The 144179-nt window shown below is 37.7% G+C and overlaps 3 protein-coding genes across 10 annotated transcripts; 2 read left to right on the top strand and 1 right to left on the bottom strand.

Moving 5' to 3' along the window:
* Positions 1 to 44669: 44669 nt before the first annotated feature.
* Positions 44670 to 114393, bottom strand: MYOF (myoferlin). 8 transcript variants are annotated; one of them, XM_032190755.1, is made up of 55 exons: positions 114353 to 114393; positions 107380 to 107435; positions 106381 to 106472; positions 94902 to 95010; positions 94015 to 94089; positions 93531 to 93615; positions 91159 to 91322; positions 90478 to 90606; positions 89029 to 89091; positions 88869 to 88919; positions 87301 to 87331; positions 86702 to 86817; positions 85464 to 85590; positions 84612 to 84715; positions 83609 to 83677; positions 83452 to 83495; positions 82519 to 82601; positions 80325 to 80375; positions 78421 to 78545; positions 77847 to 77963; positions 77325 to 77502; positions 76362 to 76486; positions 75725 to 75831; positions 73368 to 73560; positions 72171 to 72326; positions 71021 to 71152; positions 69478 to 69641; positions 67761 to 67875; positions 67530 to 67635; positions 66170 to 66312; positions 65862 to 66035; positions 64631 to 64742; positions 63269 to 63346; positions 61768 to 61949; positions 61513 to 61671; positions 61252 to 61350; positions 60761 to 60922; positions 60075 to 60240; positions 59379 to 59455; positions 55857 to 55868; positions 54481 to 54579; positions 53662 to 53787; positions 52775 to 52930; positions 52575 to 52666; positions 51451 to 51621; positions 50771 to 50919; positions 50459 to 50598; positions 50142 to 50230; positions 49961 to 50056; positions 49169 to 49310; positions 48773 to 48872; positions 47302 to 47495; positions 46252 to 46361; positions 45761 to 45908; positions 44670 to 45304 (listed from the first exon to the last, which is right to left on the bottom strand). In XM_032190755.1, the coding sequence occupies exons 1-55, from the start codon at positions 114357 to 114359 to the stop codon at positions 45269 to 45271; spliced, it is 6186 nt and encodes a 2061-aa protein (XP_032046646.1). In that variant the 5' UTR covers positions 114360 to 114393; the 3' UTR covers positions 44670 to 45268. The 8 variants fall into 8 exon arrangements, with proteins under 8 accessions (XP_032046646.1, XP_032046642.1, XP_032046641.1 ...); XM_032190751.1 differs by lacking the exon at positions 114353 to 114393 and adding an exon at positions 113438 to 113833 and having other exon boundaries at positions 91159 to 91319; XM_032190750.1 differs by lacking the exon at positions 114353 to 114393 and adding an exon at positions 113438 to 113832.
* A 762-nt stretch (positions 114394 to 115155) lies between these two features.
* CEP55 (centrosomal protein 55) lies at positions 115156 to 129621 on the top strand. Its single transcript, XM_032191316.1, has 8 exons — positions 115156 to 115329; positions 116239 to 116523; positions 119089 to 119154; positions 119929 to 120070; positions 122029 to 122345; positions 123977 to 124048; positions 124837 to 124962; positions 127682 to 129621. Exons 1-8 carry the CDS (start codon positions 115156 to 115158, stop codon positions 127886 to 127888), a joined length of 1389 nt encoding a protein of 462 aa, XP_032047207.1. The 3' UTR covers positions 127889 to 129621.
* Positions 129622 to 138201: 8580 nt separating this feature from the next.
* Positions 138202 to 143938, top strand: FFAR4 (free fatty acid receptor 4). Its single transcript, XM_032191505.1, has 3 exons — positions 138202 to 138723; positions 139154 to 139282; positions 142956 to 143938. Exons 1-3 carry the CDS (start codon positions 138202 to 138204, stop codon positions 143361 to 143363), a joined length of 1059 nt encoding a protein of 352 aa, XP_032047396.1. The 3' UTR covers positions 143364 to 143938.
* The last annotated feature ends 241 nt before the right edge of the window (positions 143939 to 144179 follow it).

The raw sequence follows: 144179 nt of genomic DNA, 5'->3' as shown, positions 1-144179 counted from the left end.
AAGATTCCAAGGGAAATTTTTCAAGGTTACCAAGTCTTGTAAGATGTCTGCTCTTTGAAGCACAGGCCTCATGGAAATTCATATTCTCATGAAACTTTCAACCAACAGATTATAACTGGAGCAAATCTGTCTGGTGTTGATTTTAACTGGAGTCAAAGCCCTTGGTTTAGTATTGTGCAACTTCAGGGAGTCTGACTCGCATATCTGAAGTCCATTTTTCTGCTGAAATGTTTGGCTGAATCAGGGCATTTCAGATGAGGTTCTGATTATAACTCCTAACACACTTTCCATAATTGTGTTACACATAACTTTTTTACTTTTTTTTTTCTTACTAACTTTGTTTACCAATTCATACCTGTAGTTGAAGATGAATGGAGGGTGAGGAAGTGTTGTTGCATGTTGTGGAGATTTTGGGAGGGAGGGTGTTGGGGTGTGGGTTCTGTTTGTTCTTGTTTTGTTTAAACTTGAATTTGAACTCTGGAGGTCTGTCCTGGGTACTTCTGGGACACAGACACTTGTGAAATGGGGAACAGCTGGTTCAACACTGTTAATCTCCATTTAGAGAATGCCAGTTAGTTATTACTCAGTCTTTATGGTGAAAAGAAAATATTTTGTTTTCCAATGTTACCTGTTGTTTTTCTGCATTTTAAACTTTTCTGAGGTAGTGGAACAGAAACAGTACACACTGCAAATATACCAAATGTATTATGTAAGCAATGGATTTTTTAGCTCTGCAATTGTGAAATGGATAGTTTTAGTGCTAGCTCAGTCTGGAATGATGAGCTACTCTAAATAGCGAATTACAGTTCTGCCTACTTTATTGTGGGACTACAGTATGCAAACTTGCAGCGTAAACTGTTGCATTCAAATGACAGAAAATGAGGGCAAGGGAGGCTTGCCTGGTTTTTCACCTGCTGCAGTGAACTTCTGACTTCATGGAATTTGTATAAAGACTCAAAAACCATTAAAGTTTAACAGCTACCGGTCTTTCATCAAATCATTTGTAACAACCAGTGCTTGAAATACTAGTTGATCTCCTGGGTTTCGTATGTGCAATGTAAGAACAGAATTTTATTTTCCCTCTTTTCCATGTTGCTTTAACTCCTATTTAATAAAAATTACCATACTGTAAACTGCTTTACAACACCCACTGCCAGCCTCCCAGAACTGTAGTTGTTAAGGAGATTAGAAATGTTTCAGTGTTGTTTTGTTTTGTTTTAATTATTTGTTTTCTCCCATCTTTCCTCTTCTTCTCCCCTCTATTCTTTCTGCTTGGAACATCCATATTGCCATTAACACTTGACATTGACAATTCTTCTTTCCTCCACAGTACTCTACAAACTGGGCAGAAGATAATTTTGCTTGATGCAAAAATTAAGGCTTTATACACATAACTCACATTCCCCATTAAATGCTGCTCTTACCTCTATTAGATCCTGCTCTTACCTCTTTGAATTTCCACTGTCCCATCTATTGCTCCAGAAACTTTGCTCTTCAGGTTAGCTGCTGAACAGTTTGCATTGAAGACTGCCTAATAACTGCAATAAGTTAGTAGTGTGAGAAAGAAAGGAAAAGCCTTAACCTGTATTATACTTCTTTTAATTAGTTGGCTTAATTTTTTACTGTGGTCATTCTTGATTTTTTTCTGCAAAGAAAATGCTTTGGAGGATTTAAGTAAAAGCAAACAATTTCCACGAATTTTGTTACATACAATAATTGAAAAGTTAAATCCAGCATGTTCTGGTATTGTTTTGTTTTGGGGAAAGGAGGAGGGTTCCTACACGTGCAAGATATCCTCTGAAATGAGGAAAAAATCAGTGGGAAATCTGTTTTATCTTTATTGAATTTTCTTTTTAATCAGTTATGACATGGTGCACCAAGAATGGCTATATCCCTCCCACCTCCCCCAATGAATTCTTCAACAAGTAGCAAATTATTTAAGATAAATGTCTACTGCTGTAGACAGCTGCCAGAATAGAAGTGAAAATAAACTGGTGAAAGGAAACTGCCCAGTTCATGGAAAGGGCAGCAACGATATAGTGCAGCAAGTCCATGACACTTCTGGATACACATGCTGAAAGACTTACCCTGGCTGGCCTGCTACAAATCTCCCAGTAATTCATTAAGGGGAAACGCTCCTTGCAACATTTCACTCCTATTTTAACACCCTTTGTCTTTACCTTCCATACTCAGTGGGTTCATTCCTATGTCAAGTGAGCCTCAGTGAAACCAGTTTTTCATTCGTGATACAGCATTCTGTTTTGCTGGAGTAGAAAGATTAGATGGATGCTTTTACTGTAAGTATTTTAACAGTCTGTGGTATTTTTCAAAGTTTGGGGTCAAAAGAAGGATTTGATCATTGTGATCCAATAAATAATGTAGACTAAAGTAGCGTGACTAGTGACTGAAGCAGTGGTGAATGTTATCATGTTCTGCCCTAACTTTGAAAGAGAGCCTTGAAGAAACTGTCATCCTTTAAATACAATGCAATCTGCTGTATATTAAGATGAAAAGATAAAAACATATCCCGGTTGTTCTGATCTGCTTCAAATCTCTGAAATTGCAGAATTATTTTTTTTTTTTTTCAGTATCAGAGAGAGGAATTTGCTTTAGTTGTTCAGGGAGGAATCCCATTAACCTTACTCTTGAATTTTTCTGAATGCTGACCACAGGATTTGACCTGTTTAAACAAAAAATCTTGCCATTTATTCCAGCTAGTATTTAGTTACATCAAGTGTCTCTATTCTTCCTTATGTAACTTGACTATCCTAAAGAAAGTCATAGCTGAGTCCTGGTTTAGTAATTTTGTATCTCTAAAACAGATCAGAGTGACGGGACAATACTTGAATTTACACAATAGTTTCTGAAATATGTTGGCAGGAACTTTGGTCTGGATAACCTGAGTGTATCCACAGAAGTAAAAATGTCATCTTTTGCTCATAGTTCACTGTTTTATGAGAATAGGCAGAATGGAAGGGCAAAGTATAGGAACGTATGGGAATACTGGTATTTCTGGTATATTTTTTAAAAAATTATAATAGCGTAATAGGTGCACAATGGAAAATTGGTGCATAACGGAATAATAGCAATTGCTGTTGTAGGTAGAACTGATTTGATTTTCTAAACAGCAGAGTGCCGGTCCTTGAACATAGTTTGTGAATGGTTCTGTTAAGAGAAGCTTTCAGAATGGTTCGAAAAAGCATGCAATTCAAGAAGTCTGTCTTGTGTTAGTGTGGCTCTAGCTACAGGATCCAGTTTTTTAAATTCATATTATTGTTTCCCAGTCTATAAAATGGCTCATCATTGATAGCCTTCTGTGGGGCCTCTGGATTTCATTCACAAACCTTTACAGTCTAATGGGATTTCCATGGTCCTGAGATGTGTTTCATTGTGCATATGAACTCATACATGATTGTGCATGCTGCAGTCTTACCTCTGTAAAGAAAACTCCTCTTCAGTGAAGGTGTATAAATAAAGCATCATCTATCTGATGAATCTTTATACTAGGCCAAGAGTGGATTGTATATTCACCTTGGTCCCTGATGCGGTAAGAAATCTAACTGCTGTAGTTCTTCAAAGTTTTATTGCCTATTTCTTGTGTTGCTGTTGTATTAAATGTGTTTTTAATGGTACTAATCTGTGTGACTGAAGGTACGAGAAAGTAGGCAGCAGTAACTTCTATTAACTCTTGTGGATTTCAACTTGGAATTTCAGTGACCTGCTGACTCCTTGGTTTAACACTAAAGGTAGTTGGATTTGCTTGCTGTAACTTATGAGGATGGAAACATACAACACTGTAAAGCAAAAGAAATCAAACATTGTGTGCATTAATTATTTTTTTCACTCCATGCATTAAGTTTGAGACATTAGCATCTATTTATTTAAGTCTGTTCCACCTTTCTAAGTGATGAGTTTCCTGTTTAGCTCTCTAAAAACATTAAGAATCTGTATTTGGCATGATATGGAAGCACTATTCTTGATGCTCTTTCTTTTTACACACATAGAATGTTATTAAACTTTTGTTTTCATCCTTACATTTTATCACTGCTGTGTGGTATCAGTGTGATTTTATGTTGTGTCTAAATATTGTTTGTACTGTTGTTAGTTTAGGTTTAAAAAAATGTCCTTGCTCTGTTGGATACATGCTTCTTCTGCTTGGTATCTTAACACATGCTTTGTACTTTGAGAGTAGAATGCAGTGACATGGTCTGAATTCCAATGTGAGCTCACAGTACAGTGTCCCTCCAGATGTTTTTGGAACCTGAAGTTTCCTTCTTGCAAGGCAGATAAATTCTCCGTGTATGAATGTGTGTTCTTGTAAAGACCATCCAAGAGACCCTGTGAAATTGCAAAGCTCCAGAGTTGTAACAGGGGAGATAATTTTTTCCCTTTGATTTGCATGGCGATATCTATTTGCTTTTTTTTTTTTTTTTTTTAATTCCATCTCCTTCTTCTCTGTCTCTCTCACAAGGTTCCAGTCTGGAATTTTAGGCCAAGTTATAGATCTCTCTTCATGGAAGAGTGGACTCTTTACGCATACATCTTTACCCAAATGGCCTTTGGTTCATGTCCATGTGTCGTGGTTCCGCTCGAGTGGGCAGCCGAGCTCCACCACAGCCGCTCTCTCACTCCCCCTCCTCAAAGAGGAATGGGGAGAAAATATGTGAAAAGGGCTCAAGGATTGAGATAAGGACGAGAAAATCACGCAATAATTATTGTAACGGGCAAAACAGACTCGGCATAAGGAGATAGTAAGATTTATTGCCTACAACTAACAAGCGAGAGAAGTGAGAAAACAAAGGAAAAAAAAACAAAAGCACCTTCCCCCCCCCATCCACCCTTTTCCACCTCCTCCCCCCGAGCGGCGCAGGGGAACGGGGAATGGGGGTTATGGTCAGTCTACAGCACTTCTTCTCTGCCGCTCCTTCTCGGTCACTCTCGTCCCCTGTGCTGTGGGGTCCCACCCACGGGATGCAGTCCTTGATGAACTGATCCGGCGTGGGCTTCCCACAGGCAGCAGCTCTTCCAGAACTGCTCCAGATATGGGTCTGTACCACGGGGTCCATCCCTCAGGAGAAAACTGCTCCAACCTGGCTCCCCTACGGGCAGCAGCTCCTGCCAGATCACCTGCTCCTGCGTGGGCTCCTCTCCACGGGCTACAGGTCCGGCCCGGAATCTGCTCCGGCAGGGGTCTTCCACAGGCGGCAGCCTCCGTCGGTGCAGGGCCACCTGCTCCACCGTGGTCTCCTCCACGGGCTGCAGCGTGGAACCCTGCTCCACCGTGGTACTCCATGGGCTGCAGGGGGACATCCTGCTTCACCATGGTCCTCACCACAGGCCGCAGGGGACTTCTGCTCCGGCGCCTGGAGCACCTCTCCCCCTCCTTCTACACTGACCTTGGTGCAAGGCTGTTCTCCCACTCCCTTGACTCTCCCGGCTGCTGTGTGGTGCAGCGTTTTTTCCCTGTCTTAAATATGCTCTCACAGAGGTGCAAAACAACATCGCTTATTGGCTCGGATCTGGAAAACAATGGGGCCCTTCCCAAACATGGGGCAGCTTCTAGATCTTTCTCACAGAAACCACCCCTATGGCTCCCTGCTACCAAAACCTTGCCACGTAAACCCACTACACCATGTTGTGCTAATAAAGAAGGCAGTCGAAGATCTTCTAGCTTAAAAATAAATAAATAAATAAAATTCAAGAGGTCTTTAAATTAAGCCTTGTCCTGGTTTCAGTTAGCACAGAATTAATTTTCTTCCTAGTAGCTGGTGGAATGCTGTGTTTTGGCTTAGAATGAGAAGAGTGCTGATAACACCCCGATGCTTTAATTGTTGCAGAGCAGTGCTTATACTAAGCCAAGGACATCTCAGCCTTTGCTCTGTCCTGCCAACGGGCAGGCTGGGGGGTGCAGTAAGAGCTGGGAGGGGACGGACCCAGGACAGGTGACCCAAACTAGCCAAAGGGGTATTCCATACCATCTGACGTCATGCTAAACAATATATAGGGGTGGCTAGCCGGGGGGAGGGGGGCCGGACTGCTCGGGGTTAGGCTGGGCATCGGTCAGCGGGTGGTGAGCAATTGCATTGTGCATCACTTGTTTGTACATACTATTATTACTTTCATATTATCACCATTGTATCATCATTATTATTATTGTTATTATTATTTTTGTTATTTTTTTTTTCCTGTCTTATTAAACTGTCTTTATCTCAACTCACGGGCTTCACTTTCCATTTCTCTCCCCCGTCCCAGAGAGGGAGGGGGGAGGGTGAGCGAACGGCTGCGTGGTGTTTAGCTGCCGGTCGGGTTAAACCACGACAGTCTTTTTGGCGCCCAACGTGGGGCCCGAAAGGTTGAGATAACGGCAGATCTGATCAGAGTGTGTTAAACTAAAATTGGTGTAAGGATTAGACCTGCTTAATAGTCACTTGTCATGATGCTGATTGCTTTAATCACAATTCTGCTGCGCCTGTTTTCCAAATTGAGTATTATAGTACATTATTTTCCGTATTTGCTCTCTGTAGTGTTGTTTCTCCTCTCCGGGCCCTGGTTTCAGACCATTATGGTACTAAGTGTTATAGCAATGGCTTATGAGACGATAAGATATCTGGTCATGACTCTAACTTGGTATTTATACTCAGTAACATCGTGGACTCTGTACTTTGGAAACAGCATCTTGGGAACTATTAGCAATTATACCTATTGTTTTTCTCCATTAGAGAGTCAATCTGTGGAGGGGAAAGGGGAGGATATTTTTCCTTACTTGCTTACTCTCCCTTTCTCCTTCACCACCCCTGTATCCTCCTGGGTCACTCTGCCTTCCTCCTTCACCACCCTCTTATCCCCTGAGCTTGTCACAATAGCTCTCCAAGATATTGAATATTTCTGGAATACTCAGAATACCATAGTCTTGTTGTTCTGCCTCATGAATGCACTTCAGATTCTGCTTAAAGTTAAACAACTACTTATGAAGCTCATCCGGAGATCTGCCCGGAGGCAGTATAGTTGTGGGTGGCAGGGAGTATGGGTGGATATGGGCAGGCATCTAGAGCAGTTGGCACCCCCAGTGTGTTGGAAATTCACCCCTGAACAATGGCAAAATCCTCAAAAACTGGCAGAATGCTTGAAAAAAAGGTGTAATGATTCTGGCAGTTCCAAAGTAACACAAATCATTGTAACGTGCTGGGGCCTGGCTCATGCCTATCGAGCTGCCATTGATACTGCTGTCAACTTAGTGACAGACCCTGCGGCCACTCCAAACCCTGTGACAGATCCAACGGCCACTGTGACCCCTACGGTGGATTCTGCAGCCGCTCCAGTCCCAGCTCCTGCAGCCGCTCCAGTCCCAGCTCCTGCAGCCGCTCCAGTCCCAGCTCCTGCAGCCGCTCCAGTCCCAGCTCCTGCAGCCGCTCCAGCTCCAGCTCCTGCAGCCGCTCCAGCTCCAGCTCCTGCAGCCGCTCCAGTCCCAGCTCCTGCAGCCGCTCCAGTCCCAGCTCCTGCAGCTGCTCCAGTCCCAGTTCCTGCAGTCGCTCCAGTTCCAGCTCCGGCCGCTACTCCAGTCCCAGTTCCTGCAACTGCTCCAGTCCCAGCTCCTGAAGCTGCTCCAGCTCCAGCTCCTGAAGCCGCTCCAGCTCCAGCTCCTGCAGCTGCTCCAGTCCCAGTTCCTGCAGTCGCTCCAGTTCCAGCTCCGGCCGCTACTCCAGTCCCAGTTCCTGCAACTGCTCCAGTCCCAGCTCCTGAAGCCGCTCCAGCTCCAGCTCCTGAAGCCGCTCCAGCTCCAGCTCCTACTGCTGCTCCAGTCCCAGCTCCTGCAACTGCTCCAGCTCCAGCTCCAGCTCCTGTAGCCGCTACAGCTCCGGTTCCTGCAACTGCTCCAGCTCCTGTAGCCGCTCCAGCTCCTGTGGCCGTGTCAGAGAAACGAGCTGTAGCAGTGCAAGTTGACCCTGCAGAGGGCATTCCAACCCCTGTGGCAGACCCTGTAACAAAGTCAGAGAAACGAGCAGTAGCAGTGCAAGCTGCCCCTGTAGAGAAGGTGAAAATATGGTATAGAAATTCAAGTCGTTTAGAACGCAGAGAGTCTTCTGCCAATCCAGGTAAGGCTTCTGCCAAAACTAAGTATAGAGATGACGAAGATGATGACGACGCTGGGCCGTCAAGGATTCAGGAGGAGGAAGATGAGGATGCCGAAAGAGCAACAGTAACTACCCGAAGCCTAAACGAGCGCGAGCTACGAGATGTGCGAAAAGATTTTGGTCGCTGTATAGGTGAGCAGCTTGTCACCTGGCTGCTCCGGTGCTGGGACTCTGGAGCCAATTGTGTGGAATTAGACGGCAGGGAAGCCAAGCGGCTGGAATCCCTTGCTCGAGACGCCGGCATTGACAAAGCAATTGCAGATGGAGCACGACCCACCAGCCTCTGGAGGCGTCTCCTCTCAGCTGTGAGGGAAAGGTATCCCTTCAAGGAAGATATTTTATGTCTACCAGGCAAGTGGACCACTATGGAGAAGGGAATCCAGTACCTGAGGGAATTAGCCGTACGGGAAGTGATTTATGAGGATCCAGACCTCAAACAAACATCCACAGATCCAGATGAAGTCAAGTGTACACGACCCATGTGGCGGAAGTTTGTACGGAGTGCACCATCATCATATGCCAGCTCATTGGCAATAATGGCCTGGAAAGAGGATGAGGAACCCACAGTGGGTGAAGCGGCTAAACAACTCCGGCAGTACGAAGAAAGTCTCTCCTCTTCCTTACAGGCCTGCGTCTCAGCTGTGGAGAAACTTTCTGAAAAGGTTCACCAACTTGAAGAGAATCTATTGTCCTCCCCACCTGAACCAACCAGTGCCCACCGACCAAAGGAGAACACTTGGGAGAAACTTTCTGAAAAGGTTCACCAACTTGAAGAGAGATTATTCTCCTTCGCACCTGTACAAAGCAGTGTCTCAGCTGTCAGGGGTAGGCGTTCACCCACACAAGGAAGACGATATGGTGGGTACTCACCCCGTGCCACCCTGTGGTTTTACTTACGAGACCATGGAGAGGACATGAGAAAGTGGGATGGAAAATCTACCGCGACCCTAGAGGCACGGGTACGTGAGTTGCAAAAGAAAACAATCAGGAAAAAGGGATTCTCCGAAAAGTTTGCTGCTCCAACTTCCAGCAGACAGTCCTTCAAACACAGAAACGAGGAAGATTCTGACCAGGATTAGGGGGGCCCTGCCTCCAGCCAGGGGGAGGAAAGGGACAATCGAGTTTATTGGACTGTGTGGATTCGATGGCCTGGCACATCACGCGCACAGAAGTATAAGGCTTTAGTAGACACCGGTGCACAATGTACTATAATGCCATCGAGCTATAAAGGACCAGAGCCCATCTATATTTGTGGAGTGACAGGGGGATCTCAGCAGTTGACTGTATTGGAGGCTGAAGTGAGTCTGACTGGGAATGAGTGGGAAAAGCACCGCATTGTGACTGGTCCGGATGCTCCATGTATCCTTGGCATAGACTATCTTAGAAGAGGATACTGCAAGGACCCAAAAGGGTTCCGGTGGGCTTTTGGTATTGCTGCCTTAGAGACAGAGGGCATTAAACAATTATCTACCTTGCCTGGTCTCTCAGAGGACCCCTCTGTTGTGGGGTTGCTGAGGGTCGAAGAACAGCAAGTGCCAATTGCTACCACAACTGTGCACCGGCGGCAATATCGCACCAACCGAGACTCCCTGATTCCCATCCATAAGCTAATTCGTCAATTGGAGAGCCAAGGAGTGATCAGCAAGACTCATTCACCTTTCAATAGTCCCATATGGCCAGTGCGAAAGTCTAATGGCGAGTGGAGACTAACAGTGGACTATCGCGGCCTGAACGAAGTCACGCCACCACTGAGTGCTGCAGTGCCGGACATGCTGGAACTTCAGTATGAACTTGAATCGAAGGCAGCCAAGTGGTACGCCACAATTGATATCGCTAATGCATTTTTCTCCATCCCTCTAGCAGCAGAGTGCAGGCCACAATTTGCCTTCACTTGGAGGGGAGTCCAATATACTTGGAATAGGCTGCCCCAGGGGTGGAAACACAGCCCTACCATTTGCCATGGGCTGATCCAGTCTGCACTAGAGCAGGGGGAAGCTCCTGAACACCTGCAGTACATCGATGACATTATTGTGTGGGGTGACACAGCAGAGGAAGTTTTCGAGAAAGGGAAGAAAATAGTCCAAATCCTTCTGAAAGCCGGTTTTGCCATAAAACAAAATAAAGTCAAAGGACCTGCACGGGAGATCCAGTTTTTAGGAATAAAATGGCAAGATGGACGTCGTCAAATCCCAATGGATGTGATCAACAAAATAACAGCTATGTCTCCACCAACTAACAAAAAAGAAACACAGACTTTCCTAGGTGTTGTGGGGTTTTGGAGAATGCACATCCCAAATTACAGTCTGATTGTAAACCCACTCTACCAAGTAACTCGTAAGAAGAATGAGTTTGAATGGGGCCCTGAACAACGACAAGCCTTTGAACAAATCAAGCAGGAAATAGTCCATGCAGTAGCCCTTGGGCCAGTTCGAACAGGACCAGATGTAAAGAATGTGCTCTACACTGCAGCCGGGGAGAACGGCCCCACCTGGAGCCTCTGGCAGAAAGAACCTGGGGAAACTCGAGGTCGGCCTCTGGGGTTTTGGAGTCGGGGATACAGAGGATCTGAGGCCCGCTATACTCCAACTGAAAAGGAGATATTGGCAGCATATGAAGGAGTTCGATCTGCTTCGGAGGTGGTCGGTACTGAAGCGCAGCTCCTCCTAGCACCCCGATTACCGGTACTAGGCTGGATGTTCAAGGGAAGGGTCCCCTCTACGCATCATGCAACTGATGCTACATGGAGCAAGTGGGTTGCACTGATTACTCAGCGGGCTCGAATAGGAAACCCCAGTCGCCCAGGAATATTGGAAGTGATCATGGACTGGCCAGAAGGCAAATACTTTGGGATATCATCAGAGGAGGAGGTGGGTCGTGCTGAAGAAGCCCCACTGTACAACCAGTTGCCAGAGAATGAAAAGAAATATGCCCTGTTCACTGATGGGTCCTGTCGTATTGTGGGGAAGCATCGGAGATGGAAGGCTGCTGTATGGAGTCCTACGCGACGAGTTGCAGAAGCTGCTGAGGGAGAAGGTGAATCGAGTCAGTTTGCAGAAGTGAAAGCCATTCAGCTGGCTTTAGACATTGCTGAACGAGAAAAATGGCCAGTTCTCTATCTCTACACCGATTCATGGATGGTAGCAAATGCCCTGTGGGGATGGTTACAGCAATGGAAGCAAAACAACTGGCAGCGTAGGGGCAAACCTATCTGGGCTGCTGCATTGTGGCAAGATATTGCTGCTCGGGTAGAGAACCTGGCTGTGAAAGTACGCCACGTAGATGCTCATGTGCCCAAGAATCGGGCTACTGAAGAACATCAAAACAACCAGCAGGTGGATCAGGCTGCTAAGATTGAAGTAGCTCAGGTGGACCTGGATTGGCAGCATAAAGGTGAATTATTTATAGCCCGATGGGCCCATGACACCTCAGGCCATCAAGGTAGAGATGCAACATACAGATGGGCTCGTGATCGAGGGGTGGACTTGACCATGGACGCTATAGCACAGGTTATTCATGACTGTGAAACATGTGCTGCAATCAAGCAAGCCAAACGGTCAAAGCCTCTTTGGTATGGAGGACGATGGCTGAAATATAAATATGGAGAGGCCTGGCAGATTGATTACATCACACTCCCTCAAACTCGCAATGGCAAGCGCCACGTACTTACAATGGTGGAAGCAACCACCGGATGGCTGGAAACATATCCTGTGCCTCATGCTACCGCCCGGAACACCATCCTGGGCCTTGAAAAGCAAGTCCTATGGCGACATGGCACCCCAGAAAGAATAGAATCAGACAATGGGACTCACTTCCGAAACAACCTTATAGACACTTGGGCCAAAGAACATGGTATTGAATGGGTGTATCACATCCCCTATCATGCACCAGCCTCCGGGAAAGTTGAACGATACAATGGCCTGTTAAAGACTACCTTGAAAGCAATGGGCGCTGGGACGTTCAAAAACTGGGATACGCATTTGGCAAAGGCCACCTGGTTAGTCAATACTAGGGGATCTACCAACCGAGCTGGACCTGCCCAATCAAACCTGTTACGTACTGTAGATGGGGATAAAGTTCCTGTAGTGCATGTAAAAAATATGCTGGGTAAAACAGTCTGGGCTACTCCTGCCTCAGGAAAAGGCAAACCTATTCGTGGAATTGTTTTCGCTCAGGGACCTGGATATACTTGGTGGGTGATGCAAAAGAACGGAGAGGTCCGGTGTGTACCTCAAGGAGATTTAATACTGGGTGAGAATAGCCCATGAACTGAATTGCACCATGTTAAATAGTATATTATACTGTATGTTATCACTACCATGATTACTATAGGTGACTAATTAGAATGTATGGAAAAGAGTGTAACCTGAGCATGACATAAATGGTATGGAATAAGGGGTGGATAGATGTCCTGGTTTCAGTTAGCACAGAATTAATTTTCTTCCTAGTAGCTGGTGGAATGCTGTGTTTTGGCTTAGAATGAGAAGAGTGCTGATAACACCCCGATGCTTTAATTGTTGCAGAGCAGTGCTTATACTAAGCCAAGGACATCTCAGCCTTTGCTCTGTCCTGCCAACGGGCAGGCTGGGGGGTGCAGTAAGAGCTGGGAGGGGACGGACCCAGGACAGGTGACCCAAACTAGCCAAAGGGGTATTCCATACCATCTGACGTCATGCTAAACAATATATAGGGGTGGCTAGCCGGGGGGAGGGGGGCCGGACTGCTCGGGGTTAGGCTGGGCATCGGTCAGCGGGTGGTGAGCAATTGCATTGTGCATCACTTGTTTGTACATACTATTATTACTTTCATATTATCACCATTGTATCATCATTATTATTATTGTTATTATTATTTTTGTTATTTTTTTTTTCCTGTCTTATTAAACTGTCTTTATCTCAACTCACGGGCTTCACTTTCCATTTCTCTCCCCCGTCCCAGAGAGGGAGGGGGGAGGGTGAGCGAACGGCTGCGTGGTGTTTAGCTGCCGGTCGGGTTAAACCACGACAGCCTGAAGAACACTGCATGTTATGAGGCAGAATTTTCTAGAGGATATTAAAAACCAAACCAAAACAAAAAACATCATTTCCTTAAACATAACCTATATTCTGATCTCAAATGTATGTTTACTCTGCCTTCACACATATGATTCTTATGTAAACTTAAGTTTGTTTAAAATTGAAAGTTTTAATACATTAAAATACATCTGGAAGATTTCCTTGTGTACAAATAAGATGATGTATGACCTTAAAATTAGCATTTAATGCATTTCTATAACCCATAGGATTCTATTTTTATGGAAGTAATCTTTTCATTGCTGTATGCGAGATGGGAGTGTAAATGATGTATTCTATAGGCTTTAAGAATAGGATAGAATTTACTCTTAAAGGTATGGATTTTTTTGTTGTTTTTGCCAGTGCATTCATTTTTTGAAACAATTAGTAACTTTTAACAGTGTGAAAGCATTTTAAGAACCTTTCAGCTTCAGAAAAAGGATTTTACTGAGACAATACTAAATGCTTTTTATACTCCAAGGCTAACAAAGTCAAATTCCATTTTTAAAAAAATCTTTTTTTGGTAGGTAAAGTGATAGATTGAAAAACTATTATATAAATCATTATTTACAATTAATGATTATTTGTATGCCTTGTAGTTTGAGCATGGCAATTAAATGCAAGCAAATTGTTACTTCTTGTTGACCATTCATTCTTCGGTAAGAAGAGAATTGCCACGTTCTCTCTGTCACAAGTGCTGCTATGTTCTCCAAATTCAGACTGTTTGTAGCACAGGTTTTATGAGTTTAAATTTTGCTGCTGGAGCTGCATTGCTCTGTTGGTATCAGGTAAATTGTTACTCCTCTTTTTAGCTAGAGGGTAATGAACAACAAATAGAAGCATGTTGTTATTTCCATGATTTGAGATATCTTTGACCACAGTGAACAAATCATTCTGTCGATGGTTTAACTATTGAAAGTTCTTTTCTTATAAATTTATGTCCTGTGTCCCCAGTTCCCAGCCATACTCTAACTCCATTTTGTGCTACAGGGTTTCTTTGCCTCAGACAGTTTTTTCTCTGTTGAAAAACACCTGTGACTCACATAGGCTTTTTCTGCTAGTACAAGAAGCAGCAGCATGACCTTAGTTGGTTTAGACAAAAGTGTACTTATTTGCTAGTTACTTCATGTGTTCAAATTAATCAACAAGCAGGCCATGCAGAATAGGTGGCTATTAAATAAAGGATACTGTCTTTCAATGATGTTGCTGGTGAATGCTTCTTTACTCACCTTTTGAATTCATGAAATATATATGAGTTTGAGATCTTGAGACTGGTACTTAGCTTTCATAATTTGCTTAATCCAATTAACAGGAATAAACATTATGGGGAAGAATGGAAAACATGCAAACAATACAATAGTAAGAACCTCATTTTATGAAAATGAATTAGAAAAACATCTTTTAATCCAAAAATTCTTCTGCTTCAAGAACACTTGATAAACTTTTAGCATCACTTGGAGAGCTTCTCCTACCATACTCAATCACTTCAGCTATGGATGAGTCTTATAAAACAAAAGAAATTAAATGGCTGTTGAAGTTCTGTGCTCCTGTTTCAGCAGCTACTTTGTCAAAATCTCTGAATTCACATTCCCTAGCAATGAAGAGTTTAAGGAGTTTTGTTCTTGTATGCTCTGCTGGAATTGCTATTATTATTTTTATTAATCCTTGTTATTTACAAGTCCATTTGTTTTTTCTTCAAATACTTTGGTCTCTAAGCAGCATTCTTGCTGTGGAATCTGAGGAAATATTCACCCTTCAAGTTTATACCTCAGTTTTCTCCTGTTCTTACTTGGTCCTAAACAGAGTTAAAAGGCTCACAAGGAACCTATTTTCTTTCTTGCAATTTAAATACATAGTTAGGAGTGCTTCTCCTATAAACTCTGCAGCAGCTCAAAACAAGAGTAGGGTTGTCAGTATCATGTAAAAGGGGGATCCATTCCTCTCTGTAGGCTGATGAGCTTGCATGGGAACTTGTGAAAATATAAATTCTGCAAATTTCTAAGCCATATCAGGAGGAGCTAGACTGCTACAATTTTTGAAAGGCTACTTTACATAGAGAAACCACTAAACCTTAGCAATAAAATATACCACTGCACTTGTGCACAGGCAGGTACCATTTATATAGCCATTGGTGATCTTTTCATGAAGATGTCTTTTTTGCATGCCTTTTCCTTACCTGGTGTATAACGATGAAAACAGCAGCTGGCATAACTGTGTTTGAACAGGCAGAAACTCAAACATGAAGCCACATGTATGTTTTTTAATTCTTTGTGCAGTCCTAGAATATAGGAATGATACAAATGAGCATAGCTTTCCTTAATGTTATCCTGCAAAGGTTTGATTTATTCACCAGCTTCTATCTCATGCAACAAGCAATTGAAATAAGGAGGGGGAGAAAAGGCCATGTTAATCTGAGTGGGGTATACTGTCAGTCTTTCACACAGCTGTAGGCTATAGTGGTTTACCATGGAAAGCAGCTTAGTGATACAATGTCTGTTCTCTTTTCTTTCACCTTGTCATTGAGATTGTTGTGTTAAACTTCAGTTTTTGGCCTGTACTTTCTGAATCCAGAAGTTATGTAACTCATAAGAAAATCCAGACTCAAACAGTGATGAGGTGTATTGAGGGGAAATGAAAGGATCCTTTAAAAGCAAATATTATAGAAGCACAAAGGTAAAGCAGTCAAAAGGGGATCACATTTAAAGCCACACAAGTATTGTGAAAGGGTGAAGTGTGTCTTTCAATTCAAATGCAAGTGTTCTAGATACAGTTTCATTAGGAATTCTTTAATCATACTTCCAAAAGCATGTACTGTGCACAAACCTGTTTCTTATCACACAGACCTGTTAATCACTGGTTCCCTACTTATTCCAGAAAACAGCAAAAATTGGTGTTACTTTCCAAGAGTTCATCACTTGATACTCTGGATGTTGTCTACCCCAAAATTCAGATAGCCTTGTTTAGAAAAATGAAAGTACAGCTTGTCATTTGATAAGGACTTGAGCAACTTCCCTGTTGGAAACCTTACAGATCCAGGAGCAAATATTGCATTACCTTGCAAGGCTTTTGCACGTCTGTACCTTATAGTGTACCTTATAAGTGCCGTACCTTATTTCCTAGATTGACACAGAGCATTAGTGCAGTCATAATCACCATTCCTTGAGTTCAAAACAAGAATACCAAAGCTAAATTTTAAGTAAAAAGAGGCATACAGACCTGTGGGATGGAGTGTCTGCTTTACCAAAGGTTTATCTTAGGTTTGTATAGCAAAAAGAAAGTTTGTAATCCATAGTGCAAGAACGAAGGGACAGCAGCAACAGCAATGCTTTGCTGATTGTGTTTTTGCTTCAGGAAGTCATCTTTACTTTAGGAAGCATCAAAAATAGAAAAATGAGATGATAGGGAGGAGAAGAATAGGAGTGAATCTAGCTGGATGTGAGAATAAAAAGCGTTGTGTATTAGAAACATAAGACTTTTTCTCCATTGAAAATGAAGGAAGAAAATTTGTTTTTAATAAGGAACTTTCAGTAATCCAGTGACATATATTTGTTCTCCATGAATTGGCAAGAATTGTTACTAGGATAGGAGACCTGGAGAGGTCACTTACATCATGCTATTTATTCTACCTCATGTATTGTGCCATTGAATGTACAGCAGGAAGTGTGTCCTGCCGGTCTTTCTGTGATATTTTAAAAAGGGCTAATCAACATGAAATCTAAGCTTAGTGTACCTTGATGAGTGAGTTACTTTCTCATCTGGTAAAGATGTGAATTACAGCAACTGCTAGAAAGGAAGGAGGACATGTGGAGAGCAACAGGTCTCAGAAATACAAGTTTCCAAGTGTTTTAAAGCCTTAGAGATGCATAGACTTGAATAAAGTAACTTTAGAGAACAGCGTATATGATAGTGGAATAGCTGCATATTTTCTGAATTAGGTCACATGAAATGCTGAATTAGCTCATCCCTACCTCAATGACTTCAGAGAGGAGCCAAGAGCGTGTTTGAGTTATCTGACAACTAACAGTTCAACCATGGAAGCAGACTAAAGGCACAACTGGACTAAAGGCACAACCTGATAGTCATGTACCCTTTCAAATGTTTAATGTTATTGTTACTTTCCTTCTGGGAGTCTATCTCCATCAATTAGTCCTCCTGTTGAGTGTGTCTTGGGAGATAAAGAAGCCATCTACTCCTAAATTCTGACATTGACTCATCTAGAACTGGGCTCAGGTTTCAGAATTCATTGTCAGTCTTCCTTAAGGTGAGTTAGAAGTTGCCATAGCTTTGTCAGCTAGGTAAAATACAACTCTAAGACACTTGGGTTTGGATTTGCATTGCTATCATTGCACTGAAGTACTAAACAAAGAAACCAAACCCAATGCCACTAAACTTTATTGAACATTTAGTTATCTATGAAACTAGTGCTAGCAATACTCATGCTTGAACTTGGCTACTTGCTAAAGAAAGAAAAGAAATAAATAGAAATTAAAGTGCATTACGGTTTCAGAACAGCTCAGATTGCTTTGATCCAAAGAATGGCACTGATTTGAGATGAGGTCTCTGCAAGCTTCTGGGGAAATCTTATTACAAAATTCTCTTTGTTTTCATGATACTTCTGGATTCATGCTTGTTCCTGAATTGCATTATGCATATGATCAAAGGTACTCTTTGTTTTCTTGGAAACAGATGGGTATTTAAAGGAAAAGACAAGTAAAGGAAGACTTCAGAAATCAATTTAAATTTTAGTCTTAAGAATTGAGATAATAGTCTATTTCAGATATTCAATAACTGGAATACTAGCTGGAATAGTAGCTGGCTACCTTCAAGAAAGGACGTTCAGTGGGAAACGGGAATATTTATTTATTCCTGGGGAGGAAGTTAAAAATCTTCAGGTTCACGCTTAGCCCATGATCATGAACAACAAACCAGTTTGTCTGCTTCTCAAGGGAGAAACCTTTATATATCCATGAAGGTGTGTAAGACCTTTAGTGGAACAAAAATGGAAAAGATGACAGCTTTATCTTAAAGGAATTTCTGAAGTGAGCATTCTTTGTTTAGTGAAAGAGAGTTTTAAGAAGTTCTGGGACTGACTAAGGAGCTCTTAATGCAGAACAGCAAATGCTAAAACATGAAATTAAGAATGAGCTTCAGTGAGCTGCCGTGAGGATTTCTTAGATGATTAAGAATCACTATGAGGAAATCTTGCCCACAGAGATTTACCTGGGATCATATGACAAGTTAATAGCTGTGCCAGGAATACAGCCTGGATCTCTTGGCTTCCAGTCCAGTGCCTTGTCCACTGCCAAAACCAAATAAGGTGATTAACAAAAAAGCATCAACATGGATTTTGGCAAAAATGGGAAGCCATAATATGTTTGAGATGACAAATGCCAGAAGTCTGTTAAATTCACCTCTTAAACACATTCAACTTACAAGTACATTAACAAATCTTGGTTGGACAAATGAGCAAAAGTAAGGAAATGTAAATTTCCTAGTTAATCTTCTTTTAGTTACTCAGTTCTGTAATTCATACAAATGTCTCCTGCTTATCAAGAACACTTGCAAACTAGATGGGGAAGAAAACACTTCTGTTGAGATCTTAGTTAATTATGAGAAATTGTATGTCCCACTGATTTTAGTGATACCTTTTTTTGTTTGTTTGTTTGTTTGTTTTTGTTTTTTTTTTTGGGACATTTTCCCTGTTTGGTTTATTGTCATTTCGAGATATTTTCCATCATATTTTCAAGGAGCCTACCTGATTTACTATGTCCCTTTTAACTTGAGTTACAAAGTTTTACAAGTTCAATAATAGTTTTTCTTGCTACAAAAAACAAAGTTCTCAATGAAAAAGTCTTTTATATGATGATTGATAGGTCTACTGTATTTCTGGTTTTGAAATTCACTTTGTTCTTTTTTTTTTTCTCTCCAAAGAATAGTGTCAATATTACATTCTATTCAGACAAGTCCACTATAGGCACTCCGATGTCAAAATGTTTCAAAAACATATAAAAAATAAAGAAATGAATAGAAGCTTCCTTGTTCCTTAAATTATTACTGTGTTACCCTGAACTGTAAGTGAACCCTTTTTGCTTATAAAAGAAGCAGCTGTTCATGCGATTGAAACCATGGTTCATTACAAGCTGACCTCAAATTCAGGAGTAAAACTTCCTCTATTTTACTACAACTATTCAGACATGGACTAGAGATAAACAATAATCAAAATCAGGATGAAACTTGACTGGGAAACCCTCTATACTCTTTGGCAGAATTATGGCAGCTCTTGGATCACCGAGAGTGATATAATGTTAAATGACCCTAAAACATTCCCTTCTCAAATGCAGCAGGTCCTTGCTGCCAACTCTGTAGCAAACAAAGGCTGATTGTAATGACTCCTTAAGCATAAGAGTATAGAAACGTTAATTATCACATTTTTTCACATTAAACGTTTACAGAGAGTCAAGATGTAAATGGGTCTTTTTATGTTCATTTTGCACTTATTTTTGGGTAAATTGTTTTTAAAACGAATCTTCCCTGTGTCCTATTTGAGTTTTATATCTTTCCTAAATGGTTTTGTTTCTTAACCAGTTTTGTAGTTGTGTTGGATGTAAAACTAACAAAAGTAAGCTACTGTGACATACGTCTAGAATAATGTCATACCATTTAAAAAAAAAAAAAAAAAGTAAACTAAATTAATGCTCATTACTAGCCCAACTGTCTTTTATAAATGAAGTAGGGCAGTGACATAGTGCCTTGGATGTATGTTTCTCTCTTTTGGTCTATTGTGTTTGTTATCCCTCTTCTGTAGCTCCCTTGTTTGTTGTTGTTCAATTCTGAGACACAGCAATCCTTTCTAATATTAGTCATGACCCATATAATGAGACTTAGAGATAAGATCTTTTACTATTAACTGGAGTGCCATATAAGATTTCTTTATTATGTACAAATAGCAGATTCTTTGTGAATGTGTGTTTGCCATGATACATTTAATTACATGGATTTGGGATAAGAAGTTTGAATCAGTGAAATACAGTATGCATCAAATAATAATATTAATGATTCTTGTTCAGTAATTTGGACTTCTTCCTTGTATTATAACTGTGTTCAGACAATTCTTTTGGGATCTGACCTAACTTAAGTATGGGGATTTAAAAAATTTTGCAGTAGGAATATATCTCTGGGCTTGTAAAATGAGTTGTGGAAATGTCTTAAGAAATTGCAGAAGGAAAAATTTGAGCCATGTGGGGCAGAAGCTGTTCTCCTGTGTTTAGAAATCTGCTGGCTGGGGTTGTGTAATGCTGTTCTGAGATAACCTATACACAAAAGCTGATACTATCTCCCACTGATGGATAGTTTTCCTTATGCCTTACTCACCCACTGAAGTGCTTGTGGTGGTTGACTCTCATTATTAATGCATGAAATTGTTGATTACCCACAGGTTATGAGAGGAGGTTTTTTTTCCACAGATGACATTTAAATTGTTTGGTCTCTGAATCTTTGGGAAAGAAAAATCACTCTGTTGAAATCTCATTTTTAGGGAAGATCATTGACAAGTTAAAACTTCAGACTTCTCAGAAATGTTTTCTTAAGTTTGTCGGATTTTATTTGCTCATAATGCATGCACTGCATACAGTGTCATCTTCCCTGTTCTGTAGAATTCTGTGTCTTCTTTGTCTAGGTGTCTCCTGCTATTCCTGTAAATAAGCCAGGAGGAGACCAGCTACCTTTCACATCTGTCTTACTAATTCTGCTGTGTGGTTTGATCCTAGCACCTTCTGACTTCATTAGATTACTCATGCCTGCTTGACAGAATAACAAGGAGTCTTGCTTGGAGCTACATATGGAAAGAGGCTAAACCAGATAGGTGGTGTTTGTTTGTTTTGTTTTTTAAAAAAACTTTTCTTTCTTAAGCTATTACCTTACTGGTGCAAACTCAACCGTAGTCTAAATGGGGAAAACAAAGGAAAGGAAGGGTGGAGGCTGAACGGTTGTGACTATGCTGTATGACAGCATCATACTTAATGCTGACCATAGCTGTCTATTGCAAAATGACTACCCTTCTCTTTGTCCAGACTTTAGGGATGAGTCTCTCCACAGGCTGCACATATCCTGTTTTCAATATCCTACAGTTTGTCTCTGCTTGGCCCATCTTGATTGCAGCTGCTGGACTTATTCCATCTAGTTGTGCCCTATTTTCTTGTGTTTTTACTCTTACAGGCCTTTCTTCCTCTTTGTTTTTGAACTTCTGTCTTATGTGCTTTCAAGACAGACTTTGATTTTGATTCCGGTCTGGTCTCAGTCCTGGTGATTACTTATTCTATTTTTTTTTTTTCCTGTAAGAGTGTTAGTATTTTAGATTTGAAATAATTTTCACTATCAGAAAGTGGAATTATGGTCATTAGTTAAGTATGTCTACCTTGAGTGTAGATAGCACTGACCATACCCAGCAATGTTCAAGCTCCCTTGGCCACCACTGTAAGAAGAGTAATGGATGTCCTCATTTTCAGCCTCATGTCTCGTTGTTCATCACCACAGAAATGTATCCAATGGATCCATTGCAGTTGTTTGATGTCAGCCATTTGTCTGTACTATTCCTGAACTCTGTGTGAGGAACTCCTACAGAAGGAAAAAAGCAGAGGCTGGTGAAAGCTTCCTGCTAGCTCTGGCTTCCACTTAAGGAGGAAGCCAAGCTCACCCATAACCTTTTGGACTTGTCTTTGTGGTCAATTAACTGGTAGGGCAGTACTTCCACTTAGTGAAGCTTTAATGGTTCAAGGCAGCATGTTGTGGTTTATTATATCCTCTTGTTACCTGACTATGAAGTGAGTCAGCAAAATGTATCAGCTTTCTACAGGGGGGACTTGTTTCTTTTATAGGCATCTGCTCTGCTAGAAGTGTCTAAGCAATCTTACTGTTAAGATAGGGACCCCAGTTACTTAGATACTTTTGATGAGTGAGCACCCCCATTGGTACTGGTGTAATCAGCAAATTACCAGACCTTTTTTGATATTCATTGGGCACAAGCTCATTTGTCATCACTACTTGCTAAACCTCTAGTCTACTTAGTCCATAGATGACTGTGGTATTTTAGATAGCATCAGCTCCTTTCAAGATTCTCTTGTGGGACATTTCTAGGCAGAGCAGGTCAGCTAGTCTTCTTGTATTTTTTATTGATTACTTCTGCTTCTATGAGAACAGCTGGAACTTAGCAGCAGCTTCTGGAAGTGCCTTTCAATAACACTGAAATACACCAGACAAATATTATTGAAGAAATGGGTTAGGACAGTGTTTTTCAGTTGGAAGAGATGTATGAATCACTTGAAATCACTTCATCTGCTCCTAAAATGAAGCCATATCAGTTCCAAGAAAGGGCACAGAAGATGTGCACTCTATTAGGAGAGTAGAAAAATGAACAGAATTGCCCAGTGAAATCAGTATCTTTTTACCCCTATAAATGGCCTGAAATCTATGTGATCAGGAATACTGTTTTGTCTGTTGCTCTGAGCGTAGGGTTCAGAGTGCTCCAAAGCCAAAAGGAGCACATTCTCCTTGCCTGGTGGGAGTAGTGTCACCTGAACCACTGTTTCTGTTGCTTACAGCATTCTGGATTGTCCTGTGTGTTCTCTTGTCAGTCCAGGCTTTAACAGCCTGTTGGTAAATTTAGGTGACAGTGTGATGGTACAACTTGCAGACAGTCTACCACCTTCTGTCTCCCTCTTCAGTCTCTTAGATGAATTTGATAGATAAAAGAATTTTTGTAGTTTTAACCTTTCTTCCCCTTTTCAATGGCTTGAGTTAAAAAGTGAGGTGTCAAATGTAATTTTTAATTTCCTGCCTATTTCATTTTAAGCCACATCTTTTTGCATTATTTAATCAGTATGATATTTTAACATGGCTGGTGACAAGTGACTCTTAGGAGTGTTTAAGAAACACAGAAAGTATCTGCAATTTAAAAAGCAAATGATGCCTTGCAAAACTGAAAAGTATAAAGAGCAAGGTAGACTTATTTTTCTCTATATTATTAAAAGATAATAAAAATGGTTATTTTAAAGCAGTTTAGGGTGGACTTTTAAAAGATGATAAATATCATATGTTCTTGGAAGATGCTAGCCTTAGATGTAGCTCATACAGATGAGAAAATAGTTTAAAATGGGAGGGACAGTTTTAATTTAAGAGACTTGTAATATCTGGAGGCATTAAAAACTGGTAATCAAAAAAAAGTTATCCACTGCTATTCATTAATAGTAAAAACAACAAAAAAAAAAAAGCTAATACGTGCCTGTATCAAAACCTGATATTAGGATAAAGCTTACACAGAATTTAAATAGCTGCTTTTAAAGTAGGCTGTAAGATACACTGTTTGATGTCATTCATGGCCCCTCTTTTAGGGAAGTTAGATTTCCCTGTGGTCATATTGGATTGACTCAGGAAAACATAGAGGGGTCTAAACATCTCAGAGGGAGGTCTTCTATTGCCTGATGCAGAGACTGCTCACGTAGTGCAATAGATTATACCCTTTTTCAAAGAGTCAGAACAAAACCACCCCTCCATGACCAAAATCAAAATATAAGATACCTTAAACGTGTTAGCCTTTCAGTGCCTTCTTTGTTCTGATACCGCACCATCTGCCACATGCTGCATTGTAATTCTCTTAAGTATTTATTTCTGTAGTGTCTGCAAGTTTGTGCTATGTATGTTAGAAACACATAAGATGGTGAAGCTGTAACCAAAGACGTTAAAAGCCAAACAAATGGGATACAAAGGGAGGAAGGACATTTGTATTTATTTCTCCTTGTCCTTTTCTATTATTTTGTTTTGCCCCTTCTGCCACTTTATGTAGTTACTCTAATTTCTAGCTGCTTTCTGTAGCAACTGGGCATTTAATTGCACACACATGCCTGGTCTGTTTTGTAACCCTTTCTTAATCTGTCATGCAACTTTTATGAAGTTTTCCATTTACTCCTAGTTTTCTTCCATTTTCACGCTTGTGTATAACATTTATTTCAGCTGTAAAAATAGTGTTCTGCTTCAAACTGTTTGGTTGTCCCAAGCCTTTTGGAGAATCAGTCTGTAGCATGTAGGTTTTTGTTAAAAGTGCTCATTAGTCTACTAGTGGTCTTGCTGTGCTGGGTGTCTGTCATGGTCATGAAAGATGTAGCTAAAGCAAGAATGAAAACCTCACTGTGCTTACTCCTGGTTTACACTGTGCTTTCTAGTTCAGGGTGTTGCAGCCTGAGACATCTTTTACTTGCTTGCAAGAGCATGGACATTGTGATCTACGTGTGTCCCCAAACACAGGCAGCTACCCCCATTTTCAGGATGCTGGTGTCCCTAAGTAGAAAAGTACAGTGGACTTTGATCTCTTCTGTGGTTATAGAGAAGTTAGCAAAGAATGTAGGCACTAGGTTTTGCAATTCAAATATCTTAAGAGACAGATTATTTGCAGAGGAGGAGGACATAAAATAAATCATTCTACTCCTGTAATGTTAGCTGATATTTGTCTCTAATATGAATTAAAAAAAAAATAAAAATGCAGTCTTTCAAGGAATACTGATAGCTGGCCCCCGAACTGACAAGCACTGCCATGTTCTTCAGTGGCTACTCATGGCTTATTTCATAATTGCATTGCTCCCCCCACCAGCCCCACTTCATAAAAGTTATACTATTCTGCAAACTGTCAAACTGTTAATGAAATGAACATTAATAGTCTCAGAACTATTACTAAATGAACCAAAGAACTAGGCTGGCAAAGCCATGTTTCAGCTATAAATTCAAGATCTGTGAACTGGCTTAAATCCAAAGACTTTGTAGTTTTATGCTACTGCATTTAGGCTGCCTTTTTTTTTTTTTTTTTTTTTTTTTTTTTTTTTTTCTCCTCGTTATAGCTACTTCTTTTCTGCATGGAAAATCAGACTATGCAGGGCAGGGAGCAGTATGAGTAAAATGGCTTGGATCTCGGAAGTCCTTAAAAAGTTCTTACTAAGTTGTTGGCATGAAGAGATTTGTCAGTTATTCTACATTACAGCAGTAGGACAAACTTGCTCTGATTCAGGAGTCCTGGCCTAAAGCTCTGAAGAGCAGGCTTTCAGAAGTTGTAAGTTTTGGCAAGGTCAGTGGGTCAACGAGGTCAAGTCTACGTTCATTGTGAGCAGGAAGCCCACAAGTGGGTGCAGTGGTCAGACAGGATAATGGCATCTGGTGAAAATAACATTGATATGTTTTATGACCAGATCAGATGTAGAGTGTTATAGTAAAGACTGGTTGGATAAGTGAGAACTGTAATACGCATGCAAATAGCATGTTTTCCTGATGCACTAAGCATCTAGGGTTTATACGGAGGCCCACTTTTGTAGTTCCACATGGATGAATGGTTATATATATTTTAATTTTATTTTTCTGTCTAGGGTTTTTCTAGGGAGGTGAGGTAAGGGGGTTGTCAAGCTTGTGAAAAGACTCAAATGCTGCCTTAGTGGCATTTGAGATCTCTTTCCTTCATGTTTTTGCTTGTTGTTTTATTGTTGTTTGTTTTGTGTGTGCATGTTTCCTTTGGACTTTTAAACCCAAAGTGACTTGAAAAAGGTTTAGTCTTTAAAACATTTTTTTCCTTGACACATCTTAAAAATCATTGACCTTAGATGAGATTAGAAATACATTATTACTTTGGTTGTGTTTTTTTTTTTTTTTTTTTTCTACGTATTTTTTTTTTTAAGCCGCTACATTCTGCTTAGCTTAAGTGATGAAGTACTCATACTCACCGTTGATGAACTTAAGGTACCTTGCAAGACATTCAATCCATCTTTTCAACCAGTCAGCACTTAAAAATAAGAAAAGTCTTGTCTGATCATCATAATCTTGAATGTTTACAAGTGATTAAAGATTTTTTTTCCTTTTGAACTGTAATACCAAACTGGCTCAATAGAACAGAAGAAGCAGATCATGGGGCCAGACATCATCTTAAAAATGGTGGGAACATGTAACCTCTCCGTGGCTTTGCCATTGCTGGCTGAATGCTTGGTCCCTCTTGTATTCCTAGTCTTTATCTCAGTAGAGATTCCCAATCCTATTATCCTAAGGACACATCTGCCTTGTTTAACATTAGCCAAGGTTAGTATCATTGAACTTGGTGCATTCGCATAGTTCAGTATAATTTAGCACAAAGATATGACTCAGGTCCCAAAAGGGGAGGATAGTACTGATGATAATGTGGGGCTGCACTCTTTCTCAACAGAGTTTGTATATTTGAGTATGGCACTGTTTTGGCTATGGTAGTAGAGAGTTTTTGCTTTTTTAAATGCTCTTCTCAGGCAATGACTCGTTAATTGTTACATTGAAGTCTCAGAGAAAGTTTGTTCTGGTGGATTAACCTTGGATCAGTATTTAAGAAATCTGGCTCCTCTGGTTTCTGACCTGTTTGATGACAATGAGCAAATCATCTTATCACCCTGTGCTTGATACTTAGCTAATAAAGCATGTTCATATGCACTGAAGCTAGATATCATTATTACACACCAGAGCCAAGGGTAAGAGTGTTTCACCAGAATGTGAGATGGCTTAGTCTGATGTGACATTTATCTTAACTCATCAGAAGTGCGATCAGTGGGGAGTTACCCAGGCCTTTGTTCATGAAGATAAATGTCAAATGTTATCTATCTCCATTCTCATATGGTGTCTATCACCATGGTACCTATGTGCCTCCAAAGCAATAATGTACACAAATTTAGGTCTAAACCAGTCAGCAAAGGATGATCATAAAGATGTCTTCTGACAATTTTCTGGCACTGGCTGTTTGAATCAAATCTTCCCTGTTTCCTTTCATTCTGTAACAGACAGTGAGAGATAAGCTTGTTTAATTATTTGAGGGGAGAGGGAGGGATTAAAAAAGGATAGACTTGGACAGTATAATGGAATACTGAATTCATAATAAATTCTTTCTTTCACCTTCCTGCTAGTTTGCCTTTCTGCCCAGGAGGCTAAAGACATGTTCTCTCTTCTGAAGTCAGTCTTGGAGTAAGCAATGCCAACAAGACCAGGTGTAATTTAAAAATATTTGTGCATTGTCAGTTCTGGAATTAATCTTTCTTAATTGAATTGACACGAACTCATGTCTGCAGGTAATGTAAACTGTCAAACACTCTGCCAGTGACAGCATGTTGGTCAGGGTGGTGAAGTTAATGAGAGATCTAAATTGTGATGGAATATCTCACTGTTTGCTTTGGAGCCTGGTGTTTATAAATGCATTAGTAACATCACATTAACTACAGGCTGCAAGACTCTTGAGTTCTGAAGGGCTAATTATTTGTTTGCGGTTTCTGAAAGAACTGAGGACAAGATATTTGTACCTCAGAAACATTTTGGTAGTGTGTTTGCTTCTGTGAAATGTCTTTCTTTCCCTTGAAATGCATATAATGGAATTTTTAAGTAGAATGTATTTCATTTGATAAACTGTTCTTATAGTCTGGAGATACTATTTTAAAATACACATATAAAAGCATTTATCAGCCCTCTCTGGGAGGGTCTTAGCCATTTCCACTGACAGCTAGATCAAACCTACAGTTACCTGTTAGTGGAGCGTGTAGCACAGTCTAATAATCATGCTTCCCTTTCCTTTCCATCACGGCAGTATGGAATTGCTGTTAGCTTTCCAACATCCAGGGTAGTGCACTGAGGATACTGTGTGTGTTGAAAGAGCAAAATTAGCAGATGAGCCATTGCTTGCTGTAGACAACCATTTGTAAGGTATTCCCAGGTTTCTCCAAGCTTAGTGAAGTATGCACTCTGTGTGACATGCTCAAGGGCTGAGGCTGCAGCCAAGTTTTTCTGAGTGAAGGTAGGAGCTTATGAATCCACAGCCTGAGTGATACATCCCTTGAGAAAAATACTTGCTTAAGTGCCATAATAAATACTAGTAAGTATCACACTGCATTCTGTGCTAATTAGAGTTCAGACCCTCTTTACCGTATGCAGGCTGAGCTCAGTGGAGATTTACCACACATAATGCGAACAGGATGGTGATTGGATTTTAAACAGCAAGGGGTTGATTAAGGCTTTTATCTTGAGGTATGTGGACCATAAGAGAAGACATGACTGACAAAAATAAAACGAAATGCAGTGATCCAGGCTTCCAGACCAAAGGCACTATGTTCTTAGGTGGAGCCCTGGGAATAAAAAGCTAAAATATTTGAATATGAAATGTCTGAATGTTTGATATGGGGGCAGTCAGCCTATGGATTTGAGTGCAAATGAATTATGTGTCCTTGAGACATACCATTTTTGCTTTGTTGTTAGTTAAAAGTACTCCTCTTGAAGTCATGCATGGTTCTTCCAGAGATACGTACTTACCTGAAGGAACTAAGCAACTCAAGGAAAGTTTTAGGTTTGGGGGTTATTTTTAACTGTCAGGAATGGTTAATAGCTGATTATCCACAATAAAAGTGGTAATGGAGAAGATACAGACATCTGTGCAGGCAGATTTACTGTGCCATGAGAAATGCACTGCACATAAAGAACAGACAGGTTCCTTCTTGGCGTAGCTGTCAAACTGGTATTATATTTGTGAGAAACTTGGTGTGCTGTGATCTTTCTTGTTTTACAGTCATGGATGAATAGTAACGTAGACTTTGGGAAAAGGAGATTTTTGAGAAAGAGTCCTTTGATAGCAATCCACAGAAGCAGTCATGTTCTCTGATAAATATTCTTACTAGACTGCTATTTTCTAGTGCTTTTTTTTTTCCTCCTAGAAACGTAAATTATTAACCTTTTTCCTAATATATATTTTAGTGACATCACAAAGCATGAAAACTCTGTGAAGACTCCATCCACATTTTTACAAGGCAGTAGCTCATATGGCATAATTCAATACGCTGCTAATTTGTGTCTCCTTTTGATTCCTTCACTGTTACTCATTCTCTTGCTTATTTAATGCAGACAAAGATGAAAGCAATTTACAAATGGCTCATCTGAAAAATGCCAACTCAATAAGACTACAGTTCACCAAGATCTCTTCATGTTGGCGCTTGGCTTCCATGTCAGAGTTCATTCTATGGTGTCATGTCTGCCAGCTATTTCCGTATGCTTTTTCACTGTTCTCTTACAACTTGGGTAGTACAGGAAGTGTTAGAGTAGACCAGGTCAGGATATTCTGACAATGTTTTATATCATTCTTCTAAGGTCCAGATGATTTTCTGGTTGAAATTACAGTAAGTACTTTAATCTTTTCACATTTTATAGGGTGGGAAATAGCGTAGGTCAGATTTTTATGTCAGATTTTTTTATATTATTTATTTGTTATTTATTTATATTGTTATTTTTATATAGTTATATTGTCAGATTTGTTTATATATATTCATTTTCTTATCTGCACTCTTCGATATTTGTCCCTGGGGGAAAATATCTAGGGCATGATCCTAGTTTAAAAAAAAATAAAAAAAAAATGAGTAGCACTTAAATTGGCAGTTTGCATGACATGGCCTTGTCTATATGGGCTAATTGAAACAGTTTCTACTTTGCCCAAGGCTGAGAGTAATTTACTTGGGTTAGAAACACCAGTAGAGAGGCCTTTTCTAAATCAGCTAAGAAGGGACAGTGTAACCACTTCATTTTAGGAGGATTATGCATAATAGAAGATAATTTCATTGAGCTTGAAATTTCATTTGAGGTAGTGTGAGTATGTCCATCTGTTGTTGATAATGGGACAATGTACTATTCCAGTTTGTAATCCTGGGTCTGTACAGCTCCAGCAACACATGGGTGCATGTTCCTCTGCATGTTCCTCTGCCTACTTCAAATGTGAGCTACTACTACTGCAGGCACTTTGTGTAGCTTTCTGCAGCTTTTCATGGAAATTAGTATTTATGATAAAACCAACATGCATGTTATTGTCACAGATGGGTAATAGATTTCTTTCCCTCTTTAATTCCTTTCACACCATTAATATATATATATAATATAATATACATATATATATATATATATATATTGCATTCAGACCAAAAATATTGGAAATGACATTTGGGAATTCCAGTTTCCAAACCAGAAACTCAGCTTTTGAGGTAGAAGTGACATGCAGCAGTGGAAATGTGCAATATAGTTGAAGTTTTATGGAGCAGGTGACCAGATGCTGAACAGTTGCTGTGGGAAGGTGTTTTAAAGGTAATTTCCTCACAGAAACCCTGCATCAGCATCTCTACTACGTGAGCAAAGGTAAGGCTGACTGAATTGAAGATGCTTTCCTATGTGCTCCAGTAGGGACAAAGAGCAGATCAACAGTTAGAACTGATGCTAACAGCAGAACTCTTCGATATTTTGCCAGACTGGCCTAGTTTGTGCTGTGCCAGATGTGTTTGGGGTTTCAACCCCTTTTTTCTTTCTTTCTTTTTTTTTTTTTTCTCCTTATTGCCTCGAATGCAAAAGTTTGCTCTTGGTGTGAGAAACACTCCGTAGCCAATAACTTAGGCTCAGGCGAGGATCTCAGTGAAGTAGTAATTTATTCGCGATTGCAATGGCGGGCGCCCCACAAGCAGGAGAGAGCGCATCTACTAGTTCCAAAACACAGTTTATATACCTTTTGATGGCAGGACCCTCCCCTGTTTCCCCACTGAGTGGGTAATCCAGATTCACAATCTATCTGATGCTTCACAAACAATGCATGGCCTTCAGTCGCCGGCCTGTTAAATTTCAAATTTCTTTCGACATTTTTACTGCTTGAAGTGGTAATGTTTCTTCACTTATCTGACTTGACTTGACACCATGATTTTCACCTAATTGTCCTAAGGAGTCTGATTGTCTGCATTTTACAAGGTCGCCTGCTAAACTTTCTTATCACTGTCAGTACCACATTCCCTCCTTCTAAACAATGTAACTCTGCAAAAACAACATTTCCATTCCCACAATTCCCCCCTTTTCTTTTTTTATAAACTGTTGATTTTTGCAAAAACTCTTTTTATTTTTATTTATTTATTTATTTTAAGTGTAATTTGGTAAATATCTTCCTCTTCTTCACTTTCTTTGCTCTCCATTTCCTCTAATATCATTTTATCTGAGTAGGGCAGTGGATCTATGGTCATTTGTTTCAATAATGTGGTTTCAATTAACCGCTGGACAAGTCCCCTTACACAGGGGATAATGCAACAGCCAATAGCTGTCAAAACTCCTGCTACTATAATTGAGGATGTAAATATGGACATTACCATCCCTTTCCATTTACCAAACCAAGATTTCAACCATCCTGTGATGGAAGTGTCTGCTCCCGAATTTTCTGCCAATTCATTGGCAAGGGTGGTAAGCCCTTGCAATGCTCTTGTTCCTGTGCCATCCGGGACAGTATTGTTACGGATAAAAGTACAACGGTTGCCCAGCATCACGCATACACCACCCTTCTCCATGAGCATCATATCTAATGCTATCCTGTTTTCCCAAGCCATTTTGCTGATGGCATCTAGTTGTTCAGTGATTCCTCTCATCGCATCCTTGGTATAATTGATGAATCTCTGCTGATTATAATAGAAATAATTAATCCAATCCACATTTTTATTGATTGTTACCCACCAGAACAGTAACTCAAACCCTGCAGCAATTTAATTTCTGGCTTTATGTTCATCCGGAACTCCTCTAGGTACCCCAATAGAATCTATGTATACTCTATCATCAAATGATATTCCTAAGCCTCCTTTACCTCTTCTGGGTATTTGTGATGTTTCTCTTTCAAATGCCAGGGTGAAGGGTATAGCTGATTGAACAAGTGCACAAGTGCCTTCCCAATTAGATGGTAGGGTGGACCGTAAGATCTTCCCTCCACCGTACCACCAGAGATCTGCCCTGGGGATCTCTAGTCTTGAGCAGTTTCCCATCAAGTCCTTGGTAGCACAAGGCAAATTCTCCCAGATGCCAGGTAGCACTCACACCCTGCCGTGAGAGGCAAGCTGTATGGTTACCTATAGCTGTAGAGAATGCAGGGGGAACTGTGATATTGTTATCATGCAAGAAACAGCAAAGAGAGACTTACAGGCCTCATTTCCCCAGGCAGTCTTTTCTTGGTACAATGCAATCATACAGCGCATCCCTTGGGAGTCTTTGGTCCACCCCCATGGGAAGGGCACTATCTGGGCAATCGGTCATCCCGAGGCACAAGCATAGCAGTAGCTACGGTTGAGACTCTGGACAGTATATTTGACCCATTCTATCCAGGCATTCACATCCCCATACCCTGTTTGAATCTCAAATGTTTGAACTGCCACATTTCAGAGGGCCTCCTGTTTACTCTCCTGTTTTCTCCTTGAGTTTCTCCCTTTCTCTGATGGCAATAGAGGATTGTTTCCATACAGCTATTCTCAATCTGGCTGTTGTGTCTCTTCCAGTTATTTGTTCTTTCTGCTCAATTGTCATTGGGCATTTAAATCTCCACAAGCTAACACCTCACAAGCATCAAACGTGACGGCTTGTGGTACATAACCCTCTGTCACAGTCACCCATATTTTGATGGGGTATCCCGTTTTTGCTATTATCTGGTCATGCCTTGTCCACGTTACCAATTGACCAAGGCCTTCTCTGAGGCCTAGAATCACTAAAAACAAAATTAGTAATCAATTTTTCCCTGTCATTATTTTTAAACCTTAGGTTTCCAAATAATTATCGATACAAAAATAAGATGTACACTACTACTATAACAACCCCCCCTTGGGAGCACTGCAGTTCGCTATAGGTCTGTCCTTTCTCTCAATCACAAGTCACACTCGTTAGTTACCTGTGAAAATAAAAGGTTAGTTTACAATTGTAAGCTCTTATCCTGCTCAGAGTCCACTACGAGATTTTTCTCTTCAATTTCAACTTCCAACAAGTCTTTTGTAGGAACAGCTTCCCAGGTACTAGTGTCGACAGATGCCTTCACTCAAGTATAGTGAGTCCAACCTTTTTCCGCAGTTCTTACGGCTGTTTCAGTGGTCAGTAATTGTCCTTCCCATTCAGGCCGGAGTTGACTCTTTCCAGGTCCGAATCAGGACCCAGTTTCCTGGATGATGGTGGTGAATGGGGAATTCCAAAGGTGGGGTTTGAGCCAACAACCCACAGGTCCTGAGAGATGACAAAGAAGAAGACAACCCCAGAATACAGTTCTTAAGGAAACTCTCTTATTTTGAATTGCGGTATCTCATCCCTTCTGCCCAGATAGGGCAATCTGAACAGCATCTCATATGGTGAAATTCCTATATCCTTTCTTGGTGCTGTTTAAACCTGTAGGAGTAAGCATTTTACCAAAGGAAGTTGGGTTTCTAACACTAGTTTAGTTAATTGCTTCTTTAATGTCTGATTCATTCGCTCCACCTTCCCAGAAGAGGAGGGGTGCCAGGGGCTGTGAAAATCCCACTCAATCTCTAAGGCCTGCTTTAACCCTTGCAGGAAAGCTTACACCCATCTAGTCACGTGGTCAATTAGGACAAACAAGTAACTCAGTAAAGTTTACCTGTATACTTTGGAAAGGTCAAACCCCTGGCTCCCGTCCCCCTCTAGATGGGTTACAGAACACCTTTTTATTTACCTTTTGACATATGGTACATCCTCTACATATGTGCTTCCCTAAAGTGTATATTCCTACACAGACATACTTTCTTAGCACAACATCACACATTGCTTGCACCTCCTAATGACTCTTCTGATGTAAAACAGTTAATATTTGCCTCATTATCACTTTATTCAGCATTTCTCTCCCATCAGGGAGTATCGATTTTCCTTCAGACTTCATGGCTCCTGATTCCTTAAAAAAAATCTTTCTTTTAAAACTTTTTAGTTCTTTCTTAATTTTCAACAATTCCCTGAATCCTCTCTGCATTTATTCTGTTTTCCTTCAGACATTAGATGCCTTAAATACCTGACTTCTCTTTCTCCATATTGTAATTTATTTATTTATTTATTTATTAATACTCCCAAGCCCTGCTTTCCCAGAAAGTTGAATAGCTTGTTAGTAGCTTTCTTCACAACTCTTTTCTCCTGTCCTGACAATAGAAAACGATCCACATATTTGTTAACATTAATACCTCCTTGGGAGGTTGTAATTGCTCCAAAATCTTTTGTTATTTAAACTGACCCAAATAGATAGGTGGCCCTGTAAACCCCTGAGGTAAAATTGTCCACCTATATTGTTGCTTCCGCCCCCATTTAAGGGTCTTTCCAGTCAGAGGTGAATATACATGTATGTTTGCTCTCAGGGCCAGAGAGCACTCCATTAATAACACTGTTATTCCAGTCTAACAATTTACTATTTGAATGCCCAATTTAATCATCAAATCCCTTCCCAACAAATTAGTCCTTGCCTTGGGTACATACAATAATTACCCAGTGATCATTTTATCCCCTAGTCTCAGCTTGGTATCCCCCCCAAAGTGGCACTGTTATCCCAGCCCCACTTTTTAGGGTTTCATTAGTTAATTTAATCCCTGATACTTTACAGGTCAGTAATGACCTAGCTGTTCCCCAGTGTATTGGGTTTGATGGCAAGGTTCGGGGGCTGTGAGTAGGGGGGTGGGAAACTGCAGTGGCAGCCCCCGTGAGAAAAACCCAGAAGCCTCCCCGTGGTAGATAAGGGACAATTTCATCTGGCCCTAAGGGGCCCACTGCTGCCCAGAGCCAAGCCATGAGCAATACAGTCCGTGCCTCTGTGAGAGCACATCCACGAAAACAAACAAACAAAGAAACAAACAAAAACCTGCTGCTCAACAGCAGTTGAGAGAGCGAGAAACCCCCCCGCAGACACCAAAGTCAGTGCAGAAGGAGGGGGAGGAGGCGCTCCAGGCGCTGGAGCCGAAGCCCCCCTGCGGCCGCTGGAGAGGCCCCTGGTGGAGCAGGCTGTTCCCCCCTCCCCGATGCTTGGGAAACTGACCAAACACCACAGCAAATATGCAAATATACCATAACTTCTAGACTGTTACTTAGATAATGCCTACATCCTCTTTCCCTGCTCATTCAACTTCAAACAGCTCTGTTAAATATTACATGCCACACCTTTAACACCTTCAGCAACTCTTTTAACACTTCCTTTATCTTTTTCCAGCCTGTACTTTTCTAATACCAGCACCAAAGGCTCAGTCAGGGTCCAACTTAATTCCATACCTTTTCCCTCCAAGATACTGAAACAACATATCAATATAGCATATTTCATCCCATATTCCTTCTTTCCTCCTTCTTCCACTCCAGATATTCCCATTCGGAGTGGCCAGCCTGGCCACACTTAAAACATCTTATCAAAGCCTGTCTCTGCTAGGACTCGGGCCACAACACAGGCAGCCTTCTTTGCCTGCCATTCCTTCATCTCTCTTCCTCTCCTTTCCATCCTGGCCCTGACTCCCCCTGAAGATTTTCTTCATCTTTCTCCAACCCTCTGCCTCACTACCCGCTGCACTGTCAATACCATTAGTTTCGATCTTTTTTTTTTTTTTTTTTTTTTTTCCCCTTCTTATCTCCACTCCAGACACACCCCTCCAGGGCCTCCCGCAGGAGGGTCCCCCAGTGACTGTTCACTACATTCCCCCCACCTTCTGAAGCATTTTCTGCATATTTTGCCAGGCTTTAATCACACAATGAACTTTCAAGAGCCCTTGGGATACTGGGTCCTCAGGTCTCATCCCCAAGTACTTTCTCATTCTGACACTAAGTCTCTCATATAATTTCTGTGTTGCACACTATTATTATTCCAGCCAGGATTGGCAAGTGGGTATTTCTGCCCTGCCGGTATTACCCCTGGTCCTGGAGGATGAGCTCTTTCCCATTCTTGTATAGCAGCTCTCCTCCTGATCATTCCCATTTCTTTCCCTGTAAACAACATACTTATAGACATAATTCCCTCCCCCAAGAGTATAAATCAGGTCGTAGGAACTGGTCTAATTGTTCAGCTAGGCTGTTGGGGTCCTTGAATAAAGACTTCCTCTCCTTCTTAAAAAGTCCTAACCTCTCTGCTGGTAAGGAGGAGGGGGTAGTTCACCTAAGAGGATACACAGTTAGTGTTAGTACTGTTAGTATCAGGGAAGGCAAAATTCTCAACATATCTTCTACCTTGTTCTAATTCTTGCCAGAGCCTAGAGTACGATCCTTCTTTAGGGACAGTGTTAATTACAGTCCCTGTCTCCCTTCCTGGAGTGACTGCTGCTGCCACCAGTTCAATATTAAGATTATAGGGAGCATAACTTGGCTCCTTCTCTGAAAAAGGAATCTCATTGTTTACACATAAATTTAAAGCCTGAATTTTCATCAGACCCGTATTTTGGCCAAAATACTGCTGTTTCCTTAATTGATTCTTTTGTCCAGACTGATACACAATGTTTAACCCTTTTTTTTTTTTTTTTTTTTTTTTTAATTACTTTTCTTTTACAATCCCTCTAATTTTGGGATTATGTTTCCAATTTCTTATCATTTTTCAGGAAGAACTATTAGTAGGCACTCCCCCAGGGATATCTCCCTGTCCCCTGGAACTCATATTTTCCCATTTTTCCTAACCCTCGCCAGTATGTGCTACAGAAATTTCCCTTCTGCAGTGTACCACACACCAACGTACTGAAAAATGGGGGTGTACCGCAAAGCACTTCCCCGTGCAAGCGTTACCGCACACCTATGAGTTTACCAGATTCCCTGGAACTCGTACTTCCCATCTTTCCTAACCCTCGCCAGTATGTGCTACAGAAATTTCCCTTCTGCAGTGTACCACACACCAACGTACTGAAAGATGGGGGTGTACCGCCAAGCACTTCCCTGTGCCAGCGTTACCGCACACCTGAGTTTACCAGATTCCCTGGTGTACTTCCAAGCACTTCCCCGTGCAAGGATTACCGTACACCAGATTCCCCTGGTGTAGTGCCAGCACTTCCCCGTGCAAGGGCTTACCATACACCAGATCACCCGACCCCCAAGGCAATACTTAATATTTCTTACCTTGGTCTGTGCACAGAGTTACCGGATCGATTCTTAAAAACCCGGAGTGCCTACCTTCTTCCTTTCCCCACTACTTCACGGATCCTGCCTCTTTAACCAGTCTCGGGCCCTCTGTCAGCTTTCCGCAGAACCGCCACCGTCGATGCACAGGACCGCTGAAATCAGCGGGGCATGCCTTCCTGCTGCTGCGGCGGTGGGGCTCCCCAGTAGGTGACTGGATCCCGGACGAGCCCCCAAATTGTGAGAAACACTCCGTAGCCAATAACTTAGGCTCAGGCGAGGATCTCAGTGAAGTAGTAATTTATTCGCGATTGCAATGGCGGGCGCCCCACAAGCAGGAGAGAGCGCATCTACTAGTTCCAAAACACAGTTTATATACCTTTTGATGGCAGGACCCTCCCCTGTTTCCCCACTGAGTGGGTAATCCAGATTCACAATCTATCTGATGCTTCACAAACAATGCATGGCCTTCAGTCGCCGGCCTGTTAAATTTCAAATTTCTTTCGACATTTTTACTGCTTGAAGTGGTAATGTTTCTTCACTTATCTGACTTGACTTGACACCATGATTTTCACCTAATTGTCCTAAGGAGTCTGATTGTCTGCATTTTACAAGGTCGCCTGCTAAACTTTCTTATCACTGTCAGTACCACATTCCCTCCTTCTAAACAATGTAACTCTGCAAAAACAACATTTCCATTCCCACATTGGGTCTTTTGATAGTTTGGGAGCTACATTTCTCTTTTATTGCTTTGGGGGATTTCCATTCCATTTTCCTTTAATTTGCTCCTCCCTGTTAATCGCATAAGAGAAGTTTAGAGTGTTAAGTGAACAGATAATTCTTGGTCTATGTATATGAGCGAGAAGAATTCTGATTTACATGAAAATAGCTACCCTCAGGTTAGACCTTTACATTTGGAAATAAGCTCTTTTCAGGTCTATTTTCCCTCCATTGTTATGTGCTTTATTTAATGTGAATGGTGGATGTTTGGGGAGGGACAGAGGTTTGTTTGACTATTCAGATTCATTGGCAGGATTTAAGTTGGCACAGCATGGATCAGAGCAAGATGAGTGGAGACATCTGATTTCTAATTAAAAACACACGCAGCACATATACGTATGCAATTGAAGTAAATCAAGTAAATCCTTTCTCAGAGCTGATTGCTTCTACCTGTCTACTTTTTGTGTGTGTGTGTGTTTAAACTCTCAGCACAGTGGGACCATCACCATTTTATTTCAGGATTTTCAATGCATGAAACAGACTCCAGAGCTAAAACAACTCCCCTGTGACAAAGCCTTTGTATGGGAACACCAGGATGAACATCTGCCCAGGTGTTCCAGTACTTTTGTTTATTGTATAAATACTTGTTTCAGTCTATTTTCTTTCTTAATTTTCTAGCACTATCAGGTACACTGTGCAGACTTTGCCAAGAGGGCTGATGGATTCTGTGGTAGAGCATATGTGTTTTGGGTTAGGTGGATCTGATGTGGGCAGAATTGTTTTAGAAATTTCATTTCTACTCCAAAATGGGAATAGTTGTGGAAAAAAAGCCTGCTGAAGTTGATCTTTTGTGCCAGGCCAGGGAGTGTCAGAGATTTAGAGTAGGAGCTAATAGCTATAGAGTTCCCAGAGGTGCTGAATCCAGTGTGTTCCCTGCACCCTAGTAGAAAGAGCATGGGGCTGAAGTGAGGGCACTGATTGACTGTTACCAATTCTCAGCCAGAACAAAACTTTCAGAAAACTGTCAGCTGTCTGAAGTAAACTTTTGTTAGGCATGTTAATTAAAACAAAGGCTTCATATATCCAGGAGAGCATACTCATGTACAGAATACTTCTGCAAAGCTTCTCCCCTCGAAATCAGGAAAAAGAATGTTGGGAAATCTGGAATTCTGCTGCAGAAGCCCTGATGCTTTTCTCCCAGATAGTGATATCTAGGGGTATGCTACAAACTGGAGCTTTCATTGGGTTAGCGTACATTTATATCTGTCTTTTACACTTAGAGTAGCTGCTGAGTGTCTTAAAGGATTCTGTATCTCGACTGCTTAGTTTACATATTTGCAAGGTTTGTCCTCATGTCTAGTATGTGTGGACTGGTGGCTCAGCACTTTTTTGCTGTTTAATTTTATTTTTGTTTTCCCATTATATTTGTCCTCCTATGAGTAAATAAATTCTTCTGAAGGTCATTCCTATGTGACAGATGTATTCTTGTCCACTGAGTCTGCCAGAAGTCCTGAAACAGAGCTTTGGGGCAAGGGGACTTGCTAACTGAGGACTTGGTTTGAGAATACCTTGTTTGATGTCTAAATCAGCGTAAGATACTATTCTGTAGGCCATACCCTCCACGATTTGTGTCAATACTCTATAGTACTATGGTTTGAAGCAAATAAGATGATAGTCATACACTAAAAACAATCAAAAAGTGTGAAGGAAGAAGTCGGTGGTGTTCTGATTTTGTTGGTTGAGGGCATGGTAATGAATAGGAGTAAATAGTAATGCTGCCAGTGTACTGTGAGGTGTACTCTGCTAGAATGGTGACTCTGAAGCTGATCCATGGTCTTTAGAGAATTTAGTTAATTGTGTCTTCATGGTATTTTATCTGATAACCTGAGTAGCAAGACGGAATATACACTCAAGGCAGGAAAGCTTGGGAATTCTGCAAGGAAGGGTGTCTCTCACAGCTGTGAGTGTATCCTGCTGCTCCCAGTTGTGCAGTGTGGCCCGAGTTGAATGCCTTCCTGGGGATTCCTCCCAGTAAGCACGGGATGCAGTGAAGTGTGAGAGCTTGTTCATTTTGTAGTGTTGTCCGAATATGTAAATGTAGGGAGGTATTTTAGCTTTTGTTCTTATCGAGTTATATGGTCTGACGGTTTGTTCCAACAGTTAAAATCTGCACTAAAATGTCTCCTCTAACCTTTTGTAATTTTTTTTTTTGCCTTTTCAGTTGAAGGTTTTGAGGGGAAAGGAGTTTTCATGTGTGCACATGCATGGTTTTACATGGTTTTAATACATTCCCTGAATAAAATCATCTGATTTCTATGTTCTCTACCTCTCTGTAGCTTACTTTAGATGTATTTTCTTGTTACTCTGTCACTTTTCAGGCTAGTGCTGATCTCTTAATCTTTTCTTGTACAGGAGGCCTAATTGGTTATTCTCATTGTCAAAATTTTGTCAAACATTGTAACAGCATGACCTTGGTTTATTCATTGCTCCTTGTTTGATGATGGGTACAACTTTGTTTCTTTAATTTCTGTTTCATATTGCTCATCTGCATTGCTTCATTTGCTCTCACTGGCAGATCTGATTAGAGGGCATGGCTGTTTAAAGAGGTACTACCAAGAGGAGTTTAGGTGCAAATCTGTAATTGTTTCATTACCACCTAACAGCAGTTGCACTTAAGGTTAATATAAACTCACCAGGCGCTACTAGTTCTGCATCTTCTCCTTTCTGGAAGTGTCTGTGTCTTCTTACAGCTGAGAAGTGTGACACTTAAGCTTAGTCGTGGCCAAAAGATTCAGTATCTGTGAAGGCTTGTGCTCGAAGCAGTACAGTCAGAGGGGAGGTTCAGTTCACTTCTCTGCCTGAAAGATTGAAGCCTGAATCTGTTACCTTGCTAAGGGTGCCCTTACTGGTAGGGTGTTGGTGGGGACACCCTCCAGCACCACTATTGTGGTAGCAGCACAGATGCAGAAAAGAATGGAGGAGAGGTGGTTTGGTCTGTGGGTCCCGAATGAGTGCTGGCACCTTGCTGCAGCTCTGAGCTGTGAGGGGGAAGATGCTATAGGCTCATTGTCCCTCAATGATGATGAAGTAACTCCCCTAAAGGAAGTCAGTGAATGCCTCACTACTCTGTGTTGGCACTTGTAGATCCCTTTTGAGCTGGCTGGTGGTCTCACTGCTCTGTTCAGGGCATCTGTGTACCTCTGAGTGTCCCAGTGCTTTTTGCTGCTAGTTGTGGTACCTGTTAGGGCTAGGAAAGGAATACAACTGCTTTGGAGTCTTTCATAAGCAACTGTAGTGTATTCAGAGCTTTTTGGTGGCTTCAAGGACGTATGTGTTTTCCGATCTCTGTTCTTCATCTTGCACTTGTCAACGGATTTCATCTGTTGGCCATAGCAAAAGCTTACAAAAGAGACAAACTTTTTTGAAGGGTAGATTTGTGGTCAGAGTGCTATTGGACTCAGTGGACATAGTGTCTATGTTCCCTCTTTTTGTTTTTTTTCCCTTTTATTTTTCCTTTGGAGAATTTACTTTCTAATTCAGTTGCCTGTATATATACATGACAGCTTTCTTCGCGCACAACTTTACACAAGAGTAAAACCCTGAGTATTATTTACTAGCTGAGATAACATACGCAAGATTCAGCAATGAGTGCTGCAATCTCACCATTTGGTTCTGCTTTCAAGTTGCTGGTAGATACTTAGGCATCTGGTGGCACAGAGTGGAAACTTTCACAGCTGCAGCACCAGTCAGTGGGGACAAGCCTTTCTCTTTCAATCACTTTCTATTTGTATATATATTATATATAACTATATATACATTTATTATTTATAATTAATATCAATATATATTATATATATTGCATTATATATAGAATATATAATTTATACATATATTTATGTATAATATTATATATATGTATTTGTAGAATTGGTAAGTCCCAAATGCATTTACAACTGTGCTTGCTAAATACACTTAGCAACAAAGGACTTCGATGGGATTGTGTTTTCCCTTAACTACTAAATAATGTTACTGTTCATATGTGAACCATATTCAGGATAGGAATGAAACTGCAAAGTCTTCGTGAACACATGAGACTTGGGATGTCATCTTGTGGTTGTTTGAAGAAATGCAAGAACATTGTGGGTGTTGGTGAGTTTAGGCCTTCTTTATCTTACCCCGAGTTGGTTTAGGTGCTGATTTTTTCTCAAGCTACATGATGAGTTTTTCTTGTATAATCTGTGCAGTTGTAAAGTATGTGACAGCAGCTGTTAACCTTCTTACAGCCTGCTTCAGTGGTCAGATTTTGGGGTGAATATAGGAAGCATTTACCATCATTTGAGGGGCATCTGATAAGAAATAGCATGCTTCTTGGAAAGCTGAATGTATCAAAGAATGCAGCTGCTGCTTCTTGAACATAACACAGTGTCAGAGCCAGAAGGACTCCGATGTACTGTTGGCAAGTGAGATAGTGCTTTTATTTAGCCATTTTTGTTAAAAGTGCTTCCTGTCTAGCTTTAGCCTTTACCAGGCTGTTTCAGCCAGCTATCATCTCATGTTTTAAGGACAGTCAGGTGCAGAGAAGGCAGCTTCATCAAATAGATTTTTCCAAAACAGAGAAGTCACTTTGGACCCAGATAATCATCTCTGTGGAACGTAGAGTCTGTGCACTAAGGAATTGTGACAGGAGTGCTCTTGAACTGGGCACATCAGCTCACAGCCCAAAATATTTTGGATGACAGTGCCTGTGGAATTGCTGAAGTGAAAAACAGAGTTTATTTCACTTTGTTCTCCTGACTACTAAGAAAGGAACTCAATATTGATCATCTGTCGTGACCTGTTCTTCTTTGTTGTGGATGAAGGGTGGATTTGACTTTTTTGATTGTGTGGCTATACTTCCCAACCTGCTTTAAAAGGTTGTAAACTTGAAGTGCACACCTTGTGGAAAGAGTGGCATAGACCTGTTCCAGGCATGAAGGAAAATTTGATCAGAAAAATGTGCGACTTGTGACTCCTATGTTCCAAACCACAGACTGAGGGTGAAGATCAACTAGAGATGTATGCCTAGTTGTAGTACTGAAGATAGTAAGACAAAAATCTTGTATTTTTATGGAGTAGTTAAAAAATCATCGACATTTATATTCAACAGGTTATTATTAACTGAGTTATTAACTGAGGCAAAGCAACCTCACAGGAGGAGGAATTCCTAGGGTTAATTTGTTTCCTATTGAAAGGAAGAGTGTTAGGTACATGTATACTCTGCCCTTTTTACTGTATCCTGAGGGTGTTTCCCTCAGTTGCTGGTAAGGGGAGCAACATGACCTAAGTGAGCATCCAAGTAGCCAGGGCTCAGCAAGCATGGCACAAAGTTGTTTCTACATAGGGCTAAATCTTTGCTGCTGTGTGAGCTAGGTAAAAAGCTACTCTACTTTGGAGTCATGCACAGTCCACTACACTGCATTACAGATTTGACTAGCATTGTATGTAAATGATAATGTTCTCATTTTCTTGCACGTGAACATGTGTTTTCTTTTGTTTGTTATTGGGATAAGCTGGGAGGCAGAATGGCTTCTCAAACTTTTCAGTTATGTTTTTAAGTGTCATTTGCATAATTATAGTGAAACTATCAAGCCTATGCATACTTATACAAAGAGGCATCTGGTAGGCAGTGAACTCAGAAGGGGCAATATCTGCCCCTCTTCAAATACTAGGTGAAGAGGCTTGCTCATATCTATACTCTGCTTCATAATTGGTTTCTGAGGAATGCTGTTCTTAAATACCTCCTTAAAGTTAAATGCTGTGCTAATGACAACCATTACAAGTAACACACTTTCTTGTTATACAATGAAAATAAGGCTGCTGTGATTTTTACCTTCTGTCATATTTATGGCATCGACTGAGACAGATTTTAATAGTGGATGATCAAACATTAGGTGACACAATTACTGGTTATTTCTGGAGTGCTATTTCATCATTAGTGAAGGGACAATCCATCTGGATAGTTAGTTCCAGCTCTGAGCTCTCATTCATAGGTCAAGATGCTTGACACTTTCTTAACCAAAAAATATGGGTGTTATCTTTTTGACAGGATGACTGCTACTTTTGCCTCCCCTTCTTGCCAAAAGGACTTCACATTTATGTAATACCTTTACTATAGCTTATTCTACAGAATTAAATCAATAACATTTTTTTTTTTTTTATTTTGCCTGACAAGTGCATGGTTATTTTACAGTGCTGTAAAAAGCATTGTGTGCCATTAAATACACAACAGATTTTTTTTCAGGACTAATTAATTCTTGCAGTTGTTACTGCCATCCTTCTAAAGACAGCAGGAATCTTAATGCAGTTAAGAGTGTGACTATCATACAAAATATTGTTTTCAAGTTCTGCTGCAGATTTTTTACATTTAAAGCACTGGAGAGTGCTTCTGCTTTGGTCCTCCATAACATCAAGGTGGAATTCCAGCCTATAAACCTGAGTTTAGTGCAGATTATTTTATGTTCTATAGTAACTAGGAGGAGTCTAAATAAAATACTGTGCATTCAGATCATGTTTTAAACCAGGGTTGATCTAGATTGCATATCCCTTTATGTTCTGATTCAAGATCATCTCTAAATCCAAGAAGTATAATGAAATTATTCAAGAAGTTTCATTTCTTTATTAATTTCCTCATTAATGAGTAAATTCATTAGAATTTTGTGCAGAATTATTTCCTTATTCTTCACGGTGAAGACAATAATAAAATACCATAAAATCCAGATTAATAGACTTATTTCCTCTGATTGACACTATACAATACCTAATGCATTGCAGTTTTGCAAAAGAAATGAAATCTGGAAACTTGCATTTTACTTGTGGATAACTTTATTTAACCACTTTTACATTACAGTAAGTAAACAGTATATTAACGTTTTTATTTTTGTGTGCATGCCGTTGTCAAGATACATACAGTGTTAAGTCTACAGTGCAATAATTAAGAATTTAAAGTAGAATGATGCTGCAATCTTTTCTGAAAACATCTGACCCATTACTGATTGCACTGTGAGGTTTCTTAGGCATATGTAATTATAAGTAGGGTTTGTTTTGCATTACATTAAAAATTAAAAAGTTTCAAGGTGTACCCAATACAGATGAATTCTCAAAAGTATCCATAAAAATAGAGATAGCAAGAGCAGGCAGTCTCCTGAGTGATTTTTATATATAAAAAAAATTAGTTTAAAAGCAATGGAAGGCAGAACCTTACCATGTGTAGGTGTTACTGAAGACAAAAGGCCTTGTTTGTTTGTGTGTTTTTTTAAAACACCAGTCATGACCCCTTGAACCTTGGCTAACCTTGGTTAGGTTAAATTCTTTCTTCTCATCTATTTTCCAGTTCAAAATAGTAGCAGACAAAAAGCATGCTGAATTTGGTCCACAGCCTGGGGCAAAACCTCACTGCTATTGAAGATGAGGTGAAAAAACTCTTCTTTAAATTGGTTTCACAATCTTCATTGATAAGTAGTTCTGTGGGAGTGAGGAAAGAGGAAACAACAGAAGTGAAAAGATTTATATTTTTATGGAATATTTCAGTGTAGTTTTCTAAAAGACACTTAAGATCCTAGACCACATCAGAATATGTTCAGGGTATGCTAATTTCAGTTAAAATATGGTAAAGATAGTAAAGTAAGATATTTCAGAGTAAAATAGAATGAAATCCATACACAATTTTTAATTGTGTACATTAGTAACACCTCTAAAGCACCGTCTTCAAGCTTCATCTTCAGTTTTAATGTAGTTCTTATTTCTTTATCATTAAAAATCCATTGGAACTGTTTACAGGTATAAGGATATAATCCCTATCTCCCTGCTAGAATTGAGCTGATTAGAATTTCTTGTAGGAGGAAAGGGGTGTATGCTGTTGACACTCATAAAAGCTAGCCTCACACTACAGCTGAACAGTAACACTGAAAAAATTCTTACCGGCAATGAATAGAGGAGTACTGCTACAAACAAGAGTATGATCAGCAAGATAATAAGGCCTATGAAGAGCCACTTAAACCTGCGCCACACAATAAATTTCATTGTCTTGCAGGGATTTGTAAACCAAAGGAAGGAAGTGTCTGGTCGGCTGCATTTTGAAAGAAAAAAAAATATTAATTGTACTATAAATATAGGGAATAGTTAAACTAACCCAGCAAAACACTGTGGTTTTAGAGTTGAAAAAAACATAGATAATTTTTTAGTATAAGATAGCAATTTCAGTAAACGTGTGCTATTATATTGAAACCACCTTGCTTTTTTATCCTTACATTTGCAGAAGTAAACACAGATGGCTTTTATAAGCTTTTTATAAGCGCAGTTTTGCAAAGCATATTTCAGGTCTAATATGTCACTTGCTGCATGCAGATCTTGTCAAGAGCATCAGTTGCTAGATGCATATTTCTCAAGCTAGTAAGAGAAAAACATCTTACTTTGGTAGATCTAATTTGGGGTTCATGTTGGGTTCATCTCTTCCTTTACCAGCTGGCCTTTCCTCAGCTTCTTTTTCATTGACAACTTCCAATGTCATTTCAACTTTACCCTTCAGAAAATACGCGGCACGAAACAAGAAACAAACATCTTACTGAAACAGCAGGAAGAATACTTGTTTGATACTTAAACAGCGCAGTCTTGTACAAGATTCTTTTGTGTGCACATGTGTGTTTCCATTTCAAAGTATACCTGTTTCTGCACTGTGGCAGTGTCACAATACAGCCATAGAGAATGACAAATAAAAAAAAAGATACAGTACATAAAATGGTTTTGCTAATTTACTAGCAGTTCGATTTTAGGCTAAGTATTGCTTTTACCAATTTGGCAAAACAAAGTTCTGTTTTTCTTTCAAGAACAATGCAAAGACTGAATCTTTCCCTAATGATTAAGTGTCTCATTTTTATGTTGCTGTTGGATTTTTTTTTTTATTATTATTTTTTATCTCCAGATAGATTAGATCCTTGGCAATAAAAAAGTTTGGTTAAATTGCTTTGGGTCTTCTGATAAGCAAGAAGCCAGTCTGTATTTTCAGTATATAAATTTTATATATATATAAAATATATATATTTATATATAAATATAAATAAATACATACATACATATATATATATATATATATATATTCAAAAAGCTTTGGATTTAAGCTTTTTTTCTTTATTCTTTAATTCATTTAAGATGTCTAATGTTTCTCCTAAGCAAGCAATAACATGCTAAATTCATTCGAATAATAACAATATTTGTCGATTTGGTGAGATAACTGGACTCAACATGGTGCCAAAGTCCTTCAAGGTAAACAAAGTTAAAGACAAAATAAATGAATTAAATTATTAAACTCATAGTTTAATTGTTGATGGAGCAAACTTCCTGAATTTGTGCATGGGACCAAGTATTTACTCCTCTATCCACTGAAAGATAACAGCTAAGCAAGGGTCTCTTTTCAAGTAACCAAGAGTAAAGCGAAGTAATTTTTAAAGTAGTAGTAATCATACTGCTAAAATGCGTGAGCCATCCTTTTCAACATAACACGGCCACCATCCTTTCATAGATTTTTGTTCAAAGAGAGAGGCAGTCTTGGGAGCCTTCTGAAAACTGTCTGCCTTGTATTCTGGAATCATGTCTATATTGCATTTCTCTGGAATTTTTGCTGGAATGATTGTTTTATGTAAATCAAGTTCCACAAAACCTGCAAGACATAGAGATTAAAAAATAAGCATTGTATAATGCTACCAACCAAAAGCACAGTGGTTCAACATAAACCTTTTATCTCCAAGCATGTTCTAGAGGAAAAGTGATGAACACATGTGTTACATTCTTATTTATCTAAGCATGTTGTGAGGCATGTAAGAGGCTGTGTTTATACCCATCTTGTTGGTATTGAAAGCATTGGTGTTGATACAATGCCTCAGCAAGCTGCCCCCCTCCTTTTTAATGCAACATGACTTGATATTTAATAGTGTTTTCCCCCATGTACCTAAACAGAAAATAAACAAGTACAGCAATATAATGCATATGTAATTTGTGGTAGTTAAACATATTATTTACCAAACTTTTTAATGATGGTTATCAATTGATGATTTGTTTCCAGTTTTTGAGGGCTATATGGTTTGCGTGTAATCTAAAGATTTATCTACCTTAAAACAGGGTAGAGAAGTTTCTGCAGAGCAGTATCTCTATAAGGTCTTTTTTTTGTGTGTGTAAGCTACGGCATTCAACTTTGAAAATTGGTATTTGTCATTTTTAGAGCAAAACTTCAGATTAGTCAAAAGTGACTAAGTGCAAAATTTCTTGCAAGACTTCTTGCATGACATGTTTTATTGCAATACTTCTGTTTTCCTATGTGTTACTTAGTTAAATAAAAATACCATAAGAAAAAATATCCTCTGGTGTTAAGAAATCTTAAATCCTCTCAGTCAACGCTTTTCACTGAACGTATGTAAAGGCCTGCCTCAGCAAGGATGCTGTATGAATCTGAATTAATAATAGCATGAAATAGATTGTTTGACCTAATTTACAGCATTATTATAGCATAATTCCTTTACATAGAATTGAAGTACTCTTGCTGTAAGTAAGTTTTCATACACATTATGAAATTTCATACACATTTAAAAGTTGGACTTGGTGCTTAGAGACATGGTTTAGTGGGTGACATTAGTAGTAGAGGGATCAGATGATCTTGGAGATCTTTCCCAACCTTAATGATTCTATGATTATCTTGCCGTTCACATGTTGTGGTAAGACTTACATGAATACAAATTATATTGGTTTACCTGCAGTTAGGCTTTCACTGAGTGAGTATCCATTAATTCATGAGCACAAGTTACAAACACTGTACTACTGTGTGAAGGCAGGAGTGTACTTGCATGCTCAGTAGCTAACTTTGAAAATATAGACTTTAATGCAATAATTTAAAATTGTTTTTATACCCTACTTTGATATGATGATAATTCTTAGAAATCTTACCGAGATAGTCATCCAAAGAGAACTTGTCATTATCCCATATCTGGATGATCAGTTTGGGTGGGATTCTGAATTCTGTCTTGTCAAGACTCCAAAAATGTTCCTATTTTAAAAAACAAAACACAAGTAACTTCTTAAAATTACATCTGAAAATTCAATTCTGTGGTCTGTTAGTAGTTGTAAATTCTAGGGTGGGAGGGGGAAAAATTAAGCATCTCTTGACCTTGCAAATAGGAGACTGCTGTTCCTTGCTCAAAGGAAAAATTGAATCTGCTTGCAATAGCAGCTTGAGAAAATTATGCAGAAATGAACCAAGCTGCCTCTATATGTGCAACAGAAAAAATTAACAGACTAATTATGGTATGTATTCAAAGTATTGAAATCTTTAGAAATACCTACCTTTTTGGAAACTACACAGAGTTGCTCTGCTGGGAGATAGTCAAAAGGAAAAACAAATCTCCAGTTAAAGTTCCCTTCACCATCCAATGATCGGTAATGGACATCTGTTTTCTGCTTATTTTCCTCATTACCAGGCATCCATCTGAAAGTAGAGACAGACACATTTACTGTTTGTAGTGGAACTACACTGGTACGCATTTGTATTGCAACCATGGTTTTGAGTGGTTGCAAACAAGCCACAGGAGTTGCTCATGGACGGCTAGAGGCTTCTATAGACACATGGATGGAGACTTTCACATGCTTCCTATTTGGTTCAAATTTGGCACTGCAAATACAAACACCTGAACTGAACTTTTAATCTGCTAAGACTAGTACTCCAACTGCGGTGAGTTTTATTATTATTATTTTCTGAAAGAATTAGATCAATAGCCTAGTAGTATCTTGCTGTGTAGCTGTTTTTTTTGTTTGTTTGTTTTTTACATTAAGACTACGAAATGTAACAAGATTCCAAGCTGTGTAGTACCGAAGCTAACACACTAGCTTGTCTGTTGCTTCTCACCTCTAGATTTTATTTTTTTGTAAGGCTGAATTTTTGGGATCTTTCACAACACATTAACTGATCATGCTATATCTCATGATACTTCTGTACTTATCTGAGGTTAGCACTACTTCAGAGTGAAGGGTGCACTGCCTTGGCTGAACCAAATCATCTTTGGTATCCATGTTCTTGGCAGTTCCAGTATATTCTGAACATCGTTTATCTGCAAATGTTAAATGACAGGATGCTCCTACCCTTTCACATAAATGTCACTCATTTCTTCCCCTGTGATGCTCTTTTCATCCAGAAGGACATCTTTGGTGTTCCAGACAATCACACGTAAAACATACCTAGGAGAGATGATGTTTGGGGAAAGAGAATTGAATTGCCTCTGTCATGGCTGCCAGATGATGTGCAATATGTATAGATACTTACTTCTTGGCTTTTCGGGGAGTGATGTTGAAGGGAGGGCCTGGAGGCCCTAAGCTTTTAGGGAAAACATCAACCCACATCTGGAGCTTTCCCTGTATTAGTAAAGAAGATGAATGAGGGATTGTTTGCTGCATACGCGTTTATCACAGTAATTCTGTGAAAATGTCTATTGATTAGTACTAATTTCTAGCTCATTCATGTTAACAGTGTCAGAACTTGTACAGGCTTCAGGCACCCTTATGTATTTTGGCTTTTCTGCTTGCAAAAGGAATGCTCTATTTCTGCATTCAAGAAACAGAAGTAAAACCAGTTCATAGTACCTGAGGGATGTTGGGCTGGAATGTGCTATATAAGGTCCTCGTCTCCACATGCTCAGGTACCAAACCCTGAGTTCTGAGGATATGAAGGGCTAGCCGCTCTTCACCTGGACCAAGATGCTGATGCAGTACTTTGTTAGCTTCTGAAACAAAATAAATGGAATAAAACAGGGGCTCGTGACTCAGAATTTGCATTTGAAATTTTTTTATAAAAGTTAAAATTGAGCACAAAACTGCGTACATTAAAGTCAAAATAGCTGAAAAGTTTTATATTTGTGTCAATATGAATTTAAGAAGGAAATTAAACAAACTCACCAGCTTCCTCCAAAGTATAGTCTTGTCCCGCATAGTTAATTCTTCTACCATTTTCAGAGATGACAGGAGGAGCATAACCTTTAAACCTGGCTATGTTTTGCAATAACTGGGTTGGTTTCAGTTGATCACGCCATGTGTTCACACCAGAACTTTTAGGAAAACAACAGAAACATATCTTAAAATTATTCAACATTCAAGGTACTTATCAATTATCTTAAATTTATTTATTAGTTTTAAAACGATTCAGAAAGGACAGCAACATATCTGGTTAGATTGGCTGCTTGCGTCTGATACAATGACATGATTTTGAACCAGTTCAATTACCTTTCAAGACAATGCTTTTTCTTTACATATCAAAATAACACATTAACAGATTCTTTCATATTAATTAGCATGAATAGGTCAGAAAACTGTTAAGTATGTGTTCGCTGTATAGAAACAACACACATTACCATATGAAAAGAGAATTAAAATGTTTTATGTCATTGTTTTCAGTCAAGGCTCTTTTGAAGACTTTAAAGCTTAACTTGGAATTCAGATGATACAGTGAGCTCAACAGAAAAGCATCAGAAACCATACAATTGTTTTAACTATACAATTGAGATGAAGGAAGTCCAGATTTGTTACAGACAGTGGAGACCAGATGTACAGATGACTTCTCAACAGACAGTATGACTTACATGCAGTACTGCTGCGGGATGCCACAGTGAGACCCGTAACGAGAAAGAAATCTGTTCTCAAGATCAATTGTGGTTTCTCCCACTTTTTCATCACGAGTCAATGTGTCATAGTCATAGACTGAAATTTTCAGATCTTTTTCTTGAGGTAAGAAGCAGCTGAGTTCATACATTCTAAATATAAAAGCGTCCAGTTAACACTATCCCTCAGAATGTTTATTTTTGATATAACATACTAAATGGATGCTTCCAGTTCAGCTGATAATTCTAGTAGCAGTTACCATTGATACTCTACTTCATTATTTGTAAATATTAATATTTCTGTTTTGTACTGCTATGGATATTTCAAAGTTCCTTTCTACACAATGCATTACTTGGGTTTTTCTGTGCAGCAGCTTGAAATGGGACTTGGAAAGAAGCTAGTGTGGCTCTTGTTAATCACACTGTTAAAATCCACTTTTTTTGCATAATTAGAACTACTAAATTTTTAAATCACAATACACACACAGCTGGAGTTTCAATAAATATGGTCCAAATGTTCAGTGTCTGACTAGAAGGGATTAGTCATCTTGCTGCCCTTTACAAAAAAGACTGGAGAATTTGCCTAAATTAATTCTCTGAATCTACTTTCAAAGTATTCAGTCTGATGTTTGTCACTGCTACTGAATGCATTACTTTTGAGTACTCTAGTGGCAAATTATTCTCAGTATCCTTTTTTGATTTAATTTCTAGTCTGACTTTTTAACATAGACTTCCAGATTCATTATAGAAGAACTTGGAAGAACTGGTTATTCATTGTGACACCAAAGTTTCAGAACTAAAACTTTTTCCATATTTTCTAGGCACATTTCATTATTCTTATACTAAACTGCCCTGTGTTATATATGTATGTTGTCTGCATTTGTGCAGTGTACCCATGTAATACAAAAAATTTAGACCAGTCAAACACCTACACTGTACATTGATTACAAAAGGGAAATACCTTATGTAACTTCAGTCACAATCATCAGTATAAAACTGTGAATACAGCACTAGATATTTAAGATAATGGTTAATCTCAATTGCATGACATTCTCAGAAAACATGAAACATTCTAAAATGCGGAAATGGAAAATAAAATTTGTTACCTGCCAAAAACTGGGTTGAGAGTATTAGGCACATAATTATCTCTGTCTTCAATTACTTTTTTACCAAGGGATATTTTTATGTAAGGATCACACTATTTAAAGTAAGAAGAAATGTTATTAACAAGTAGTTATAAGACTAACTTTATGTAAAATATATTACAGCAGAGTTAGCTCACAGACATTCCAAAATCAAGTCTCACCAGCCCATTATTATCCTGGGGTTGAAGCTGCAAAGCTCGAACAATATAAATGCGCACAATACACTCCTGAGGTCCGCTGTCTGGTAGCTCGCGGAACTGGCGAGGAGGAGTTGGAGTAGTGGGATCATCAGGTAATGCATAGATTTTAAAGGATCCCTAAAAAGTAACACAAAGACTCAATCAAGATAAATGTAGAAAAATCTATATATTTTTTTCTTATTTATCCTATGCATACACGCAGTTTTACACAGAAACAGGAAAATTATATCCTTCTTTAAGTTAATAGTTGTCACTTGGAAGTCATTTGACTTCAGTGGGTTTTGGGTAAGACAGCAAAGGCAAAGTTATATCCCTAGCTGACTGAAATTGATATACTTCTTAAAAATTTCAACAGTATTACTTAGCTTGCTCCTGCTAAGAACATGTAATATACTTCATGTTTATTTGCCTTACCAAAAACAATTTATGTTATTTTTAAACCGATGTTAACATTATTTTCATCTTTAAAAGTCATAAAGTCACAGATACAGTACAAAATACTTTTCACAAATTCATTCTACAAATGTACTTTGCTGAGAACGTCTGCAGGTGAAACTTTGACTCTGTTCAAGGGACTATCTGGGAAGGTTCTGTTCCACAGACAGGTTCCCAGAGAGACTGCATTAGCAGGAATGGTATTTCTTTGAACTTACCATGTATCACATTTAATGTAAGCCATGAGCAGCTGTCCCTTCTGTGAAAAAAGGAAAGGCCTATACCTAAGCAGGTAAGAGCATTTGCATTTAACTCTGCTGAAATGTTTGCATGTAGATTTACTCAAATTATAAGCTCTTAAGAACAAAAGACTGCATCCAGCATTTTGTTGTTGCCCATTACCTGAAATTTACCTTAAATTCTCCAACCACTGATGGATCATCACCATCCTCAGTTTTGCCTCTGTATAGCTTAAATGTATCACAGAAATCTGTTAGGTTATTAAATTCAGGTACTTTCTCCAATTCACAGTCGTATACCTTAAAGAAAAAAAAAAAAAAAGGGAAAAAGAAAAGAAAACACACAGTTTAGAAATTAGCATACCTATCAGCTCCAACAGTGTGGTACTGCAATGTGTACTGTATATTTGATGGAATACCTTAAGGAATTAAAGCATTAAAAGCTATTTTTACTTTTACATCTAAGTGAGTGGAAGAGATGCAATATTTGGAGAACATGATATCAGGCTTTATTTAGGTCTTGTTAAAAACAGAGTAAACAGCATTTTACAACATTTATTTTTACTTTCTTCATTAGGTGTATTTAGATGAGACATGAAAGTGATCTGGCTTCAACTTTCAACAAAGGGACAGTAAAAGATGCTGTCCTCAGTCTGTTCATACTTTTTATTTATTTATTTATTTTTCAATCTGTAGGCTTAGTTCTAGGACCTGATTGGCAACCAAAAGATTAGGAGTAAAATTCCATTTGACTGAAGGTTAGACTAAAATGCTTAGCTACAATTATTAAGAGAAGTATTAAGTAGAAAAGAATTAAAGATTTTTTTCTTAAAACTTTCATTTCACCATGTGAATTAATAATAAACCTTTAAATGAAATCACGTACAGCTAAATTTTGAAAAGTGTTTAAAAAAAATGAAGGGATTGGCTCTGACCAGGTTTTGGGTCTGCAAACGTTGGCAAATATTCATTTATTTTTATCAACAGCAATACCTTTAAAGTGTCATATCCTTTTTTAATATACTGTCCGCATTTTTCATGGTCTCCTGTTGAAGCATAAAATTTGCTCCACCAATCCACAATTTCTTCCTCCTTAAAAGAAAAAAAAAAAAAAAAAAAAAAGAAAAAAAAATATTGGGAGTTAAAGCCTGTCATATCATACAGTACAGCAGACACAATGAACAGTTAAAGTCAGGAAAAGCCAAAATTCTCTAAAACTCATTATCAGTTAAATAATAGTAAAAGTTCATCTGCAAGAGGAATAGAATGCAAATGTTAAGGCTGAAAAGATGGAATTACTCTTACCTAGGGTTAGACATCTAGCTAGCTTGTTAGTCAAGAGCGAGACATCTCCAACAAAGCAATTAATTACTGCTGTCTAGATAACCATTTCAAAGGACTGCTTTCTGGAGCTGTATGTATTTTTCTCCTCCATCTTCCAGCAGTGCAGCACAGTCTAACCACTTACGTTTTAGATTGCTTAAGTCACAGGAAGTGAATGTACACTTAGCTGGTGCAGTCATTGTTTTGTCTGCTAAGGAAAAACACCATCAAGTCTGGGATTCATTGCAGGATTTGCATTCTTGTAAAAACTACAAGTGAACGTGTTGATTTATTTATTTCCCCTGGAGGAAAAAATATGCTAGCTTGCTTTCAGCATTCCCATTTAAGTAACTCGAACTGATCTGACCATACATCTTTCCATTAAAACCAGTGGACATCATCTGTACCATGACAAAATCTAGTCAGTTAGTGGTCTTCCTTAGTGATTACCAAATGTGGTTAAAAAGAAGGAGCAATGAAATCTTGAACTCTTAAAAATATTAAGACATGCAACCACTACATGTATATATACAATCTACGCATTCCACTAAAACTGTATTCCTGTGTCTTTTTTTCCAATCTTTACTTATTTATTTAAAACTGATACCACTTTTTTTTTTTTTTTTTTTTTTTTCCAACAGAGTACTATTTATTTTTACTCAGGGATTAGCATAGTAATAACCATTTGCCCCTAAAACATACTCTAATTGGTATTCATTCGCTTTGTAATCTTTGACTGTTTGGATTTAAAGAGATTCTTAAACTACTATACAAATTACAGATCTTTGAATGTAAAGTTTTGATTTTTTTTTGTTTGTTTTTGTTTGTTTTTTACTGTCTAGGGGTTATTATTTCAATCTTAGATATTTTTCCTAAATTTAGCATTTTACAAGTTGATGGTATATTTAATGTCAAATACAGTCAAAGATTACCGTTCTCATCCTAATGATTAACATTTAGGAAGTGATATTGATGTACTGATTTTCAGTTGAAGTTCTTATTTACAAGAAAGCATTTTATAGATTTTTAAATATATTATACATTACCTTTTCTGTTAGCTGCTCATGAGGATCAATTTATATAAAAAAAAAAAGAACAAAAGAATAATGATAAGGAGATGTTTTGTAGAATTTAATAAATTAAATGAACTCTAAAAGCTTTGCTTTTTTGTATATAATTTTGCATTTAAAGTAGCTAATGTCAATAATTTATAAGTTTTTAGGGATATGTAGACACGGTATAATTTTTTTTTCTGCTGTCATTATGGCCTGGATGTTAAAATTATATATATAATGTGGAGCAGATATATGTATATGTGCTCCATATATATACATATATACATACATACATTTTTATCAGAAATCAGAGCACTTACAAAACTGAATTTATTCTTTTCCAAAGTTCACATACATAAAATTGATTTTTGTACCTTTTGAGTATCTACTTCTTTATAGAACAATACACTAAAACAAGAACATTTTCCCTTTGTATTATCATTTTTTAGTTGTTTACAGCCTATAGAGTTTCAAGAGTCTGAAAAAAATGTGAATTATAAAGTACAACAACAATCAGTACATGTGCTACAGATTTATCTGTGTAAATGCAAATCTGCTCAATCCAAAATGCTTCACCTGTTAAATCACAGATACTGCAATTATGATCAGATACTCCATTTAGAGCAAGAATCATGCATCCCATTTGTAAGCTCTAATAAGCTAGTATAATTTGTGCTAGTGTTTGCATTTTGTCCATTGTATTTTAATTTAAAGGCATAATCCATAATTTTTTTATGCAAAGCCAAGCAGAATATGCAAAACATTTTATGAGTACATGCCCAATATATCAATAGGTCATGACATTGTTCTGATGTATCATATTCAATTACTTCCATTTTTATTCTGAAAATAATTATCTTGCAGGAATATTCAAGCCTGCTACATTTAGTAATCTTGTCTAACTTCAAAATGGAAATACATTTTTTTTTTCAGGTTAACATGACACTTGTTTTTCTACAGGCAATTACAGTGATTTATTCTTAGAAGTTGTACCATTACTGATTTGCAAAATTCAGGAATTAAATTCTTTACCGTATTTAAATTTGACTTAGCTTAAATGGTGTTTTGTAATGTTGATACCTTGAAAGGTAGATCGCATAACCGTACAATAATTGTTTGAACTCCCAATTAGAGCCTTTTCACAAAATATAATTGTGTCGATCTGTGAGTCATTCATTAGAGCATAATACTTAAGGAGTGGGAATTAGACATTTTTTGGTTTTGTTACTTTTGTTACTCCCCCCCCCCCTTTTTTTTTTTCCCCTTAATACACCTTCAAATGTCTCTTCAAATAATGCACTTGGCAGCTCTGGGAAGAAGAGGTTATGAACCTTCAGGCCATCTTTAAAAATTCCCCCAACAAATAATGAGTCTTCTCTATTTGGATACTATTACTCCTAAAACTGGTAAGCAGGATGTGCTCATAGAATGGGGGTTGAAAGCCATGATGATAAATTTGAGATTTTGGAGTGAAATATTCATATGGCAATAACTATATACCAATTACTGTCGTTTTTAAAATCTATCCATTGACTTCACTATGGATTGTTTTATGTGCAATTTTTGAGGTACTGTTAGCTTTTTGAACATCTTAAGTTTATGGAGGAAAAAAAAAAAAAAGATGTAGTGGATCCCTACCATAGTTAGAGTTAGAATTTTATTTACTGTAGATTTATTTTTTTCTCCACAAAGCTGACTTTTGAACAAAGTTTAAATAGTGTGGCTCAATTATTCCTGTTAATTTTGGTGATTTTAGTAGATAGATTCCAAATAAGGCAATACAAAAAAATCCACGTTTTAGTAGTTCATAACTAACATACATACATATTTTGATATTTATGACTTTCCAAAGAAGGGTACCTTAATTTGTAACTAATCCTGCTAGATTTATAAGCATCATTTCCTCCAAAATCTCTCTATGGAATGATTGCTAAGAGAAGCTCAGCCTCAAGACTACATCCTGTTATCATTCTTTCCCCATCTGCCCCCATTCTGGTCCATGCATTAGCTCTGTACATACATACATGCACTGTGGTTGGAGAAGTCATTTTGCTGAGTGCTGTTGCCATACTGCTTAAACACTGGAAATTGGAATGCAATTGATGTAATTTTGGATTTTTGTATTGTCCTTAGGGTATGGTCTGCATATCACTTATTCCTTCCTTATTTATTTCAACCTAAATTGTTTCAAATATTGTTTCCTTCTCTCACATGCATGTTATCACTGTGTCTAGTATTATACTGTATTTGGGTCAGGTGATGTCAAACTCTAAAAGAAATTGTTTCACTTTAGAGTAGCATTAAAAAATTTCCCTATCATAGATTAAATCAGGTATTAAAATTCATAGCAGTATTGCCACTGGGTTCAATTTTTTTTTTAATTTAAATCTTTTTTCTTAAAATTTCTAAAGAAAATAATCATCTGTACTATCTATAAAGTTTTCATATTAGAACAGAGGGCCTAATTCAGACGAAAATTAGAGAAGTCTTTTTTGCTATAAAATAAATATCCATTATACTTTCCATGTATGAGGAAAGTAAATGTAAGAAAATGTTCTATCAGAGTTTAATTATAGTCTGAATATCATGACATTAAAATAGCAAGGAAGAAGTAAAGGAAGAACACTGCAATCAGTAATGTTACAATAGCAGTGAGTTTGAAAGTTAAATTCAGTAGTGTTTACTTTGGGACCTCTGTAAATTAAAAAGTCTGTCTTTTTGAAAAATCAAAGTTGTGGATTAAGAGCCTACAAAATTAATATGTTACAGCGTATAATCTTAAAGCTTCCTTTATCAAGCTATCAGAAATTTACGAAAACACCTAACATTGTACAGTCCTAAAATTACTGAAAAAAATCCTTAAAAATATATCGTCTGGAATTTGCCTTCACTCAGGTTTCAATTCAACAGCAAAATTCTGCAGGTGGAATTATTTTTTTTTACCTGTAAAGTAAGACTGTACTGTGGTGGTCCTGAAAGAATCAGAGCAGTAGTGTAGAGAGATTCACAAGGCACAACAGAACAGGAAAGAAAAGAGGTGTTAGCACAGGAAAAAATGTTTCAGTGTTAAAAGTTGTGGATGACTATAAGAAAATAGTTGTGGATGACTGTAAGAAAGGCAAAGCCATGACAGCTTTAGGTTTGGGGTAACATGGCTTTGATTCTGTACTCACTAAAGCATAAACCTACTGCCTGCTCTATTTAAAGCTGTTCAGTCTGTGTGGGATCAGACTGAGAGATTAGACTGCATCACCAGTGGACAAGTGGGTAACGTTCTATTTTATGCTTTCCATAGCCATTGTATGAATTCATTCCTAAGCTACTCGGTGAACTTTATCTTGCACAAAAAGCTATAGCTTGATGTTTACTACATGAAAAAAGAGGTCAAAATAATTAATTAATGCTTTCCTATCACGAAGAAAGTTTGCTTCATTTCTGATCATTTTGTTTTCTAGATAGTTTCTCAGAAATCACAGATTTGAAGAAAATCAAGCATCAAATTTCAAGCATTACCTGGGCTGCTAGCAGTGGTTGCGCATCTTCCATTTCAATTACCGTATCCTGGCACGGTGCAGCAGAGAGTAGACTAACTGTAAGCCAAAGATTTTATTAAGGCAACACAATGTAGGAAAAGAATAAATTACTGAATTTAATTACTGAGTAAATTACTGAATTTAATTTCCATAGAATTTGAAATCCAGTTACATAAGATGTAAAAAAATAATTGCCTACATGCTTGGTCCTCTAAAGAAAGCAATTAATTGCAATATTCTGCTAAAAATAGATATGCAGTATTTTTCTGTGCAGTATCAACAAACATTTCTCAAATATATAGAATTACAAAAAGTAGATTTTGGAAAAAATACAGTGGAATATCTCAGCTTCACATTCAGAGCATTCTTGCTGGAATTGTTATGTTGGTAATCAGTGCAGTGGTAATCTCCAAGTAGTTAAGTTCATTCTAAAGCAGAATGTCAGGATCCAGTATGCTCATTCTGACAGTGGACTCCCCTTTGCACTCTTATACCCCCTCAGAGGTATACTGCACTACTTACTAAGTTATATGTATTTTTTTTCTTTCAGATCATACTATCTTCAAGTAAATACTCAACATGAGATGACTCTGTATGCTGTTCTGAACAGTTAACACCAAAGGTTGATTATTCTAGCATCTCATAAGAAGCATAACTTTACATTCCATGTATTTACCTTTCATTTGTGGTGCAATGTCTTCTTTAGTAGTGTAGGGGTCACAGCGAAAACTTTCCAGTAAATCAATAGTACACTGTCCCACAATCGGTTTCCGTCCAAATGGTCTGTGGTCTATTACTTTAATAACAAGAGATGGGCTGTACAACTCCTCTTTTGGCAAAAGCTAAAAGTGAAAGGTTAGATTTTGTTTATACTGCAGACAGAAGGAAAATGAACAAAAAAGATTTTTCTCCTACATTAGAGCTGATGCTACATTTATTTAATATTAAACTATTATGTTCTATGGGCGTATGGTAAATTAAACTTCTAACCTCATATTATGATTCAGTAAAAGTCAGTAAATAAGAATACTTCTAGTTACTGTAAATTTTAGTATTGAATCTTACACAGTTCCCATCCTAGCAGCAGGAAAGTAGCCACACACCTATAGGTAAATTGGTGTCTTCTCAAATAAATACATCTATACACTGTACTGGAGCATATCAGACCATATAATTTTTCAATATATGTACAGACATATTTACACTATCTTTGTCAGTCACACTCAGTGCCTTGCTTATATTAAGTCGAAAAAGGACACAAGTTTTTCTGTTTGTGCTTACATAAACAAATCCTTCACCTTTAAAAGTATGGTGTAACTGTTTTTGCTATAGATAGCTGGTATATAGTTTTTAGCAACGTACAACTTTCATGAAGAGAACAGACGATGGAAAATTTGGTGTCTTTTTGAGATTTTTGATCACCACAGATTCCACCATTTCACCCCCACATTCCACAATGAGACTAGGAGACATAACAGGTGCCAGTTGGTAGTTTTTCATGTTCCGCAGCCCCCAAGCCAGAATCTGTAAAATAAAATTCAATATAAGCAAGAGAAAGAGAGAGATCAATATGCTTAGAATGATACTCAAAAAGATGCTCAAAAAGTAGGAAAGAAGAAATGAAGTTTTCTTCACTAATAAAGGGTGACTGGCAAAATATTTCAAGGTTGTTTTACTAGGACAGCTAATGGAAAAAAATCAAACTCAAAAATACTTATAGAAAAAAAATCCCACACATAGTTCGCGTTATGATTTTTTTCTCCTGTCGCTGCAAACAGACAAAATTGCTATCTGGAAGATGAAGATGAGAGATGACTGCGCTTGCATTCAGTTACTTTAAAATTAAACAGTACCTCAACAGCAGTGAGTTGAACTACTGGTCTGATTCCCTGAGGTACCATGTAAAGCTTTGGTGCTCTTTGTGATGGAAGAATTGGAAGGTTGGTGCCACCCTGTTAAGACATAAGTACATAAGTACTATTTTCTCTCTCCTTCCTTAAATGAAATATCTTGCCAGTATTAAGACAATTCTTCATATTATAACTCGCTATAAAAGTGAGTTATAATATACATTATATACTATATATATACATACATAATATAATAATACATACCTTGTCCCTCAAAATAAGTTCTGCAGCAAAAAGAATGTCTCCGCTAGCTTTGCCATTATTTATTACAGGATACCAGAGCAGTTTTGGTGTGACGTCCTCTTCTGGGATCAACTTCACCAGGGGAGAACAAACACTTCTTCCAAGGAACTCATCTTTACCCTGCAATCAAAAAATAGTAATTATAGTTGTTACTGTCAAATATGATAGGAACAACAATAATAATAAATACAATAAACATAAAAAGCTTTCACATACCACTTGGTCACTGTCAAACAGTTCAATAACAACATGAGGTGGATTCTCAGCTACTGTCTGTGGGTCACCATAGATCTCAATTTCATTAAATATGAGAGTTTGGTCCCATGTAGGATTTAGAGTTGAATGAATGATCTCAGTTGTTTTGCTTTGATGGAGGAAAGAAACATGAGCATACGGATCTGAAATATTATACAGAGATTGGAAGTACATAGTTACGAACAACCAAAACCTTATGAAGGTGTAAGCCACACAAGCACAATTATCTAATACAGTACCTTATTTTTCTTCTCTTCTGTTATTACCAGTTTTATAAGCTATTCTATATAAAAAAACCCACTGTATACATCATTCACATTTAGTAGAGCAAATTCTACTTGATTACTAAATAGCTTCCTTTATACAAGTCATTATTAATGGAGTAATAAATGAAAGTCATTAAAATACCTTGCAAATTACAAAGTGAACTTGAAAACTAAAATGAAACGTTAACTATATGAAGCTCCTCTTAAATATGGTCGGTAGAAGCTTATCTTGTTGTATCCATTGATATACAACTGTATTGACCCATAAATAATACAAGGAGATTGTTTCAGTTCTGACTGGTTAATGCCAAATCACATTCTCCCAGGCTCTATTGCTGAGATCAGACTTTGATTTCAAACATGCTTATTTATATCAACCCCTTCCTATGAAACAGATGAATGATTAAAGTGGTCTTGGTCCACTGTTTGACAAGCCTTTAAATCATCAGGAGCTCTGCAGAAAGTATCTTAACAGTTCCTGTACAGATTTCAATTACTAAGGATGTGAGGATAATTAAAAGATTATCTTCAGATTATTTTCAACAGCTTCTGGCTAGGTACCTGACCAGAACGTTACAGAATTTGGCTAACTCTTCAAACTAGTTTTAGAGGAAAATAAAACACAGCTGTCTTGGTTTATCTGTGGGCTGAATCTAAGGTACGCATCTTGAATTCTACATACATAAATTAGAAGCATTTATCATCTTCTCTTTGTATTGTTCTTTGTATTCTAAACATTAATCTCAGTAATTAATTAATATAAAATACTGGACACTGACAGGAAGTTGCTGACATAACAGCCACACAGCTTTCTTCATCCTTGCTTTTATACAAGCTTTCTGCAGGACAGTTTAGAAGCAGCATGTATGCTTTAGTTAGAAGGAGAAGCTAGAGCATGGGGAAAGGATTGGTCATGGGCAATTCAGACCTCAATGAATTCCCATTCCCTGACTGAGAATTCCATTGACAGCAGTAGGTGCTGCAGATTCAGACCACTTATTTTCTTGGCAGCATCTGGGGTAGTACAAACTAGATCTGAAGTGAACATAACGAAGCTGAGTCGTCTTTCCTGGCATAGTTTCAGTAATTGGGAACTATGCACAGAACTTACAGATGTAAGATACTCTGTATATAAATCAAATTAATAGGTCATTGCAAACGTGTGTTTTTGCACCACTAGTGGGATTTTTCCATACCTGAAAAACTGTCTTTGTCTAAAGCCATGAGATTTCTTGCCTGGTAGACATAACAGCGAAGGTGGTAAATATATACTCCTGCATAAAAAAAAAAAGTTCACATGCATTACACAGGCATCTTCTCTGAAATGAAGCTACTTTAAGGTATACAAACACTTTAAACATTTTCTTAACTAAAGCACAAACACTTGGTAACATTTCTGCTTTTCTTTGCTAGTGATAAGTGTATTAGTACCAATGCGCTAGCACCTGTGAACATTTGTTTAAACATAACAACTTAGAGCAGAAATGAAAAAAAAAAAACCAACCACACACTATTTAGGCTTTTTTAGTGAATAATCATCTAAAACTCTTTCTACTCAAAAATTCTTGTTTGAAACAGTGATAATCTAGCTCCTCCAAACAACAATAAGAACCGGGTATTCCTGTACTTAAATTAAGTATTCACTACAGCACTTGCAAGGACCTAGGGTTTCACACTTTTTGCTATTAGATCTAGAAAATTATTCTAATTGCATCCCTTTCTGACTAAAAGACTAAGAATAAATAAATAAATAAATAAACTTGTTGCAGGCACAGTGGAATAGCTCAAAATGAGGACATGAGGGAGACCCTGACCCAGGACAACACATGGCTATGTTACTACAGATTTTCTCAGAGGATGTCATCTCCAACCCTTTCAGACCTTTGGAAAAAAATGACCCACTCTATCCACAGTGAGCTGAAACCTCTGAACTCTGGCAGGAAGAGAGGCTATTTTCCTCCTATTGTGATCATTACTTGAAAGAAACAGCAAGATGTTTGTCTACATGGTCTTTCTGCTTACTCTGGGTCAGGCATTGGTCTGACCTTGGAGTTAGCTGGTTAAGTGAGCTACACCAGCAGAAAATTAACTGTACATATATTGTCTTTGCTGGCTTAGCTCCCTGCATTGGTATGGAAGGATCCTATTGCTAAAATTGCGTCTTTTAATAGAGTTTAAAATTAAGCTGTTGCAATATTTAGCTTTAGAATTCCTGCCCCATAACGGTTTTACAAATGTCTGAGTGACACTGAACAAACTGAGATTACTTGATCCATATAACATTATCTTATTCCATTTTTTATATTAGAATATGAACTGTATATAACATATAATATAATATAAAATATATAATCATTTATATAATAATATGAACTGAAGACTCGCATATTGAAATGACCAACTGTATGTTTTGTTAGTAGGCTAATAAGAGCCTGATCAAGAATTGGTTGGTAATTATTGCAGGAGGTGCATAAAGCTTGATGTAAAACACAAGGAATCACAACTCTGAGATCGATGAGAAACAGACCTGATTTATAAGAAAGGAATTAAGAACTTACTGTCAAAGTAGCAAGAAACAAGTGGCGTATTGGCACCAAACACTTTCATAGCTGACTCTTTGGTTTTGTCTGAACTCTTCCCTTCGCCATCATCAGTACTAGTGTCTGCTCCCTAAAATTATGTAAAGAAAAAAAAAGTCACTGCATGCTTACAAATGCAGAAAGCACTTCATAAAGTATGAAGTATAAAGTATGAAGACTATGTGAGAATATACACGTTTCAGTCTTTTATCCAGGATTAGGAGAAATTTACCTTCCTGAGTAAATGTACTATAAAAGATATTTACTCATGCAAAGGCAATTTCTTGTTGCCATTGAAGCTGAGCAGAAAATAGATCCAGTCAGTTCATCTTCCTTGCCAGAATGTCTTATTGCCGGAGATAAACTAGCTACTTCTCAGCTCTTACTGCAGGAGAGGTTGTAGGTCTTTCTACGCTGCCCTGAAGTTCTCTAAGGCTACCCTAGCAATAGGATAGCCACTTGGACTGTGGCTATTTGTAGTCAAAAGAGAAATGGGCATTTTTAAACTCTGTGGCACCAAAGTAAGTGGAGAAAGAAAATACTATCACTGAAACATGGGTTGACATTTTGTGAAAAAAAGAGAAACATGCTGAGAAAAAAAAAAAAAAGCAAACTTGCATTAATACTATACTCAAATCATTAGCTCAGAAAAAAACAAATGAGCCTTCTCTTCTAACGCTGTGCCTTACTATTATTCACTTCAATTTGTATCTTGGTAAATAGAGCTTACCTATAAAGCTATGTTAACCTGTAAACTTGCGGAATACTTATATTTTGATGAAATTTGACTCACAACATTCTGACTTGTCCTATACTTTGCTATTTTTTTCTTCTGCTTGGTCATTTGTACATGCAAATACACTTAAATTATGTGCAGGGAAAGCTTGAGCCATCTTGTCACTTTATTTACACAAGGATCATCTAGTCATTTTGCCTTTTGACCAAAGTCTCACATAATAAAATAATAAAAATCATTTGCAGAATCAAGTAATAAATGTGTTATTCAAAAGCCTCAGTAGTTATTTCAGTGCTCCACTTCAGACTTCAAACAATTTAAACAATATAAACTACATTAGTTCTCCAGTTATATATCAATCTATGATTCAGGGACTAAAATAGCTGATTAAATTGTTATTGATATTTAATTGCTTAATTACTGAAAATTAACAGATTGACCTTTTAAAGACTTCATTGATATTGTGTTCCTTACCAAAGCACCTTCGAGTTTAAAGATAGCTGCTGCACCATGTGTTTCTGAGGGAGCCATTTTTCGTCTCCATCGTCTTCGACGGAAAGTGTCAGAACTGCGTTGTTTCCAGTGAAATTTCCAGCCAATCAAGGAAGCATATTCCCATCCTTCTTGATCTTCATATGATGGCACCCCCTGGGAGATGTAAATCCCTGTTATCTACACTATCGTATAAATATCATAAAAAAAGGGGAGGGGGAATTGCTCTAGAAGACACTATTGCAATGTGCAAGAAATACGATCTGTGATTGCATCTCTCTTCTGCTTACCCTTCCTGTTGTTACTGCTTGAGCTGGATCCCTCTTACGCTTCCGCACCAGTCTTCGTCGTCGGTGTGTATGATACATTTTCTCTGCAGCAACCCATGACTTTGGTTTAGAGTCTGGAGGAATAGTAATTCCATATTCCCATCCTAAAAAAAACAGAACTGTATAGTTAGTATATTTCTAGAAACACATTCAAGATGCAAATAAGAAAAGCATGAGTAGTAGTTTAACTGCAGAGGGTGAAGATTTAGTCACAAAGAGCTATTCGATACGTCCTGTGAAGACATTCTGAGAGAGTTGGGATTGTTTAGCCTAGATAAGAGAAGGCTCAAGGGTGATGTTATAGCAGCCTTCCAGTACTTAAAGGGGGACCACAGGAAACATGGGGGAGGGACTCTTAGTTTAAAGCCTTGTCCTGTTATTACAGTCCCTGAAAAAAAGAGGGTAAGGTTATATGAGACATTAGGAAGATAATCTTCACAATGAGACTGGTGAGGTACTGGAACAGGCTGCCCAGAGATGTCATGGGTGCCCCATGCCCAGCAGCATTCAAGGCCAGACTGGATGGGGCTTTGGGCAGCCTGGTGTCCCAGGGGGAGGTGGATCTGGATGGTCTTTAAGGTCCCTTCCAACCTAAGCCATTCTGTGCTTCTATAATAATGAAACCTTTAATGCCCAATAGCTAGAGAATGATCTTCTCCAACAGATGGAATTTTATGTACTCTTGCAACTCCAGCAGCTTGGCTTTTAAATAAACAACAATTTGAACTCTGATCATTAATATGTAAGAATTGGTGAAACTGTTACTTTATTTTGGCTCTGCATGTTAGAATTCAATTGCCAGGTATCTAGAACTCTGATTTTTACTGAGATTGATCTCTTACTAAAATGTTGCTGCAGAACCCTATCAGAGGTTCCAGTTCCATAAGTACTCTTCAATAAATAAAATCCTCTAAACAGTTTGCTGTGAAGGATAGATTGCTTTTTCCTGTTGTAGGATCCAAGTTATGGTCTTATGAGGTTGTTTACATTGCAAGTTTCTAAGCTGGTAACAGTTTTAATTTAGTGTAAGTAACAAGCATACAGAAGTCATAGCAAAACCATGAAACTTCTTTCAAACAGGGATAGGTTCTATTTCCAAGTACATTGCTGATACATCCAGCTTTCCTATGTGGAACCTCTCATGTTAGTAGACCATTGTTCACATTAGCCTTTTTACTTAATTTTTCAAAGCTTTTGATTCAAAACTCTCAGCTGCTTCTGCAGTCAAAACCAGCATACAGCTTCTTAGAGTATACGATATGCTCTCTAGTAGACACTTACAAATACATTTATTACATAGAACATGAACAGTAAATCTTACCATGCTCATCCACGGCTCGATTTAAATCTGATTTCCAAGCATCATCTTCCCACATCCATCCAAGAGGACATGTGAACTCACGTGGCGGTGGAGCCTTTTCTCCATTCTTTTGTATAGAGGAAACACAACAGTTCTGTGCTTTAATAGATGAAATACACTGTGTAGCAAATCATAGAACTCCTTCTCTTAAACCTTCTTTTTCAGTGAAAAGTATTAATTTATAAATCTCACCACATCTGTGTAACTCTCTTCGGCTGCTTTCCATTCCCCTCCAGGATAGCGACTCTCATTTTCATACACTTCGTCGGTAAACTCAGTATGACCAGCATCAGCTTCAGTCAACAAACTGCAAGCTCAAAGTAAATACAATATTACACCAAAAATATTTAAGCAAGCTACAATATATACAAACAATGTATATTCTGGAATTCTGGATTGTCCATCTTTGCTAAAGTCTGTTTATATAGCAATAGGAGGAATGCTACTCATGAGCAACTAGCAGGAGCGTTTTAACTGCTATAGTATTCAGGATCTGCTTTGAACACTTCTTGGAAAAAGTAAATATATCATACATTTAAATGCAGGGAAAAACAGACTGCATGACAGCTACATGCATTTCTAATTTTTATGTAAGTACACACTAAAATTTGGCACTATTATTAATTTTATCCTCTTTCTACTATTGACAAGGTGAGTAATCCATTGGCTAATACTTTTCTAACTTGCAAGTAAAATAAATGAGAGAACATTAATTTACACAGAAGTCTTTTTTTCCACTTGTGATTAACTGGGATTCAGAAAACACTAAAATACATTCTGAAATGCCATCTGCTGTTCAAGCAAGGCCATGCAGATTATTGCCCAATAAAAACAGGTATGAAGCATAAACATACTTGAGCATTTTAACGGTAGTTTCCTTCCAATTATTTGAAAAAATGAGCTATTGCTTTTATTTATCTTGGACTATTCATTGAAATAACATGAAAATAAATCCATCCATACCTACAAAAACCCACATGATTTTAAAATGGATCAAATAGCACATATTTTCCTGCAGAGTGTTCTATATCAACTATCCTGTGTATTCCTTACCATCAGAACAAGAATTAAAAATGGATTGAACCTTTCATTTTAAGAAAAAAAAGCATCTTTTTGGAGGCTGGATTTTGGTTTTTAGACAGCTTGTTTACCCAGTCCACTTTAAAGTGTGGCAGTGCAAACAGCTAAACGGGCACAATTTAGGCATTGAAAACTTCTGACTGAGCAAGACTGAATCTGCTGTAGCTGGGGAGGACAGAGAGCTTATGAATGAGATCTGCCAGGAGAGGAAGAGTCTTGGGCTGGATCCCTCACAGCCTTGGGCTCTGAAAGTAACCCCTGCCTTAAGTCACTCTGAGAAATCACTTGCGAATTGTTGTTTAATAAGCAATATTTAGTGAAATAAACACACAATAAAATCATCTATTGTACGTGGACAACCATGCAAATACTATAGCAGTGTTGATACATGGGCCTCAGATTTATACCAGATGTCTGAGTTAAGTTTCCATCTATGGAAGATCAATCTGTCTAAGGATCTTATCTGATACCTTCTCAGCAGGACATGAGAACCTCACGCAAGTGATCCTCACAATAGCTCTCTAGGCAAAGAAAAATATTATCAATTATTTTAAAGACGGGACCCTGAGACACTAGGAATATAAAAGCAATATGCCTAGTATCACGTGAATATTTTTAAAATGTATTCTTTTTGTCATATGATTTACTTTTTAAAGAACATAATAGTATCTTTAGAGTTATTTAATAACTTTGACTATTGGCTGGCTTTTACTGTCCTACAAAGCTCATCTTAAAACCTTCCCAGTGAAGAAAACAGAGAGGGGGTGTTTTCCTCTACACTCTGAGGTCAACTCCTTTATTCCTGTGTATAAAATTAAAAGAATCTGACCTTCTTTCAGGATCAACCATCCATTCTCCTTCCCAGTCCCAGCCCTTTGGGGGTAGAAAATATTCTCTTTTCAATTTGATTTTTCCTGTGACATCAGAAAACTTGTGGCGACCAACAAGTCCTGAGGTACCCCACTTTCCAAAAAGAAGAGCCTGATTTTCATACTGTTTGAGAATAAAAAATAAAACAGTACTTTAGGAACAACAAAGAGATTTTAGAAAGAAAGAAAAAGATTTATGTAACTGTTACAATTGAAACATTCTACTATGTATTTTCATTCTCTGAAATGAAGTATTTCCTTCCCACGTTTCCCTGCACTACCTTCACTAATTTCTTCCTTTCATTTTCTCCTATGTTGTCTTACAAACGATTCCCTTGCTAAACTACACCATCTTTTCAATTTAATGCATCTCTACAACTACAGTCAAACTTCCCCCAAACTAAAGGCTTGTTAAGTAAAATTCTTTTACATTATTCAAACAAAAGTTTCTTCCATTCCCTAAATATACAATCCTCTAATTCTTTTACATCTCAAACCTCCTCCTATTTATAGCCGCTTCTTTTGTAACATGCCAAACTGAAAATAATGGTCAGTCTTACTATAGAAGTTACTGGGGAAACAATTCGAATGTCAGCACAGTTTATATAGTATATTTCCCTTTCTGCTAATTTTTATTCCAAATTTTTGATGGCCTTGAGTTTTCTGCTTTTATCACTACAAAAATTTTGGATTGCTGTATTAAGAGGAAAAAAAAAAGAGATATTACACAGCCTCTTAAACCCCCTACATTTAACAAATAATGGCTTTGAAAATCCATTGGCTATTGTAAATTACTTACTATAGAACTACTAAGTATTTTAAGTATAGTTGTAATGGTGGCACAAGCCCCTGTAAAAATGCCTTGTTTCATCAGCTGATACAAGATTACATGTGCCATTAGGCAATGAGGCAGAGAATAGATGCTTACAGCTTATTATCATAGAAAATATGTATTATATGTGGGACTACTTCAAATATTTTTGTTAGCTTTTACCATTGACTTGTTATGATACAGTCTTTTGTCAGCAAAATCTAATGCATTTGACCAGTTTTTCATGTAACAGTCAACTTCTGGTAATTTTCTTGCTCCTACAAAAGAGCCATTATTAAAGAAAACCACTTATATCCATGTATCATTTGTAGAGAATTGAAGTAATTAATCCAGAAAGTTATTCTCATGCCAAAACATTATGTTCTAGATCTCAATCTTAAGTACACTGATACCAATCTAAAATAAGCATTTAGAAACCACCAGTTACCCAGACTTTCACCTGATTACCCTGTTCAGAATCTGTTCTGCTTAAGTTCACCTGGTAGGCACAATGAACTTGATCATTAATTGTCTTTGATGTGGTCTACTTGTTTCAGCGCTTTTTTTCAGGATAATAAACCCTACTCTCCCTTTCTGCCAAGCATGCAAAACAATTTCAGAAGAGCTACAATTTCACTGGATTCCAGAAGTTCATATCCAAGTTTAATGTAAGAAAGCAATGATGGACATACCATTTCTGCAAAAACACTGAACGTTCCCTCTGCAAAGCTATTGAACTTCTTTTCAACTGCACTCAGCCCAAGCCAAATGTTAATTCGCAACTCCACAGGCATTTTGACATCTTTCGTCTTGTCCTGTGGGTACTGGCACACACACCACACAAGGTTATTCTTTGTTATGTTATGCAGGTAATTGTAGCTTTCAGTAAAATATGTACAATAACACAGAAATATGAGTAATAATACATGATTGACTGATCTCTTCCTGTACAGCATTTCCTCACAAGGAGCTAATAAAATAGTTCACGAAGAAGACGTTCTTTAAATGGTACCTTCCTCGGACATGTGAAAACCAAACACAGTAGCCATTAGTATCATCCCTGCTCCCGTATATCCACTCCCAAGTTTCATCCAGTAATGAGTTTTTAATGGGGATGACAACTTTAAATTTTAGTGTTTCTTGTCAGGAGAGTCTAGAAATGCAGCAGGTAGACAGAATGGTTCACTAAACTTAGAAGCAGTGCATCATATCACACGTGATTAAGGGGCCTACATAAGGTCATTAAAATATGGATTTATCTGCAGTGTAACTAATAGTACATTAGCAAACTCTAAATGCTATTGTTCCACAGTCAGATCACCTTTTTTCTGCTCAAGCTCATACCACTTCGAAATAGTATCAATTAACTGGAGAAAGGCACTCCTATTCAAGAACAAGATTTAATGCAGAGATGTAACAAGGAACTTCTGAGTGTAGACATGCTCTACAGTACATGCAGAAAAACATACAAAACTTTGAAAAGGTTTATGGAACTTATCTGACTTACACTAATTCTTCCCTCTGAAAGTCTCCATTCACGTCCAACCCACACCCACCAACTCCAATAGCACTTTAAAAGCCCTATCAAAATTCTGAGCTTCTCCAAAAAAGCATCACAGGGGCTAATGACTGTTCTAATTCTGGCTTATTACAAAGTTTACATTACAATTTCTGTGATTTGTTGAAGAAACTGTATGCATTTGGCTTTTATCTGCTCAGAATTTTGATACCTCATTGTTTCATTGTTTGGAATTTGCTCGCATGTTCCATGCACAACATTGCAGTTTAGGGAGTTAAAGTTACAAAATGATTTTGGGGGGGGGGGGGGGGAGGAGGAAGTACCTTTAAGAAGATTGTTTGGGTCTTTCCACAATATTTACCAGATGATTCAGGGCTTGTGGTGGAATACAGCACTTGGTGTGCAGGAACACGAGCATACGCCAGTCTTTTCTCCCCTCGGATCATCCATATGATTACATCAGGCATACTGTTTTGTGGCTGTGGATTATTTGCGTGGAAAAGAAAGTAAAAGTTGGTAATTAGTAGGAAGTTAAACTAACCTAATGCTTAGACAACAGCAACGTAGGCTAGTTATGGTCAAACAGATCTCCCATGTAAGAATCAATACTAAACATGATAATGTTTATGTTAATAAACATTATGATAATGTTTAATGATAAATGGCGGAAACTGTTTTACTTTGTAAGCAATACAATTCATAGTTCTGGAACAATCATTGAAAATACCATTAAGATTGCTGGAAAACAAGATGCTCTTGTTAAGAGATTTGTTTCCTACATCTTTTGAGATTTTATTTAGAAATATGCTGTGACCCAATTCATTTACAGTGACTACAGTGACTGATTCCAATTCCTAAAAATTTGTTTTGATGTGGTACACATTTAAATGCTTGTAATGCTTGCATGCTAAGGGTAGATCATCTTAAGACTTTTCGCAGCAAACAAATACTACTTTTTTTTTTTTGCAGGTTTGTCCACACCTTTGTATACTACCTTCCAAATTAAGTTTTTGTTTTTGTTTTAATAAAAATAAAAAAAAAAACAAAGCAGAAATGACAAAGAAAAAAGCACAATATTTCATTAAAGCCAATTATTAGAGATAATTAAAAAAAATAATAATGCAGATATTTAAGACTTAAGACATTACTGAAAATTCAAAAAACTACGTTAGAAGTTATGAGCTGCAGAATTACTACATATATCCTACAGTTCCCAAACCAGCAAGGTGACTTGAAAATCTGGAGGAAAATAAAGGGCAAAATACTGCCACCTTGTACAGGTAAGAGTCTATTCTAATTCTACAAGTCAGTGGTTATTTCCAAACTTACATTCTCAGTGAAGTCTGATAACAACCTAGAACAATACGTTCAAGTAACAGAGGCACACATATTTACTTTCACAGCATCTAAAATTTCTGTTCTAAATAGGGGGGATATTGCTTGATCAGCATTGAACATCACACCAGTTTGTGCTGGATGGCTTCTTCTAAACTACCTGAATAGTACTGTATAGTACTAACCTCTTCACTCAGTTGAAGTAATTTATCCAACCAATCCTCAATTTCTGTCAAAGTGGCTTTCACATCAGTAGCTTCATTTCTCATCCTTGTTGCTGCTTCTCCAATCTGTTTGAGAGACTTCAGGCGCAGTTTTTCTATCTGAGTGTCAAGGACTGTAATATTAGATTTGCCTTCTATGAGGGGAAATGGTTTACTAAAAAGAAAAATTATTGTCGTGGTTAATAATCTAAGTGGATTTTATTCAGCCATACACTAAACGTAGACATGCATAAAGCAGCAAGAGATTGAGTGCTACTATTTTCTTTGATTGAAAACCACCAAATTAGAAATGTCTCTGCATCTATTTCTGCAGAGACTTCCAACTGAGAAAGCATTTACAGTAAGAAATGTAAGAAATGCTGTGCTAGGAAGCATGAATATAAAATAGCTTGAGGTTTATGCTTTATGCTTTAATGTACTTTTTGCTAACCAAATCAAGCAAAATCCATTTCCCTGTATATGCAAATCAGAAAATTGTCTCAGAACGTACACCTCAATGAGTTCCCTCAGACCAAGATTAGGATCTTTTCTTTCACTGAAATGTAAATTCTCAGAAATTCAATATAAAAATACAGGTTGTATTTATGACTATGAGAGCTATCTAACTCTTTGGCAACAAAACATGGAAAAACTCTAAAACAAATCCATGACACAGAACTTTCAGTCACTAGAGGGCAGAGTACGCTGTTTAATGGAATCAAGAAATACTATAGCATTGTAGTAGGGCCCAGAAAAAAAAGTGTGTGTTTTGTGTTTCCTTTTTTTTTTTTTTTTTTTTTCTTTTTGAGGTAGTTTGATGAAAAGGCAGCTTTTCAAAGACCAATGACTGTATTCCTTCAATAGATTTCATTAAAAGGTCTCTAATATGATGAGTAAAAAATAATGAAAAAAATCCAGAGACCCTGCCAAGTTTAGAAAGGATGATACTCCTTTGACCTAGTTTTAATAACAAGCCATGTATTTCCGACTCTGACTCCGGAAAACCTTATTACTGACTGTTGCACTTACCAGTATAGTTAGTTCTGCTAATCTGAATGCAAATGCTGCCTGCCCTGGGTTAAAGTATTTACACTTGATTCAAATGTACCAGGTCAGAACTTCCAGAAAGTCATCACATTCCAGGTTTGAAAGAGTTTTCAGTGCACCATTTAAATTTCTACTCTATTTAAAACTTTAACATGACAAAAGAATGTGTTTCATGAATTCAACCCAGGGTATTATACCTTTGGGACAGCTTTCATGTGTTTCCTGAAAACACCATAGAGGGCATTGTATCTTGCACACTATAGGAAGCTAATGTGATGTGATTGATATATCCGGGTGCTAATGCTATTTAATAAAATAATAGCCTCAATAACAGTGCAGATACGTCAGAGGATGGCTTGTTATAACTGATACAAGGCCTCGAGTTCTTTCATTCTCCGGATGGCTTCATGCAACAATAGTTTGCCCTTCACATTTTACTTTCCTAAAGTATGTCAATTTTTTCTCTGATTTTTCTGTATGAAAGCATGCATTCTATAAAGTTACTAGTTTATATTTTGACATAAGCTTTCTATAATAAATTTGCTTATGTATATTGGCTTCCATTGCATTTGCTTTTTCCTATGTTCATTTTTATTTTGGCTCTTCAGCTTGATAAATTAGTTCTCTCATGTCATGTTTTCTGTTATTTTCTCTAATGAATAATAACTGTTCTCTCATTTTTCCTTTCCTTTTCTCCTTCTTTTTCTCATACAATTCCTTCCTTCCTCCTTTTAAACCCTAAGTGGCAACTCCTATTGCCTTCTCAGACCACTCCTACACATACAGACATGTTGACTAAAGGATCCCTCAAAAACATCATCTTTATGGCCCTTAAGCTCTAAACTGCTTTTATATTTTTTTTTGTTCTGTGCTCACCAGAAAATAATGAAATTTCTTCCTTCTTCAGTTTCACAAATAACTTTGAAATTTAGTAAACAAAACGTACATGAGGAATTCTAAAGAAGGAATGGTGACAGAAAGACAGCAGAGAGCCACAGTTTCACATTTGCAGAGTAACTCTTATTTTTTTTTCTTTCAAGACATGCTGTTTTACGACTGTCAGTGACTAAGAATAGAGAATGATAAAACTAGACAGATGACTTCACTGGCAATATCTGTGCTGCTTTACTACTTTCAGAGACTTGGAATTGCAGTTTTCAGGTCAGTTCATAGCAGTAATCAGTTTTATAGTCCTTAGAATTTGCTTTCTGACTTAGTAAAGGCAACAGAGAAGATTCCAAGCAGGCCTAGAATGATAAGGCAGCAGATAAAAAAGAACAAGGTACTTTTACCTTGTATCTTCTGTAAGTTCATCAATCAGCTTCAACCACATCTCAGCTAATCGGTTTTCAGAAATTTTAGCCTGCATTCCTGATTTTAAGGTGGTTAAGTTGGATTGCTGTGGAATTTAAAATGAAAGGATTTATATTTACAGTCTTCCATCATGATATTATAGTCAACTCAATTTTTAAGACTTTATTTGATCTCACTTATTTGTATGTATAAATCCCAAATCAAAAAAGACTAAGATGTTCAAACTTGATACACATTTAAGAGGACTCTGTATATTCCTTCACACTTTATTTAACACCATATAATGTTGCACCTAACTTCCAAATCAATTACAGTTCCACGAACTTAACATGTCCCTAACTAAGACGACTTCCTACCTGTGGGAATTTCCTGCATATTCAAGCATGAGAGCCTTGGTTCTTGTCAGAATACACTACTATGATTAGAAGTGCCATTTGTGACACTGTTCTATGTTTAATTTTGAATAGGAAAAAAGGAATTAAAGAAGAAAAATTTCCACAATTTGTTAAAATGTCGCTTTTGATTATACCTCAGTTTTTTTCTTTAAAAACAAACAAACAAACAAACAAACAAAAAAGCACACAGAAAACCATATCAGCAAAAAGAGTTACTTACCAGTCTTTCAACCATATTTAGGATTACATTCACAGGGTCTAATCTATGGCTTATGTCCTCCCAAAAGGAAGTCAGCGTTACCACTGGCTTTGTGTTCGCCCATGGCAAATAGTAATAATAATTACCTGGTGTGAAACATCTGTATGTTAGAACTCATGGCAGGGACACATAGTGTACATTGTACAAGTTGCTCTTATGCACTACAATTCACAATGAATGCACGTGCTAGTCCAAACTTATCGAAGAATATAATTTTTTCGGCCAACAGAACATCTGCTGAATGTTAAGCTTTTACCTCAAAGTGTTTCAAAATCCAGGGGATTTTTTAAATCATTAAATCATCTGTTAATATGTTCATTATTCTATCCAGTAACTTACTGATGTTGATAGAAAACTGATGTGTTTCTCTGAAATAAATTGTTCAAATAATCATTTTACCAGAGTAAAACTGATCACTTCATTTCATAGGCAGAAAAAATAATTCCTGCTGTTTGCATTTAATAAAACAAAACTTAAAGGCAAAACATATTTTTTTTTTCTGATTTGGGTAGGTTGTATTCTTCTAGGCTGCCAGACCCCTGGTTAAAAAAAATAAGTTTTTATTATTTTTTAAATCCGATGTTCTGATGGTATTTTTCCCATCTTAATCCCTAGCTTTTAGATACCTGTAAAATACTGTGATTTGTATTCTTGCTAGTTTTCTTGTCCACATCTAGTGCATAGTCAAAGATCTCACTGAATTCTACAAAAAAACCTTTAATACCATCAGTAGGCTTTGCAGTGTTTATTAACAAAATGTAACTTTTCATCAAAGTTGATGAGGAACCAAACATTATTTTCTGACACATTTTCGGTAATTTTTACTGGGGTAAGAACTGTCATTCCAAAGCTAGAGAATAAACACCCTGCACCTTCAAAGGAGACCTTTACATGGCTTTATCCCCATACCAGCAGCATACTTACCGTCAAAAACAGCACGACTGTACTGAGTTGTTGATGCCAAAGGTTTACAGGTAGTATCAAACTTGTTGCCATAGTTACCAATGCTAACTTCAAACTGGATAGGCTCGCCAGTGTCTTGCAGCATGGTAGCAGAATGAAACACAGCAGCCAAGCAGAACTTTCGTCTGCGCTGGTATTTCTACAACAAGAACCTTGGAAGTTGTATTGACATATTTCTAAAATAGAATCCACTATCACAGAAAACGGTAATACTTTTTTCAACGGAAATAATTATTTTAATATTTTTGCTAGTTTCTGAGATGCACCAAAAGTCTGTATCTGTCGCATAAAAAATTACTGTTTGAGATTATAAAAACGTCTCAACATGTCATGCTGCCAGGGTCTGACATTTTTGTAACCACACCATAAAAAAGCACCTCTTAATTCTAAGATTCAACTCAACTGCTTCAATTTTTAAGTCAAACCATTCTCCAAAACTAACCTGACAAGGTTACCAACAGTGACAGTAAAACAAGAATTTACCTCAACAACCAGTATGTCATCATTAGGAATCATGTCTAACTTTTTATTAACAGGTTTGCTTTCAAGTACTGTTGATAGCTCAACCAGAATTCTCCCTCTGTAAGCAACTCCTTCTCCCTGTAAAATAGTGAGACATTTAATCCAGTTTTATACCTTTCTCCTAAAATAACATAATCTTTCTTTAGCTGTACATGCTTCTAGCTTCACTTAAGTGTTCTCAAAGCTTCTGCAGGGGTATGTAAATATGTATTTGAACAAATGAAATAAACAAGTTAGGATTAATGAATACTGGAAGCAAGAAAAATATATGTAAGAAAAAAAGTCAGATAAGAATAAATGCATGTAGAGGTGCAGATAGTGAAAATTACCAAAACCACTGCTGCTCCTTCAAAAAATACATTACAAAACATAATATTATATCATCCTACCTTGCTAATCTTAAATCCAAATTGTTATTCAAAAAGAAACACCAAAGGTAGCATAATGTGAAACAAGCATTAAAATGAATGAATTCGTTAATTAAAAACAATTGGGTTTAATCTTTTTATTGAAAACAATGAATAAAGAAACTGACCTTTCCAAAGTTTAATTCATCGTATGGATCTGGGAATCCAGTGTATTCTCTTGGACTTCCATAAAAGTTTAGGTAACAAGGCCCAAATGTTGGTAAAAAGCCAACTTCCGTTTCTCCAGTGTTTGCTAACAGGAAAACATCAACATTTTATTTTTGTTAATAATTCAGATCCAGAAAAGCAATCACCATTACTTCGAAACCCAACAGAACAAATGTTAGATGTTAGTCAGTATTAGTTATTAGTGAAATAAGAACACTATTTCTGGGTATGCGATATGAATTTAAAGTAGTTATATCAATTACTGTAATTTCTTCCTAACTTCCTCTGTCCTTGTACAGTATTTACAATATACTACTTCATACAGTAAAAAACCCCACAGAATAAACAGAACTTCTGCCCCAATCCGAATATCAGGTCTTCATTAATATGAAAGAGTAATATACTCTTATGTTAATGGAAAAACATCTTTTATAGAAATAAATGAAACTGAGTAACATGAAATTTGCATTCACTTAAGTGCACAGGTCATTACTGTTCTCGCTAAACAGCTACAATAAAGATACAAGCCATATCACAAAAATCTAGTATTTAGCAAAATGAATCCTACTGTTTCTAATGTAGTATATTTTTTCTGTGATTATACTTCATGGTAAAACACAGACTACCGTAGACTCTTTAATTGCTACAGTGCAGAACACTGCACAAACTACCTTTTAAATAAGTTAGAATTCATGCAAGATTGACAGTTTGCAAACTGAGTTAATTCTCAGTTAATTACTATAACAATAAGCTCCATTTTATATCCTATTTTTATTCCACAACTAAGAAAAAGGACTGCATAGTTATGACCAAACAGGAAAGGTTCTATAATCCATTTCTTGCTGTTTCCTAACTCTCATCTTGTTTAAATGATCCTGGTGTAAAAAATATCAGAGTCAGGTTCTAAACTTTGCAACATAAATCACTTAGAATAATCTGCAGCACAATGAATGACACATTTATCACAGCAAAGGATAGCTGAGGTAAGAAGGTGAAAATAAAGGGTTATGATTGCCACAGCGACTAATAAGTGACAGAAATTAATAATAAAAATTAATGTAATGCCTTGATATTGATACTTTTCTGTCAACAAAGACATTTAAAATCTGCAAAATATGAAATAAAGATTTTCACTTCTCTATCTTGCATTCTTTTGCCCTTTTTATTTATTTATTTATTTATTTATTGACATTTAGAAAGCTTATGGTCACATATTACAGAAAGCAATTTCAAAACACTACTTCAGCCTTCAATTTAAAATTACTTTATTACAAAAGAAAAATTATAAACAAAGTATCTGGGTGAATGAATGTGTTTGTTACCTTTGACCTGTACTCCAACTTTCTTCTCACTACATCAATATTTAACACAAAATCTTTCAAAACTGGATCTTAACCTATAAAGTTACATCAAGCCATCTCTGCACAGGTTGTAACAGAATCAGATTTCATTTTTTCAAACTTATGCAGCTATCTAAGCATAATCAAAGCAAGCACTAATTATTTTATGCAGTTATTTACTTCTGTACAGCTCTGAAGCTAGAAACATAGCTTTGATCTCACAGCTATGTTAAAAATTGTAAGCCATTGTTAGAGCACTTTAAAATTGAAGAGACTGCATAGTCAACTCTAAAACACAGCCTGAAGCACCAGCCAAACAGAAATATTTTCAAACCAGTTCCAGTGCCGAAACTGTTTTATAAAGTTAGCAGTGTTTGATACTTTCTAATAACAATTGTGAAGTCCTTCACACAATTAAATAAATAAATATATATATACACACACACATATATATATTTTAAGATGATGCATTTTCTCAAGCAATACTTCTGTTTGGGCAACGGAAAGAAAAAGCAGTAACAGACCAAGATATAAACCTTCATATGATGAAGCCCCAGTTCCCGAAGATGAAAATTCTATATTATAAAAAGAGAAGATGTTACGTGACAGGAGACAATGACATTTAAAAATAAATAAAACAAGAAGCCACCTGCTTTAAAAATACAGCTAAAGGCCTGAGGAAAAAAATAAAACTCAAGTGGGCTAGAATTTTGTTTCCTGATTACAATAACAAAGGTACTACTTTTTTTTGTACAAATCCCCAAGAAAAAAAAAATGAAAAAAGCATATAGCATATAGCTAACCCAAGAGATAACTCTTTTGTTGCCTGTTTCAGATTTGTACAGTCCCCCTCTCCCATTATAAAAAATAAAATAAGAAAACCACTACATTTCATAGCCCATTAGGATGTCCTTATTTACTGAACTAGCTCAGTTTCCCAGTCCCTTAGAAGCTAGAACAGGCTTCAAGCACTGATCTCCTGGAAAGATTACCAACTGGCATTTTACACAGAAATGGCCATTCCAATGTCAATACTTCAATAGAGAATCTACTTAGATTGATAAGCAAGGTATGACTCAGCAGCAGTTCAAGTTGCATATTCCTGTGAGTAGCACAAGTGATTTCTCCACAACTGAATTTTCCCCAACAGCCCAGTCTTTCTATCTTTAACTTCCCATTGCCTTTTTCTATAACCTTTGCTTTTGCCTCTGATTGTGTATGGGATACACGAAAACAATATTTGCACAAAGCTGTACTTTCAACAGCAAATACTTTGAAGGGGGATGAATTATAAGCCTGAGGTTATCTGACTGAAAACACACTTCCATCTGATAAGATAATTAAATACTTGCTCAAGTCACTGCAGAACTGGAGCCACTCCTTTTGTTTTTAAACTCCTGACATAGCTACCAACTCAAGGACAAACTAGTCTGTTTTCAGACAACATGCATGTATTATATGTGTTTCATAAACACAACAGAAAAAACAGTAATTTAGATCCTTATTGTGGAAATGGTTTTCTGTCAGTGTTCTACAAGCACTAAGTACGCAAATAAATAAATGTAAAGTCTGTTCAAGTCTGTACTTTATCATATTGTATAGACACCTAATATGCCACACTACGTATATTAAAACGCAATTTTTTTTCTGGCTAAGTAACACAATAATTGTCACGGAGCTGGCTCAGTTGTATGAGAGATTCTGCTATAAAAATAAGATGGGATTATAGAAGTAGATCACCAGGAAATTATTAATAAAATGTTCACAACATTGTATTAGAACAGAAAAATAACAGGAAATGTGTAATTTAATGTTTCCCAAAATCTTGGCACAAAACTCCTTCTTACAACATTGTAAAGAATTGTTTTATTGAAAAGCTATAGTCTAACAAGGTCAACACATTAAGAACTTCATATCCTGCCTAACAAAATTTGTTTTCTTGCAGTTAATCAGTTCTGCCTTTTAATCTTTATGGAATCACAAATCTAGTCACCTAAACTGAAGCACGTAAGCAAGTTCTCTGCAATCATAGTATTGCAGACATTCCATTAGTTCATTGAATCTACTAAAACAAGGGCTACTTAATAGTTATGTGCAGCGCTCATATGATGAGAGGCAGTGCCAATTTCTATAAAGCTGCTGATCAAAGCAGTGACTGATCCAACTCCTCCCCCCCAACATCTGAAAGCAGTATAAAGGAAATGCACAGGTGGTTCTAGATCATTCCTGCAGACTAACTATTCAGGAACATTCTCCTGTTTTTAGGTTCTCTTCCCAGAGAAAGCACAGACAATCTTATAAGGTGGCAACAAAATCTTGTCCGCTAGCACCTGATGAAGTAGTGATTATGAAACAGTAACTCTGGATTGTAAATGTTGTATTAAGAATCGTAGTAAATGTATGCATCTCACTAATGACACAGAGATCACATGGTTTTCTGAAGTTGGTAAAGAACTGGTTTGCAAATTTAATTGATTGATTATCTTCGTAAGTAAAACTGATTTTTGAGGTAGTTACTGCAATTTAATGATGTGGTTTAAATGTTTTACTATTTTGAAAAGTCTCACTGTGTGTTTTCCATGTGCATTGTTTTGAAAACTCTGGAAATAGACTATCTTGTTGCCACAGAACTGAGAAACTACAGGAAACTAGACTTTCTTAGGAGCACTGACCCTTGCTATTCCTAATACCACAAGAGAAGATAGCTGAATCAGTTACCTTCAACTTCTCCTCCAGATGAAGCAATTTTTGAGAGACTTAAATAAGTTGTTCCTACTACATCATTTTTTGTAAGACGATCCCTACAAAAAGAAAAAGATTTTAGTTAAACATAATGCTGGCCATCCTACATTGAAGCGAGACAAAGGCACTCCAAGATGGTGTATTCACATTTTGTATCACTTGGAATGCTTTAATATTACTAACAGAAGGCATTTAATTGATAATTACAAAAGTGAGCTGTATCATGAGGAAGTCATGCGAAGTACTGTAAAACTCTTTAAAAACCTGGTAGAATTTCAGTAACCAACCTAGGAGCTGCTCTGTTGAAAAAAATCATTTGCTTCTCAGGAGTACAAGTAGTCAGCAATGTGCAAACCAGAGCCCTGTGATATATTCTGCCTTCTCCCCAGAACTATGCTTAATAAGTACAATCAGATATACAGGAAGAATAGCAACTCTGTGGCTTACTAGTATTTGAACCACCTAAACCAGAACTCAAAATATGCTTAATGTTCTGAATAGCATTCAACAATACGCAAATAGGAAGATGATATGAGCATGACACATGTTTACAGAACCAGGCATTCAAGTTTTACTTGATAATATAATGGAATTAATTATTTTTTAAAACATTAGTGACCCAGTTAGTGGGCACAAAACTAAGAAAGAAAAATGACAAGTGCATGCATTAGAAACATTACATTATCACCTAACTAGCAATAGCGCTCAGTGCTCACTGTACAAAAGTAACAATATTCCCATATTATGCTAATCACACCTATTGTAAAGAAACCATATTATTAAAATTACCTAAACACTTGTTTATATACTCTTGTGGATTAAGACTCCAACAACACCTGATACTTACGGAACCAGACTTCACTTAATATAATTTATGTTGTCTAGTACTTTGATTAAGTCGTAACTCACCAGTCAACAACTGCAAGCTTTATTTTCTCACACATTGAAGGAAACTGAAAAAAGCAATGATAATAAAATAACTCATTACTTATTTCAATTCTGTAATGTTAATGCCCTAGATTCCAAAAGAATGCCAATTTTCTGAAGAAATGAGAAAAAAACTGACCTTGACTTGAAGATAAATAATTTGGTTCCACTCTGGGTTAGCATTTTTCTCAATTATGTTTGTGCAAACCTAAAAAAATAAAAATCAAATACATAGCATATCAAAGATATAACAGAAAAGCATATACTAGCTATGATTTAGGATCAATCGTATTCTAATCAGTGAGGGAGTAGTAAATGCTAAATGCTGAGAGGTTTATGCTCCAATCAGCTTTCACTTGGTAAATACTGCTAAACTGACCTACATATACGATGTTGATGGCTATTGGATGGAAAATAAAATTTTGAAACTGTGTTTAAACCTGAGGCTGGAGTTGCCTTAAAAAGAAAAAAGCTTGTTATTTCCACTAGCTACAAGAAAGATGCTTTCACACTAGTACTGATCTGTTATCACAGCAGAGAAGTAAGACATAGGAATGACCTGATTCCAGATTATTTAATGTAGATTTTAGAGAGGATGAGGAATATACTCTATGGGAAAGACTATATTAATTATTGGTAATGTCTGCTGAAGATTTCCTATGTTTACTGGGGGTGTTGACCTGATTATATAACATAATAAAGGAACACATTTTTCCTCTTGAAGAAAAAAACATTTTTCCTCTTGAAGACTGTCTAGCTATGAATATAGGCTGTGCAATTAGGCTTCAGCTCAAATTTGGTATTCTGAGGAACATGTTAGTCATAAAATGCACAAATGCTGTTAATCTGTCCAGAAAAATCTGCACTATCAGTTACAAAAACTGATCAGGAACAACCAGTAGGTAAGCAATCTGGCATACATAATTTCCTAGCATTTAATCATACATTCCTTTTCTTAGTCAACAACTTTGCACCCATTCTACTCTACCTCATAAGTTTGTCCTCATTCTAATAAGTGAACTTTAGGGCTAATACTTCTTTATTTCCATAATTTAAGTAAGCTTAAAAATGTATATTGGCATATAAATTCTGTTCTCAGGACTATGACTAACATAAAGTGATTCAGGTATTTACTCAATTACCTTTTTTCCAGCAAAGGAAACTTCTACAAAGGGATCCACCAGATTTTTCTTGTCTGCTTCTCCTCCAAATATTTCCTTGACAGTCTGTGCAAAAGCATCATCCACTGCACAGAAGTTTCAAAACAGAAGTGTTTATGCTTTCTTTTTTTTTTTTTTTTAAAAAATTATTATTATTATTTTAAACTTGCCATAGCAATCCCACCAAAATCAACCAATTTACAGATCTAGGTAGGATGATCTGATGAACAAAGTTGTGAAGAGTAAGAATCTACCAGTGAAAATTGAGAGTTTAGGCTTCGGTGAAATTTCAGTAATATAAATTTTTGAAACATTCTACGGAGTGCTCATGTGCTCCTCAATTTAGGGGCATAGTTGTATTTGAAAAAAATTTACTCAAGTTCCTGTAGACACAGTCACTTGTTGTCACAGATAAAGGAAGAAGTCATGCTAAGATGGATGAAACTGAAACATGCACTATATACTCAAACTAGACATGCACAGAACATCCAGCATACCTGCAGATCATCTGGACTCGAATCTTAACTTCTGTGATTGGACATAATCTAATGAAGATGACCACTACCTGAAGCAATGTGGCCCACTCAGCAACAGAGGAACATTACTCATCAGGTGCGTAACATTAAATTAACCATTACAAGAATTAAGTAGACTTACTGAGTATTACCAAAGAGCTTGAAATAGGCTACTTAAACCATCACAGAATTATTGGCTCAAATAATGATGTAAAACGCTCTAGATGTGTTATGTTCATGGAATGTTTCCAAACAGCTATCACAGGTATTTCTAATGGCAATCGAATACACCAATGGACAAGTAATAAGACTGATGTACTTTGTGGAATATCCTCAGCTCTGTAGATTTTGAGAAGGAAAGTGACCCATCGAAGTGCAATTCCAGCTGGTAATAACAGATTGCTCTCCACATCATCACTTTCATTATCTCTTTCCCTTTTTTCAACCTGTTGGGAGATATATTGGCACATAGTATCCGGTATGTAAGAAAGACGGAGTAATCTATAAATTTAAGGCGATTAGTTAAACTGGTGCCCACAACATCTTACAGGTAGAAGACTGTGTCAGTTTCATTATAAAGAATGAGACTTCATTGAATTATCAAACTATAAAAAATAATTATACTCAAACTATTTTATTTATATTTTAATCTCTATGCTATTCAACTGTAGAAGCCTACTACAATAACACTTCTGAAAACATCATCTGATGATCATTATTGCACTCATGCGTAAGGCCAACTGTGCAATTTTCATACCTATCTCAAGATGAATATTGTGGTAAGGAATCTAACTATAATTAGAAAATACATACAATTCTGATATAATTTACCAAAACTTACTGCTTCCTCCCTTAGAAATAAACAGGAGATCAAAAATGTCACCACAAATAACTACAAATATCCTTGTGATGTCAAGAATCATGAAGACAGCCTGATCTCTAAAGGTCCCTTCCAACCCAAAACATTCTATGATCCTATAATATTGAACGAGAAGGATATATTCCATGGTTGTAGTGACATTACATTTAACTAAGGAGTAGCAGAATGTATAAATCTTAATCAGGAATAACAGCAGTATTGGAACTACAACAGTCAAGTGAGAAAAAAGTTACAGAGAGGGCTTATTTTTTACCTTTACAAGACAACAGACAGTTAAAGACTGAATTGTTAAAAACAGTAGTTACTTTTAACATGTTTTCCTATACATCAAATTAACTCATGCCTAAACTGTAATTATTGATGGGCCTGATTTTCACCTGGTAAGTATTTGGAGCTTTCTGGTACTCAGGTTTCTCTGCAGGCTTGTCTATATTATACAGTAGTCAAGACATCCCTGAGTTAGTCCTGGAACTGATATCAGTATGCTGCTCAGTCTGATTAGATATGCTAAGAGGAATTACATATTAGCTTGCATGTGACATCAGGCTAACAGATCTGTGCTTCTTCCAGGACACAGAAGTTACATACTGCTTACAGAGGACGTTATACAGAGCTGTGAGGGGGAACATGAATTATCAACGGTAGATAAAGAAGAAAAGCATGTAAATCAAACTTACGGGTGGCTCATCTCCAGTTCCTAGGACAAACATGCTAACTTTCATATAGCCTTTAGCTCCTGAGCTTGTATCCTCAGGATCACTCAGCAAAAGCCATTTTCTCATGACTGCATGGCCTAAAAGTGAACATAAAACACCCCTAGTAACATCCATTAAATAAAGACAGAAATCAATGTCAAAGCCAACTGCTCCAAAAAGCCTACTTTATTCTACAAGTAATTATTTTAAAAATTTATCCTTAGACAGGTCTGAATATCGCTATTCAAAACAGAAAATCTAGCGGTGTTAAAACATTAAGTGGCACACTATTTAACAATTTACAAATAAGTTTGCATCATCTTTCATTTTTTCTTTTTGGTCTTTGATACCAAAGCTAATATACAAATTTTATGTGCTTGTTCTTCATCTTGAAATCATTGAAAGGAATTACATATTATTGGATTTTTTTTGTTTGTTTATACGTTAAGCAGCAATTTCAACTTTCCATTTACTTACATTTTTACTTTAGAAATAGTAATGAAAATGTTTCAATTCCAAGTTTCAAGAACTCAAGCACACTTTTCTTCTAGGAAAGAAGCTCTGAGGTAGCTGTTACTTACCAGGTTCATCATAAACATAGCCAATGTCAATCTGCAATAAAGATCAAAGGCATTATATCTGAAGAAATACCAGAACAGGAAAATGCTAGGCAAGTCCTCCACACTTTTTCAAAAGTTTGTCACAAACAAGAGAAAGTTTACATAGCATATTCTTGGGATGAGAAAGAGAAAACGCTGTACATTTACAAAAAAGGAATTTTGAATGGGTAGAACAATCAAGAAGAAAATGCAATAAAAGATGGATGCAAACTAACAGCTTGCTCCTTCCTTCCTCAGATCCCCAGCTTTCCCATTTATTGGAGACAGAAGATGGGGCTAATTACTTCTTCTTAAACTCCTTATGTTCCTCCATTATTTTATGTTCATACAGGCTTTTCAGAAATCTTTTTTCCCCTATTTCCTGCTCAGCATCCTGCTCAGATCAGTTGCAGAAATTAAGCTTTTTTGTTTGTTTGTTTTGTTTTTAAATGAGTAATTTAATTTCTCTTTTTATAAAAGGTGAGCAATTTTTTCCCCACTGTGTCAAACCTGGACAAGATTGCACATGAACCCCTACTGTATTGATTGTATCAGGTTTTAAACACATTCAGGAATGTTTACTCATGGCAACTGGGCCAATATTCCTTGCAGGTCTGAAAAGGTCATTTTCTAGAAAGAATTGCTCTTGGGGTTTCTTCCTGGAATGCACATGGGAACAGAAAGCATCTGAATGACATGCTGTCACCTGCCTGTTCTTATTAGTCCTTCAGTCCTTCATAGAGAAATATACCTGTCTGAATCATTAGAAATTACATGGTAACATAAGCAGCACAGAGCAAAACCAAGCAAGCTTCATCTAGAGAGGAGTGCTCTTCCACATGTACATATTTTCATGAAAAGGTGGTCCAGAGATGTACTGAATTTTTGCAGTACAAAATAAGCAGACACAAAAGACAACCAACACTGACACTGGAAGTGTTATAATAGGGGATCCCAGCAACTACTACAATTGTCATGTGAATACTTTGTCTATACTGCCTTAGGATACCTTCTGTAGGCAGATGTTCATCTCTCAATAGTGACTGTAACGCATACAAATAAAAACAACATCACCGACATGAGAAGGGCAGAAATTAATTTAAACTTTTCCATGATTTTTACTTAACAAATTTCTGACAAAATGACCTTTCCACATCACTTAAGAATGTGCATTTTACGCTGACATGTGCATCACTATTCTGCCTAATAAAATTATTTCTTCAGGCCCTACCTCATACCAAATAATCACCTTGTTACTTTTCAAGTGAAACATTTACCTTTTGGAAAATACATTTTTTCTCTTGGATACAAGTGAAAGAACTTGGTAAATAAAACAAAATTTTCTTTAACAGTAATCATCCACTCAAATCAGAAAACTGATTATCAGTGGTTAGAACAACCAGTCTCTAGCATAACAAGCAAGACATCACTAGGTAACCTTTGGCCCCATACTAAAGCAGTATAATTTTAAATTTTTAAAACAAAGACTTAAAAAATGTATCTCATTTTCTTTAATTTAGTCAAGATACGGAGGTTGGTTTCATACTCACCTTAAACTCTCCCATTAGACAGTCTGCTCGTAGAGAATAAGAATCATACACCTATAAAGATAGATATGAAACAGGAATGCTCCTAAACTTCACAGTGAAATGGCCAGACAACCCCATATGCATCCATCTGCCCCTTGGAACATGCACCATTTTTTCTTACCCGAATACTAATTGTTTCATCAAGCAACTCCAAAGGAGTCATGTGGACATTGTAGAAAAATAGCTGTTAAGGTAAAAACAAAAACAAACAAATATTTTGAAACAGAAAATGCCTCACATAACTCTCTGGATAGAAAATATGAAAACATGACTTTAAAAGGCGTGTGAAATATGCCTGCTAAAATACTATCAGCCTAGCTCCTTGTTGGAAACATTATCTGATAATTTAGTGCAGAATTAAAAACTGAACTACATAAATAAACTTAGTATAAAATAGAAGACAAAGTCAAGACTTCCATTTGAAAGAATGTAGTAGTAGGTATAGTCCTGTTGTAAACTATCAGCGTTGCCCTTGCTCTGCACTTCATAGTCTTCTCAGGGGAACAGCTTCTTAACTATAAAAGTTATTTGTTCTCTGGGACATTCAATCCTGGTCTAGTCATCTCTGTTGTACCTGTCAAAATAGTCTTTAGTGTTCATGATGATAAGCGACTGTAATGATTTGGATCTGTGAAATGGCTATTGTAACAAACCTGATAGTCTGATAGCATGAAGAAATACACTATTTAATAGGTTATTTGCTTTATTGATAGCATATGCTTTACTAAGTTTGGTCTTTGAGACCAGAGATACTTCAGTCAGTACTTTATCCAACAACAGAAAAGGAGTAAATAAAAATGGCCCCACCTCTAAATACTGAGACTGACTAAAAATTGATACAATGTGCACATGATTTTCTCCCTTTCCCTTCCCCCCTCTTTTCTTTTTCCCTACCAATGCTTAATGAATTTTAAATGCTACCTGCAGCTTAGTTCAAGTCTCAGTCTTTTCACTACATTCCTTGTTTTTGCCTGCATGAGTTAAACGTCCACATGTTTACTGTTCCAAACACAGGATCATTTATTTTTGTGCTGTTTATACTTTTATGTTTATAAATTCCTTCCTGCCATTTCCATATGTTTGATGTACAAATCCTTGTCTGGACAAAAATCTAGCTGTGCATTTACAAATCATGTGTAGCAACACAAAGGCTTTTCCAGATTCTGTATAGTAGTCTTACTTACCCAAAGCACTGTATGGAAAGCTCAGCTGCAAACACCAAAAGAAGACTACAGTGATTTCCTAATTTTTCAGTGATTTTATAACCTATTCAAAACCCTTGTTATGTCACATGGCCGATCATATCAAAGAACAAGTTCCATATGTCTCAGTTGAAGTTTGATTTCTTTCTAGATAGTTTGCTAGGACTGCCAGAAATAGTGATGTTGCATTTACTAATGTGAATACATAAATAAAGGGACTGGGCACTTGGAAATTCATGTTAGTCACATTATCCTTAAATATTACAAAATTATTATTTATTGACTATAATGAAAGCTGTGATAACCATTTTTTCCTCATCTGATGGCATCAACCTTTCAGCTGAATTTTTTTTTTTTACAACACTCACTTCATCAAAATATGGGTTGTTTCCTCTTTTGATTCTTGTTCGGTGTGTCTGACCACAAACATGAACTTTGACAACTGGTTTTATGTTATTTCCAGGCAACTGACGACCTTCGATGACTCTAACACGAATCTGAATAAATATAAATAAACAATAATGAAAATTAAATATCTGTATTAACTCACACCCTATGCTTTCTCTGTTGACAACAATTTCTCAGTATGCCACCAAAAAAGTTAACCAGCACCTGAAGTTGCTGGCAGATACACTTTTAAGCATAGATAGGCTTTTAAAGCATCAACTATGACAGCAAGTATAATTTCACTTGACTTTTTCAAAACAAGTTGGAGGTAAGTTTTGCAACAAGGTTTTTTTTTTTTTTTTTTTTTTAACATGCTTTTACTACTTATTTTTAAAGGTGCTATTGTAGCTTGTTATCTACAGATGTATAATAAATAAGGTTTACCCAGATTTCAGTCAAATGTTCAAAACTGGACATCTCTGTAACAGGCACTTTTGAAAAATAATTTGTAAGTACAGGCTTTCAAGCAAAGTGGTTAATTGTTTCTACAGTCTATTAGCTTTGCACGATCTGACATTAAATCATACTCAAGACAATGTGAAAGGAGTGATGTCATGACAAGTCAGAAAAAGGCAACATGCAATATTTAATAAATCTATTACCTGGAAATCTTGTGGTTTGTTAGAAATGATTCTCCGTGTTTTCTTTCCTTTGGTGATGCGCCTAGCTAGCTGGGCTTCCTTTGTGCCACTTGGAACTGTTGATGTGATGTTACCAACAGGACCATCCATGCCATCCTCATAATCTCCATCGTCTTCTCCATCTGCTACAGTTAAAAAACATTGCAGTCAATAAACAAATAGTACAGCTTAATATTGAAGTTCTGTGAATAAGAGTCTGATATACGAGAGTTATACTGGAATTTTATTATCATCTCATTTTAACAAATGTATTTATTTATTTTTTGCTGACACGCTTCCAAATCCTTTTGGAAGTTAGTTATTTTAACCTGCTTAAGAATAAATTTATATCCTAACCAAGCTAACCATAGGTTTGTCCCACTTCAGAATGCAGATTATCTAATACAATTCCTATATACTTTTTTGAACCAAACAAGTTCAGTAGTAGTAAAGTGCAATTCTTTCATTCCAGCTAAAGCTATTTTTCCTAGAAGCAAGAATAGGCTCTAGCATAGCATCTGAAGTTTTTACCTCAGAGCCTTGAAAATATGAAGATATTTAGAGTTTCTCAAGGGTGAATAGTGCCATCTTAAATAAAAATATGAATCCCCCTCCACAGCATTTAACTGTGGAATAAAGGGAAGTTTTTTAGTAAGTCTCTTCAATGACAGTTCTGAAATCACAACAGCTCTGTGGAAGACAGTTCTATATCAAACAGTGAAATTCCAGCACTGCAAAACAGAATCCATAAATATCTAGACCACAAAATTGTTCAATTCCCTTGTGTTTCTAGTTTCTTTTCTTAAACAGAGGACAGTGAGTATGGTAAAATCTACAGTAAGAACAAGCTGTGCATCTGGTGGCTAGCATTAACAATGTTTATTATCTTTGTGAGTGAATTTGTCAACACAGGGTAATGAACACTTTGATAATGAATTCATCAGCAGTTCTTGCAAGAGACATGTAAAACCACAAAGACTGACATACCATCTACTTGATAACTGGAAAACTCCACCTCCCTAACATTTTTCAGATTCATCTGCCCTGATGGATACATGCAACTGTTTGATTACACATCCTGACTTAGCACTTCATTTTTAATTTCTGAAAAGGAACTGCAGCAGTCACAACTGGGGAGGTGACTTTATTTCATGGGAAATGGGTATTTACAATAATGAACTAAGGTGTGTTTGCTAACTGGCACTGAAATAATTTTCACGCAGTTGCTGGATACTAGCTAAAAGCCTGCTGTGTTCTGTTTATCTGTATTACCTTATAGTTCAAATATAAGTGCATTTTTAAAAGGCTATCAAAATAATCTCATACAAGTCAAATAGTATTTTTAGCCTGCAAGTCCAGATTTCAATGTAATATTGCAAAGTTTAGTAATTTAACACACAACTTTTCTGTTTACATTACCTAACCTTCCACTCCTCAAGCACACCTCTCAGTGGAATCAAAATTTCAGGAGATTCTTCATCTCTAATTTTTTTCCTTCTTATGTAACTCTCTATCAGCAGATAATGGCCAAACTGATTTATTTTTTCCTCAAATGCATCAATTTTTTTACATTTAATTCTTTCTGCACAAGCACAGCCTGGCTATTAGGGTAATTATTTGCCTGTCAACTGAAGAAATCTGTTGTTACTTCACAGTTCTCTCATGAGTCTGAAAAAACAGTGGATCTCAAAAACATTCTCAGAAAAAGACTGGGTAAAATTATACATCAAGACAAAAGAATATTCCCTACAATAATTACAAGGACTACTCAAGTATCAAGCCTAAATTAAGATACAGAAGTGTATTTCAAAACTTACTTATTCTAAAAAAAAAAAAATTTAATGCTTTAAGAAAATCTTTTCATAAGGCTCCAACATAGAAATATATTTTTCAAAAAGTGCAACTTCCCTGCTTATTTTTCTTACCTCTGCAATAAGCTGATAGATAACTGCTATTTCTTTGAGCATTAAAAAAATATATAATATGTATATAATATATATATATAAATCTTTCATTCTTTAACAAAAGCCCTTTTGAAAAGCTTTTAAACGAAGTTATTCTTTTGTAACTCAATTCCACTGGAGAAAATGAAGCTAAAAACATTTTGTGTCAGGAAATTCCAATTTTCCTCCTAACTGTAGTGCTGAGTCATCCTCAATTTCTTTTTAAATCACTATTTGGCAGTCTTGGCATGCTTGCTTCTGGTTAGTATTATTTTTTATATATATATTATATATATATATATATTTTTTTTTTTTTTGTGGCGAACAATTCTGTTTAATCACTTTCTTGCCTTATCTTACATATTTCCATGATCTTTTAACAACAATGTTCTGAAAACAAGGTTGAAATACCTTCTTGTGTATTGGTCCCTCCTGGGTCATTTGGATTTGCAGGTCCAGCTGGTGGCTCATATCCTACTACCAAATCAATTGTTGCCTATAGAGAAACACATGGTTTTGTATGAAACACACAGTATTCACAATAATTCATTTAAAGCCGTTAAGTCGTTCTAACACTGAACACGAGCAGTAACTATTCATGGTCACAGCAGAGTTTATTATAAAGTTTCAGCTTATTAGTAAACGAGTAAATTGATAATAAGCTATACATAGATACAAACAATAAAGGCTGAAGAAGTTCCAGGTAATGGAATAGACTCTAAAATTATATTTAGAGAATGGGATTGCAGTGTTTATATTTAGAAAAAACACTGTTAAAATGCATGCATATAAGATGTGCAACAAATATTAATATATTTTCACAACGCTGATGGCAGATTAGTTGACATCCTAAATTTACAAATGAAAAAGGCAGAGAGAAATAACACTATCTAACCAACAACTTAATAAGTCTGAACCGTAAGTAAAGTTTCCTATCTGGCTCTCCTAATTGCTTGTTCATACTTCCATCCTGGAAAAAAAATAAAAATGTCATTTTCCACTGTAATTACAGAATTGTTTTTTAGTGCTAGGCTGTGTTTTTGCATTAATGAATAAAACATTATTCCTAGTTGCCACAGTAACATGAGGAGTCAGCAAAACCACCACAACCCTGTGACCAACTAACCATGATATTAAACTACAGCTGAAGAGATACTGAAATTACCCTTTAAAGCCTCTTATTAAGAGGACTGGAACGTAGTATGAAGTGGCTTTGCAGTCAGTCTGTGCAAACAGTAAGGTCCCAGTTCTAGACGCTACTTTTATCAGATATCAGTTAATCACTCTCTTAAATTTAAACACATCCTAAACTAAGTTAAGCAAGTTCTTGCCTAATTTTCTGAACTGAGCTGGAAGTAAACATGCACGTGATTATGTTCTTCTTAGAATCAGCATTATGACGCAGGTGGGTATTAGAAAGAATACAGCAAGAAGTGAATATGGAACTATCTGTTATTTAAGAAAATGCTTTTTCTTTCTTTCCTTCTTTATTTTTTTTAATACCAGGCTGATTTTCACAGTATCTATAACACATGTATACAAATACATAGTTCATACAGAGAAAACTGTTTATTTAAAGAATTATCTTTGATATTAAACTTGGCATAATTACATTCTGTTATAAATTACATCCGTCTTAGGCTTTTGCTACAAAATTGCAACAAACTTAATCTATACAGTTAAAAAAAAAAAATTTGGAAGTATGTTTATATCACTATTAGTTCTGTTGCTGAAGCATTTTGATCAAGAATATAGAAAAAGAAAAAAATGTGAGCCACTCACTCCAGTTTCTTGTCCCCTTTCGTTTAGCAGAGGTATGAGTTTGAAAGGAAAAGATCTGCTTTGGTTACCTACAAGATCCTTAAGTGCTATGGATGCACTGCCAATTAACCTGAAATGAAGTGAAAAATCATTATTATAATTCAAGTATACATCAAACAGAAGTTTCATTTTATCCTTTGCTTGTGTCTGTCAACCAAATGATTCCAGCTGTGACTTGAAAACCCAAGACAAAACAAAAGATCATTGCAAATGTTATCTAATGACCGAGTAGTACTGATTTGTATTTTTTGTTTCACTGAACTTAAACATGCTCTCTTCTTTCCTGAAGACACACCATTAACCTAAAGGTTAAAAAGGTTAGAGGTTAAACATCTAAATTTTAAAAAAGATGTATATTTTTTATAATTATTTTCTGTATAACCTTTTGCAGCTACATCACTTGTTTCTTCCACAGAGTTATCACTGGTAAACTACAGGATATAATATGTTCTTCACCTATGTAGTTTTATATTCTCTCAGATGAGAAGTACTGTATGAAGATATTACAGTTGTATCACACAAAAACTGACACAAAGACATACACGCATCTCTGTACTGAAAGCAATGAAATATAACAAATGCAGTCAACGTGCTTACTACATTCTTCACAAAATTAATCTTCTTGCCCATACTCTACTTTTTGGAATAGGTTCATCTGCTTGCCTCTAAATTCTCCAAATGTATCCAAATTAGATATGGCTCATGGGAGTGCTACCAACAGAATATGCCCAGGAGATAATGACTCCTGTGGCAGACCCTGCCTCCTTTGGGTCAGCATTTGTCACCCTCATCCTCCTTAAAAAGTGAAAATTGCATGCACTTTTAACCTCAGAAACATCTTTTAAGCAGACTTTCTAACAGTGTGGCATTGGTCTCATGATTTCCGGCACTGCCTTTAGTTACCATAGCATGCAGTAACAGTTTACTCCAATAATGAAGTGGATTATTGGAATAACTGAGATTGTTGCCAGTGAGAAAATCCCAAGATAATTTTACTTTGTAAATATTATAGAGAACATTTTCAAACAAAATACCAATTTTGCAGCTGAAGTGGGGAAAAAAGGACCCATAAGCACACAATGAAAGTGAGGTCCCTTTGAGTAGATTATAGTGCTTCTTCACGGAGAAGCTAAGGATTCTCTGCAACAGGATTATGCTGGGTCTATGCAGCTCTCCCTCTCCCTACTTCTGCAACTCTCTCCATGACAGGCTCAGAACTTCTCTCTGCTTCCCTGCTGACCCTTCTTGTTTAACTTGTGAAGCTCTGGACATTCTGTTTCCCAATCAAGCTTTCCTCTCCTTGTCTTAACCTCCCTCTTGCATGTCTTTCCCTTTCTCTGTCGTATCTTAAAAAACACCCAGCTCTGCTTTCAACCTATGGTCAATTCATTTTTATCTGCCAGTTCACTGAGCACATCGTTTACATCTGACTGGGGATGCTCCACTTCAGGTCTGAGAACCTCTTCAGTCCATCCTGTTCTTCCCAGCTAGATTGAGAAAACTTGTAAAAGTCTCTAATGAAGTCTTCTCAGCTAAATTTCAGGGTCTACAACACTGTCTTGACTGAACTATCAGCATATTGATACCATCATTCACACACTTTTCCTTCAAGCCTTAGCTTTTCTTTAGGTTCCATAGGTCTTTCCTACCCTCCTTACCTCTTTCTGTCTAAAAACTTCTTTACTTTGTCACAGGACTTTAGAAGTGAAAGGATATAAATAGAGTACTAGGCTCAGTCTCCTGCTCTCTTAGGTGTCAACATAATCTTAGTCCTTTTCCACACAATATTGTCATTAAATTAGGTTATGAATTAATATTCACAATCCTCTCTTGCAGAGCTTTTTACTGTCTGAAATTAAATTGCTTTTGGTCCTCTAATTTAAGTGATGTGCCGCATAAAATAGTCATTGTGTGCTGGCACGTTGGCAAACCTCAACCAGCAGCCAGTCCCAATACCACCTGGGGGTCTTCCACCAGCCCTGCCCCTCAAAAAAAATATATAAATTGGGGAGAGAGTGGCCAGAGCACAGTGATATTCCAGCTATGCCTCACATATTTCTCACACATAGGGGATGGGTTAGATGTGAAAAGCAGTTTAAGATCAGCATTTGCCGTACAGGTACTGCATGAAGCTGTTCTAACCTTTAAAACTGACCACAACTGAAACTGATGCTATTATTTTCTTCTCTTTACTGAATAGACACCTTGATTCAGTAGCATACCCTTGATCCAGTGTCCTTTAGGAGTTATGGAAATATATCAGGTTATTTCAGTGAGCCTTAAATCAATCCTAGATACATCTTCACATTTTGCAAATTGTTGCACAGAGCTGGACATTAGCTGAAACTGACTCCATGCATGTCTCAACTTTAGGGAGCTTAAGAAAACATTTCTCCTGTTATGTAATCATAATTGCATTCAACCCACAAGACAAACCTAGATTTAGAACATCAGATATGCCTTATTTCAGTGTTTATATTATTTAGGTTATTTATACCCCTGACTGTAGTACTATATAACATTGTCTGTGATTTGATGCAGCAAATCTTGACATTACAGAGTAATGTACACCCAGCACAGGAAACAACAGCAGATGGCCTTTCTCAAACACATAGACTTTATTGTTTTTTCCTATGCCTTGAACATTCCAAAAATTGATGTTCTATACAACTCATATAAGTCTGGCATTATACAACAAAGAAACATCTCCCTCTACATTTGACCAAACTTTTCTAAGAACAGACGTCCTGCAGCCAGGCACTGATATTATTCAACAGTCAAAGATTAGTCCAAAAGTTTCATTCCATACGACTGCAAAGCCCAAAGTGCATAAACAAGAAAAATACTATGTAGCTTAATGCCTTTTTCCTCTTTATTACATCTTCTAGAATGTAAATATCTTTGAAAGTAACTATAATATGAACAAATTGGAAACAATTCCCACAGGTGAAAGGAACAAATGCTTCAATGTCCTTTATGCAGCTGGATAATGAAAAAACAACTTCTCTTCACTCTTTTTCCATCAATGCAAAATTAATCAACAAAAAAATGTCTATTCCAAATTTTCTTATTTTCCCTTACATAGTTCAACCACCAGTATGACTTCCTATTTCAGAACAACAGATAAAAATATACGTGGTTTAAAGAATAATGGAAGGGGAAATCAAACAAACAAACAAACAGTAAGACTACCCAAAAGACACCTAAACCAAATCTGATTCCAGGGAAAAGCAAATAAAATATTTTCTCTTGTACATTTGTAGAAAAATTTTGCAGACCCGCTATTTCATTTTGATATGGAGCTGGAGTGACTTACATTAACTCCCAAAAGAACTTCAGAAGTCTCAGATAATCTGGATGACCAGATCAGCAACCACACCCTCTTACATGATGACATTAACTCAAGAACAGCTCATCAACAGTAGTGCTTTCAAAATTTTCCAGTGTTAATTTGCACTTCCACATTTTCATCTGTCCTGAGCAAATGACAGCAGTGCACACATTTGAACACATGGTAATCTTTAAAATTGCGATACCTCAGGAAGGGTGGGTCAGTTAGACAGTCTAGTTGCCTGCTACTAGTTGCCTCTGAAGTCCTTTGTTTCCCCCAGTTCTAACAAGTTGGACAACAATAGCCTCCCATCTTTTCCCACTCCAGCAAGAGCAAGACATCTAATATTCAGTTGATCTTAGACTAATTCTAAGCTTTAGCTAAACTTCAAGCTTTAGGCAGTTGGTCTCTTGCTTTCCCTAAAGTGATCCTGTTCACTGGATGTTTCACTCCTCCCTTAACAGAAGGACAGAACTGCTGAGGTTGGAAGCTCTCTGGATCATCTAGCTCAACTCCACTGCCCAAACAGTCTCAGCTACAACAGGTCACCCAGGACCATATCCAGTCTGGTTTTGATCACATGGCTCCCCAATGGCTGAAGTCATGTTTTCAAATGTAATAAGGGTGCTTCAAGGTCATCGCTAAATCTCATCTGTATGACTTCCAAGGGTCTTGGAGAAAGCCTTCCCTCCTCTACCCTCCCATCATGTCTTTCAACAATTTGTTGCTGTTCAATCCTTTACTGCAAGGTCTTCTACTCTGCTTGTTTCTGATATGTATCTAGACACCCAGATTTCTGTACCAGGACTGTGGATGCCTATAAAGAAGTTCTGTTCCTCTGAACTCTTTAGACTTTTTTTTTTAAACTTCAAGGCAGAATTGCCTTCAATCTCCCTCCACATCATGACTTTAAAGGTGATAAAGGTGACAGGGAGTCCTTTCCTTCCCGCATAGCTGTTAAGACCTTCTGTCATCTATTCATCTTCAAAGGACACTGCCCTTTGCTGGAGTTCTTTCAGCCTTCTTACTCTTGCCTGGGCAGACAGCATTTAATTCCAGCTCAACACTGGTCTCCTGACACCACCAAGTGGCACATCGTTAGACATAGGATAGTTTCTGCTTTTGAATGGCTCAATAAATCTTCTGACCTTTTTTTCAATCAGGTGTTTTGTCTGCAGACAGCAACTGAGTGTTGCTTCTTAACTCCGCATACATACCTTCCTGGCCATCTCCAAGACTTACACACTTATGGTGCTCAGCCAGGCAGGTCTCAAACTTTTCCAGCTTTGCTGAAGTAAAACAGTAACAATAAAAAAAATCCCGTCCTGTCACAAACAGTTCTGTTATATCACTAAATAAGATATCAAAAGATAAACGTAACTCCTACCTACCTCCAGAAGCAGATTTTAAATCACTTCAAGTATACCATATCTGTACTAGGTCTGCAATACTTTCTTATCAGAAATCAAAAAGGGAAATACTTGGTGTATCACCATGAAATGACTAATCTACTGATGACCAACTATTAAACATAGTATTGCATTTGAGCCAAAGCTAATTAATCCGTTAGTGGTGTGGTTAGCACTTCCTCTTAGCTGCCCAAATAACCAAGAGAAGTGAAACTTCACACCCATTCCTGGATCTGAAAATGCTAACTCACATTACCAACCACTTCATTACTCCCTCTCTGTTAGCAGGTAGCAACTTGCACTGAACTCCTTAGAATATCAAGTCCTCCATCCGCTTACATGCTACGTCTGAGTTCCAAGGAAGCCTAGTGATTTTAACCAGGAATTTTAACGATTAAAGTTACGATTCAAGCCATTAAATTTTTCTGGCTTATTTTTAAGGGCTTCTTTAGCAGAGATTTATATTGATTATTCTCATCAGCAAACTTGATCCCACACTGCAGTTTTAATTTCTATATTCACCTTTTCTTTTTCAGTATGTAAGTTTCATTTTAGTTTCTATGATACAAGACCTAACAGCGACCTTCTCTTATTTGTTATTTGTGTTTGAAAATTTTTATTAAAAGTAAACCAACTATTTTTATCTTCTTTAGTTATTTGATAATACTCATGGCACAAACAAAAAACAAATCATGGATGCTATTTTATGCAAAGCAGAAAACCCCCAAACTGAATCTTAACCAGGCTTGATCTTCTGTTACAAAGTATGTAAAGGAAAGCTTGCCATCATGCCACACAGACTTCGAAAAGAAGTCACACTAAAGGATCCAACTTAAACACGATTAATAATTTGCTGCACTGTTAGTTTGTGGCTGCATTTTGCTACTTGATAAAAGGGTGTGCACAGTGTTTTTCCTCTGTGTTGCTATGTTACTAACTATGCAAAGAACCTGGAGAAACACATAATCACAACCCTTTCCTTCAAATAGAATGAAAATCACTTCACTCAGACAAAACTGTAACTTCCTGTTATTTTTTGTTGTTCTTTTAACTTCACACAGGGACCACTGAAGGATTTTTGTTGTTGTTTCATTTTTTAGACTGCATAAAGGTGTGTGTTCTGAGAGTTTGAAATCTTTTTACTAACATTATTAGACATAATAGAAAACAGATGTGTTCTCTTTTCAGACATCTTTACACTGGAAAATCTAGCTTAACACAGATCATATGAGTTCTATTTTACTCCTATGGTGATCCATCTGCATACATGTGAGTGCGGTTTGCTTTATTTATCTTTTCCAATGACTGTCTTTTTACCATCAAGAGCACACATTTAATCTATCTGCAAAAGTTTAATGATCTTGTAAATGAAGCAGCAAATTCTACCTCCAGGAAAAGAGGAATGGAAAAATATTCAAATGTTCTTTCAAGCCTGTTTTATAGAAACATGCCAAAGCCATGAGTCAAGTGTTTTGGCACAGAGTAAAAAAAGAATAACATCCACTGTGCTCCTCCTCCTGCGTCAGTACAGGAAAGTTCCTCCAGAACAGAGAAAATAAGGCCAAAGACAGATTCTGTAGTTTCTTGTCAGTGCTTTCTCAGGCAACACAATCCCCTACACATACGTTTTACAATCAAAAACTAAATCCCAGCTCAATCTAGTCTTTAAAATGAAGTAAAATGATAAATAAAATCATGAACCTTTACAGAAAAGATTATTGATTTAGACTCAAATCTCATTACATTAAGCACAAGACGTACCTCTGAAGTTAATGGATCTGCTCATGAATAACATCAAAAGACCATGACAAACACTGCTTGACTGAAATAATTAGTTCAGTCAACAACAACATTACATCTAAATATTAATACAAAATAACCCTGCTCTGCCTTTATTTATTATTTATTTTTTCACTGTAATTTATAATGACAGTAGTGAGAACCTTAGGTAGACATTCAACTCCATCTTTCCAATCCTAAACTAGCATGCAAACAATGCAATGCAATGTCATTTGCATGCCCCTTTTGCTGAGCATCTTTTTGGAATGCTGCAGCACTGTAAATATGTGCTGGACTGCCCTGAGGTCTGTGCAAGGCTATTTTGTCCTTACTTTGGCTACCTACCTTAGTGAGCAATAAATTAATAGAAGAATTAACTGTAGAGGTTTTCAACATGAATTCTCAAAGAAATGTATAGAAAAAACAGAATTGGCAGGGTGACCTCCTTGCAGTAGAAGACTTCTGCAAACCTTTTGAGGATTTCAGTAGTTCCCTAATTATAAATGTAATGTAAAACTCACTCTTCTTGTAAGTCAGCAAAAGCTGAGACTGATGAAATGAGAAAGTAAGGCTTAGTTTTCGGAGCAATGCCTTATTTATTCTCTTTGAGAACTAAAAATCTGCATTCTTCTTTATTATATATAAACAGGTATAATAACCTGAAGAAAAAAAGACAGATATAATTTCTGGCATATTTATGCACTTCGAAGAATAAATATACCAATATTACTGTGCTTGGATGAGTACAAGATCTTGTCTTTAAAAAATAAATTGTTATTTAAAAAAACACAATTGTTATTTTTTTTTTAAAGAATCATTAATTCAAATATGTTTTAGTTCCTGTCATGGTTTAACCCAGGCAGCAGGTAAACACCACACAGCCGTTCGCTCCGAAACCAGGACAGTCCCATTAGCCTTTAAAGGCATTTAATAGTATGTATGCCCTACAAAACCTCTTAGGCTATGATTGAGACCACCTTGGTACAAACTCCTATCAGATTATTCTGAAGAATGGATGAATACCAACACAGAACTGTTATTTTCTCAAGTGCTTAGACCTTAAGGTTCACCTGCAATACAGGTCTCTGAAGTATGAGCCAAAAAAATCGCTTTGATTATTATGAGCAGCCCTAAAACAAAACTCCCCAGACAAACCAACTCTCTCTACTCTACCAGATGTATATTGAACTAAAGCCATGAAGAAACAATAAACAGAAAACCTGTCAGCATTTACAGCAAAATCTAAAACAAAACAAAACAAAAAAAACAACTCAGTAAATAGAACCAGTAACTCTAAAACCTTCCCCAACTCAGTATTAGTAAATAGGATCAGTAACTCTCCAGAAATACAGGTTACGCATACATGCAAGTAGTATCTGGGAAGCTTAATGCGGATCTTCTTCTACCTCTTTCATACGCTCCTTTATCTAAATGTTCATTAATACCAAATCTCTTCTGCTGTTACAGTGCTTCCTGTCTTTAAAAGATATCTGAGATGACATTTCCTATTATCTTCCTACAGTCAGGAAGCCTGTTAATGTACTCCCACTTCTAACCCTGCTTATCCTGCTTCCCTGCCAATAGCCCTTCCAAATACATTACATGCTACTAATATGTTCAAATATGTTTTTTTTTTATTATTATTTGTTTTTCTTTTGTTTAGGATTTATTTTCAAAGAGTAAAACTTTGTAGATGTTGCTCTGTGTTTGGTCTAGGCTATACACATTTCTGCACTGTTCCATGCATGGAACTCATTTTCAAACAGGATTTTACTGGTTTACTTTTTTTTATTTACACAGAACAGGTAAATGGCAGACAGTGCATAAACAGAAGGAACACAGACAGGTATTTGCATAAACTGGGGGTTAAGCTCTACAGACATGAGTCCAGGTGACATTTACAAACAGGGTTTGAAAAAAAAAAAAACAAAACAAAAAACAAAAACAAACAAACAAACACAAAAACGCACAAAAAACATGTTTGCTTAAGTTTGAACCCATGTACAGAACAGAACATTTTAGGGCTTCAGATAAGCACCTTCTCTGATATGGTGATATTCTGTAAAATCCATTACAAAATTCTGATTCCTGGCAAGCTTTCCTCTATAAAGTTGTGCGGTTTCTGGGATTTCCCTGAAGTCAGAAGCACACAATATATTCCTACTTTACTGACCTAATGGAATCTCAGCAATGAGAGACCTGAGGGCATCTGCTTGCCTAACAGTGATTTAAAAGTCAAGTCTGATGAGGTACTGTAAAAACCGCAAGTGCAATTTACATGTTGGGAGGAGGCAGAAAGCTGTAAAGAAAATCTAGAATGGAAGTGGACTACTATCAATAGATGTGAACGTATACAGCATCATAAAAAAAGAAATCCAAATTTACCACAAAAGAGGAGATGATGACATTATATCATAATCCCTTTCAAAACAGCAACAGGCAATGCTACTTTGCATTGATGTGGAGGAACAGGACTGACCAGAAGAGAAATGAATCCTTTTTCAAAAATCTAGTACAAAGTAGTAGGGAACTGGCATTTCATTGTGGATAAGTTGTGGGTATTTTTTTCCGCAGATTTTAAAAAATCCTCTCTGAGTTGGAAAGTGGATGTTTGTTCAAATGTACTTATTTAGTTTTTTAGAGAAAAGCAGAGATCAGCAGAAGAGCATACACACTATGGGATACATATGGCACATACCACTATGGGATAGATAAAGATTAAACATTCATAAAGCTTTAACTTTCTAGGAGCATTAAGAACTCCTAGGCTTTGCCAGAGCTTTTAGAACAAGCATGTTTGGATATGGAAGTGTACACTATATCCCTGTGACAGATTGCCTGAAAGAAAAGCTTTCTGATAGCTTACCCTCACTGAAGAACTTAACCTTCCCCTGCAACTGATTTTAGAGAGCATATTTATTTCTCTGTGACCAACAGCAGGCAAACCACGAGGGGCTCCCAACAACTTCACCAAATTTTCTGTAATTTATGTCTTCGTTACTGGAAGGATCTGTGTGCATTGCTTTAAGTTGTCCTGTACACCACTAATTCTAATAATAAATCAAAGCTGAATTTCTACAAAACAACACAAGAGATTTTAAAAGTAAACAAACAAAACAACCAAACTTCAGTTTTTTGAAGCACCAATTTTTCAACAGCCACCATAAAAAGGTCCTACCCACTGAATTCATAGGAACAAAATTCATTTTAAAAAGGTAAGCTTGAAAAATAAATGAATTACTTTTTAAAGTTAGTGGGACAAGAATGCTTTGTTATTTATATATTTATTTACTACATGTTCCTGTTCTGTAAGAGTATAAACCCATGAAAAATGTTGAAATACCAACATGGATATCTGACAACATTTCAGTACTCTAAAACGTTTTATAACGTCCTCTCCCTTCACATAAATATAGCAGCTTCAATTTAATTCTTCGTGAAGAATATTTTTGTCTGAGCATCAAAAGCCTAACAAAAACAACTGCATAATTAATAAAGCTTTCCTTTGACCTCCCACAACAAGAAAAAAAAAAGATCAGCAGCCTTGGATCCCATGAGGCTTGAATTTTGGTCTCCTGAAGAATGCAGAAGCTGATGTTAAATTTATGGATGTTCTACATATTGCACTAGGAGAGTTTAGGTTTCTAGAGTATGATTCAAGCCTACTAGAATATATTAACAGCACAGACCCAAACAGAAATATAAGAGGAAGGAAAAAGCCTTAAATACCTACCACTAAGGTTATTCAACTTTTCTCAGAAGACTATCAGAAAATACTTTATTTTCCTAACAAAAACAAATAATAATAATAATTAAAAAAAAAAAAAAAAGCAAAACAAAACCAAAAAATCCTCAATCTGTTTTTAAGAGTCTTTTTATAACAAAACTGATGTGGAGGTAGCAACAGCACTGCCAGTCTTCTATATATGTACTGAGCCTGAGACTTATAACATTCACCTAGCAGTTTGAGACTGAGATTCAGTTCCTTGCTGAGTGTGAGGGAATTTACCCTCACACTGAATAGTGTTCTACAAGTTGATCTTAAGGAAATTACTCTTGTTTTCAAGTTCAAGTCTTTTACTGACTGCCTGGAGAACTCAAAATTCACTGAGTCAGGAAGAATACAATAGGAACATGACTCCACTGGCTAGGACATTCAAAAGAACAAGAACATGAATTTCATTCCCAAGACACTTTGTGTATTTCATCAAACATATTAATCTTGATGATTAAGTCACTCTTAGAGTGATTTAGGAGACTGAGATCTAGCACTTCAATCCTAATCCCTTCAGACAAGGTAGGAAAACGAATTTAGGCTTCCACTTTTCATTGACAAGACTTTAATAAGTGTCATAAAATGTATCTTTGAAAAATCTCACCTAGAGGCTATGAGCCTTAACTGCGTTTTTTTATTTTGTGGGTTTTTTGTTAGCCACTCTCTGGGAATGCCTAGTTACAGCTCTTCAGGGCTACTTTTTAACATTTTTAAACTATAGTAGTCTTGGGTACTGCAGTACACAGTTATGCAAGATGACAACATGCTCCAGGTATCCAGAGTGACATAAATCTAGTTACACAAGAACCCTAATTACAAGGAAGCACCAACTGAATCACAGCAGCTTTTCAAATGACAGTAATAGCCGTAGGGATCTAAATTTTATCCAAATCCTGCCTTAAACACCTTGGATTTAGCTCTAGCATTTCTAAAATTAAGTCTAAAAGGATACCTGACACTTTCCTTCACATTAGCAGTCAAACTGGTGAAGGACAGGAAACCTGCTGGCTTATTGGCTACAAGTAGTTACTACATCAGAAAACATTTAATTGCATTCATCATTTCTCTCCAGCAGCTATCAGTTCTACTTTCCCCCTGAACTTCTGCAGAGAAAGTTGTGTTTGATATTCCAAAAAAAGTACATACTTGTTTTGTCCAATTGTTTCAAAATCTTTCACAATAATTGTCAGGGAAGATGAACTATCCAGAGCAATTCCTTTCAAGTCAAATTCAAGAATCTGAATTAAAAAAAAAAAAAAAAAAGGTGAAAAACAAAATCATAAGTTACACAGAAATTAATTAAGTGGGGTAGCATATACAATAAAATTATTCAGAAATATATTTTGCATTTAGTTAGAAATAGATCAGATCAGTTTGCATTTGCAAAAGCAAAATTAGAAGTCTTGGAATATGCTCATAGCACATTCTTGAGTTGCTAGTTACTATTAACAATAACAGAAAATTAACAGTAACAGAAAAATAGCTCAATTGTTCAATACTGAGATATTATTTCTTTTGCAGTTCTACTTCCTCATACTAACATAAGTATTTGTATTCACAGGCTCTGATACAATTCTCCTTCAAAACTGCTTGAAGTCAGTTGTTAAATTTAGACAAGTATTTGTAGGTTCCCTTTCTTTGAAGTTCTATCTATAAAATGTAAGAATAATCTTTAACTTCTGATTGTAAATAACATACTATGAAAGTATTTTCCCCAAGAAAAACACTATTGAAGATGCAACATAGGAGCAGCCCCACACATAAACTACAAGGATATTCAATTCATAATTCATTCTACTTTTGTGACTTTTTTTCTTAGAATACATTAAAGTATCCGATTATGTACCCAGATATATGACTAAATGGCTGGGGGAGAAGGGAAGGAAGGGAGAAAAAAAACAACCAAACAACAAAACACAAGCCAGAAATTCACCAGATACTCATTTACTTTTACCTAAAAATATTACTTAATGCATTGTAATACATGGCACAAGATAAATCCACTCATCTATGTTTGCTAATACCTTGTAAGAACACACGTCACTATCTCCTGTTTCTTATATTCTTAACTGTAGAAATTGACTTAAAAATTTTTACAAGCATTTGTACTATAAAAGATCACGAATTAATTAAAGTAAAAATTACCTCATTCCAAACAGGATTGAGTTCACTGTCAATTTTCTTTGTTTTCTTTTTTTCATCTGTAAATACAAATAAAGCATTATTACTTGCTTTCACTAAAGCATTGCAAGTACCAGAATTCTTCCTTTCACTTTTCAGAAGGAAACTTGAGATTTAAACCAAACTTTCCAATTCTTTTTGCCTCTTCCAGTACCTACTTCACAGTCAAAAAGTTCCCTGGGCAATTTGAGAGGTTGTTGAGGTTGTTTGAGGGGCTTTTTATTCTGTTCTGTTAAAGCACAGCTAGATGTACTCCCATAAAGAAAAAAAAAAGATTGTTTAGGTACCTCAACCTTTTCTGAACTTTGACTACAACTTCAGTACTGATTTAAAAACACAAACTTAAAAGGCCTGGAGACATCCAACTGAACAGTATCCTCAAAGGGATGGAACTTAATTAGTAAAGAAAACATGCTACACATTTTCTGTATCAGTGTTACACAGTATTTCTAAGTGCATAACTATGAAATAGCATCACTGAAAAAAAATATCTTCAGAATGTATTACAATGCCAACACTTTCTGCTTTAAATGAGCAATATTAACAAAATAGAGAAAACACAGTCCTTCCTCAAAAAAAAAAAAAAAAAAAAAGGAAAAAAAAAAAAGGCTTACAGAGCTCATGTAAACGTATCACTTCACTATCTTTTATTGTAGCCTAAAGTTACAATTTTTCCATACTTCCATGGTAAAACTTGCATTTGGTCAACCTACAAATGACAGAGGAGGGTGGGATTGTAAACCACTTAGAGAGTGACATTTCTGTTCAAGCTCCTTCTCCTGAGAACAATACAACCTAAGTGCTGCAGAGGCCATTTGCAGGTCCTTCTCACCTAAAAACAAGTGAAATAATTCTATTGTTACAACACCTTCAAAGCAGGTAACAAATTATATCTTTATTTTTAAGTTTTAATTGTATTATACACATACAGCTCCAATGGAAAAAGTCCTTACCCAACACTTGGGAGCACTGAACACCAGCAAACAAACAGATCTCTGAACAGAAACGTCATATGGTAGCGACAACAAACGAGTAAAGCTAAATAATGTTAGTACACTAGCTGAGTTTAAGGAGTACAGTAAATGTGGTTACATTTTTATTACTTGCAAATTATGGCCATACTTTGCCAGGAAAAATTTTTGTAAAAGCCTGGGAAGCAAGAGTAAAGATATGCCACGTGGGCAATGTCATTTCATACACACTATTCAAGCAGAAGACTGTGGTGACTCTTTCTGCTGGATGAGAATGGGATGTACAAAAAATAAAAAAGTCATCCCAGAATGCAAATGGTGAGAACTGACTCATATTTATGTAACAGGAATTGTCTACAATTTATTCAGGATATTGACTCACATCATACCACAAAGGAAAGAGCATTCATAACCTACCACGCTTAACTCACATTTTGCGGAACAAAGAAGTAATTATCATGCCAGTAAGGGAAATCCAACTCTACTTTGCATAAAAGAAAGTTACCTAATAGAAGTTAAAGCACTCTCAAAACTGAATAACCTGAACATCTGGGGTTTGGGCTTGGTACTCCAAGTCATCCCACAAATAGGAGCTGACAGTCAGAGAAAAGATGTTCTCAATGCTCTTGGAAAAAGGAACAGTTGCAGCTGTTTGTAATGGAGACAATGAATCACAGACCTGATCCTGAGAGAAGTGGTGAATAAAAGTCCTATGATCCCCGCCTAAGCTCAGATGTAACTGTAACATACGGAAAGCCCTGGCCTTAACAGTAATCAAGATAATTCTTAACAAGGAATGAAATTTTCCCACTGTGGACTATCAATTTTCATAAAAACAAGAGAATAAGACTTATGATTCCAGTGACAGTACACATATTCTAGACTATACCAAGGAAAAACATTTTGTGTTGCGTGATTTCATGAAAGTTGGATGAAAAACACTAGGAAGCAGGGCTTACGTTGGTATTCAGCTGTAACTTTAGTCAAAGTATAGCATTCTTATTTCATAAGCACGTATTTTGCACATATTTTCTCCACTTTCTTTTTTCTTTCTTTGCCAACTTTATATTTTTTATACTTCAATTATTCTTCTAATTAACTTTTTTTTTTTCTTTGTAAATTGTTGGCAAGCACCTTCTTCCCTCCAAAGGTACCTTGCCATTTCTTTGCCTTGCAGGATAAGATGGCCTGCCCAGTTTTCCCAGGGTCTTACATTAAATTTTAGATCCTTGGTCTGTCTCTTTCTACTGGTAATGAGCCCACATACAGTAGCCAAGACTGTAAGCCAAACCACAATAAATTTAAGACAGGGCCAGTCATTATTTTTAGTTTGGCTCTACCAAGAAATAAGTACAAAATGATAACGGATACAGGTAGGACACTCTACACATCTGTTTCATTAAACAACTGTGGTAACCTCCATACTGTAAAATAAATCTTTCTTTGCTTTATCTTGATGGAGGCATCACACTACCACAGGCTATTCAATAGTCTCCACTGGAAATATTTCAACATAAGAAGAATTTTGTGATAGTCAGTGAGATGGCAGCAAAAAAAAATAAAATCATTCTGATCTGTTTTAGAACTGTTCCATCATTACAAAGGTAATTATATTCTTCAACCAGTGGATATATCTTAAATTTACTCTCCTATTTTAAATATTATTTTGATCAATTTCAGCAGGTGGGGAATAGCAGAAGCAAACATAATCTGCTAGAACAGTCCGAAATCTGAAATTCAAAAGAGTATCACATTCCAGTACACTAAGTTTTTTTACCAAAGTGTTGTGAATGAAGCATTAAGATTGCATGGTTTTAGCAACTGCAGGAGGAAACATGGAGACCTCCAAAGGCCATGAAATGCAAGTTAGGGTAATCAAAATCTCTGCAAAGCAAAAAATACGTTTTTGTGAACAATTACACTCTAATAGTCCTTTCTTTCACACACTGAAATATGTACTAACATATTGCTGCAGGCCTGCTGGAAAGCTCTTAGATTTAAAACTAATGGAACAAGATGTTGTGTTCAGGTTGACCCAATAAAACTGAATGCCGTTTCATGTCAGCTTTTAATGAAAAAAGCTAAGTAAAAGTCAAAAATGAACAAAACACTAAATATCCTACTCCTGACCGCACATATAAGCAATTATATCTTTTTTTTTTTTTTTCTGCATCCAAAGCCATGAATCTTACACATTTTTCTCCAGTTTGATATATCTAACTGGATTAATCATTATTTTTTCACGCCACTTTAGCAAATGGCAACACTTTTTCTTATTAATTTGATGAATACTTTGTCTCACATAAAGTGATGGCAAACTCGGAATTCTGCAGTAACAGCACTGAGTTTCAGATGGCAATACTAGTTTACTCTCAAGGGCGTAGCTCTGTTTGAACAATGAGTTGTTCTTAAGGTAAATAAATGAAACATTCCAATCCACTGGACTGGAGAGAAATGTGTTAAAAATGTCAGAAGCTTGCAAAAAAGCCTCTATTGTAAATAAAGCATCCAAATGGAAACAGCTGCCTATTTCCTCTTGATATGTACTTAGCATTACATTGTGCTGACTGTAGATAGTCTATAATGAACTTAGCTCTACAAGTATTGATGAAGTCTGTTCTCTACATAAATAAAACTATACTAACACATGCACGTTAGCATATAAAGTGTTTTCAGGGTCACTTACATACTAATACCTGTAGGTTCATGGCCTGTTTTATGATATGGCTGTGAAGATCTAATCCTGAGAGATACTGAGTATTTTCAATGAAGTCTTAAGATTACTTAACCTTGACATGAGGGGAGGCTATGTAAGCTCAATTTTGAAAAAGCTAAAGAAGAAAACATTGTTTAACAAAATGTGAACTTCCAGAACAATTTTCTGTCAGATAAGTAGAGTACTGTACTCTGATACTTCTCCATGAGTACTCCACAGTGCTGAGTCAACCAAGAACATCAAAACATACTGCAGGACTAACTTGGGCTTCTGAGTTTCTTTCCTGTCTGGGAAATAAAGCCCCAGGCTTTTTTATGTCCTACCCAGGAGCCATGATGGGTATGGACTATAGCTAAGGACCACTGCCCTTTGATGCACACTTTCCCAGAACTAAGACCAGTTTTCTATCTCCACACACTGGGTGACGGGGAACTGGCTGTATGTAAAACACCTCTACAGACAGCCAGCCAGAAGTTTGATGTATTTCAGACACGAGGCCCACTCCCTTGCACCTGCCAACCAGCTACTCCAACTACAAATTAAAACAGAGCTCCCCAGCAGCAGCTACAAGCCTGATGCTTTCTGCTCCCTTCAAACAACTCTCTACAGTAAGCAAAAGAACTGACCTTTGCTAGGTAGTATAATGACATAAAAAGAAGTGGTAGGTATAATGATAAATTACATATTTTAATTGGAAATCTGTCAAAATTATGAAGTTGCATTTAAGATAATAGTTAACCATGTTTGTAAACGCTAACAATGCCAGTTGTAGAACATAAAAGATTAAATGTCTGATGCAAAACTCCTGTGTCAGAGTAACTGCAGGACTGAGAAATCCAGCAATACATAAATACATAAATAAATAAAATCTGTAAATTATACTTCCTGGGTAAAAATGAATTGTATTAGAGCACACAGGAGAAGCAAAAGATATAGGCAGGAATTAAACAGATCCTTGAGGCACACAAAATAAGAGATTACATAAGGCAACTCTAGAGCATAAAACTACAGGAAATAGAGGTGACACAGAAAGGCAAAAGTGAGACAGGAAAACAAAAAAAAAAAAAAAAAAAAAAGGACAAGAAACCGAAAAGAAAATATGAATACTTATGATACAGCAGCAACAAATGGAGCAAGACAAGCAATCACAGTACACCAATTCACTGATTTTTAATGGCAATTTTTGCAGGGCAAATGAAATCATATTTAAGAACTGGGAAGCCCAGAAGCTCCTGAGACAGGCTCAGCCATTTGTCCTCCCTGAAAAAGGTGGGAAAAAAATAAAAAGGGAATACCACATCTTTTTTCTGAAATAAAGTATCTGAAATTATTTTGGAAGTTAAGAAACTGGATAACTACTGCCTCTTCCTCTTCCAGCCTCCAGCAAAATGTCATGATTTCATACTTGGTTTCTGAAGGTGGTAAACCCTTGCAATGCACTTACATATTATAAAAAACACCATTGCCATTTCACTGCACAGTTAGGAAACTAAGTCCCCAGGAATTAAGATAAATTTGTCACAGTTCTGTTTAATGTATTACATAGTCCAAAACTGCATGGATGTTTCTGCACCTTTAAGATAAACCAATACCTGAAATGAAATTCTTTTAGTCTACACATGAGAGGAAATGATGGCAACAGGTAAAACATATAACAAAATATCATTACCTTTATATATTACTTATAAATGTAAAATTATAACATTTTATCCTTCTCCCAGATGCATTTAACAATTAAAAGCTCAAAATGTATCCTCATCCAAAATGTCTCTCTTAAGACAACCTTTAAATTGTCTTAAAAGGGAAAAAAAATAAAGTACAAACCAGATTGTAAAAAAAAAATAACCCTTAGATCTTCAGTAATTGTACTACTGTTTTTCAACATGATGGTAATACAGCAATAAACCAGTCAAATCAAAGGTAAATTGGTGTAACAACAGTATTGTTAGTGAGCAGTGGCTGGGCAAAGTAATAAGACAGAGGACTGATTTTTCAGATCAACAAGGAACAAGGTAATTTAAAAAAATAAAATAAAAATTGAAAACGTATTTATCTATACAGCATAGCTGAGGTTTTTAAAGCAAAGGACTAATCCTTTGTAAAAGCTCATAAAATCTGGATCTAGCAACAAATGCTGCAGGCCAGAAAAAACCAAGGCACTCCACCCAGTTCAAACCCCATTCAGGTAACTCCAGTCTCTGCAATTAAAAAGTCTTCTCTGACATCACATCAGCTGTAACTTCATGAAAACACTTTCAGAGATTTTCAAATTCTGACATAGAACATCATCCTTACAAAACCTCCCTTCCCAAGTACGTTTATGAGTTTTCCTTACCTTTAAAAATAACAGAAACAATAGGATCTGGTTTCCCAAACTTGGTTTTCGGGATATTTGTAGCAGATTCCACAATGACCCGAAGCATTGTTTCCAGCCTTGACTAAATGTCAATTGTTACCAAAGAAACTGAAGGAAGTCTAAGTTGCAAACTCCATAGTCTCTGGACTGAACTGCTAGCAGGAAGAGGAGGCAGGGAATAGCTCGCCCACAGTAAAGAAAGTCTATGGGTGGATCTGTGACGGACTAGCTCCTGAAGGCTGTGAAAAAAGTGCCTGTAAATTGACACCAAGTACTGTGCTGTTGCACAAAGGGGCTCTGACTGGTGAGATCCAGTAATAGAAAGGGCACAGTGCAAAAACTGCAGATTTCTTTTGTTGCTTTGATTCTTACACTGGGTGACAAATATCTCGTAAATTACCAGTGCAAGAATAAGCTTAAGCAATACATTAAGCATGACTACAGTAGTCAAGATACACCCACATCTGTCTCTTGCAACACCGAGGCATTAAATTTCATGACAGCGTTTTTCCTCTTCATTTTTAGAACTTCATCATTTGTAAATGTTTTCAGCCTACCTCCCTGTCTGCCTGTAATCAGAAACACCCGTGTCTGCAAGAACAGGCTAAGGGCTCCCCCTTCAGCTGTGCTCTGGAACAGCCACGTTTTAATCCACTGCAGGTGGCGCATTTAATTCGGTGTGTTTAGTAGATCTCTTAAGAAACGACTAGAATACACATTCGTAAGTAAAAAAGATACAAAAAAATAACACAAAACACCAACAAACAAACAAACAAACAAAAACAAATACATTCAAAATAATAAGCGGAGGTAAGAGCCTGCGTATCTCAAACACGTACTTACTGCATGGGCTTGTGTTAGGATTGCACTATGATGAAATTCGGTGAAACTTACATGGCATGAACAAGAGCTCTTCGCATAGAGCTGCCCCTTTGCCAACATTGTAGCTTCTCTCAGTGGTGAGCCAGCTGTAAAAGAGAAGCGGTTCACACCGCTTCCACAAAGCCTATTAGACGAGAGAGGAAGCTGGAGCCAGCGAGACGGAGCACAACGAGCTACCCACGGACACAGGGCAGCGTTGTAGCAGGGGCCCCACGAGAGCCACGCTCAGCTTATCACCTTTGCAGCCAAGCCCGCTGGCGATCACATTTTAGACACCTAAAGGGACAGGGAGGGCGTCAAGGGAAGGAGAAGGAATCCAAGGGCAACGTGCCCAGGAACGGAGGAAGAGGAGGACGCGGAAGCAGAGCAGAGCACCGCCACAAGGCTAGCAGCCGCCGCCTGGCCCCGGAACCACCCGTCAGGCCGGCTGCCCTGTGAGGGCATTGCGGACCCCTCCAACGGAACGCTAACGGCCGCTGCGCGAGGGCAAACTTGCCCCGAGCACGAGGGCGGAGGCGGCAGAAGGAAGGCGCCGCTGCATTGGTCAGCCGGACTGCTACACCGCCAGCACCAGCCAATGGGATGCCTCCTCTCATTCACCCCACGGAGAACCCAGCTGCATCCCACCGGCCGTTAACGGTCGCCTAGGCACAAGCAGCACGTGCCCCCGCGGCCGCGACCGCGCCCCCTCCGCCCTTCCGCCTGTTTTAACCCCCGGGAGACGCCGTAGCTCTGGCTTCGCGGGGCGGGCGGTGTGGGCGGAAGTGACGCTGAGGCAGCCGCGGGATTCAAACTCCTTTCGGTGGCGCCGGGCGATGAGCGTCTGGGCGGGCCGGGAGCTGCTGGCGGGCCGCTGGCGCCGCGGGCACGGCGACGGCCCCGGCCCCGGGAGGGGCGAACGGGACGGTGCGGCGCCGAGGAAGCCCCCGGAGGAGGCGGTCGCCGCGCGGGGCCCACTGGCAGCCCCGGAGAGAAGCAGCCTGCTGCAGGTGAGGGCTCGCCTCTGGCTCGGCGCCTTGCTCCGCCGGTACCGCCTGTCCTCAGGCGTCTTCCAGCGGCGGCTGGGTTAACGCGGTCGTAGGTCAGCCGGCCGGGCATGGGAACGCTGAGCCGTGAGGTCCCGGTGTGCTACGTGCAGCAGGCAGTAAGGGTGCTCCCGGGAGTGCTGAGCGCTTACTTGAGTCAGGCTCCCATATTTCCACTCGGCTGCAGGTGAGTAAAATTGTAACCGTGTCCCCGGGTGGTTCCATTGCATCCACTGAGCAGGAGATGGGGGTACTGCAGCTTCCACACCTCCTGGTGCATCAGAGGTAAGCCTGTGGCTGCAGAGAAAAGCGTTAGACTTCTCATGTGATGGTATCAGGCTTTCTAGGATAACTAAGCTTTAAATGGAGTCTTTCAAAGGATGTAACAGACTAGGCACAATATTTATAGGCTACCTTCACAACATGCATCTTGACAGACATTTTTAGATAGCACATGGTGTCAGTGTTTTAGTTCTAGTGAGCACTGTGTGTTTTCTTCAACTCCCTAAATGAGATCCTGTAAAATAAAGTATCACCAACTTTTATTTTTAACTAGAGGTTCTTGTACTGCTTGCATTTTCAAGTCCACATACTGTAGTGATTCACATTCATATACAAAACTACTAAGTCTGTGAAATTTGGTTTTCTGCGTTATTTCCTTGTTTCATCTGCTGTAGACTGTCTTACCATCATCTGAAATATTTCAGGTGATCATTGTAGCACTTTCTGTTTTACTAAAAAGTAACATTCTAAGCTGACTAAATGTGAAGAGAAGCTTTCAAAGTGACTATTTTAAGCTGTTGTAAACTTGCTAATTCTATTGCTGTATGCAGACACTTACTCATTTGTGCCACTTCTTTGTGTTTCATTTAGAAAATATTTTCTCTTGAAAAAGAAAAACAAAAGCACAACCATCTTCTTGGAGAGAAGGACAAGGAAATTCAAAACCTAAAAGACAAGCTTAAGTCCAAGAACAAGAACAGTGAAGTCTCCTCATTACAAAGTCAACTAGAAGAAAAAACAAAGGAAGCAGAAAGGAGAGAACAGTTACTTAGTTCTCTATCAGAAGAAATGAACCGGTTAAAGTGTAATTTATCCACTGTTACTGCAAAATGTTCTGAGCTTGAAAACAAAGCCAGTAATTCTCAGGTATCCCAGGTAAGCACTGAAAAATAGTGAAACTGTTTACATATTGGGGTTGGAGCTTGCATCTGCTAAGCACCAGTGCCTGTTATAAAATGGGATGAGTCTTTACTCTTATTACAAATCTTCATAAAAGATTGCAGCATGCAACATGATGAGGAATCTAGACTGAACACTAAACAAGCAGTCAGGGGGTGCACCTTCAGGTAAAACAGCTGAGAATTCTGTACTGGGAGGTCCCTTCTTCAAGCTGCTGTGCATGTGGGTATGGCAAGTGGTATGACATGAAATGGCCCACAGTTGCTTAAGCAGATATGTGCCCTTCTTGAATACATATGCTCAATGGTTAAGCAGACTGAGATGGCATCAGTAATAGTGATGGGGCCTTAAAAGAACACTAAACTCATCACCTAATTAATTCATGCTCAGTGATGACAATACTTCTCCCTGCTGTTATGAATCCTTATCTGTTTCTTGGTTAAAACTGTCTGCAATTTACATGGCATAATATGTGGGAAATGCTTCAATGTAACAAGGTAGGAGAGGAATAGTGAGTTGTTGACTTCATTTAAAATGCTAAATAGCTATGGTGTCAGGTACTTGGCTGCTTTTACAGGTGCATTTAGTTTTCTACAGTTGCTTATTCACCCCTGCCTGTTCTAATGCTCAGTGGGAAATGCAGTACCTCCGTAGGGAACATGGAAACTGCTGCTTTACAGGAGGTGCAGCTAAGTTCTTTCCGGTTTTAACCTATAGATGGTGCTAGTTACCCAAACTACATAATGAAATTGAGTAATTTCTAGAAATTCAGCTTTAGTTGATAATACTGCATTATTCAATGTGATGCAAATATGGATCTTGGGAAATATTACTACAAATGTAATGTGCTTACTTCCAATTTCAAGGGGCTTTGAACCTTGTTAGACAAAATTAATGTCTTTTTATGCTATCTTTGTCAATGGACTTATCTTTCTAGTACTCACTACAGGAGTTTTTCGTCTAAACCATAACAATATCAGAACTGAATCTCTGAATATGAAATTAAAAGCCTCTTGGTTCACTCGAGAATATCAAGTTCCTTTCTGTATGGACATTCCTTATTGCATTTAGCATGGTAAGCTGCAGGTAGTTGAACTTCAGTAGCAATACAGTATAATATTCTGACTCTGCAGAAAGGTTTAGAGGTGTGCCAGAATAATAGGTCATAAAAAACAAACAAGGGCAAAGAATCCTGTAGTCTACAGAATCCTTCCTGGCATTGAATGATGAAGACCACCACTTGCTATCTGTACCAAGTCTGCAGCACTGATGTGAGAAATACCAAGTGGTCTGCTAGTTGGAGGAGGTGTATTTTTCTTTCAATCTGACGTATAAAATATGAGGATTAAAGAGTGTAATTATAACCTACCTGTTAGACAAGGTTTCTTTTTGGTTACGTTAGAAATTGGGCTCTTTCTCTACCTTTAGAGTAGCTTCCTTGCTGTCACAGTGATGAACAGAAAGAAGCCTGAAGGTAGCAAGATATATTGGACAGTTATAAATTGGATTCTCATTACCAAAGTATGTTTAATTAAAAATTATATTATTTTTTACTGATGTATCATTGAAGGACAACAAAACTTCACTGACTTTTTCACTGAATGCTTTGGGGAACTTGAAAGTGAGTTCAGCAATGTTCCTTAAAACTGCTAGGGGGCATACAAGCAGTGGGTATACTCTGAAGTAGAAACAACAGTTGTATGGCTATGAGGAAGTGGGGAAGTTTTCATTGATACAGAGTTCTAGTATTTACAGAAATAAGTATCTGAGCAATTGTTGTGGATCTAAATCCTATTAGAAAGCACTGAACTTTAATAACTGCATTCAATATGCAAGATCTCTTATTTTTCCAGCTGTAAAACTGGTTCTAGCTCACTCTAAAACAGAAAAACTTTGGGGAAAAGTAGCTTGGATTTAGGTAGTAACCTACATTTGTTATTAAAGTTCCCTCTGCCTTACCTAACTTCAAAAAACTTTCTATTGAGTAGTGAATAAACATGCTTGCATGGTTTCCCAGTTAATCATAATTCTATGGTAATCACAACGAAGTTGTTGAGCTCTCTAGCTTAGCCCAGTGACTCCTATAGGTCTGCTTTATTGTCAAACTGGTATTCTGAGGATATGAAAATAGAACAAACACATTTTGTTTTATTTAAATAAAACCCGATATATCAAAATTTATCAAAAGCTCTCCTATACCTTTCAATTCTCCCAAGACAGAAGTTCAGTGAAATATAGTCTTAGAATATATTTTAATGTAACTGAGCTTTAGGATTATTGAATAAACAAAATTTAAATCTGTCCCATATTTTCCAGTAGATATTTAAAAAAAAAAAAAAAATCTATTAAGTGGTTTCCTCCATAACTTAGATCCTTCTAAACAGACTATGAAGATCTCTAAATGCAAGTGTCAGATGTATGAATCTTTTAAATTTTAAAGTATACTTATATTGTTTATGGTCTTAATAGTTACATAGAACTAGTTTTACTGTTTCATTCTTCTATTTTAAACAATGCTAACTGATTATTCTTTGTTTGCAGGAAGCTGTAACAAACAGCACTGGATCATCAACTAATCTTAGTGAAGTAGAGAAACAACTGAAAGATGTAAGCTTTCTGTACAACACACCAAGGATAAATAACATATTAAAATCTATAAGAATGGGAACTATTACCATGTTTTTGGTAGACTGGGACCTCAGAGTTTGTTTTCCTCTAAAATACTGTAACAAATTATTTTGTGAGAAAGCAATCAAATAATGAAGGGCTTGTGAAAGACATTTCTATAATATTGCAAATCTGAATCTATAATTGTTGAAAACAGTCCTTGGAACAACAGAACATAGTGGCTGCTGACAGAACAGAAATCCCAAGGCACGTGGTCTGTCAACAGAACTGATGTTGTCTGGGATAGTGTAAGGTTAGATTTTAAGCCTCCTGAGGTCCCTTTGAACCTCAGTAATTCTATGATCTAATGAGATATAAAATCTATGTACTTGTTCTTAGAAATTTTAAGTTGTAATTATACAGTTTTAGTTACATATAAAGTAATAGATCCTGATGATGAAATAGAAAATGAAAGGATAATTCTTCATTATCTGGGGCATGTTTCATGAAAGTGTTTAGTTCCAAGTCATTTCCCTATTCCTGCAAATATGCTGGTCAGAATTTAATATTGTTGCAATTTAACTTATGCTCAATGACCCACATCAAGATGGTTTTTTTTATCACACAGAGATAACTACAGTTTACAGAGGAATTAACTAACTTTTATTTAAACAAATGTATAACACTTACATTTTTAAAGAAATGAAACTAACACATTAAATCTGATAAAAACAGAAAAGCCTCTAATAGTTTCTTCTGTTCCCTTCCATGAAGGCTCTTGAGAAGAACCAACAATGGCTACTGTATGACCAGCAACGTGAAGCATATGTCAGGGGACTGCTTGGAAGGATCTTTGAACTTGAACAGAGGTCAGAAATAGTTACCCAGCAACAACCAAAAGAATCTAATACAGAAGGTATTGATTTTTTCCATGATTGACTCAAACCACAATTTTCTATAGAATACATTTTCCATGAACTATAGCATATGATGGACTCTTTTCACAATATTTTGCTTTCTTAATGTAAAATTTAAAATTTTGTGCTTTATCTAGCTGTTACTTGATCAATATTTCTTGTTCCTATCTACTTCACCAAATGTTTTTCTAAAGCCTTGACAGTCTATTGGCCACCTTTCTGTTTGCAGAAAGTGTTGAGGTAAATATACGTATATACCAGCCTTCAAAGTACACTCTCAGCCTACATAAAGGAAACATTAAGAATTTACTGGCTAGGTGTGGATCAGTCTCTTTTCAAAATAAATATTGTAAAAGTGACTCAAGACTGGCACGTTCTTTATCCATCTGAGAAGTTCTTACATGGCATGAAGACCTGTGATTGATTTTTGGCACTTATCCATATTGCAAAGCATTGTTTTGGATATGGTAATCTCTAGCTTGCTTTTATGTGATGCAGTTCCTTATTAGCACCATCTCAGTACCATGCATTCAGATTGACCTGAGTCATGCTTGACCAGCAAGTGGAATAAAATTAAAATAATCTTGAGCAGAAGAGCTAGAAGTTTACTTCCCTTTCTTATCAAACTAATCTCATATATGCTGCAACTGGTCTACAAGGTAAATTCTCTGAACAGAACTAGCCTCACCTACAGTAAGAGTATACTCACAGGTACTTGCTGCTTAGTAATTTGTTTGCAGTGGCTTGGTTTCTCTATTGGTGCTGTTATTCTTATGGAAAACAATAAAATGTCACCTTAACCTTTAGTGCTGTTTTAGAAATCTGTTTTTCTAGTATTTTAGAAGGAGGAAGATTGAAGTAGCTCACCAGAAAAAGTTACTCAGTTACTGAGGTCAAAGCTTTCTCATCAGAGCAGCCAGGAAACATGGAGTAAGAGGATTAAAGTTCCTCTTCAAATAGACAGTAGTAGAGATCAAAGATGAAGAAAAATCTAATTTAACAAATTGAAAGTAGAAATGGCAACTTTTTTCCAAGGAAAACCTTGGTACCTCTCTGAAGACCTTGCTACCTTATAAAGGAATATTGTTAACAAAAAGCTAAGCCTTAGCTTATGTTTTCCTTAGCTTGAAAACATTCAAGCAGGAAAACTTTCCTAGTAAATTATACTTTGAAGTACATGAGGGAAGCCTTCAACAAGAGAAGTACCAAAGTCAAGAACTTCAGAGTGCCGTAAATCACCAAAGCCTTTTAAAGACAGCATTCCTTGTTCTGTTCTAGGTATACTTTGTATTGCTTCTGAGTTCTTGCAGATTGCCTCTTCCTTCTAGTTGGTGAGCTTTTCTTGGATGAACAAGCACTGACTTCTTGAACATCGGTTTAAGCAATAGTCACTAGCCAAGAAGCAGATGCCTTTGATCAAAAGTCCTATCCTAGTTTGCTTTAGTTGAAATTTAGAAATCAGTGATAGCATTTAATTTGAAGACAGTCTAACAGACAAATATTCTGTCTTTAGTCAATGACAGACCATTGGAACCCCAGGGTATCTCTGAAGTGAGAGTAATGCCAGAACCTTGCCTAACATGCCTAAATCTGGAAGTGAGATTTCAGTGCCTCAATATAATGCGTGAGGTTATATAAGAACTGTTTGTGGGATCATGCAGTCTGTGTAGTCAGGGCAAATGATGTAACATTACTTCCTTGACTGTTATAGCAGCTATAGCACAGTATGGCGTGTGAAAGTAGAGCTGCTCTTTTCCTATCTTGAGAGAAGATTTTTCTCCTTTAGAAGTATTGAAAGTAGTTTTAAGTCCAACTTGGTGATAATCTGAGCTGTGTAACAGCCTAAAATGTCAATTTATTGTCAATATGCTTTAAAATGCTATCAAGGATTTGGTGCTCTGATTTTTTTAAGTGATTTTTTTTCCCATGTTACTGTCTCTTTATTTGTCTCATTAAGGTCATCTACCAGAAGAAAAGCAAAAATATTATGACCAGCTGTTATTAACTGCTAAAAGTGATCTCGAGACTGAAAGACGCACTATAACCCAGCTGAGATGTGAACTTCATGAATTCAAAAATAAGTATGAAGAAACACAACGAGAAATAATGAGTTTAAATGACTTACTGCAGTCCCAACAGGCTGTTGAAATGAAAGCTCTAGAAAATGAAAACAAAATAAAAGGAGAAAAATTGCAGAGACTAAAACAAGAAAATGAAAGTATTAAAGTACAGCTAAGAGAAGAAAAGGATAAGTCTGAAGAACTGCTATCTCAGGTAAGTGGATGGATTTGGAAATTGAAGATCATTAGCAAAGATTCAAGAGCTGAGAAGTCATACTCACTTGCTCTGGTAGCTGCTCTTTATATACATCTAGACTCATGTCCTTGTGGTTAAAACTGAGTTCTTTGGATTGTGACCTAAATCAGTATTAAAGTTTTGTGAGATTTACTTGTTTAAAAATGTTCTAGTTCACTTATCTTAAGAGTCTTGTGGCGTGTAAGAGGAAGTGAGAATGCACCATTGATTTTAATCTGGCTTCATCTTGAAGGCTATTGGTGAATGAGAACAGAAAAAGTAAAAATTCAAATTCATACAGGCCATTTTATCATGTGGTCTGAACTGGGATGTTGCTATTAGCTGTCAGCTGTAATTTCATATTTGCTGGGTAAGTAGCCATGTTCCCAGATAGTGTCCCCATCCAACAGCTGTAGCGTGCAGCAGGTTTTTTCATTCAGATGTGTTGCTGCAATAGGTTTTGGATATATTGTCACAGACAATAACTAAGCAAGCATATCAGACTACTGAGAAGAAATAGCTAGATAAGCAAGGGAAGGGAAGTTATCCCTGTTTTGGACAGCTATGGTAGAAACCACTGACAAGAGTTCTGGAACTTGTCACAAAACTCAAGAAGTTGCATGTGAGGCAGGCTGTTCATTATACCTGGGTTTCACTGTTACCACATCTGTTTCTCTATCAGGTTCTAACTGTTTGCAGGGCTTGCCTGTCTCCCAGGGAGTAACTTGATGACTTCAAGTTAAACAGTTGTTCGTACATGTAGTTTTTGATTCTACTTTCAATTTTCCTGAGGCCCATGGTTTTTAACCCCTTTGGGTTAAGAGTTTTTCCATCAAAATAGGGAAAACAAGTGTATATTGTATGTTTGGATAAAAAAAAGATTATTTTGGAGTAGTAATGAGGGCTTTGCTACCTTTCCTATGTGGACAACTACTGTAGTATCTTGAAACAAAGTACTCTTGTTAGCATTACCATGCCAACAAAAACTTTCTTTTTCTAGGCATGAAATCATGATTACCTACTGGTTGAAGAGAACCTGGATAGTTCTCCTTGAAGGTCTGCCCTCAGGGCATCCAAATATGATACACCTGCTACTTAGAGAAGTTTGCAGTCAATAGCATAAAACAACATAGAACTGAAATTTGAAATAAGAGGATATAACTTAATAGGCACCAAATTAGGTTAATGGTAGAACATCAGTTTAACTCCCTAAAGAGGTTTTTGCAGTTACTTAATCCATTATTGTTGAGTATTTTCTAACTTTCTCACTTAAATATAAGGATACATTGCTTAACTTTAAAAAAAAGAAAAAACAAAAAACACATATGTTAGTTGAAACATGTATTTTGCGTATTTTTGTTAATCACTAAGAATTTTTTTGTTTAGCTATAGTATTAACCTACATTCTTCCCCCTCAGTGCAGTGATAACACTTCCCTGGGTTTTCCCCAAGGAAGTATTTAAATTGGGCTTGGCTGTTGCGTAACAGGCATGTTTTCTGCTCGTACTGGCATACAAAAATGTAGCTCCATTCCTCTCTAGACTAATTGTTTCAAGTTCGCTATCTATTGTATGTGGAAATTGCTTGTTACATGTTCTTCTGCCTTGTAGGTACAACTTCTTCGTAAATCATTGCTCAAACAGCAGGAGGAACACACTAGGATAGCTTTGTTGGAACAACAGGTACCCAATTACATGTTCAGATACTGGGTTGATTATTTAAGAACCTGATACTTAAATTGTTATATGCAGGAAGGCTTTCTAGACTAACTTTTCAAGTTTAAGAATAAGTGCAATATTGAAGTAATATTAGACCTAAATATGCAATTAGGGGTGATCCCTTAGTGCTTCTAAAAATTCTGACCCTTGTTGAAGGAAACCCCTAACCTTTTATAGGGGAGAGGCTGCTACTAAACCTGATGCTACTTTCCATGCAATTGCTTGTTCAAATAAATAGAAACTGTATAGCCTTAAATTAGGTATGGGAAACATCCTAAAACCATTCAGCTCACTGAAATCTGTAACATACTCTTGATAGTCATTGACATCTTTCATGTTACTGATTCTTTTCCCAACTACGTTCTTGCAGATCTAACTGATGTCCTTGGAGAAAGTTATATCATACTTGCCAAGCTTGGGTGTAGTGTTATTCATGTACTCTTTTCAAACTGCTATAAGAAAGATCCCTGAGTAGGAACTGGCATTTTTATTGAACATGTACTACATGCTCTTCCATGTAAAATCTTCAGTTTAAGACTGAGCTCAAATGCGCTCTAACCAAAGTTACCTTTGACTCCACCTCTACAGACCTTCCTAATTGGGCATGTATGAACTTTACTGAAATGAAAAGAACAAGTAATTTTATCCCACTTTAGGATATGATTGCTAAGTAAAACTTCAAATGGATAAAGGGGCCCTCACACATGCTTAACTCTGCCTTTAATTCTTTAATTTTCCTTGGGGATTGCCAGATCCAGATATGTACTACAGACTTTGAGAATGAAAAGCTAGACCGCCAGAACTTGCAGCATCAGTTAAACCAAGTCCTTAAGGAACTGCGCAAGGCCAGGGAGCAAATAACCCGGCTGGAACCTTTGGTATGTACTGGATAACTTGCAGGAAAACTCAGATATGTTGCATAAATGAACACTTCTTCACTTCAGAGTGCAGTTAATGTCAACAGATTTTGACTGCAGGTGTTTACATCTTTTAAATACATAGTCCTAAGGTGCAGAACCATATGGTAGCTAGCAAGCTATTGCTGTATTTTTCTACAGTGCCGCAGACAGCTTGTACTGCAGAAGGAGATATAGAAAGGAAGAGATATAGAATAGTCAAGAGTCCTCAGTAGCAATTTGTATCGCCATATGCAACAGACAAAACTACATAGACAATAACAAAGCTGTAGCATGCTTCTACTGGAATTTGCTGCTAGTGGACAAGGCACTACCCTTAAATGTAGTTGAGTTCCTGCCCAACCCCCATTCTATACACCCACAATATAGAATGGGTGTGCCACAAGAAGTGGATCTGCCTACTTCCTAAAATGAAAAAGAACACTTGTACTGAGGGCAATGGTTTGCTACTTATATAAGCCCAAAGAAAGCCACCTAGATTTGACTATCTGATTCAACAAATTTATAAGGAAGGATTATATATCAAGCAAGTCACTGTGTAACTCTGACACAGGGTCTTGTAAGATTAGTCGTGACAGTTCTATTTAGCTATTACCTACAGTTCCGGATTTATTTAAATGAGATTCAGAACAGAAATCCAATGCCTCTGTCCTTCATTAGATCAGGTCTGAGGCTGCTGTGCTTCTTACAGAGAATATGAATGCAAAAGCTCCTAACCAGTTGCAGAGCAGAAGAATTCTTTTAACTCTGACAAACTGTTCTCCCTCTTAGTTGCATGCAACTTAGGATTCATTTGAGAAAGTACTTCTGAGATACTGATGATCTGGATGTGTTCTTGTACCTGTGAGAGCCTTGCTAGCTAGGATTGTAGTTGCTGCTGCTGCCAGCAGAGGCCACTAGAAAACCTTTTGGCTGCCAGGAGCAGCAGCTGTTCAGCTGAAGTTCGTGCACAGCAAGGGGAAGCTGTAGTACTCTTTCCCTGTGTTAAGTTGGCTGGCTAACTGCCAAATGGAGAACCAGGTGACTGTCTCTTCCTGCTTGGAAACTGTCCATGGTGTCAGGTGGAGAAGAGGAAAACATGGAAGAGTTTGGGAAGGTAGCTAGGCAGAGGCAGTCAGCATCCCCTACAGAGGGGGTTGGGGTATTTCATTAAGGAGGCATAGTATGTATGAGTGCCTAGGAAGACTGTTGGGGAAGGGTTTGTTACAAAGGTGAAACAAATTTCCTTTATATAGGTACACCTATACATCATGTTGAATTCCCTGGTATGTGTATGGGCATATTTTTAGAAATTTCAAATGTAATCTAAAACAACTTCCAAAATAAATGCAGCTTAATTTTTGAACACTGCACTTTTTATTATTTTAATGTTGATATAAAGCCCGGAGTCCTGTTGTAACAAGGTTTATTTCCTTCACTCTTCCTTCCCCCCTCCCCCCCAAAAACAAATCCACAGCAATATGTAAACAAATGTATTATAAAATGGTTAAAATACCTGCTTTTTCTAAGAGTCATGCTCAACTGTTTCATATTTAGTGTACAGCAACTTTGCTTTTTTTATTAGGATGTATATGAAAGCTCTAAGAAGCCTAAAATGCTGTGTATTAGCAGTGATAATATGGGAGTCTGAGGCTTGCTGTCTCAGCTTTCACCATAGCTGCTTTCATTATACCTTATGAACCAGTGGCAGGAATCGCATTTTATTCAGTGGTCCATAAAGAGGAAACTATTTCAAAATACGAATGTTGTGTTGGGTCTGTCTGAGCTGGAGTCACTTTTTCCCTGCAGCAGCCCACACAGGGCTGTGCTCTGCACTCGTAGCTGGAACAGCACTGGTATTGCTCTAGTGTTGTCTATTACTGCACAGAGCTGGCACAGCATCAGGACTCCTTCCAAGCCCCCAAGAGCCAGCAGGCTAGGGGCGGACAAGTGATGGGGAGGGGACATGGCCAGGGCAGCTGACCTAAACCAACCAAAGCGATATTCCATAATGCCTGATGTCACACTCAACAATAAAAAGGGGGGCTCTTGTGGGGAAGGGGGCTGTTCCTCCTGAATAACCACTGTGTATTTTGAGGCCCTGCTTCTCAGGACATGGCCGAAAGGACGTGGCCGAACATCGCTTTTTGATGGGAAATAGAGAATTTTTTTCCCCTCTCTCTGTGCTTCCACACGGACTTACTGTTTCTTTTGTTTCTTTTTCTCACTATTCCCTTTCCCTTTAATTAAACCTTTCTCATCTCAGACCTCGAGTTCTGTGTTGTATTTTCTCCCCCTTCCTCTCTGAGGAGAGGGGGAGTGAGAGAGCAGTTGTGGTGGAGCTCAGCTGCCCACCTGAGTAAAACCACCACAAATGTGCACTAAATAGTGACATAATGTAAGTGATGTACTCTTATTTGTTTACTTAATCAGACATTGTGGAAAGTTTGCTTTAAATAGCCTGCAGAAAAGCTACCTGCAATCTAATTTAAATGCAGTGTTAAAATTATACAACAGGCCCATATTGCTCTGTGTTTTTAATGCAAGTAGCATAATTGCCTTTAGCCATCTTTAAAATTCAATCCTTAGTGCTGTAACATGCATAATTTGTGTGCCATTAAACATCTTTTTCCCTACATCTATTTGACTGGGACCCTCTGATGCATATTCCAATCCCTCACTAAAGATTCTCCTTTTCCAGAAACTCCAAGAATCTGGATGTGTGGAACCACAAGGAGACTTGCAAGCTGCTTTTGAAGAAAAGATGACAGTGTATGACAGAAGTCCTCCTCAGAAACATTCAAGTCTACTTGATGAAAGTTTTCTCGAGTGTCCCAGATGTAAAGTGCAATATCCAACAAGCCAGCATAGAGAATTACTAGCGCATATTGACTTCTGTACAGCTTAAGCTCCAAATGAACTTCCTATATTTGCTCTTTATATGCCACCAGTATACTATCTTGCAAAGGCAAAAGATTTTTGTAAAGCTCTTCTTTCAAGGTTGTAAAAAGGACTACTAGCATTTCAGTTCAAAAAAATTAGTAATTTATTTGGCCTCATATTTCACCTGACATTTGTGGAAGCAGCTACTGCTTTCCTTGTTTCAGGTGGAAATATTCATAGAATTAGGAATATTTTCAAATAATAAACTACTGACATTTTATTGCACTTTTAAAAATAAGTAAAATACAGCTATTGTGTCAGACATTAATACTTTGCGTATCCAGTTCTTGGCAGCTGAATCCTGACTGCTTGTAGCAAAAAAGACTTGGCTATAGTATGTGCACTACACACACACGTATGTAATGTGTCACATCTACATATACAAACTCAGGAAAGTCTGTGTTAACATGTCTTTGCTACTTTAGATTTATTTTGAAAACATTCTAAGTAGCATTTTTCTGAACCGCAGTTGGGGTGACCTGGAGTTCATACAAAAATGTTGACAATGTGCAAGCTCTTCTTATCATTCATCATTGGGTAAGCAACTTCTTAGCAACTGTGAATGTGATTGGTACTGAAAAAACCTTCCATCTCAGATGCTGTCAGAAACCAGTTTGGAAATTTTAGTATCCAAATAAGCTGAAGTGAACTTCAGTTTGCACTTCTGTATTTTACTGGTTCAAGTAGGAAAATGTCAGTTACTAAATTTGTTTTAGGTCTTCCATTTTAAAAATGCAGGTTTGAATAAAGTACTCCAGTGAATTTGGAGTGTTGCTATTTCATACCAGCACAGAAAATGCCTGTTAGTGTTCAAGAGGTGTTTAAGTAATGCCGTGATCAGTACGCTTTCAATTTTGGTTAGTCTTGAAACAGTTGGGCAGGTGGACTAGATGATCTTTGAAGGTCCATTCTAACTGAACTACTCTCTTCCAAAACAAGCTGGCAATAACTTTTTGCAGTTAGTCAGCTTTTGTCAGTTTCTAATTGTTTATTGATTTGCAATCACATCGCTTTCTTCTAGCATATACTGTAAACCTGGGTCTGTTGCTAGCACTTTCTTCCTTTAGTAAGGTTCAACAACTATTCCTTTCATGGGAATGATAAAAGTGAGGAAATCTTAAGGCACACTAGCTAAAGCATTTGCTGCTTTTACAATTTTATGGCTTGCTGAGGCCAGGAAATTACCTACACACAGCCAGACTCCAAGGTGTAACTTTCTCTGGTATACTGAATTGAATGGCTACCTGGTGTCAGTTTTTTCTATTACAATTTACTGTAAAATTTTGTGCCTCAAACCCATAACATTCTCTCTACTCTTTAATGGTTAAATCTTTTACATATAAGTGTGTTTTCCAAGTTTTTTTTTTTTCCAATTACTATTATGATATGTTGTTGATAAAGCCAGTGTTTGAGACAGAGATTGTATTGTCACTTTTCAATTTTAGTGGCTGTCTCAGGCTAATCTTTGTCTTTGACAATTTGGCCAGAAAACCTGCTGCTGCTATTTAGGGAAGATGTGATGAACGAACGAGTGAAGTAAATTATGCTTTGGAATCATAAGGTTTTGCTATGATGGAAATTCCCTTAATTTCATGTTCTCCTAAATACCTTTTAAATGCAGGATAATAACGGCACTTTTCATTCCAGCCTTTGACTTTAATCTCTTATTAAACTACTTTTGGAAGTTTAAGTTGTCTTTTAGCAGTACATTAATCAGCTAGTATTCTATTCTCAGTTGTATACTCAGCATGGCTTCTACAAGGAGAAATTCTGATCTTTTATGTATTATAGATGAAATAAGTTTGCCTGCCACAGGTCAGCAGTCTTCTCTGAAGTAATTCTGAGGCTTTTTTAAATTAGCCCAGAACACTTGCTCATTAGAAGCTGGTACTGTAGAGGAGGACTGAAAGGTAGCAGCTCATTAGGTGGTCAGTTATTTAATATGAGAGTGAGTACATTCAGATGAAGTTGATAAATTAATATCCTTTAAAATATTTTGTGTTCTTCTGAACTCTCACAACATGTTTAGATGTACCTAAGCACAAAAAATGTATTGATAAAATTATGTACCATCAATGTTGTGTATGTTAAAAACTAGTAAAATGACAGTCTCCAGTGTCAAAAGTCCTACTTTGAAGGCACAACCACAAATATGTAATCATTTACGGGATTACAACCAACTACAGAATGGTAGTCAGACTTTCATAAAGCATGTAGGTGATATCACTGCCTCTTTTTTTGACCCTGTTCTTTTTTCTTACATTAAGTTAATCAACGTATATTGAACCATTCTACTACCTCCTCATTATTTAAGTGCTTGTGCAACTTCATCTCTTGTTTTTGATAAAAAAAAAAAAAAAAATAAAATCTTTCACACAGGTATTTGCCAATGACTGCTCTACTGATGTTTAGGCAAGCTATATAATAAACCACTTCAACTACACAAATAGAAAGTGGCAGGGAAGCCATAGTGCCTGTTAACGTTGTAAAAGCATTATGCTGAAAAGCACAAATATTTAAAGACAACTGTTCGTCACTGCTTGGCAGATAACACTAATGTGAATGGTACAGTGTCTTCAAAGCAATTAGGGGAAATATTGCTCTCATGATATATCTATGGACCAAAGCAGATGTAGGTGAGCGATTACAAGCAAGGAAAAGGTAGCATTACAGGAGTTTTAGGCACTTCCATTTTAATCTGCTAATCAATATAGTTTTCACATCTTGTAATGTGATTGAGCTGTTAAGACTACAGTGACAGCTGTGCCTATAGTTTTATCTTAATTATAATCAATTATCATACAAAAAGATACAATAAGAGATTAACACTATTGTAATACAAGCTATGTTACATAGTTTGGGACTACACAACTCAGAATACTACTTGTAGTAGTTCTAAATCTTTTCTCTAATTTGAAGAATATAGAATTAAGTAGCCAAGTGGATCTATTCCCTGCAGTAAGGGAATATAAGGATGATCCTGTTGAAAGTCTGTGTGTTAAAAACTTGGAAATGTTGTTGCTTTGAGGGTCTGTTTGGGGTATTTTCAAGGCACCCGTCAAGGCAAAGCATATGTCTACTAGTGAAGGACAGTGCAGGACATCCCTGAAGTCATCCATGCAGCTATGTTGTATGCTATGATGGTTGAGGATTCTGGAGTAGGTGGGATTTTAAAAGACTGGGAAGAAAATAAAGAAAAGCGTGATGCCAAACAAGGAAGAAGAAAAGAAGTCAAGGAGTTTTAGACCAAATCAAACTAACAAGAAGAAGAAAGACTATCGTAGAGCTGGCAGTACAAATCTCATCATGTGTTCTCCATTTCCTTACTGACCAAGTGCTATGGATCAGGAAAAAAGCAAAAGATGTGCTAACATGGACCTTCTGTTTCAAATGCCAGTTTCTTAAAAATGCAGAGAAATACAATTATTTCTATCTTACGCCATGGATGGCACAAGTGACTGAAAAGCTGTATTACATAATTAAGTATCAATAATTCACAGCTACTAGAACATAAGTACAGCTAAAGTTGTCTTAATTCTGACTGACATAGTCAGAACGCATTCTCTGCCAAGCAGCCTCAAGTGGATTCCTTGTGTAAGGACAGTGGGTGCATCTATGGGACCTTCTAATAATCTCAAGCTTTGACAGCCAGACATGGTTCCCATGTGGTAGTAGCTCTCAATGGATTTATCTTGCCTCCCCTTAAGCTTTTGTGAAAACATGACATGAATAAGTAAGGATAATGTATTAGGCAATTCCATGGTAATCTATTTGATTCCAAAACTATTTAGTATTTCCACATACTTCTGGAATAGGGTACACATAAAATCCAAGGTAGGAACTAAGAACTCGTTAGAGGACAGCATTAATTTTCAATTTGTCAAGACCAATGAACTAAATAGGATGAGTACAGTAAGTATTACAGGCAGGAATAATCAACTACCCAAAAGCAAAATACATGGTATGACAGTTTATCAGCTTTAAAGGAAAGTTTCTTGGGATTACAGTAAACAGAAACTGAGTGTGACTCAATATCCCACTTGCATGATTCTGCAACAGTTTTACATCATCATGAATAGACTCTTACATATTTTACACATAATCTTGTATTTGTAGTCAATACCGATGAGTGTGTTAGCTGGAATACCATAACCAATTTCAAGCACTGTACTTCAAGAACAGTTTAGGCTAATAAGAACGTAATAAGCCTTTCAGATTTCTGATCAAAATCATTGAAGAATCAGGGTTATGGGGTCTACAAAGACTGCATGCTGTCATGGAAAATGACATTTCATACAGAGGAAAAAATAAAGTCTTCCTATGTTCAGTGAGAAGAAAAGCTTAGAATTGGAACAGGGGAAACTCCAACCTGAGGAAAAACTTTCTGGTGGTTGGAATAGATGAGCAGTGAAACACACTGCTTATGCAGGCTGCACAACCTCCACCACTGGAGATTTACCGGGACAGTTAGATAAAACGATCTAAACCATTCCTGACAGGTGACTCTGCCTTAGGTCATTGGTATTGGCCTGATGTTTTCTCAAAGTCCCCTGAAGTCCTATGTCTGATTACACGCATAGACCTGTAAAACAACAGACTGCAACATTCAAAAAGGAAGCAGTTAACATAATGGTTGTCCCTTCTGCACTGACTCTCCATATTCTTTCACAACACATGAAATTAGTAACTACTGCACCAGAAGTCATTTTAACAATTTAACTTCACCTTGTTTCTCAACTGGAAAAAATATTGGCATTACCATGTCTGTTTAAACTTCTTGTCTGAGCAGACAAAGCCATTTTAAATTAGTAATTGCACTCGCATCTGAACTCCACTGGTGCACCTCGATGCTACTGTATTCCCTAGTGCTGGGAAGCGCCTCATTCCCACATCATTTTAACAAGCAGAGCTATAGTGTCTGGCTCTTCCTCACTCTGTCTCTTTACACCTTCCAGAGCTCCAAGCTGGGAGTTTGGGATCCAGCCCACAGGGCGCCCAAGAACACAAATCAGGAAGCCACGTACTGAGGAGAGCTATCCAAGGAAGCATGAAACCATCCTTGGGAAAGGTTGAGTGTGCAAAAAAGGAGGTAGAGTTAAGGATTCACAGATGTAAATTTTCTTCTAGCACTGACTGCCCAGGACAAATGAGTCTTTTATTGCAAAAAAAGTGGACATTGTCCATGTCAGATACCCACAAAGCGAGGCCTGCTCTTGCACCCAGTTCCCCTTCAGAACTGCAACAGAGCTCCCCACCAGCAGGCAGGGACCTACATTCATTTCTGTGGTCTCTGTGTAATTGCTGCTTAAGTGTTTTATACTGAATAAGTAGTCACAAGATGAGTGAGCAAGACATAGTGCCTCAGAATATCCTGTAATAAACAAGTCTGGGACCTTATCATAATGACATCCAGTTTGCTTCTTGACAGAAGTGCAGCCAGGTTTAATTTTCCTGACCTACTCAAAAGCAGTGTATACGCAGACTGCATCTGCGAGAGCACGAGTTTTATCAATGTAACAAGTATGATCTGGTTAGCATTATCTCATTTAACTGGACAGAAAACTACACGTATCATTTAGGTATCCACGCGTTCTGGACATGGTTTATGAGAAGCTGTAAGTCACATCTCTTTAATCATTTCATATTAAATTATAACGTAACCAGACTCCCAAACAGCCACTAATAATGAAAAACATGAACAGTGTGGGAAATAATATGATTTAGTGTTACACTTGGGAAGTTAGAGGGTTTTACATCATATCTTAGAGTTAGCTGTACTTCTTATTGGTGTTGCTTTTTTTTTTTTTTTTTTTCTTTCTCTAGTCGTAGTTTAATCCTAGCTGAGTACAACCCCTGTCTTCCAGTAAAGACAGTTTTTCTTTGTTGCAGAGAAGCACCCTGTAGCCCTTATTTCAGAAGTCCATGGCTTTCAGAGGCAAATCTTGCTTCCTGATTTTGACCTGAAGGACCACTGCTGCTCTCAACAAGTTACTCTTCTAAGATGAGATGTAAGGGAAATAAAGCAAGCCAAACCATAACTAAGAGCATTCTCTGATCACTGGGTTCTGGAATACAAAGGAAGATGACGATGTCTGTGATCTCTGCACTGTGTGCAGCCCAGTGGGCAGGCATGTTCAGAGAAGGTCCACGTACATCTCATGAGCAAGACAGGTTGGTGACAAGTTTTGTTTGTAAATCCTTCAGAGGAACAACATGGTATTTGCCTTGATGGCCCTGCATCAAAGCTCATCAGCAGGTATGTGAGTAACATAATGCATACCTGAAAATTAGTAACAGGAAGCTTGGGGGTGGGAGGGTGTTGATGACAAAAATCTGACCCAGCTGTTTTAGTAAGCACATCCACTGAGCGTATTATTGGTGGCTTTGCTTTAGTCTGAGGCATTGGCCAGTAATTCTGCTGCAGCAGAATCTACAGCAGCCTTGGCACACAACCCAGCCTGCTAGTGATGGTTACTGAGCACAGGAAAATGAGACTCCCCACAAGAAACTGGGATTAGTTCTTGACAAGATCACACAGATCCAATGAGCATCTGTTATTTTCTGTGGATGCTGGAGTGGGTGAGCTTGCTACTATATAAAGACAAACAAATGCATTTAAATTTGCATCAAGTTTAAAATAATCCCTTAGACATTGGTGTAAATGCTTCAGCTCATTGATATTGAAAGCATACTGTGCATGAGCAGTTAGAAAACTCCATAAAAATGCAAAATAAATAAAAATAGATTTACACTTGAAACAAACATGAAAATGGCATAGCTGCTTTCAAGTGCATTATTAATAGTATCTAGAAGAACAGCTACAAGTATGGTAAGTGAAAAAAAAAGATGAAAATAGAAAGCTCATCTGTGTTGCAAGTTGTGCTAAAACCTTTATTATATAGACACAGCTTGAGTCACCTGCCAGCCTGCCAGCTCGAAACCTCTTTTGTGATGACAGAGTCAACATTTCTAACACAGTAAACTTATATTGCTTAGCAAACAGTAAATATACAACGCACCTGTTACAAAAGTGAGTACTATTTACTCATAGTGACACAAGTGCAGGGAAATACTGCCCAAAGACCTACACAACAAACTACAGGCAAGAGAATACATAAATAAGGCAGAAGCTTTCTAAGGTCATGTCCAAGTGGAACAAGAATGCCCACCTCCCAGCATCAACTAGCCCAGGAGGTCTCTCTGAGATGTCTTTCTTATGCCCAAGAAATAAATAAGCTGAACTATCCCCATCTGTCGTGACAGTTCACGGTTGTCAGGGGAACAATCTGAAAAACAGAGCCTGGCTTATGATATCAGGTAACAGAGCCTTTAATTGCCATAGAGGAGGCAAAGACTTGGGTTTTTATTCAGGACAAAAAGCACAAAAACAGAAACAAGATATTTTTCCCCCTAGGCTGGCTAACTAGATCCACAGAGAGCCTCATAAATTTCATTTAGGCTAGAACTGTGAAATCTGAATTGACTCTGTGTTGCATCACTTCTGAAAGTACAAGAGCAAGTAGGTTGAAAAAATGATATAGGTTAAGCAATTGTAACAGGTTTCCAAGCATTTTGTTAATCACTTCCTTTTCATAAGCGTATGTGGACTATATACTACACACAGCATCCACCTATTACAGTAGTGCAAAAGTGCTATATTGAGGTTATGATTCCTCCCTTCCTCAGCTTTCACGATGTGATGGTTGCTATGATTGCACCTATCCAACAGCAAATACAGCTTTTGTACTTCATGAGAGGGAAAAGAAAACTATTTTTTTAGGTAAATGGATCCATTAAACCCATGAATAATCAGACTGGTTTTTACCTGCAAGGAGCTCCAATTCATTTGATAAAGCCCCAATGAAATGTGCTTGTTTCTTCACACCTCTGCAGTCTCCATGTACAATATTCTGTACACAGGCCAGCCTGAAGCTCTCTCACTGACAGCATACTGAAAGCAGCACTTTGCTTTGGTACTCCTGAGCAAACAACAGGTTTATACCAAGTAAATAAGGTTCTCATTCACACCTAAGGACCAAAGCTAAAGGTGACCCTTTCTAAAGAAGATCAAGGACCTATCCCAATACTTCCACATTTTCAGATCTTCTGCTCCTCCACAGCATTTCTTTCCTTCCTGACTGAATGTATCTTCACTTCTTCAATAACTCTACTTTGTATGATTCCCTCCCTTTTTTCTTTCCTGCAATCAGTTTCCATTGTGTTTACCCTGAATTCATAGGATCCATTTCCAACTTCAGTTTTCACTGGTGCCTAAGGGCATAAAGATTTTATTCATAACATGATTTGCATTGATCTGTGCTACCAGTGGTCAGCTACTCCCTACAAGTCCTGTTAATGCCTTCTAAGCTTTTGCACAGGCACAGCCAGACCTCTGACAATTGCCCTTTACCACATGCCAGCCTCTATCAGAACCAACCTCATCGCTGATACTGCTATTTGCCCACAGCTTTGGGGCTACTTTGTCAGCTTGTATCAACTTCCACGCCTGAGTGATTGTAGCAACAGGAAGGTACTTGCCATATTTCAAGATTTGTTATGAATTTTACAGAATCAGTCCATGGCACAGTCAGTATAAATTGTGCCTGGATATGACAAGCTTCACTGAACCTTCTGCAATATAGGTGCAGTTTTTTCTCCTAGCGAATGATATGGAATAAAATGTGTTTTCAGACACTTGCCAGTCACTTGTGTTGCTGGCTGCCAAAATTTCATCTTTCCAGGTTTTCCTATTGTCTTCTTTTGAGGTCACTGTTCAGAGCAGCCACCCACTCACTAGCCAATCTGCCCACATCTGATACAGTCAAATACAAATCAGCAGGAAGTAGTAGGAGCATCTCCTCTACCTGCTTAAGTGGCCCTGCAAACTCTGATGAGACAGAATGAAGAGTTTGTGCCACTCTAGCTCAAGAGAAAACATGCTAATTTAAAGAAATGTAAATTCTGCACTGGCAAAGACGTGGGAAGTGGTCCAGTAAAAATCTTGCTCTTGTCAGTCCGCATTACATGATCATCTCCTAGAATGACCAAGTTTCTGGAATCCCTGCTAATGCCATTACGTAACAGGTTCATTTCAGGGGTCACATCCAGAATACTGCAAAAGCAATGTCTGCTTACGAAGCCCTGCTGATATATCAGTACGGAATAACTCTCACCTAGAATACAGTTGATAAGAAAATCAAAAGAAGTAGCTCCATATGGCAAAGCCTCTAACAGAAACCTCAAGCACCTACATTGGCACTGAATCAAACTAATTCATCTAGAGCTGTCTGAAGTTATACAACTATTTACACACTTTCTGAAAACATTTTATCTTCTTTTATGAGGCATTATCTGCTTGTTTGTGATGATTTATACGCTTCACTCCCTGTCCATTTCGAAATCATCTGGAATGAAGAGCGTAAGAAGGAAAGCCTCCTTTACAATTTGAGCAAACACTCAGAAATTAATGTCCTGAAAAATGGCGCTATTTCCTACACATCTTGATTAATGAGGCTTCTTCCTCAAGAACTCGTAGCACAGAAAGGTAGGACTCTGGATCAAACTAGTACAAGGCTCCCCAAAACAGTATTGTAATGCCTCCTCCCGACAGTGGACCACCATCAGCACATGCAATGCACAGGACCGCTGTTTCCAAAAAACACTAGCAAGACATAAGGCAATGGGTAAATCCCTCTTTTTTTACCTTACAACAGCACTTGTTATCCTGGCCCCTAGAAGGGCTCTCAGAGCCATTCCTCCTTGAAAGCCCTTCCTGGAGTTTTTGCTTTGCCCTGTGCTTTACCACAGGTGCTCCCTGCGGAGGGGTGCATCATGGCAAAGTCTGGGAAGCCTCCCCAGGTCACTGGCACCTCAGGGGCCTGTCTGGAGAGCAGGTCAGACCAGGACCACCCTGAAGGATGTGGCCAGGCTGGGTCCCCTCGGCACGGAGGTGCCACCGCTGTGCCACACGCCCTCCCAGAGAGGTGCTGGGTGGCCCCACTTGCGCCCAGCCCCTTGCTGCCTCCCCACGCGCACCGGCCTCGCCTTTGTGTGAGTTGCGCCGTGTTTACCCTCCCACTTCCTTGTTCCACTCCGGCACGAGGGCCATAAACCACACGGCTGGCACGGCCGAGCCCTCGGCAGCAGTGCCAGGAGGAAGGCGAGAAGGGGGATGGCGGCCAGCCCCCCGCCCCGTGTCAGGAGGGCACCCCGGGTGCCACCGTGGCTGCTGGGAGCGCAGCCGTTCCCCTAACTCGCTCATGCCCACTGGCCGCCCTCATGCCCGGGGCCGCGGGGGACGAAAAGACCTACTTCCCCTTCTTCTCAGACTTCAGGGGCCGCAACGTGACGGCCCTGCGTGTCGGTGAGTCAGTGGCGCTGGGCTCCATCTTCCTTCTGGCCTTGCTGGGCAACGTCTGGGGCATCTGCCTGCTGGCCTGGCGGCGGCACCGGCTGTGCGTCGCCAACTGCCTGGTCCTCAACCTCTTCTGCGCCGACCTGCTCTTCATCACCGCCATCCCCTTCATTGGCGTCGTGCGCTGGACCGAGTCCTGGGTGCTGGGCGACGTCATCTGCCACATGCTCTTCTACGTGATGACCCTCAGCGGCACCGTCATCATCCTCTCCCTGTCGGCCGTCAGCCTGGAGCGCGTCGTCAGCATCGCCCGCCTGCGCCACGCTGCCTGCCGCCGCCGCAAGGTGCTGGTCGCCGCCCTCCTCGTCTGGGGCTTCGCCGCCGCCGTCACCCTGCCGCTCTGCTGCTTCTTCACCGTGGTGCGGCTGCCCACCGCCGCCGGGGAGGTAGGGGCGAGCGGGGGGAAGGCTCCAGGCTCTCTGCCTCCGCCACCGGGGGGCGAGCGGCGCCGGGGAGCGGGCGGCAGCGGGCTATGAGGCGGGCAGCAGCCGGCCCCCGGCCCGTCCTGAAATGGGGCTCGGCGAGGGTCAGGCTGCTCCTCTGCCCTTTGTAGGTCGAAATTCCCCGTTTCGGTACACGTTAGTGTGTAAAAATGCCGTTAGCATATGGTCTGGAATTGCTGGCACTGACTAAATCGAGGACAACTCACCTATCTGTACACGTGTGGGCTTTTAAAACCATAAAGTGATACATGAAAGTTTTCACGGGTTCAGTTTAGTCTGCACCCACTTTCTCCATAGGCACAGAGGGAGATAAGGACAACGTTGTGGTAAAAACTGTACAATGTTATTTTTCTTCTTTATTCTTTGCAAACAGGAGGTTCAGATTTGCACCTTGGTTTGGCCCAGCACTGCAGGAGAAGTACTTTGGGATGTGACCTATGCCATTGTTGTCTTTTTAATACCGGGATTAGTCATTGTCATCAGTTACTCCAAAATCTTGCAGGTACTTTTCTATTTTGTTATACAACTAGGAGAAGTAAACAACCATTCACTAGGCATCAGCATACCATCATTGTATGCAAACACACTTAAAGAATATAGACGTTATTAGCTCTCATTATTAGCACATTATTAGTAGAAAATGTGTGATATAAACTGTGACGTTTCAACCTGTAAGCATGTACCTTTCAACTAAAGACATGCTTGAACGGCACATTACCAGAAGCCTAACATAAAGTTTGTCGTCATTTATACGCAGTATATAATACCCTTCTCCATTTATGTATTATTCATATTTAAAGACTCTGAATCTCCTAAATGCATACAGACTTAAGTATCTGAAATGCTTAGATGTTGCATTTCTTTAGCTTAGACTCCACAGACTTGCAAGGGAGTTGTACGAAAGCAAAGAAAAGCAGGATTGGAAACAACAGTCCTTCCCCTTTTAGATCTACTGATTTTTCTGTTTTCTGTGTGGATTTCTATTTCACAGATTTTATTAGAACACATTTATTCCTCCACAACTTCTGACTTTGCAATGTGCAAATGGAACACCATATCCACATTCTGAGTAGATGTTGAAATACAGGCACCAAAGTCTATATCCTAGCAAGCATGGTACTAGGCACCTAAATTCCTTTTAAAAATCTGATTTCATAACCCCTCCTCTTCCAAAAACGGTGTGAGAAAAGAACTAGAAAACTACAAACTAAGCACAAGAATGTATGTTTTTTAGCAACTGCCCTGGAAAGATTCTTGTTTCCTGTATGGGCTAATTAAATTTCTCATACTATTTTACTACGGAAAAGTAAAAGCTTTGGAAAGGAACCTCAAAATACACCAATTATTGAGCAGGGAATTAATTGGTGAAATGGGGAGCACCAGAAGCTGTGGGTACGTGAACCAAAGGTATATGTAGGTGTACATGAACCTGGGACCTAGACTCCAAGGCTCTCAATGGACTGCTATTGATCAGACTCAAACTTGTCAGTCATCAGTTCTAAGTTTATCTACACTCTAACCTCATTACAATCTTGAGGTAAATGCATTAGGTAAACCTCTTCTAGTGAAGTAAAATACTTGCTTTTTGCAACCTCATACTATCTGTACGTGGAAAGCATACAGTAACTCAACGGGGAGTCCAAGCCCTTTGAAAAAATTGCAAGAAACTGCAGGCCAACAAATGCCACAGTCCTTGTTCAGAGAGTAGGACAGGAATGGTGTTCTGCTTGTCCTTGCAGACTCCAGATTATTACAGGTAGATTTAGAAAACACAGTGGCACATATGGATATAGAATCCCCAAAAAGTGTTCAGCATACTGGATTACAAAACAACCCCTTGCTGCTATGCTCGCATTTCTTTTCCAGCTTGATAACACAGATGCTGAGATGTGTTACCACTTCTCCTGAACTGAAAAAGGAATAAGGCCTATAGCAGATTCCCATATGTTGTAATTGATTCTTTCTTACACAGCTTTCCGGAAAGCACCCAGAACTCAGATGGAGTATATTTTAATCCTTGAGTCGAACAGATTCACTCTAACTTTGTCAGAACACTCCATGATGCCAGTACTCACTGGGTACAATGCTAAATATTACTGCAAGAAGTTCAAAGCATTAGTGTATTCATTTAACACAGTATCTATGAGGATGATGATTCACTACAAACGCTCTAAGTTAATAAGAAATATACTCTACAAATGTAGCTCAATTTAATCTGAAACTGAACATTATTTTTATACAACACTTCCCAGAACACTGGCAAAAACGACAGGCTAGAAGGCACGTTTAGTTAATGGAGTTACTTGTTTTTGCAGTGTTCCCCCTTCAGGTATGGCCCAACCCATATGGATTTAGATAAAAGGCAAAAACCAGTAAAGATGTTACTTACTTGTATATACATGACCTTTAAATTACTTGTCCTCAGAATGTAGTCCAGATTCCCACTGTATGTGTCTAGATTCCTTATGCTAGGCACACCAAAAAGGGATCCAAAACATGTCACTGTCACCCTGTTTCAGTTGAGCATTTCATTCAGATGCAGTTGCATCTTACTGCAGTGCTGGTGATTCTTTTATTCTCAGTTCTAGACTGTGCAGTTCCAACAGCAAAGATGGAGGGTACTTTTATGGTAGATACAAAACCTGCTGGTTGAGGACTTTCTGTAGACATTGCTTTGAAAACTGGAAGCTGAGGAGGGTACAGAGCTTGTTTTTCCTACTTTTTGGACAAATGCTTAAAACCCTGCACACATATTTGAAGTGGGCATTAGTCCTTTGTATTTTATGCAGTGCATGTTCTTACTAAGGTGGGTTATGTATGCTCTGGGAACAACTCTTGAATCATTCAGAGTTAGCCTGATTTCTGGATGTCAGGAAGGTACAGTAGGAGATGATCAAGCTGGTATAGTTCAAAATACCAGAATTCTCTGCCCCTTTTAAATCAGGGAAGTGGCTATTGATATTGTTGGTAGATGTCTAGGTTCTTACAGGATACTTATTCTAGGACATCAATCTCTGTGACAGACTCAGAAAACTGCAGGAAGAAGAACAAATTACTCAATGTCTATAACCATTTTCATCTTTACCTGAACCAGGAAACTATTAAGTATTACTCATACTAGTGTTATCCTTCTCTTAGTTATTGGTAAAGGGAAATGCCACACATACAAATAGCAGAAAGACTCTTATGCTTTAGACTTTCCTATTTAAATACCAGATTGATTGAAGCTTTTGAAAATAACCATACTTGGGGTAAAATGGCATCTTGATTATTTAGCTTTTTTTTTTTTCCAAATATATATATATATATATATATTTTACTTTGCATCACATATATAAATCTAACAGACTTCAAATGTTCTGTGCAAATTAAAATGAAGACATTGTGAGTAGAGCTTAAGATTTAAAGTTTTCTGCAAGACCTTGGGATTCAATATTCTATGTAATGACAGATGATACATACCCATGAATAGTAGATTCCCAAACTAGCCATCCTCTGGTTTATTACATCAGACAGTAATTTTACAAGACACAGAGATTTTAGTAGTGACAAAAGGATCTGTAAGATTTCAGATTAATTCATAGAAAGCAATTCTGATTATTGACTGAAAAACTTAAGAGTTTACACAAAACCTGAAATCCCATTCAAAATTAAAACATACCGTGATTTCGTTACTGTAATAAATTCATGCTCCTTCTAATACCTACCTTATAATACCAACATGGCCATAAGAGAATTGGATTGTGTTCGTTCTTGTGCATCAACAGGATTGTTAGCTGTGTTCCAGTTTGCATTTGTGGAAAAATCAATGTGATTATTTAGATAGAGAAAATGAAGTCGTAATTTGAAGTTAATGGGATTTCATGAGTAATTAAGGCCCTATTTTATGCTGAATAGTATTTATGGCTTCTGGAGAGCCATACAGAGAACAACCAGTTCAATTAATACTGAGGTGAGCTCACAGCTGAGAGGAAGAAAAACCTTGGTAGTAAAGTGAAAATATTTGAAATGAAACCATTAACAAAAAGTAAACATGGAATTCTCCAATGCCTTTTTAAGTAGTCACTTTTCAAAATGGAAACATCATGTGCAGAGACTTGCTTTTGCAACTATAAAAATGTGTTAAGAATATTTCTAGGTTTCAGTGAAATCTACTTTCTTCTCTTTTACTGCAGATTACAAAAGCATCAAGAAGAAGTTTAAATGCTGGTTTGGCCTACTCACATAATCATCAGATTCGTGTTTCCCAGCAGGACTACAAACTATTCCGAGCCCTCATTGTGTTGATGATCTCCTTCTTCATCATGTGGAGCCCAATTATAATCATTGTTTTTTTAATTTTAGTCCAGAACTACAAGCAAGATTTAAATATTTTGCCATCAGTTTTCTTTTGGATAGTGCTATTCACTTTTGCTAACTCTGTTGTCAACCCAGTTTTGTATAATGTTGCCCATTTCAGACGTAAATGTCAGGAAATTCTTCTCTATTTTACAGGGAACCATACAGGGAATGGGGCTGGTACAGAAACCACTGCAAAAAGAAGTAAACGTGAACAACCTAATTTGTCTTTCATTACTAGATAATTATTTAAAGTCTGAACAGTGACACACTTTGAATGTTAATGGCTATACTATCCCAGTTTGAATAGGTCATTATACTATAGTATTACATGTTGGAAGAGGCAAAAAAAGAAAAAAAGGAAAAAAAAAAAAAGAAGCTAATTTTAAATCTCTTGAATTCGTTGCTTTGCCTCAGTAAGATTGCACAATTTAATCCAATGGATTGAATTTATACTGGAAGAAATTGAAATATGGCAGTGAATTTGGTGAGTGTAAAATAGTTGAAGTACTTAGCAGAAGAATTAAATTCTATGGGAGTACATTTTCTGTTGACATAAATGTTATTAACTTTAATGAAGTTATAATGAAGCCATATCAAGAGTAGACCTGTTCCATTTTTAATCTGTTTTTTTCTACTGAGTGAGATCAACTTCCTTGTGAAAATGTACATCCACAGAGAGTATCTGCTCTTGTAAATTACCAGAAAAAGGACACTTGATTATACAGTTAGAAAACTGACTACCTGAATAAAGGTTTGGGCAGATGAGATGATAAACGTCACCAAAAGAATGACTGTTTTGGTTCCATCTCAAATTAAAAATGTGGATGTAATGCCTGTTAATTTATAAATAAACAATAAATGTTTACTTGTTATGTTTAAATTATTTCTTTAAAAAGGATGCATTTTTGGTGTCTTCAGTAGTCATAAAATTAAGCAGTGATATATACAGTCATTGAAATTCCTTCCTCCTTTCTAAAATGCTATTGGAAAAGATTTCCAGTATTTCCTAGAAAAAAAAGATGACATCATACTTGAAAAGAAAGTAAGTTTTAGAAAGC

The sequence above is a fragment of the Aythya fuligula genome, chromosome 7 (genome assembly GCF_009819795.1).
Source record: "Aythya fuligula isolate bAytFul2 chromosome 7, bAytFul2.pri, whole genome shotgun sequence".
Lineage (NCBI taxonomy): Eukaryota > Metazoa > Chordata > Aves > Anseriformes > Anatidae > Aythya > Aythya fuligula.
This window is presented reverse-complemented; position numbering and strand designations above follow the sequence as displayed.

Bases quoted from the DNA above. Each gene is read 5' to 3' on its own strand.
- CEP55 (XM_032191316.1), top strand. From the start codon at position 115,156: ATGAGCGTCTGGGCGGGCCGGGAGCTGCTGGCGGGCCGCTGGCGCCGC. The intron at 115,330-116,238 runs GTGAGGGCTCGC...TGTTTCATTTAG, and splicing joins AGAGAAGCAGCCTGCTGCAG to AAAATATTTTCTCTTGAAAA. The intron at 124,963-127,681 runs GTATGTACTGGA...CTCCTTTTCCAG, and splicing joins TAACCCGGCTGGAACCTTTG to AAACTCCAAGAATCTGGATG.
- MYOF (XM_032190750.1), bottom strand. From the start codon at position 113,525: ATGCTTCGGGTCATTGTGGAATCTGCTACAAATATCCCGAAAACCAAG. The intron at 73,561-75,724 runs GTAAAAGTACCT...TTTTCTTTTTAG, and splicing joins GAACTTACAGAAGATACAAG to TAAACCATTTCCCCTCATAG. The intron at 66,036-66,169 runs GTAAGCAGAAGA...TACATCTCCCAG, and splicing joins AAGCAGTAACAACAGGAAGG to GGGGTGCCATCATATGAAGA.
- FFAR4 (XM_032191505.1), top strand. From the start codon at position 138,202: ATGCCCGGGGCCGCGGGGGACGAAAAGACCTACTTCCCCTTCTTCTCA. The intron at 138,724-139,153 runs GTAGGGGCGAGC...CTTTGCAAACAG, and splicing joins TGCCCACCGCCGCCGGGGAG to GAGGTTCAGATTTGCACCTT. The intron at 139,283-142,955 runs GTACTTTTCTAT...CTTTTACTGCAG, and splicing joins GTTACTCCAAAATCTTGCAG to ATTACAAAAGCATCAAGAAG.